The 144,179-nt window shown below is 43.3% G+C and overlaps 2 protein-coding genes across 5 annotated transcripts in view; one reads left to right on the top strand and one right to left on the bottom strand.

Moving 5' to 3' along the window:
* The window catches only part of IL27RA (interleukin 27 receptor subunit alpha), a 48,387-nt gene extending 2,238 nt beyond the window's left edge, over positions 1–46,149 (top strand). The window contains exons 2-16 of one of the 2 annotated variants that reach the window (XM_067463994.1): positions 1,256–1,345; positions 4,597–4,678; positions 14,027–14,159; positions 16,803–16,969; positions 19,668–19,822; positions 20,957–21,110; positions 23,986–24,065; positions 28,451–28,646; positions 31,198–31,395; positions 34,090–34,191; positions 35,435–35,596; positions 37,765–37,893; positions 40,494–40,587; positions 40,730–40,844; positions 45,046–46,149. In XM_067463994.1, coding sequence (XP_067320095.1) covers positions 4,612–4,678; positions 14,027–14,159; positions 16,803–16,969; positions 19,668–19,822; positions 20,957–21,110; positions 23,986–24,065; positions 28,451–28,646; positions 31,198–31,395; positions 34,090–34,191; positions 35,435–35,596; positions 37,765–37,893; positions 40,494–40,587; positions 40,730–40,844; positions 45,046–45,201 — 1,908 coding nt within the window. In that variant the 5' untranslated portion in view covers positions 1,256–1,345; positions 4,597–4,611 and the 3' untranslated portion in view covers positions 45,202–46,149. The remainder of the gene's footprint in view (positions 1–1,255; positions 1,346–4,596; positions 4,679–14,026; positions 14,160–16,802; positions 16,970–19,667; positions 19,823–20,956; positions 21,111–23,985; positions 24,066–28,450; positions 28,647–31,197; positions 31,396–34,089; positions 34,192–35,434; positions 35,597–37,764; positions 37,894–40,493; positions 40,588–40,729; positions 40,845–45,045) is intronic. The other variant, XM_067463995.1, reaches the window with a different exon arrangement.
* A 12,874-nt stretch (positions 46,150–59,023) lies between these two features.
* PALM3 (paralemmin 3) lies at positions 59,024–128,755 on the bottom strand. 3 transcript variants are annotated; one of them, XM_067463992.1, is made up of 8 exons: positions 128,380–128,755; positions 103,000–103,051; positions 85,480–85,560; positions 82,212–82,336; positions 74,398–74,506; positions 66,948–66,978; positions 64,657–64,764; positions 59,024–62,737 (listed from the first exon to the last, which is right to left on the bottom strand). In XM_067463992.1, exons 2-8 carry the CDS (start codon positions 103,042–103,044, stop codon positions 60,333–60,335), a joined length of 2,904 nt encoding a protein of 967 aa, XP_067320093.1. In that variant the 5' UTR covers positions 103,045–103,051; positions 128,380–128,755; the 3' UTR covers positions 59,024–60,332. The 3 variants fall into 3 exon arrangements, with proteins under 3 accessions (XP_067320093.1, XP_060615771.2, XP_067320094.1); XM_060759788.2 differs by having other exon boundaries at positions 128,402–128,755; XM_067463993.1 differs by lacking the exon at positions 128,380–128,755 and adding an exon at positions 103,296–103,486.
* Positions 128,756–144,179: the final 15,424 nt, after the last annotated feature.

Here is a 144,179-nt window from a genome sequence, read left to right as displayed (position 1 = left end):
GCCATGTCACAGTCCCTCAAACGGTTGGGGGGCCGGATTATAATTTGGAAAAAAAATGAACAAATTCCTATGCACACTGCACATATCTTATTTGTAGTGCAAAAACATTTAAAAACAATACAATAATTAAAATAAAGAACAATTTTAACAAATATAATCTTATTAGCATTTCAGTGGGAGGTATGGGCCTGCTTTTAGCTGATGAGATAGGGTTGTTGTTGTTGTTGTTGTTGTGTGATTTCAAGTCATTTCAGACTTAGGTTGACCCCAAGCGAGGGCCGGGTAAATGACCTTGGAGGGCCGTATCCGGCCCCCGTGCCTTAGTTTGAGGACCCCTGATCAAGACACTATGCTCCTATTGATGCAGCCCAAAATCCCATTGGCTTTTTTTGCCACCACATCACATTGTTGGCTCATGTTTAACTTGTTGTCCATGAGGACCCCAAGATCTTTTTCACACATACTGCTCTTGAGCCAGGCATTGTCTAGGGAAGTCATGCTACCTCTCTATTCTGCCTTGGTTAGACCACACCTGGAATATTGTGTCCAATTCTGGGCACCACAATTCAAGAGAGATATTGACACAGCTGGAATGTGTCCAGAGGAGGGTGACTAAAATGATCAAGGGTCTGGAGAACAAGCCCTATGAGGAGCGGCTTAAAGAGCTGGACATGTTTAGCCTGACGAAGAGAAGGCTGAAAGGAGACATGATAGCAAGCTTGTTTTCTGCTTCCCTGGAGACTAGGACACAGAGCAATGGCTTCAAACTACAAGAAAGGAGATTCTATCTGAACATGAGGAAGAACTTCCTGACTGTGAGAGCCGTTCAGCAGTGGAACTCTCTGCCTTGGAGTGTGGTGGAGGCTCCCTCTTTGGAAACTTTTAAACAGAGGCTGGATGGCCATCTGTCAGGGGTGCTTTGAATGCAATTTCCTGCTTCTTGGCAGGGGGTTGGACCGGATGGCCCATGAGGTCTCTTCCAATTCTATGATTCTAGGATTCACGCTCCCACAGGCCCCCTCTACACTGGCCTTATATCTCAGGATCTGATCCCAGATTATCTACATATAGTGTCATAGATTTGAAAGGGACCCTTAAAGAAGGACAATGATATGTTGCATGTTCCAGGGTGGGCAAACCAGACACTCTCCACATCAACACTGACAAAGAAACAGCAAGAAATACTGTTTACCCACAAGCATAAAGAAATTGCATATATTAGAAACCAACACTTTCTCATTACTTTATTTTCCAGATCACCAGACTGGGCCACAGCAACGCGTGGCAGGGGATCGCTAGTTTAAAATGAAATTTTGAGAGTTTTCACCACCAGAACTTTAGTTTTGTAAGTACTTTAGAACCATTGATTGACCAGGCCTAGTAGATTTCCTCTCACTTCCTGTTGTCTCGCCTCTGTTTTTAACTTGGAGTTATTTGTAAGTTGGATGTTTGTAACTTAAGACTGCTTGTATACAGGAATTCGATATAGGTATATCAGAATATACAAACAACAAGCAAACTAAATGTATATTGACAGCATACAGTGTACATAACTAAAACCTAATAACTACAACTACAGACATAACAGACATGTCTTCCCACTTGCAAGATTATGTTTATGTTATTGCTTACTTTTACTTCCTAACTCTTTGACTCTCAACATTATTTTTACTTGTGTATGATTTTAACTATCAATAGTTAAAGATAATTGTGTTTATTTTTCCTGCCTAGGAAGTATATTGTTACAATCAGAGAAGCCCAAAGTGAGATAAATTGGGGAATGCAGGCACAGATAAAACTGCCTGTGTATGTTGCTGAAGACATACATTGTTGGTTGGTGACATAATTGTAGAAAGGTCACAGAAAGTAAAGGAAGTGAGTGGGTGGTCAGGCTAATGTAGAGCAATAGTAGTGAGATCGCTCTGAGACAGTTGCCCTGCCTTTCTTTTCTTTTCTTTTTTTCTTTTTTGTTTTCTTTTGCCCATCTAAAATTGTTTTTGCTGTGTGCCTTCAAGTTATTTCAGACTGATGGCGATTCTTAGCTGATTCTTTCACGAGATTTTCTTGGCATGCTTTATTTGTTGCCTTTTCTTTGAGGCTGAGAGATTGCGACTGCCTAGGGTCACCCAGTGAGTTTTCATGGCAAGCAGGGATTAAAAAACATAGTCCAACGCTCATAAAAAATCAAATATTGTATTTGAAACAATACAAAATTAAATGCAATACAAATGCATCAATCAACATATAGGATAGGAGCCCCCGGTGGCGCAGTGGGTTAAATCCCTGTGCTGGCAGGACTGAAGACCGACAGGTCACAGGTTCGAATCCAGGGAGAGGCGGATGAGCTCCCTCTATCAGCTTCAGCTCTTCATGTGGGGACATGAGAGAAGCCTCCCACAAGGATGATAAAAACATCAATTCAGCCGGGCGTCCCCTAGGCAATGTCATTGCAGACGGCCAATTCTCTCACACCAGAAGTGACTTGCAATTTCTCAAGTCGCTCCTGACACAACAAAAAAAACCCCAAAAACATATAGGGTTGTTGTAGGTTTTTTCGGGCTATATGGCCATGTTCTAGAGCAGGGGTCCTCAAACTAAGGCCCGAGGGCCGAATACGGCCATCCAAGGTCATTTACCCGGCCCTTGCTCAGGGTCAACCTAAGTCTGAAATGACTTGAAAGCACACAACAACAGCAACAACAATCCTATCACATCAGCCAAAAGCAGGCCCACACTTCCCATTGAAATACTAATAAGTTTATATTTCTGAAAATTGTTCTTCTTTTGTTTTAAAGTGTTTTTTGCACTACAAATAAGGTATGTGCAGTGTGTATAGGAATTAATTCATGGTTTTTTCGAGTTATAATCTGGCCCTCCAACAGTTTGAGGGACTGTAGCCTGGCCCTCTCTTTAAAAAATTTGATGACCCCTGTTCTAGAGGCATTCTCTCCTGACGTTTCACCTGCATCTATGGCAAGCATCCTCAGAGGTTGTGAGGTCTCACAACCTCTGAGGATGCTTGCCATAGATGGAGGTGAAACGTCAGGAGAGACTGCCTCTAGAACATGGCCATTGTTGCAACTCAGTGTAGGTTTCACCTTGCTACCAAACACCACCACACCAGAGCTGTAGATTTTGTAGTTTATTGAGAAAAAGCAAAGTCAAAACATAGAGGAAGCAATGCAAAGTTCCAAAGACAAAGGTTAAATGTAAAACAGTTCCCAAGATCCATAGGCAAAAACATGGAGCATAATCCTTTAGGCAATGATCAAACAGGAGTCCATGGTAAAACAGTGAAACACAAGACCCAAAAATCCCAGATTCAGGAAGCCAAAAGCATGCTGCTTATGGCCAAGGTTAATCCACAGAAGCATGCATGGAAAGAGCCACATTGAACTGACAATTTCTGGTGCAAATGACCTGTTCACTTGTTTGTCAGTGTGATAAAAGTTTGGAAAAGATACTTTTTGGATTGCAGCTTCCAAACACACACATAGGAGTCCTCAAACTGTTTAAACCCATGTCCAGTTCACAGTCCCTCAGGCTTTTGGGGTGGTGGACTATAGTTTGAAAAAAAGAACATGAACACATCCCTATGCACGCTGCACATGTCTTATCTGTAGTTCAAAATGTTTAAAATGAGGAACAATTTTCACCAACATGAACTTATCAGTATTTCAGTAGGAAGTGTGGCCCTGCTTTTGGCTGATGAGATAGTCAAGTTCTTTGGAATTGTTGTGTGCCTTCAAGTTGTTTCAGGTTTAGAGTGGCCCTACATCTGAAGGGCGGGGGTAAAGGTAATAGCCTTTGGGGGCTCCATCCAGCCTGCAGGCCTTAGTTTGGGGACCCCTACAGTCTAGTATAAAGGTAAAGGTTTTCCTCTGACATTAAGTCTAGTTGTGTCCGGCTCTGGGGGTTGGTGCTCATCTCCATTTCTAAGCCAAAGAGCCGGTGTTGTCCGTAGACACCTCCAAGGTCATGCGGCTGGCATGATTGCATGGAGCTTGGTTACTGTACAGCATAGCCAGCAGTTTAAAAAACGAAGTTATTTGTCCAAACTCTTGAATGCAACCAGCTAAAAAAAAGGATTCTTTGAATAACCTTGTTAAGGATTAGCTCCTGACCAAAATCTAAACCAATGACAACCTGAAGTACTTTTGCTAACCATGATTTATGTTATAATTATCCTCGACAAATCATAAATAGGGCACTGCAACTCTCCACTAGCCCTTTTCTGTGATGCAAGAAGCAAGTCTTTCCACGGGTTCGGTGATTTGTTTTTTTTTGTGTGTGTGTGTGTGTGTTATTTATATGCCCACCTTTATTCCAAAGTAGGATACATGATGGTCTTCTCTCTCCACTTGATTTATTCTCAAACCACTTGAAGTAGATCAGGCTGAGAGATGACTGGCCCAAGGACAACCTCTGAACACTCAATAGAGTTTCCAACTTGAGTTTCCACATTACATTGACCTCATTGTACCAGGGTCAAATTCAGTGGGGATTGGCAATCTAATAATAAGGAATGTATGGGCATGGAATTCAATGTTATTTGGCTTTATCCACTGTTCTATCCCTCTCTGTCTTTTCATGCAGGACGTTGCAGGTGCCATGGGAAATAAACTGAGTATGGCATGGTTGTTACTTCTCGCATTGAAAGTTTTCGGCTTGAGAGAAGGTAAGGGATCAGCGCTCATCACTTCGCCCAAAAGGACCTCTCTCCCATATTCTATTGCTGAACTTTGGGCTACAGACTGGAAGATTCCCACAGCTTCATGGGAACTGGTTCCATGTACTGCTCTGGTATTTCACACACATCTAGGTCACTGCCTGTATAAACCAAACTACTTCCCTTTTCCTCTCCTGACAAAAGGAGCATGATGACTTGAGAGCACCACTGCAAGCAGTGCCAGCTAGCCTCCAACCATTCAACTAACTGGGTTGTTGTAGGTTTTGTCAGGCTATATGGCCATGTTCTAGAGGCATTCCCTCCTGACGTTTCGCCTGCATCTATGGATGCTTGCCATAGATGCAGGTGAAACGTCAGGAGAGAGAATGCCTCTAGAATATGGCCATATAGCCCGAAAAAACCTACAACAACCCAGTGATTCCGGCCATGAAAGCCTTCGACAATACATTCAATTAACCTTTGCTAACCAGGACCATGCTGTATGGGATACTTGCCACATAAAATACACCTTGCTTCTGAGAGAGCAGCTTCATAATTGGCATTATGTGCATAGTAAGGAATGTTCATTTTCTACTCAGTTGATAATTCCAAGATTGTAGATGTATGCACCCAGTCCCGACATGAATGGGACTGGGTAAAGCATTTCGACTGCTAAATCTGTGTATTGTGGTAGTCAATGAGGGTTTTGTCAATGGCTCTGAGATTAATGCCCTTTTTGGAAAATATCAAAACATGTTGTATATTTCTTTTCAGTTTTTTATTTTCCAGTGCTTCTTCCAAGGAGCACAAGATAATACATATGAATTTATTATTATTTAAAACATTTATATCCCGCCTTTCTTACCTCGGAGGGGACTCAGGGCAGAGCACAGCATATACACGGCAAACATTCAATGCCAGGACACAAATTCTTATATAAACATAAAAAAACATTTATCAAAATATTAAGATACACCATTTAAAACTGTCTTACTCATCCATGTCAAATCCAATTGGCCCTGTCATCTTTCCTATTGCTGCTTTATTGCCCTGTCCCAGAAGCTTGGTCCCACAGCCAAGTTTTTACCATCCTTCTAAAGGACAGGAGGGAGGGGGCCAACCTGATCTCACCAGGAAGGGAGTTCCATAGCCGGGGAGCAATCACCGAGAAGGCCCTGTCTCTCATCCTCGCCAATCGTGCCTGTGACAATGGTGGGATGGAAAATGGGGCCTCCCCAGAGGATCTTAATCTCCGTGATGGTTCATAGGGAGAGATGTGTTCGGACAGGTAAATTGAGCTGGGGCCGTTTAGGGCTTTATAGGCCAAAGCCAGTACTTTGAATTGTGCCCAGTAGCAAACTGGCAGCCAGTGGAGTTGTATGCTCCCTGTATGCCACCCAGTTATTAACCTGGCTGCCTCTCGTTGGACTATTTGAAGGTTCTGAGCAGTCTTCAAAGGCAACCCCATGTAGAATGCGTTGCAGTAGTCTATCCTAGATGTAATGAGAGCGTGAACCATTGTGGCCAAGTCTGATTTCCCAAGGTATGGGTGCAGCTGGTGCACAAGTTTTAATTGTGCGAAAGCTGCCCTGGCCACCGCTGCAACCTGGGATTCCAGGCTCAGTGATGAGTCCAGGAGGACTCCCCAAGCTGTGAACCTGTGCCATCATGTCTTATCTTTGTCTTCATATCAATCCTGTGAAGTAGATTTGTCCGAGGGATTCCAACTGACCAAAGGTCAAGAAGTGAATGTTTTCTATCACAGGTCACTCAGTAAGCTTCATAAACAAATTGAGATTTGAATCTGTGTCTCCTCGAGAACTGTCCAGTACTTTAGCTCTCAGTGGAGTCATGGGCTTGGAGGATCTAGTGGCATATGAAGTTAGGGACTTGGAGGAGATATTTCTAGTATGTAACCTGTACTGTGGCTCCATCCTAAATGTGTTGAGTCTTAAAGTAAAGGTAAAGGTTTCCCCTGACATTAAGTATAGTCGTGTCCAAATCTGGGGTATGGTGCCCATCTCCATTTCTAAGCCGAAGAGCCAGCATTGTTTGTAGACACCTCCAAGGTCATGCGGCCAATATGACTGCATGGAGCACTGTTACCTTCCCGCAGAAGCAGTACCTATTGATCTACTCACACTTGCATATTTTTGAACTGCTAGATTGGCAGAAGCTGGGGCTAACAGCGGGAGCTCACCCCGCTCCCCAGATTCAAATCACCAACCTTTCGGTCAGCACGTTCAGCAGCTCAGTGGTTTAACCCGCTGCACCACTAGTCTTAGAATACAAGAAATAGTGAGAAACCGTTGTCAACAGGGTGAGAGTGTTGCTACCTGATTGTTAGAGCAGAAAAAGAGATGGAATATCCTTTATCTGAAATGCATGGGAAATGTTCTGCATTTTGTATTTTGGAATGCTTGCATACTTGGAGATGGGATATAAGAGTGAATATGAAATGCACTTAAGTTTCATATAAAGTTAATTGTATACCCAACATTTTAAATAGTTTTGTGCATGAAAAAAAGTTTGTGTGCATGAGACCTCTGGTACCACTTAAGCTGGTATAAGAGGCATTGCATAGAATGATTCTAAGATTCTTCTAAGCTTGTTGTGAGAGAAATTAGAATAATTAGGATAGAATGAGATGAGAAGCATGTGGCCCTCAAGATGTCCTTAGATAAACAAAAAATTAGGATATAAATATTATATAGATGTGTGTAACTAATCTCTAAAATAGCCAATTGTTCAAATTAACACTGCAGAGTCCGTTACAAATAACAGTAGGAAAGAAGGTCCATCTATACAAATAAAAAAATAATGTTCATTTGTGGGATTAACATTACTCAAAAACCACTAGACGAATTGCCGCCAAATTTGGCCACAAGACAACTACTAACCCAAGGAGTGACCATCACTAAAAAAACCAATTTTGTCATTTGGGAGTTGTAGTTGCTGGGCTTTATAGTTCACCTACAATCAAAGAGCATTCTAAACTCCAACAACAATGGAATTGAACCAAACGTGGCACACAGGACTCCCATGGTCAACAGAAAACACTAGAAGGGTTTGGTTGGCATTGACCTTGAGTTTAGGAGTTGTAGTTCACCTACATCCAGAGAGCACTGTGAACTCAAACAATGACGGACCAAACTTGGCACAAATACTCAATATGCCCAAATGTGAATACTGGTGGAGTTTGGGGAAAATAGACCTTGACATTTGGGAGTTGTAGTTGCTGGGATTTATAGTTCACCTACAATTAAAGAGCACTTTAAACTTCACCAACGATGGAATTGAACCACACGTGGCACACAGGACTCCCATGACTAACAGAAAACACTAGAAGGGTTTGGTGAGCATTGACCTTGAGCTTGGGAGTTGTCGTTCACCTACATCCAGAGGGCACTGTGGACTCAAAGAATTATGGATCTAGACCAAACTTGGCATGAATATTCCATATGCCCAAATATGAACACAGATGGAGTTCAGAGGAAATAGACCTTGACATTTGGGAGTTGTAGTTACTGGGATTTATAGTTCACCTACAATTAAAGAGCATTCTGAACCCAACCAACAACTTCCCACACAGAACCCCCATGACCAACAGAAAATACTTAAGGCTATCCAGTCCAACTCCTTTCACCAGGGTGAGATAACATAATCAAAGCCCTCCTGACAAAGAGCCATCCAGTCATAGATGTAGATATATATGATTCACACACACACACACAGATATAGTATCATAGATTTGAAAGGGACTCCTACAGAAGGACAATTTGCATGTTGCCTGTTCCAGAATAGGCAAACCAGACAATCTCTACATCAACACTGATAAAGAAACAGCAAGAAATATCGTTTACCCACAACATAAAGAAATTACATATATGAACAACAACAAATATCTATGCAAAGCAATGAGCGTAATGGAGTGGGAAGGCCCAGGGAGCGGGGTTTGAAGGATAGGTATGTCCATGTTCCACTGCGAAGTGTAGCTAAGTTAGCAAATTAGTGTAAAATAAGTATCTGAGGAAAGATTAGGTAATAAGAGCAAACATTTGAAAAGGCTAGTGAGAAAGTTGGGTTGCAGCAAATGGATGGTCTGTAAGTCCTAGGGACAAAAAGTCCTTTTTGGTGTTGAGAGGAAGGAAGTGGAGTAGTTTGAGGCACCTAGTTGGTTGGGGACTGTGGTGAGAAAGATAGCAAGACATTGAGTACAGACTCTGAGACAGTTCTTGAAACTTCTCAGAGCTGTATAAAGAGGAAATGCAAGAAAGTGGTAGCAAGCAGTATGGTTTACCACTTGTTTATTTTAACATTTCTTTCTAGTGAAGAAAGAGGTCCTAGAAACAGTTAATTCTGCTTTAACTGGTGGGAGGGAGATATTTTGAATGAGTTGTGTGTTAGGCCATTCCTGAAGAAGGCTCTTCTGGGTGTCCATCCAGTTACGTCTATCCTGTAGGTCAGAGTTTTCTAAACTGTGTATTGCAACACATTAGTGTGTCGGCATCAGCACATGTCACACTAATGTAACCTCTGAACCTCTGTGAAATAAGCAATACTACTGAAATGTGGAAGTTTTACAATGTTTGATGACCAAACACACATGTCTTTATCATTCCACCAAATATTCAAAAACTGTGCTCATCCCATCAACCTCGTAGGTAAAGGTAAAGTATTCCCCTTGACATTAAGTCTAACCGAGTCTGACTCTTGGGGCTGGTGCTTATCTCTATTCCTAAGCTGAAGAGCTGGCATTGTCTGTAGACGCCTCCAAAGTCATGTGGCCAGCATGACTGCATGGAGCACTGTTACCTTCCCGCAGAAGGATCTACTCACATTTGCATGTTTTCGAACTGCTAGGTTGGCAGAAGCTGGGGCTAACAGTGGGAGCTCACCCTGCTCCCCTGATTCAAACCACCAACCTTTCGGTTGGCAAGTTCAGCAGGTTAGCGATTTAACCCGCTGCGCCACCGGGTACTCCAGGGGTCCCCAAACTAAGGCCCGAGAGCCAGATACGGCCCTCCAAGGTCATTTACCCAGCCCTCGCTCAGGGTCAACCTAAGTCTAAAACTACTTGAAAGCACACGACAACAACAACAACAACAACATTCCTATCTCATCAGCCAAAAGCAGGCTCACACTTACCATTGAAATACTAATAAGTTTAACAGGCGGTGCTTTTATCTAATTTTAGTTTGTTAAGTTATAATTCGTATTTATATGTTGGGTTGTATAAATTTTGTTAGCATGGATGCATTGTTGTTGTATTCAGGCATTGAATGTTTGCTTTTTATGTTTGGAATCCGCCCTGAGTCCGTTGGGGAGATAGAACGGAATAAATAAAGTATTATTATTATTTGTTAAATTTGTTCTTCATTTTAATTATTGTATTGTTTTAAGTGGGTTTTTTTGCACTACAAATAAGATATGTGCGAGGGCCGGCTAAATGATCGTGGAGGGCCGTATCCGGCCCCCGGGCCTTAGTTTGAGGACCCTTGGTGTAGATCATAGAATCACACAGTTGGGAGAGACCTCGTGGGCCATCCAGTCCAACCCCATTCTACCAAGAAGCTGGAAAATTGCATTCAAAGCACCCCCGACAGATGGCCATCCAGCCTCTGTTTAAAAGCTTCCAAAGAAGGAGGCTCCACCACACTCCGGGGCAGAGAGTTCCACTGCTGAACAGCTCTCACGGTCATGAAGTTCTTCCTAATGTTCAGATGGAATCTCCTTTCTTGTAGTTTGAAGCCATTGTTCTGCGTCCTAATATCCAGGGCATCAGAAAACAAGTTCGCTCCCTCCTCCCCAGGCCCGTAGCCAGGATTTCGATTCGGGGGGGGGGGGGGGGGCTGAATTTTTTCAGGGGGGGTTTCGGGGAGGCTGAGTTTCGGGGGGGGGGGGCTGAGTCTGAGTGAAAGAGGGTCTAGCCTAGCAAACCTTTTGTATCATTACCCCAATACCCCCATGCATATGGGATATATTGAGTATGGTGATCAGATCATGATATGAATAAACATAACACTTTAAATAATGCACCAGTAAGGCCTTTTCGCGAACCACCATGAGAATTTCGGGGGGGGGGGGAGGCTGAAGCCCCTCAAGCCCCCCCCCTACATGCCTGCTCCTCCCTGTGACTTCCTCTCACATATTTATACATGGCTATCATGTCTCCTCTCAGCCTTCTCTTCTTCAGGCTAAACATGCCCAGCTCTTTAAGCCGCTCCTCATCAGGCTTGTTCTCCAGACCCTTGATCATTTTAGTCACCTTTCTCTGGACGCATTCCAGCTTGTCAACATCAGGCATGGGCAGACTTCAGCCCTCCAGGTGTTTTGGACTTCATCTCCCACAACTAATGTGATGTACAAACGTCACATGTGTACTGATAATAACAGAACTGGATCTGCCATGAGGTTTTGGATACTGGAGAGCAATAGTGAGGTGTTGGAAGACAAAACCACATAAGCAGTGTGTGTTGCATTTGGCCCTCAGGTAGCTTGCTGCATTCAGGCACAAGGGTGGATTCAACCCTTGCCAGGAATCAATTTCGGCTGTCACTCTGATCAGCATTTGGGATTTAAAATTAAAATGACGTCTTAATTGCAATGAAGTACTTTGAGGCAAATCCTGCTTGCCGTAGTCTACTGCATCAAACAAAGAAATACCATATAGAGGGTGTAACATGAGTTTTAAATGCTTGTAGTCCTACCAGCCCCCGGTGGCGCAGTGGGTTAAAGCACTGAGCTTGTTGATTGAAAGGTCGCAGGTTCGATTCCGGGGAGCGGCGTGAGCTTCCGCTGTCAGCCCTAGCTTCTGCCAACCTAGCAGTTCGAAAACATGCAAATGTGAGTAGATCAATAGGTACTGCTCCGGCAGGAAGGTAATGGCGCTACATGCAGTCATGCCGGCCACATGACCTTGGAGGGGTCTACGGACAACGCTGGCTCTTCGGCTTAGAAATGGAGATGAGCACCACATCCCAGAGTCAGACATGACTGGACTTAATGTCAGGGGACTACCTTTACCTTTTTAGTCCTACCAGGGCAGGGGGATCTGATAGTCATTTCCCCCTCTCTCATAGCACACTCTTTTTTTTAAAAAAGCATTAATGGAAATAACATTTCATTAATGCTTTTAGGACTTGGTTGATCTGCTGATGATACTGGCATCCGGAGTGTGTTCCGGGGGGAGGGCAGTCAATCAGACTAGACACCCTTGCATAACCACAAGACTGAAAGAAGCCCAGTGCAACATCTGTACACAGTTTCTGCTGCATCAGCTCTGTTGTTTTCTCTTTCAAATTGTTTTTTTAAGAGCCACTGTGAACATTTTCTCAAGATCCTACAGCAAGGGTCCCCAAACTAAGGCCCAGGGGCCGGATACGGCCCTCCAAGGTCATTTACCCGGCCCTCACTCAGTGTCAACTGAAGTCTGAAATGACTTGAAAGCACACAACAACATCAGCCAAAAACAGGTCCACACTTCCCATTGAAATACTATTCAGTTGATATTTAAAAATTGTTAAAATTGTTCTTCATTTTATTTATTTATTTATTTATTTATTTACTGCATTTATATTCCGCCCTTCTCACCCCACAGGGGACTCAGGGCAAATTACAATGTACATATACATGGCAAACATTCAATGCCATAGACATACAACATAGATAGACAGACACACAGAGGCTATTTAACATTCCAGCTTCATGAGGGTATTTGGCCACCAGGGGAGCTGTCGTTTTACCATCCATTTGTGACACTGATGGGGTACTTCCTCATTCTTTGCATGCTTGCTGGAGATTTTTAGTTAAGTTAGCTTCCCCGCATAAGCGGTACCTAAATTTCTTACTTGACAGATTCAACTGTCTTTCGGGCTGTAAAGGTCGACAGCAAGCTACACAATGGTTGGAAGCTCACTCCGCCCTGGGCTGGCTTCAAACTCATGACCTTTCAGTCAGTAGTGATCTAATGCAGCTGACTCCCAGCCAGCTGCGCCACAGTCCCGGTGCGTTCTATACTAAACATGCCCAGCTCTTTAAGCTGATCCTCATAGGGCTTGTTCTCCAGACTTCATTATTGTGTTGTTGTTGTTGTTATTATTATTGTATTGAATTATTATATTGTTTTAAAGTGTTTTTTGCACTACAAATAAAATATGTGCAGTGTGTATAGGAATTCATTCATTTTTTTTAAAAAAAATATAATCTGGCCCTCCACCAGTGTAACTTGGCCCTTTGTTTAAAAGGTTTGAGGACCCCTGCTCTAACCACTAGTCCTGCTGTGGGGACCTATGGGGATTGTAGTCCAAAACATCCAGAAGACACTGGGTTACTTACCCAGTATGGAAAATAAGACCATCTAGTTCAGTGGTTCTCAACGTTCCTAATGCCGCGACCCCTTAATACAGTTCCTCATGTTGTGGTGACCCCCAGCCATTAAATTATTTTCATTGCTACTTCATAATTATAATTTTGCAACTGTTATGAATTGTTATGTAAACATCTGATATGCAGGATGTATTCTTATTGGAGTATTATGGGAGGATTGATTTTGTCATTTGGGAGTTGTAGTTGCTGGGATTTATAGTTCACCTACATTCAAAGAGCATTCTGAACTCTACCAACGATGGAATTGAACCAAACTTGGCACACAGTTATCCTATGACCAACGGAAAATACTGGAAGGGTTTGGTGGGCATTGACCTTGAGTCTGGGAGTTGTAGTTTGCCTACACCCAGAGAGCACTGTGGATTCAAACAATGATGGATCTGGATCAAACTTGGCACGAATATTCAATATGCCCAAATGTGAACACTGGTGAAGTTCGAGGAAAATAGACCTTGACATTTGAGAGTTGTAGTTGCTGGGATTTATAGTTCACCTACAAACAAAGAGCATTCAGAAGTCCAGCAACGATAGAATTAGGCCAAACTTCCCACACAGAACTCCCATGACCAACAGAAAATACTGTCTGTGATGGTCTTTGGCGACCCCTCTGACACCCCCTCACGACTCCTCCAGGGGTCCCGACCCCCAGGTTGAGAACCACTGATCTAGTTTAATGTGAGTTACATATCATCCTGGTGGTGTGCTCTTCACTGCAACTGCTCTAAAAACAAATGAGCTTGGGCTACAAGCTTGAATTCTGTTAGTCAAACTTTGGCTCCATCAGGTACTCATTAGGTGACCACTAGCATACAGGATTAAATTTGAGTGGGTTACAAGCTTACATACTTTGCAGTGAAAAAAGCATATGAATGTTGACATTCAGTCAATTCTGATTCTTTCCAATTGATATAGAGAACATAACTTGCTATGGTCTGGGTACTGATTTGGGAATATGTTATCTCTTTCTAGTTGATCAAGATGACTCCATAGTTCTGCAATGCTACCAGTCAGTGCCCAGCTATGATATGAACTGCAGCTGGCTCATTCGGAATGATCCAGATGTTGATGCCACCCACGTCCTCTACTACCAGAACCTAAAACGGTAAGCAAGCCACAAGTATCATTTATTTATTTATTTACAATATTTATAGCCTGCCTTTCTCAACCATACAGCGACTCAAGGCTGGTTACGGATTGGCACGCTTCGATGCCATACATTCATAAAAACAGTTAACATCTATATAAATAAAAATGTAATGTTCGTTTGTGGGATTAACAGAACTCAAAAACCACTGAGGGAATTGACAAAACACCTACTAACCCAAGGAGTGAACATCACTCAAAAAATTGATTTTGTCATTTGGGAGTTGTAGTTGCTGGGATTTATAGTTCACTTACAATCAAAGAGCATTCTGAACTCCACCATCAAAGGAACTGAACCTATCTTGGCACACAGAACTATGACCAACAGAAAACACTAGAAGGGTTTAATAATGTTTAATAATAAATAATAATAAAAACTTTATTTATACCTCACCACCATCTCCTAGAGCAGTGGTTCTCAACCTTCCTAATGCCGTGACCCCTTAATACAGTTCCTCATGTTGTGGTGACCCCCAACCATAACATTGTTTTCGTGACTATAACAGCCATTGTACTACTGTTATAAATCATAATGTAAATATCAGATATGCAAGATGTATTTTCATTCACTGGACCAAACTGGGCACAAATACCCAATGGAACCACATGTAAATGCTAGTGGGGTTGTGGGAGGATTGATTTTGTAATTTGGGAGTTGTAGTTGCTGGGATTTATAAGGTAAAGGTAAAGGTAGTCCCCTGACATTAAGTCCAGTCATGTCTGACTCTGGGGTGTGGTGCTCATCTCCATTTATAAGCCGAAGAGCCAGCGTTGTCCGTAGACACCTCCAAGGTCATGTGGCCAGCATGACTGCATGGAGCGCCGTTACCTTCCCGCCGGAGCAGTACCTATTGATCTACTCACATTTGCATGTTTTGCTGGGATTTATAGTTCACCTATAATCAAAGAGCATTCTGAACTCCACCAGCAATGGGTTTGAACCTAATTTGCCACACAGAACTCCCATGGCCAACGAAAAACACTGGAAAGGTTTGGTGGATATTGACCTTGAGCTTGGGAGTTGTAGTTCACCTATATCCAGAGAGCACTGTGGACTCATGCAATGGTGGATCTGGACCAAACTTGGCACAAATACTCAATATGCGCAAATGTGAACACTGGTGGAGCCTGGGGAAAATAGACCTTGACTTTTGGGCGTTGTAGTTGCTGGGATTTATTGTTCATTACAATCAAATAACATTCTGAACTCCACCAATGATAGAATTGGCTCAAACTTCCCACATGGAATCCCCGTGACCATCAGAAAATGCTGTGTTTTCTGATGGTCTTTGGCGACCCCTCTGACACCCCTTTGCGACCCCCTCAGGGGTCCCGACCCCCAGGTTGAGAAACACTGTCCTAGAGGGATTCCGTGTTGCTTGGAAAGCACTCAAAGATGGAAACCCGCAATATACGGTGTCATTGTTTTACTGTTCTATTGTTTTGCTTGATGTTTTATTATTTGTTTATGAGTTTATTGTGTATTGTATGTTGTTTTTTGTCGGCGGCCTTGGCCTTTGTAAGCCTCATCGAGTCCTTCGGGAGATTTTGCGGGGTATAAATAAAGTTAATAATAATAATAATAATAATAATAATAATAATAATAATAATACAAAAAGTGCAAAGACAACAACACAAAGCAGCAACAACCAACATGAACATTACAAAAAACAAAACAAAACCCTGATTAAGATCAATAGAATGCAACAATAGCTGCAGAATACAAAACAAACTGCAATCAATATCAGTTTCATAAAGTGCATGGTGAAAAATCTCTAGGTCCTCAAATTTCTAGATATGGTCAAAGGCTTGCCTAAAAAGTTATGTCTTCAGTTGTATACGGAGGGCTTGGAGAGTGGGGGCTAGCCTAATCTCCCTTGGGAGGGCATTTCAAAGCTGGGGAGCCACCACCAAGAAGGCCCTCCTCTCTCTCTTGTCCCCACCAACCGCACTTGGGACAGAGAGAGGGTTTCCTTGGTAGATCTTAGTGCCTGCACCAGTTCATAGAAGGAGATGTGGTCTCGAAGCTAAGTTGGACCCAAAGCATATAGGGCAGTGGTTCTTAGCCTGTTGGACTCCAGATGTTTTGGTCTTCAACTCCCAGAAATCCTAACAGCTGGTAAACTGGCTGGGGTTTCTGGGAGTTGTAGGGCAAAACGTCTGAGGACGTACAGGTTGAGAACAACTGGTATAGAGCTTTATAGGCGATAACCTGCACTTTGACTTGGGCCCAGAAACCCAACAGCAGCCAATGAAGCTGCTTTAATAGGGCCATGGTATGCTCCCTATAACCAGCTCCCATTAGTAATCTGGCCGCCGACCTTTGCACTAACTGCAATTTCTGAGCTGTCTTCAAAGGCAGCCTCACATAGATAATAGAATCATACAATCAAAGAGTTGGAAGAGATCTCATGGGCCATCCAGTCCAACCCCCTGCCAAGAAGCAGGAATATTGCATTCAAATCACCCCTGACAGATGGCCATCCAGCCTCTGTTTAAAAGCTTCCAAAGAAGAAGCCTGCATTGCATTCGTCCATTTTTAATGTAACTAAGGCATGGATTGTCATGATCTCTTTGTTTCTGTTTCCCACCCTCTCTGTAGCCACCCTGGACAACCACACCTAGTGAAGTCTCAGAGAAAGCAGAACTGGTTGATCATTGAGCGACGCAATCTGACATGGGGGGAAGACTACAGTGTCTGGATGGAAATTAGCAGTGAAGCTGGGACCATAACCTCCAAGAAACTTAACTTCAGCTTGGATAACATAGGTAGGCCAAAATAAACACACAGTCATTTAGGAAAGGGGCTAGAGCAGTGGATCTCAACCTTCCTAATGACATGACCCCTTAATACAGTTCCTCATGTTGTGGGGACCCCCAAACATAACATTATGTTCGTTGCTACTTCATAACTGTGATTTTGCTACTGTTATAAATTGTAATGTAAATATCTGATATGCAGGATGTATTTTCATTCACTGGAACATTTTTGGCACAAATATCCAATACACCCAAATTTGAATAATAATGGGGTTGGGAGGGCGAGGGGGGATCGATTTTGTCATTTGAGAGTTGTAGTTGCTGGGATTTATAGTTCACCTACAATCAAAGAGCATTCTGAACTTGACCAATGATGGAATTGGACCACACTTGACACACAGAACTCCCATGACCAACAGAAAATACTGGAAGGGTCAAGGGCATTGACCTTGAGTTTGGGAGCTGTAAGTTCACCTAAATCCAGAGGGCACTGTGAACTCAAACAATGATTGATCTGGACCAAACCTGGCATGAATACTCAACGTACCCAAATGTGAACACTGTTGGAGTTTGGGGAAAATAGACCTTGACATTTGGGAGTTGTAGTTGCTGGGATTTATAATTCACCTAGAAAGGTCATTCTGAACCCCACCAATGATAAAATCGGACCAAAATTCCCACACAGGACCCCCATGACTAAAAGAAAATACTGTATTTTCTGATGGTCTTTGGCGACCCCTCTAACACCCCCTTGCAACCAACCCCCAGGTTGAGAAACACTGGGCTAGACATTCCCTTGAACGAACTCTAATATGTTTTGTCATTCAAAAAATACTTGCATACTTCTGCAGATCTAGATTTAGGATGTGATTGTGTTGGGGTCCTTATAGCACTGATACTTGCCCTAGATCCTCTACTAAAAAGAAAGATCTGTGAGCCACAATTTTAATTTTTTCCCCACAGAGCTCTGATTATAATTATGGGAAATAACACTACAGAGGAAATAATTTATGCTGCCACGGTGAGCTCATGATGGGGCAAATTAATCTAGGACATTGGTTCTCAACCTGGGGTCCCCAGATGTTTTTGGCCTACAACTCCCAGAAATCCTAACAGCTGGTAAACTGGCTGAGATTTCTGGGGGGTTGTAGGCCAAAAACATCTGGGGACCCCAGGTTGAGAACCACTGATCTAGGATGAAATTGTCCCCGTATGAAAGCCTTCACTTGGGTGGTGGGCAGTATGTCGTTTGTGGAGGATGTTGGCAGGGCTCTTGTACATGTTTATGCCGCTCTCTATAACCTGCAATGTTATTGGAGGGAGGGCCTTTGGTGTCTCCTTAGCAGTGGGAGCTATAGCTATTTGTGCAAGTGGGAGCTTGTCTTGTGTAAGTGGACACCAGCCACACACATACATGCATATTTTCACTTTTATTGTGTGTATAGATGTTGTTGTTTATTCGTTCAGTCGCTTCTGACTCCTCGTGACCTCAGCCCACGCCAGAGCTCCCTTTCAGCAGTGGCCACCCCCAGCTCCTTCAGAGTCAAGCCAGTCACTTCAAGGATACCATCCATCTATCTTGCCCTTGGTCGGCCCCTCTTCCTTTTTCCTTCCATTTTTCCCAGCATTGTTGTCTTCTCTAAGCTTTCCTGTCTTCTCATGATATGGCCAAAGTAGATAGTTGTAGTTTTACTTAATAAAATGGTAATATAAAAAAATAACTTCCAGAATCCCCTCTATTTGGGCTGTAACTTGAAGACTCCTGGAAAGATTAGGGATTAGTGGCAAAAAAGCCAATGGGATTTTGGCCTGCATCAGTAGGAGCCTAGTGTCTAGATCTAGGGAAGTCATGCTACCCCTCTATTCTGCCTTGGTTAGACCACACCTGGAATATTGCGTTCAATTCTGGGCACCACAATTGAAGGGAGATATTGATAAGCTGGAATGTGTCCAGAGGAGGGCGACTAAAATGATCAAGGGCCTGGAGAGTGGCTTAAGGAGCTGGGCAAGCCCTATGAGGAGTGGCTTAAGGAGCTGGGCATGTTTAGCCTGAAGAAGAGAAGGCTGAGAGGAGACATGATGAGGGCCATGTATAAGTATGTGAGAGGAAGTCAGAGGGAGGAGGGAGTAAGCTTGTTTTCTGCTTCCCTGGAGACTAGGATGCGGAACAATGGCTTCAAACTACAAGAAAGGAGATTCCATCTGAACATGAGGAAGAACTTCCTGACTGTGAGAACCGTTCAGCAGTGGAACTCTCTGCCCCGGAGTATGGTGGAGGCTCCTTCTTTGGAAGCTTTTAAACAGAGGCTGGATGGCCATCTGTCAGGGGTGCTTTGAATGCAATATTCCTGCTTCTTAGCAGGGATTTGGACAGGATGGCCCATGAGGTCTCTTCCAACTCTTTGATTCCATGATTGCAATGAATAAAATAACTTTCCCAGCCTCCCTCATCTCTGATCATTGGCTATATTGGCTGGGATTTATGGGGTTTGCAGTTCAATAGCATCTTGAGAAACCCATATACCATTCGACGTGATAACACAAAACATACACAGGCCCATTTGCAAAGTTTGCTGTGGGTGAGACTGATTCAGAGCTGAGTGTCAAGACACAATAGGCTTGTTCCAAGTCATTTCAGTTGGGGGAAGGAATCAAATGGTGAGAGACACAATTATTGATGGCTAAGTCTTTCTCTCTCTTTTCCCAGTGAAGCCCCCTCCTCCTATTCTGGACCCTGTGGTGCCTGATGCTTCTGGGGCTCACGTGAAATGGAACAACGACGTATGGCATAAGTTTGTTGATCATGCCCCTCTCATTTGTGCTCTGCGATACAAAGCATCCAAAGACCACAACTGGGTCTATGTAAGTTGTAAGAGAATTAGCCTTGCCTGTTTTCCTTTCCCATCAGCTGCTACCTGACTTGCCTATGAGAAGTGCCTGCCTAATATTTATTTATCATTTATTATTTATTTACAGTATTTATATTCCGTCCTTCTCACCCCGCCGGGGACTCAGGGCAAATTACAATGTACACATATGTGGCAAACATTCAATGCCAAAGACACACAACAGATCTAGACAGACAGTCAGAGGCTATTTAACTTTTCTGGCTGCCAGGAGAGCTGTCGCTTTCATCGTCCGTCTGCGACACTGATGAAGTACTTCCGCATTCCCCACATGGTTTTGCTGGAGTCTTTTTTATGGCCTCGTAAATTAGTTAAATTAGCCTCCCCACACATAGGTGGTACCTAATTTCCCTACTTGACAGATGCAACTGTCTTTCAGGTTGCAAAGGACGACAACAAGCTATACAATTGGTCGGAAGCTCGCTCCGACCCAGGCTGGCTTCGAACTCATGACCTTTTGGTCAGAAGTGATCTTAATGCAGCTGAGACACTAGGCACACTGCACATATCTTATTTGTACTGCAAAAAAACCCCACTTAAAAACAATACAAAAATTAAAATGAAGAACAATTTTAACTAATAATAATAATAATAATAATAATAATAATAATAATAATTTATTCCATTCTATCTCCCCAAGGGACTCAGGGCAGATTCCAAACATAAAAGGCAAACATTCAATGCCCGAATACAACAGCAATACATCCATGCTAACAAAATTTATACAACCCAACATATAAATACGAATTATAACTTAGCAAACTAAAATTAGATAAAAAGCACAGCCTGTTAAACTTATTAGTATTTCAATGGGAAGTGTGGGCCTGCTTTTGGCTCATGCGATAGGAATGTTGTTGTTGTGTGCATTCAAGTAGTTTTAGACTTAGGTTGACCCTGAGTGAGGGCCAGGTAAATGACTTTGGAGAGCCGTATCTGGCCCTCGGGCCTTAGTTTGAGGACCCCTGGCCTATGATGATAATGATATTTTGTTTTGTGTGTGACTTGACAGGAGCTAAAGGAGCTAAAAATCCTTACTTAAAGAGTTACATGTAGCAAAAATAATAGTGCTGACTTTTTTTTTGTTTTCCAGCTTCAGATGGAGAGTGTAGGCCAGGAGGACTATGAACTTGAAGATCTGAAACCCTTCACTTTCTATGAGGTGGAGATCCGCTGCACCCCAGAAATGAAAAATGGTTTTTGGAGTGAATGGAGTCCTCCCCAAGTCTTCAGAACCCCTGAGGCTGGTAGGTACTGGCTTGGAGGAAGGAGAAATCCATTCTGATGAGAGTGGGATGCATTAATATCATGGGAGACGCTTAGTTGATTGTACATATTTTAAAAACATTGGTTGGTTGCATTCATGTGTTACATTTTGAGAGGGACAGTTAATGTAAAACTAAAAGAAGTGTGTGTGTGTGGGGGGGGGGGGGGTTGGGGTTGAAACGTACTCCACGTTTGTGGCCCTTCGGTTTAATGGATTTTTAATAATTTTCAAGTTTAAATCATCTTATGATAATGCCACAAACTCCCCAAATGCACAAAAAATGCAGAACCCCCCATCATCTCAATGCCTGACGTTTTCTTCCATTCCCCTTCTAAACTAATGATAGGAAGTAATTCCTAGTAGTGATGTTCGAGGATAAATGAAGGAAAATCAGGTATATTGCCATATTCTCAAGAGGGAGTGTGTCCTATAGAGGAAAACTGGGGAGTAAATTATTATGATTTCTTTGTTGTACTATATGTTAGCATGGACTTTTTACCATTAGTATGCTGTAAACCGCCTCTAGTCCCCCCAGGGATGAGAAAGGTAGTATATAAATACAGTAAATAAACAAATAAATAAATGCTTTCTAGATCCTGTGTAGTTAGCCATCCTTGTTCTAAGTTGAAGCTGGGAAACTTCTTACATCTTTTTGAGAGATGTTCTTGGGATGCAACCCATTGATGAAAGGAAGGCAGAATATAAGCACATTTTAGCTTAAAGCATGTATTATTTATTTATTTACAACCTTTATATGCCGCCCTTCTCACCCCGAAGGGGACTCAGAGCAGCTTACGAGATATATATACATACAATATATTATATTATTAGCAAAGTATCAGTATTAAATATTACTATATTGTTTGTTGTTGTTCATTCGTTCAGTCGTCTCCGACTCTTCGTGACCTCATGGACCAGCCTACGCCAGAGCTCCCTGTCGGCCGTTACCACCCCCAGCTCCCTCAAGGTCAGTCCAGTCACTTCAAGGATGCCATCCATCCATCTTGCCCTTGGTCGGCCCCTCTTCCTTTTGCCTTCCACTTTCCCCAGCATAATTGTCTTCTCTAGGCTTTCCTGTCTCCTCATGATGTGGCCAAAGTACTTCAGCTTTGTCTCTAGTATCTTTCCCTCCAGTGAGCAGTCGGGCTTTATTTCCTGGAGGATGGACTGGTTGGATCTTCTCGCAGTCCAAGGCACTCTCAGAACTTTCCTCCAACACCACAGCTCAAAAGCATCGATCTTCCTTCGCTCAGCCTTCCCTAAGGTCCAGCTCTCACATCCGTAGGTGACTACAGGGAATACCATGGCTTTGACTAGGCGGATCTTTGTTGCCAGTCTGATGTCTCTACTCTTCACTATTTTATCGAGACTGGACATTGCTCTCCTCCCAAGAAGTAAGCGTCTTCTGATTTCCTGGCTACAGTCTGCATCTGCAGTAATCTTTGCACCTAGAAATACAAAGTCTGTCACGGCCTCCACGGTTTCTCCCTCTATTTTCCAGTTGTCAATCATTCTTGTTGCCATAATCTTGGTTTTTTTGACGTTTAGCTGCAACCCGGCTTTTGCGCTTTCTTCTTTCACCTTGATTAGAAGGCTCCTCAGCTCCTCCTCGCTTTCGGCCATCAGAGTGGTGTCATCTGCATATCTGAGGTTGTTCATGTTTCTTCCAGCAATTTTCACCCCAGCTTTGCATTCATCCAGCCCCACACATCGCATGATGTGTTCTGCATACAAGTTGAAAAGGTTGGGTGAGAGTATGCAGCCTTGCCGGACGCCTTTCCCAATCTTGAACCAGTCTGTTGTTCCGTGGTCAGTTCTGACTGTTGCTACTTGGTCCTTGTACAGATTCCTCAGGAGAGAGACAAGGTGGCTTGGGATGCCCATCCCACCAAGAACTTGCCACAATTTATTATGATCCACACAGTCAAAGGCTTTAGAATAGTCAATGAAGCAGAAGTAGATGTTTTTCTGAAACTCCCTGCCTTTTTCCATTATCCAGCGGATATTGGCAATCTGGTCTCTCGTTCCTCTGCCTTTTCTAAACCCAGCTTGAACATCTGGCAACTCTCGCTCCATGTATTGCTGGAGTCTTCCTTGATTGTACTATACCATTATATTGTAATATTATTATTATATTATATTATAATTAGTATATTATATTATTACATGTAATATAAATATATAATTATAATAATATATTATTATTAGTATTATTAGTATTCTATTGCATTACATTATAATATTATATAGTATTCCCATTAAGCGGACCATAGGGGAGTGATTTCCCATTAAGTGGACCATAGGTGAGTGAAATCCCATATGAAAGCCCATAAAACACCCAATAATGGTGTCATAAGGAAGATGGTGTATTCACTTGAGAAATTCAGATAGCTGGAATGGGATCCCTGGTGGGCTGGATATGGCTCCAGAGTCTGAGGTTCCCAGTGCTTGGGCTATGGTATTAGTTTTCACTAAATGATTGAAGTATTTGGAGACACCTTGGGAATGGATCCAGTAGATCAGTCGTTCTCAACCTGGGGTCCCCAGATGTTTTTGCCTTCAACTCCCAGAAATCCTGTCAGCTGGTAAACTGGCTGGGATTTCTGGGAGTTGCAGGCCAAAAACATCTGGGGACCCAAGGTTGAGAACCACTGCAGTAGATCCATTTAGAGTTGCAGTAGGTGGAATCAAACCCTTCTCTTGAGAGTCCACCATTATATTTCTTGTATGATGGCGGAATAAACAGATTGTATCTGAGGCTAATTCGTATTTTTCTTGCATATATATTCTTTGGCGACAGTTCTTGTCATTTCTTAGTTCACACTAATCCTTGAATATTTTTCTGTTACCTTAAGCTCCATTAGGTCAGGTAGATGTCTGGCGGGAAGTTGGCATTTCTAAAAATGGGAAACCAAGTTTTCTTCTACTATGGAAGGTAAGATGGCAGTGGAACAAGTCAATCCAATACCTTTGGGTTTGGCTCAGAACGTGAATGAGAGAATAATCTACAGCAATATTGAAAGGATCATTATCTCTCTCAGAATGGCTTACAAGAAGCATGTTTTTTTTAGGACACAGGCCTTCAAGAACTATAGCTTCAAAAACCAGTGGCCTTGTTGGTTGGGTAATTGTTAGCAGTTGTTCAAGATGTATTGTCGAAGGCTTTCATGGCCGGAATCATGGGGTTGTTGTAGAGTTTTTTGGGTTATATGGCCATGTTCTAGAAGCATTCTCTCCTGACGTTTCGTCTGCATCTATGGCAAGCATCCTCAGAGGTAGTGAGGACTGTTGGAACCAGGCAAAAGGGTTTATATATCTGTGGAATGACCAGGGTGGGACAAAGGACTCTTGTCTGCTGGAGCTAGGTGTGAATGTTTCAACTGACCACCTTGATTAGCATATAATTGCGTGACAGTGCCTGGAGCAAAGTTTTGTTGAGAGTTGATTAGATGTCCTTGTTTATTTCCTCTCTGTTGTTGTGCTGTTGTCATTTTAGAGTTTTTTAATACTGGTAGCCAGATTAGCAATTATATGCTAATCAAAGTGGTCATTTGAAACATTCACACCTAGCTCCAGCAGACAAGAGTCTTTTGTCCCACCTTGGTCATTCCACAGATATATAAACCCCTTTTCCTAGTTCCAACAGACCTCACTATCTCTGAGGATGCTTGCCATAGATGCAGGTGAAACGTCAGGAGAGAATTCCTCTAGACCATGGCCATATAGCCCGAAAAAACCTACAACAACCCAGTTGTTCAAGAGTTTAAAAAGGTTCTTCTTTTGGAGTGCAACTCCCAGAATCCTCTGTCAGCATATTCATTGGCTTCTGGCTGGGGAGGCATCAGAACTCAAATACACACACAACTACATTTCCAAGCTCTCCCTTACTAAATTATCAATGGGAACTTGGTACTGTGCTCCGTGAATACAATTGTGGCTGTTGTGCAAGGAAAAAAAACTATACCCTGGTAATGGAAACCCTCTTGTGTCCCACTTTGGAGTGCATAGCAGTTTGAACCAAGAGGGTTAACATAAAGAGAGAACTGTTAGCAGATATGCCGATCTAGCAACAAAGAGAAGTTGCTGTGCTGGCAGAGAATAGAGACAGCTGGTCACCAGTGTTACTTCTCTTTTGGTTGGCACATTGCTCTTCTTTTATTACACTATATAACATGATTTTTGTTCCCAGGTTATAAATGTCATTTCCTGATTGGTTCTACTATAAAAACAAGGAAGAAGTTTTGTGAAGTGATGTTATGTGCTTTTATGGTTTTGACCTGGATTGTATTGTCGAAGGCTTTCATGGCCGGAATCACTAGGTTCTTGTGGGTTTTTTCGGGCTATAGGGCCATGTTCTAGAGGCATTTCTCCTGACGTTTCGCCTCCATCTATGGCAAGCATCCTCAGAGGTAGTGAGGTCTGTTGGAAATAGGAAAATGGGTTTATATATCTGTGGAATGACTGGGAGTGGGGGGGGGCAAAGAGCTCTTCCCTGCTGGAGCTAGGTGTGAATGTTTCAACTGACCACCTTCATTAGCATTTGAAGGCCTGGCTGAACCTGGGAAAATGTTTTGTTGAGAGGTGTTAAGATGTGCCTGGTTGTTTCCTCTCTGCTGTTTTGCTGTTGTAATTTTAGAGTTTTTTTAATACTGGTAGCCAGATTTTGTTCATTTTCATGGTCTCCTCCTTTCTGTTGAAATTGTCCACATGCTTGTGGATTTCAATGGCTTCTCTGTGTAGTCTAACATAGTGGTTGTTGGAGTGGTCCAGCATTTCTGTGTTCTCAAATAATATGCTGTGTCCAGGCTGGTTCATCAGGTGCTCTGCTATGGCTGATTTCTCTGGTTGAAGTAGTCTGCAGTACCTTTCATGTTCCTTGATTCGTGTTTGGACGCTGCGTTTGGTGGTCCCTATGTAGACTTGTCCACAGCTGCATGGTATACGGTAGACTCCTGCAGAAGTGAGAGGATCCCTCTTGTCCTTTGCTGAATGTAGCATTTGTTGGATTTTCTTGGTGGGTCTGTAGATAGTTTGTATGTTGTGTTTCCTCATCAGCTTCCCTATGCGGTCAGTGGTTCCCTTGATGTATGGCAAGAACACTTTTCCTCTGGGTGGATCTTCGTCTTGACTCTCGTGGCTTGTTCTTGGTCTTGCAGCTCTTCTGATGTCTGAGGTGGAGTATCCATTGGCCTGGAGAGCCCAGTTGAGGTGGTTCAGTTCATCTTGGAGGAGGTGGGGTTCACAGATTCTTGTTGCACGGTCTGCCAAGGCTTTAATGGTGCTTCTTTTTTGACTTGGGTGATGGTTGGAGTTTTAATGTAGATATCTATCTCTGTGTGTGGGTTTTCTGTAGACGATGTGACCCAATTGTTGATCTGGTTTGCGGATGACTAGGACATCGAGAAAGGGCAGTCTTCCTTCATTTTCTTTTTCCATGGTGAACTGGATGTTTGGGTGGATGCTGTTAAGATGGTCCAGGAACCTGTTGAGTTCTTCTTCTCCATGGCTCCAAATGGTGAAGGTGTCATCCACATATCTGAACCATATAGTGGGCTTTTTGGTTGCTGTCTCCAGGGCTTGTTTTTCAAAGTGTTCCATGTAGAAGTTAGCTATGACTGGGAATCCAGTTCACAATGGAAAAAGAAACAATGATGGATCTTGACCAAACTCTACACGAATACTCAATATGCCCAAATGTGAACACTGGTGGAGTATGGGGAAAATATAATCTTGACATTTGGGAGTTGTAGTTGCTGGGATTTATAGTTCACCTATAATCACAGAGCGTTCTGAACCCCAACACCAATAGAAGTGGGCCAAACCTCCCACACAGAACCCCCATGACCACCACAGTGGGCCACAGCAAGGCGTGGCAGGGGACAGCTAGTAAACATAATAAATAAAGAAATAACTGCAAAAACTTTGGTTTTGTGGCACATCCTGCAGCACATTTTGCTATAGTTGTTTGATGAATAGCTCTTAGTGTCTCAACAAATTCAACATAGTTTATCTCAGCCACTGAAACTAAGTTTCTGAAGTATATCAACTACTTTCAAAGTAAGTGGCGCACAATTAAACAGGAAATAACAGTTTCAAACCAGGAACAGTTTTTTTCCCCCCAAATTTTGTTACATAGCGTTATGGTTGTGAGTTGCTGGGTGGGGCCAATATAAGGTCAGTTTATTATACAGTAATTAACATTAGATCAATATTTTAATAGTGTTATGTAAAGATATATAAGGGAGGCATTTTGTTTTCAGTACCAAACAGCACATTCCAGTCCGGATTTTTCTGCAGCGATTATTTATGGCTTCCATGTTAGTGGAGCAGTGAATCTTCTCAGAATTGTCGGTAGCCTAAAAAAGAGTGTTCCAAGGTGTTTAATCTGTTTGGGGCTAGACATCAGCATTTTGGAGAACCCAGTTTCAATGGCCTAGTAGGGATTTAAACCCTGGTCTCCCTAAGTCCTAGTCCAATATTCAAACCACTAAACCAGTGGTTCCAACCTTTGGTCCTCCAGCTGTTTTGGACTTCAACTCCCAGAAATCTCAGCCATCTTACAAGCTGTTAGGATTTGTGGGAGCTGAAGTCCAAAACTCCTGTAGGACCAAAGGTTGGGAACCACTGCACTACACCATACTGGCTCTCTAGATTTTAACTTTACCAAAGATATTTCCATAGTGCAGATGAACTTTGGTAGAAAAGGTTGTTAATGTAGATCAGCACACTTGCCTGCATTTTAGACTGTTGTTGGATATACCTTTCCATAGGAATGGTAACAATGGGCACCTGAGCTTTCACACTGCTGAATTTTACCACTACTCCACTTAAATCCTGTTGAGTTAGGGTCTTTTTCCTTCAGATGTGTGTAGTCAGATTTGGAGCTGAGGGAAGGGACTAATACAGGATGGCAATCATCTCAAATCCTAGCTCGAGCATGTGTCTTGCTGTTGTCAGTGAAAAAGCTTTTTAAAAAGCCCAGTGCCACTGTTTAAGGTGCAGCTGCTTTAATGAAGATTGTGTCATGTTTATCTTTCATTTGCCAGCTTTGTGCCTTTAGTGGCCGCACGACAAGCAGATGCAAATTCTGTTATTGTGGCTTTCCTTGCCAAGAGAAGCCTTGCTCTCTCCCATTTGTTGTCCTGTCTTGCAGCTTGTAAAGGACACAGAACAAATCAATTTAGCCAATTTACAGTGGTTGTCGCAAGTGTGGTCTAGGCTTCCTTAGCAGGGCCAAGAGTGTGTGGTTGTCAGTGGCATCATTTCAGGATTAGTTTTATTTTTGTTCTTACAATTTACTTCTTGACATCTCTTTTTCAGGCACCGGACCATGAAGTAGCCCGGGGAGACATCCTTGACTATGAAGTCACCTACCGGGATGCTAGCAAAAGGGTCTCCAAGATGGTGTGCCATTGCTGCAATGCTACTCTCCCTCCCACAACCGAGTATGCTTGGGTATCAGCACGCAATTCCATTTCGAAGACACTACCAGCCAATCTCAGCTTGGAGCAAACAGGCAAGGGTTGATACTTCAGTGGGAAACAGTTGGCGGTATTTCCTGCTAGAGACTGGGTGCTGTCTTTTTCTCTTAGGGCCCATTTCTTCCCTCCCTTCATTTTCTGATCTGAATCAATGTAAAGGATAAGTGTTGGTGTGCCTGTTTATATTCTTCCCCAGTTCCCGTCTCCTCACAAGTCAGCTTATTTCCTGTTTCCCTTTCTTTCTTTCCCCACCCATCATGCATATAGTCAGAGGCCCTGGTGGCACAATGGGTCAAACCCTTGTGTTGGCAGGACTGCTGACCAAAAGGTTGGCGGTTTGAATCTAGGGAGCAAGGTGATCTCCTGTAAGTCAGCTCCAGCTTCCCATGCGGGGACATGAGAGAAGCCTCCCACAGGATGGTAAAGCATCTGGACATCCCCTGGACAAGTCTCTGACACCAGAAGTGACTTGCAGTTTCTCAAGTCGCTCCTGACACAAAAAAATGCATATAGTTGCATACATGCCGAATGTACAATAGGCACTCAACCATTCAGTTTCATGTTGTTTGAAATAGGATACATACTAGGGGGGATCCCTATGTATACTAATGGATTTTGTAAACATATACGTATATTTAAAATAATCCTGCCTGTTCAAGGTAATTTAAAAGACCGGACCGGGGCTAATGCAGTTTTAGAGGGCCTGAGAAATTAGGTAGAGTCTATGGCTGTACATTTCCAGGGCCTAATAGAAGAAAGTAACCTGGGTAACTGGTAGAAAAAGATATGGCCAATTTCAACAGTATCTGGGGCTAAGCTAGAACAAGTCATTCTCAAAGGTTTGTTTACACCACCAGGTCTTCAGGCTCTTATGAAAGGAGGGGAGGGATGGGGCCTGTCTTATTTCTCTAGGAAGGGCGTTCCAGAGGCAGAGGGCCACCATGCTTGTGATGGTGGCGGGAGCGAAAGGAGGGCCTCCCTGGAAGAGCGTAAAGTCCGCACCGGTTCATAGAGGGGGATGTGATCGTAAAGATAAGCGGGGCCCAAACTGTTTAGGGCTTTATAGGTCATAACCTGCACCATGAATTTGGCTCGGCAAAGGGGCGTTGTAAAAGGGGCTTTATATGCTCCCTATAGTTTGCTCCAGTAAGGAACCTGGCTGCTGCCCATTGTACCAGTTGGATCTTCTGGGCCATCTTCAAGGGCAGCCCCACGTAGAGTGCATTGCAATGGTCCAATCTGGATGTACCCAAGGTGTGGACCACGCTGGCCAAGTCAGACTTCACGAGGTATGGTCGCAGTTAGCACATGAGTGTGTTGTGCAAAGGCCCTCCCAGTCACCGCCGACACCTGAGCGTAAAGTGACAGCGTTGAGTCCAGGAGAACCCCCAAGCTATGGACCTGCGCCCTCGGGGGGAGTGTAACCCAGTCGAGCACAGGTTGCCACCCAATACCATGGTCGGCCCCACCAGGAGGACCTCTGCCTTGTCTGGATTAAGCTTCAACCTGTTAGCCCTCATCCAGTCCATCACAGCTGTCAGACACTGGTTCAGGGTCTGGGAAGCTTCCTTGGAGTTTGGTGGAAATGAGTAGTAGAGTTTTTAAGTCTCTTCTGATGTGTTTTTCAGGGTTTTTATGAGTGATGGTCACTTGTTGGCCTGAGAGATGTCTTGTGTCCATATTTGGTGTCAATTCATTGAGTGGTTTTTGAGTTATGTTAATCCCACAAACGATCATTACATTTTTATTTATATACTAGCTGTACCCGGCACTCTTTGCTGTGGCTAACCTTCCCTTTTTCCCTCATTCCTTCACTCCCTCTTTCCTTCCTTCCTGTCTTTCCTTCTCTTCTTCCTTCTTTCTCTACCTCTTTCCTTCCTTCCCCCTTTTTCTTTCTCTTCTGCTGTCTCTTTTCTTCCTTGTCTTTCCTTCCCTCTCTCTCTCTCTACATCTTCCCCCCTTCCTTCGCTCCCACTTTCCTCCTTCTTTCCCTTTTTTCTTTCCTTCTCTCCTTCTCTCCTTTTCTCCTTCTTTCCTTCTCTCCTTTTTTCCTTCTCTCCTTCTTTCCTTCTCTAACTTTCCTTCCTTTCCCTTTTTCTTTCCCTTCCTCTTTCTCTCCTTTCTTCCTTCTCTACCCCTTTCCTTCCTTCTCTCTCTCTTTGCTTCCATGCTTCCTTCTCCCTTTCCTTCTTTCTTTCCCTCCCTCTTTCTTCCCTTTTTTCTGTATTGTCATTTACCTTTTGGGGGCTTTTTAAGTCCCTTCTGCTGTGTTTTTCAGTGTTTTTATGAGTGAAGAACATACACTGGGTTGTTAAGTGTTTTGTGTCCAAATTTGGTGTCAATTCGTCCAGTGGTTTTTGAGTTATGTTAATCCCACAAACGAACATTATATTTTTATTTATTTAAGATAATTTGTTAATGAGGGATGAGGTCTATAAGACTTTCCGACCCACCAACCAGTGTGACCTCAATGTAGATCAAGGAACATTGATCCTCAAAGGATCCTTGACAGGAATGGATTGCAATCTGCTGTGGATGACAACCTAAACCTCAAAGGCATCTATGTCCATTTTTACCATTTTCTAGAGCGCCCCATTCCTGAGAATGTCCAGGTGGTGGCCGTACTAGGCCTGGGTCTCAAAGTGACGTGGGAGCCCAGCACGAGCCCCCAGTGGGTTCTGCCTGAGGAGTATGTCGTGGAGTGGAGAGAAGAGCTTCTTAGCAAGGACGTCCCAATAAACTGGATCCGCAGGCCTGGCAGAAATAATAGCGCCATGCTGAAAGGTGAGAAGAATTCAGGGGCCAAACTAGATGTGAAGTCAAACATATGAGCAGAGTTAATACAATGATGCACAGTGTTTCTGTAAAGTAAAAATAACCATGCTGAAGCTGCTGTTTCCAGAAAAAGGAAGTTCCCACTGGTATCCATAGAGGTGTTCCTTAAAATGCCAGTGTCGGCAAATTTTGAAGGAGGAAGAGAAAGTATTAGGCTTCCTCTTCTCTTATGGGGATGGAAGTAAGACATGCCAGCCTACCTAAAATAAAACTACAAGTGACATACTTAAAATAGGCAGGTGAGCCTGTGTATTATGTTTTCACCCTCAGTACCTACTCAAGACCTGGGGAAAAAACATCCTGTATTACAGGGACACTTTGGGGCTTCATTTGACTTACATGCTACCCCTCTATTCCGCTTTGGTTAGACCACACCTGGAATATTGTGTCCAATTCTGGGCACCACAATTCAAGAGAGATATTGACAAGCTGGAATGTGCCCAGAGGAGGGCGACTAAAATGATCAAGGGTCTGGAGAACAATCCCTATGAGGAGCAGCTTAAGGAGCTGGGCATGTTTAGCCTGAAGAAGAGAAGGCTGAGAGGAGATATGATAGCCATGTATAAATATATGAGAGAAAGTCATTGGGAGGAGGGAGCAAGCTTGTTTTCTGCTTCCCTGGAGACTAGGACGCGAAACAATGGCTTCAAACTACAAGAAAGGAGATTCTATCTGAGCATGAGGAAGAACTTCCTGACTGCGAGAGCCGTTCAGCAGTGGAACTCTCTGCCTCAGAGTGTTGTGGAGGCTCCTTCTTTGGAAGCTTTTAAACAGAGGCTGGATGGCCATCTGTCAGGGGCGATTTGAATGCAATATTCCTGCTTCTTGGCAGGGGGTTGGACTGGATGGCCCATGAGGTCTCTTCCAACTCTTTGATTCTATGATTTTATTGGCATGAATCATTTTAATGTCATTTTAATAAACACAGCAATATAACATCAGACATTAAAACACAAAGGAATTACACTGGGCGGGGCCAAATTCAAAGATAAAAATTTAAAACACTGGGAGATAGGGCAATGTAAAATTGTCGGGAAGGGGGCTCCGGGGATGGGGAAGGATTTACTTGCACGAACCATAAAATAAAGTGCTTCTGAGGTCATTTTATGCAAAGTTTGGTCAGGGAGTGTCTTACATTCAAGCATTGAAGGCACATTGGAATAACCAGGTTTTCAGGTTCCTCCTGAAGATTGCCAGTGTGGTGGCTTGCCTAATATCTCTGGGGAGTGAATTCCAGAGCCAGGGGGCCACTACAGAGAAGGCCCTCTCTCTCGTACCCACAAGTTGCACTTGCGATGCTGGCGGGAGTGAGAGAAGGTGCGAGGGTAGGTCAAAAAGTATTGCCTCCTGTGCCATAAAAATATTATGAATGAATCTATAACAGCAAACGTTGCTACAGATCATAGCCTGAGCTGTCTTCTACCCAAAACTATCATTCAACATAGTCACCATCAATTTGTAAACATTTGCGCCATCGTTTAACCCAGGCATCAAAACCATTTTGGAAAAAATTGGGGGTTTTCTTAGTGACCCATGATTTTAAAGCTGTTTTAACATAATTCAAGTCATTGAATCTGAAACCACATAGGCCATCTTTCATAGGTCCAAAGAAGTAAAACTCAGGAGAGGCTGAATCATAAACATTCCTCAAGCAATTATGGATTTCCTTAGGTGCACAACCTTCTTTTGCCAGAAATTCAATGACAACTCTTTCTTTTAGCTTCAGATTCATGGTTAGTCAATTTGAAAAAGAAAAGACTATACCAGTAGAGTAAGGTTACCTCTATCATATCATGCATAGATCGTCCAGTTGCTGTGAAAGAAATAAAAACTAGAGTGACGAAGGCATTACTTTTTGACGTACCCTTGTGTTTTAACTATGTTGTACCCTGCCTCAAGCCTTGAGGAGGGGCATGTCAGTGGCATCGGCCGCACAGCAAGGCAGGAAACACTATCGATCACAGCCACTTTAGGCTATAAACTACTTTATTTACAGCTATAAACATCAGAAGCTAATTAGCACTTAGCACATCATAAAACTGCTTCCTCTCCATCCGGTAGCCACATTGCGAACACTCAAACACGCTGTTATCAGTACTAGTCCACACCTCCTACATTCTTGAGTATGACATACCACGCACAATGCTGCGTCCACTACTCCATACACTTTGATTTATGACCTCTCTAGGATTGCCATTCCTACAGTCGACTCTTTCCACACAGGAATACACTTGGCACATAGCATTACATTTTAAACATACATACATACATACTTTGTAATATATATTACACTTTTCAAACAGCTCCAACAGGGCAGATAAATAATAATAATCATATCTATATTATTATTATCAGTATCATCAACAACATCAGCAAAAAAAATTGTGGGGCATATTTTGACCACTCTACGCTCAAGGCACTAAAGCCTCATTTTCTTTTATATCCTTCAAACATAGCATGCAGGATTCTTATCCATTTACATATAACATGTGAAGGAATGTTGGTAGCAAACACCAAATAACATCTGAATTCTGGGGATAACATGGCCCAGATGTTGCCTTGGATTTGCCCATAGTATGCTGTTCATGGGTGGTACATCTTCCAGTTGCTTAACGGTAATATTTTTGTTACTTCCCATCTCAGGTGACTTTAGACCAAAAATACCTTATCTCGTGCGTGTTTATGCTTTGTATACTGAAGGGAGCAGCACCTCGGTTCCTGTCCGAGCATACTTCAAGGAAGAAGGTAAACTCAAGGAGCAGAAGGGAAGCTGGGACTGTCAATGGAATTTTACCATGGTGTCACAGAAATATATGTCTCTGAATGGAGAAATAGCACATATAGCCCTCATGACTAGTAAGGGCGAACAGCAGTATTATTTTCCATCTCTTTGTCTAGTCCCTATAGTTATTTAAACTGAAAGCCATCTCCACATTTTCTGATAATGAAATCTGTAAAGTAACAATGTGCTATATTCTAATTAAAACTCAGGCGAGATAAGAGAGAGACAGATTATTTGCGGAGAAGGACTCATTATAGCGGGGGTTGTGGAATCAGGTTTTCCAACAAAAGCGGGGGGGAGGGGGGAGAGGACATATATTCCAATGACAAAACGTTGAGGCTAAGCAATAGTGTGAGAATGGAAACCTATTCATCAAAAGCGCAGCAGAAGAGCCAGGTTTTAAGGTCCTTTTTAAAGGTTTCTAAGGTAGGGGCTTTCCTAATTTCTCCAGGTAGTGAGTTCCAGAGTCGGGGGGCCACAGAGGAAAAGGTTCTCTCCCTTGTACTTACTAGGCAAGCTTGTGAAATTGGTAGGGGCAAAAGAAGGGCCTCCCCAGAAAAACGGAGGGCTCAAGTTGGCTCATGGAGGGAGATAGGGTCACGAAGGCAGGCGGATCCAAAACCGTTTAGGGCTTTATAGGTGATGACCTGCACCTTGAATTGGGACCGGAAAATAAACGGCAGCCAGTGGAGCTCCTTAAATAGGAGGGTTGACCGCTCCCTGTAAATTGCCCCAGTTATTAATCTGGCTGCTGAACGTTGAACTAGTTGTAGTTTCCGGGCCATCTTCAAGGGTAGTCCCACGTAGAGTGCATTACAGTAGTCCAGTCTAGAGGTAACTAAGACATGGTCCACCATGGTCAAGTCAATACACATTATATACAGTAGGCCTTTGGCCTTAATTGCCATTTTATCCGAAACCAGCTTATTCCCAAATAACTCTTGCAGTATTCAAAAAGTTATTCATAATTCTGATTGTATATCTCACAAAACAGAAGACTGTTTATTTGTACTCAGAGCCTGGGAATTTTAATTTTAATATAACTTTAATATAATTTTAATATAACTCCCAGCATGACTTGACTAATTCCCCAAAAAGGATTTCCCCAAGTTCTATTACATGACCTAGAAATAAAACATACATTCTACTTCCTTTATATCCCAGTCTCTCATTCTTCTTCCTCTTCCTCCTCCTCCTGTTTTCTAGCACCATCAGCTAGTCCTCAGGCACTGCGGGACAGAAGCATTACTTCAACAGCCTCTCACATCTTCTGGGAGGAAATTCCTTTGGAAAGCCGCAATGGAAACATCACCCACTACACACTCTACCTGAAGCATTCCTCTTCTGGCAACGTCATTCGCATGTCCAGTGAGTGGCACCTCCCTCCCCAAGTCCAAATGGCAATTAACTGAAAGATGGGTGAAGGAACGAACTAGGTCCAAGCCCCCTCAAAAGTGGCCTCCATTGATCCCTTTCTTATAGCTGCTTTAATCAGGAGTAGGGAATTGTCCTCCTCTCTGAAGCTAGATAGCTTGCTAGATCACTCACTAGAGCAGGGGTTCTCAACCTGTGGGTCCCCAGATGTTTTGGCTTTCAACTCCCAGAAATCCTAACAGCTGGCAAGCTGGCTGGGATTTCTGGGAGTTGTAGGCCAGAACACCTGAGGACCCACAGGTTGAGAACCGTTGCGCTAGAGGCCAAGTGATGTCAAGGGGTAGCTCTTCTTTCTCAGTTCCCCACCAGTTGACTTCTCCATGCTGAGAGAAAAAGGCAGAGCAACTTCTACATATCTCTCCATGCACAGGGAAGTGGGCATTTCTTCCTAGCAGTGATCAGTCAGAAGTGGAGTTTTTTCCACTTGGAAATTGGGCAGCACTTCACTCATGAAGGCCAAATCAGCCCAAATCTGTGTGAGCTAGGCAGGAAATGTATGTATGTTAGAGGTGGAGTTGATATGATGCAAACCTGATCCCCTTGTGAATTATCATAAGGCAGTGGTGGATAAACTGGGGCCTCTACACTGCCCTATAATCCAAATTATCCACATTATCTGATTTGAAGTAGATTATATGAGTCTACCAATGAAGATCCACATATTTAAAGCAATGATATTCCCTGTAGTAGCCTATGGATGTGAGAGCTGGACCATAGGGAAGGCTGAGCAAAGGAATAGAATCATAGAGTTGGAAGAGACCTCATGGGCCATCCAGTCCAACCCTGTGCCAAGAAGCAGGAATATTGTATTCAAAGCACCCCGCTTTTGAACTGTGGTGTTGGAGGAAAATTCTGAGAGTTTCCTTGGACCACAAGAAGATCCAACCAGTCCATACTCCAGGAAATAAAGCCCAACTACTCACTGGAGGGAAGGATATTAGAGGCAAAGATGAAGTACTTTGGCTACATCATGAGAAGACAGGAAAGCTTAGAGAAGACAATGTTGCTGGGGAAAATGGAAGGAAAAAGGAAGAGGGGCCGACCAAGGGCAAGATGGATGGATGGTATCCTTGAAATGGCTGGCTCAACCTCGAAGGAGCCGGGGGGTGGCAACAGCTGGCTGAGCTGGTCCATGAGGTCACAAAGAGTACGAAGTGAGTGAACGAATAAACAACAAAAACAACATAGGAGTCTACACTGCCATATAATCAAGTTCAAAGTAGATAATCTGGATTTTATCTGACAATGTAGATGGGTTTTCAGATGTTGTTGTTGTTCATTCGTTCAGTCGTTTCCAACTCTTCGTGACTTCATGGACCAGTCCACGCCAGAGCTCACTGTCAGTTGTCATCACCCCCAGCTCTCCTTCAAGATCAATCCAGCCACTTCAAGGATACAATCCATCCACCTTGCCCTTGGTCGGCCCCTCTTCCTTTTTCCTTCAATTTTCCCCAGTATCATTGCCTTCTCTAAGCTTTCTTTTCTTCTCATGATGTGGCCAAAGTACTTCATCTTGGCCTCTACTATCCTTCCCTCCAATGAGCAGTCAGTGCTTTATTTCCTGAAGTGTGGACTGGTTGGATCTTATCGCTGTCCAAGGCAGATGTTATTGGACTATTAGTAACCTCATCCCAAATTCCTCCATTGGGATGTTAGGATTTTCAATCAACATCAACTGGAGGATAACAAACTTCATTCCACAGCACCTCCACCATAAAGATGAAAGGCTCAAATCACAATCTAGGTACCTTATTTGCTGCCATATAATATCCAAAATTATCTGCTTTGAATTGAGTTATATGGCAGTACAGACTCATATAATCCAGTTCAAAGATGAGAATGTGCATTACCTGCTTTGATAATCTGGATTATATGGCAGTGTAGAAGGGGCCCTAGTTTGACATCCATAGCTTGCCATAGATACTGTTTTTACTATATATAAAAGCTACACAAGGGCTGTAGCATTCCACTGCCAGAGTGTGCTACCATGCTAACCCCGTGCCGCTGCCACTCATCCCTCTTGAGAAACTGGAGCTGAGAGTCTTGGACAGTGGGTAGTGAATGCCAGTTGCATAACGTATGCTCTTATCTCCTCACTGCAGTTGGTGCTACTGAGAAGAGTTATAAGCTTTTCAATCTTAAACCTGGAGCATCTTATGAGCTCTGGATGACAGGCTCTACCTCTGCTGGAGAAGGAGTGCCCAGCCCTCAGCATCACTTCAACACTCCAGGTAGGATGGGGTGGTGTGGAGTTTGCATCTTAAATCATGTGAGGCTCAGTTTGGGGCTGTAGACAGGAGATGCCTGAGCAAACACAGAAGTAGCAGGGACCTTGAGAGGTTTAGGAGTGGGATTTCTCACTGTGGAGCAAGACCTGTCCTTGTTGTAGTTGGGGGAGAAGGGCAATGAAAGATGTGGGGTTTATGGTTTGAGTCTTAACTAAAATCATTGGGATCCACTTATATAATAACCCACCATTCGACAATATTTATTTATTTATTTATTTAAAGCATTTATAAAATAATAATAATAATATGTTATTATTATATTATATTATAATAATATAATAATAATAATAATAATATATTAATTTTATATTATAATATAATAATAATATTCATTGGTACCCTGTAGTTGGGACCAAGCTGTAGGATTTAATACCTTGTTCATATAAAGACTTTTGGATGTCTGTTCTGTTTTGCCAAATACAGATTTACACAGCCCTGTCACTAGGGTTGAGGACACCTAATGGCAGGTGTCCTTAGGTGGGTTTTTATCACAGCAAAGATTCTGGTTTTCCAGAAACCCGAAAGACTAAAACAAGAATGAAACCCTTTGTCCCCATCCTCATTGGGGCTTGTAACACATGTAGCCACCACAGAGTCTTTTCTCGTTGAGCTGGCACTCCACCACAGTCTGAAATTTTACGAGGGAAAAGGAAGAGGAAAGAACTCTGGGTTCTGCTGCTGGACTTAGAAAAATCCGCTGTAAAAGCTGACATTCTGGAAATAGGATGCAAGTGCTGTATGGAATGACTGGGCAGCTGGATATTTGCAACATTCAATGAACCTGTAGCAGTCAGATGTATTTGAACGTTTCCCTTCCCTGATGCCTGCTTTCTACGGAGGATTTGTGTAAGTCAAACACAAATCTGGCCTTTAGCACAGCTGGTTAATCACCAGCAGCAATACATTTTCCAGTTCGAAGCCTGGGTCGGGGTGAGCACCCGACCTTCAGCCCAGCTTACTGTCCACCTAAGCAGTTTGAAAATATCAGTGAGCGGTGAGTAGAGAAATTAGGCGTTGCTTAGGCAGAGAGGTATTTTATGGCACCATAAAGGAAATACCAGAAAATGCCTGTGATTAAAGGAAGAGGAAGTCTGTGATCTTTGTCATAGGAGATGGAGTGACAACACCTCCCCTGTGGCTGGAATCGAGCACAACCTCCAGGACACCAAAGTTGGGAAAAATGCCAACATATACTTCTATCTGTTTTCTGTCCTGTCTGTTCAACGGCACTGAATGTTTGCCATGTATGTGTTCTGTGATCTGCCCTGAGTCTCATTTATTTATTTACGACATTTATATGCCTCCCTTCTCACCCCAAAGGGGACTCAGAGCAGCTTACTATATATATATATATATATATATATATATATATATATACACACACACACACATACACATACACACACACACACACATACACACACACACACAATGTATTATATTATTAGCATAGTACATAGCATGGTATATTGCACTATACCATTGTATTGTAATATTAGTAATATTACATCTAATATAAATATATAATTATAATATTATATTATTATTAATAGTATTATATTGTACTACATTATGATATATGTATATACAATCTACATTGGCCTTCCTCTGTCGGTGATCCGGAAGCTCAAGTTGGTACAAAACGCCGCTGCTCGGCTTCTTGTGGGAATTCCGATGAGATGCCACATAACACCAATCTTACTACAGCTGCACTGGTTACCAATTGAGCACCGGATCACTTTCAAAGGCCTTACATGGTCTGGGGCCAATGTACCTGAGGGACTGCCTCACCCCCTACCAACCCCAGAGATCCCTCCGTTCTGAGGACCAAGATCTATTGGAAATTCCCAGTGTCAAGACCTTGTGTCTAACAGCAACCAGATGCAGAGCCTTTACAGCAGTGGCACCATCACTCTGGAATACTCTGCCACCTGAAGTCCGTGCCTTGCGGGACCTATCAGCTTTCCGCAGGGCATGTAAGACATATCTGTTTCGACAGGCCTTTGATCTTTGATATTGCTGTTTTTAAATTGTTTTAAATTGTTTTTAAATTGTGTTAGATTTTAGCCTGTTCTTGTAAGCCATTTGTATAACTGTTCTCTGAGCCCCAGGGGAGTGGCAACATATAAGTTTGAATTATAAATAAATTAAATAAATAAATATAATGTTTGGGTGAGAAGGGTAGAATATAAATGCTATAAATAAAGAAACAAACTCAGAATCCTCCCTCCTTTCTTATCCCACATCAAGTTTCTGACTGTGTTGGAGTGACAGTACAACCTCAACAGGGCTGGGTGTGTAACTACCTCCCTTTTGCCCCATTCCTTATTCACTATATATATGCAAATACAAGTATTCCAAAAACAAATAAGTCAAAATTCTGAAAACCTTTGATCCCAATGTATTTCGGATAAGGTAGACTCAACCTGTACTTTGTCCCAGTGAAGTGAAGGATAACTATGTATTTACAAGGGAGGAAGTAAAACTCTAAAACTGTCAAAGAATGTAAACATTAACCATAGTATTACCCTCCATATTTCCAGCAATTTCCCATTGGCAGACCATTGTTGTCATCACTGTGGTGATAGGAATTTTGTTTTTCGTGGCTGCGGCAGTGGTGTATGCCAAGTACAGATGGTAAGTAAAAAGAAAGAAAAAAGGTGAGAGGATTGAGTTGGAGAGCTCATCCCTAGCAATTCAGGGGTTGCAGGAGGCTCAATTACTCTCCTTTTAGAAAAATCATGTACAGCAACTCCTCTCTGCCATTTCTCCTCTGCAGGGTCCTTAATTTGTGCCATAAGATCTTGCCCCTATGGTGCTGGGAGAGGATTCCAGATCCAGAGCACAGTCTGGTCGTCTCAAAGATGGATGAACAGAATATTACACGGGTCATGGTAAGACGCTACTGATTGAACCTTGCCTGTTTCATCCCTTCCACAGACAAAATAGCCTTACTGGAAAAACCAGTGGCTCCCTGTTTATATTGGAGAAGTGTTCCTTTGATCCCTCGTCATTGATGTTGAAGACTAGAGCTGATGGGAGTATACGGATGGGCCAAAAGGTTCTTCAACTTGGAATGGAACTCTGCCCAGCCAGCAAATAGTACAATATAATAACAATAATAATAATAATAATAATAATAATAATCACATAATCTTATGCTATTGCTCCCTCAACATTCTTGTCCTAGGAGTACATCCCCCCCCCCTCATATGAAGGTCTGATTATTTCTCTGTCTCTCTACGACAGTGTTTCTCAACCTGGGGGTCGGGACCCCTGAGGGGGTCGTGAGGGGGTTTCAGAGGGGTCGCCAAAGACCATAAGAAAACACAGTATTTTCTGATGGTGATGGGGATTCCATGTGGGAAGTTTGAGCCAATTCTATCGTTGATGGCGTTCAGAATGTTCTTTGATTGTAATCTATATATATAAATTTGTTAGGGGCATCCAACGAGGAAACAAAACTCAAAACCCCCCCAACGAAACTTAACCAAAATTCCCATGCCCATAACACAACCCACAAGGTACAAACATATCTACTCAAAATGAAAAACAACACAACAACACACTCACAAAACGGCAAAACAACAAAACTCAAAAATCCCCCAACAAAACTTAACCAAACTTCTCATGCACATAACACAACCCACAAGGTACAAACATATCTACTCAAAATGAAAAACAACACAACAACACACTCACAAAACAGCAAAACAACAAAACTCAAAAATCCCCCAACGAAACTTAACCAAAATTCCCATGCCCATAACACAACCCACAAGGTACAAACATATCTACTCAAAATGAAAAACAACTCACTCCAAGCCCCGTCGCGCCGCTTCCCGCACACACACACCCCCTGCCGCACACACACACACAACCCCACACTCCATCACTCCCCCCGCCGCTGCACGCACGCACGCAACCCCACTCCCCCCGCCGCCGCACACACACACGCAACTCCACGCTCCATCACTCCCCCCGCCGCCGCACACACACACGCAACCCCACGCTCCATCACTCCCCCCGCCGCTGCACACACACACGCAACCCCACGCTCCATCACTCCCCCACCCCAATCTTACCTCCTTTTACTTCACGCCACCTCCAAACCCCACCCCGCCCCTTCCCACCCTGTCAAAATCTAGGAAAGACAGGAAGGAAGGAAAGAAGGAAGAAAGAGAAAGGGAGGTAAAGAAAAAGGGGGAAGGAAGGAAAGTTAGAGAAAGAAGGAAGAAGAAAAGGAAAGAAAAGGAAAGATGGAAGGAAAGAAAAGAGAGACAGCAGAAAAGAAAGAAAAAGGGGGAAGGAAGGAAAGAGATAGAGAAAGAAGAGGAGAAGGAAAGATGGGAGGGAAGGAAGGAAGGAAGGAGGGAAAGAAGGAGAGAAAGAGGGAAGATTGGCCACAGCAACACGTGGCGGGTAAAGGTTGTTATTTCTATTATTATTATTATTATTATTATTATTATTATTATTATTATGCTATTGTTCCTCTGAGACCCTTTTAGGGGGAATGGGAGAGGTGTCAGGTCCCAGAGGCAATGCATTGCATTATTGTTATTGTTATGATGGTGGTAAAATAAAAGGAAATAAAAAGTGAAAGAAGGAAGCAAACAGGGAGGGAAGAAAGGCAAAGGAAGGAAGGGGGAGGGAATGAAGGAAAGAGAGAAGGATGAAACCAAGTAGTGAAAGAAAGAAAGAGGTAGAGAAGGAAGAAAGGAGAGAAAGGGGGAGGAAAAGGGGGAAGGAATAGGTAGGGACCTCTCTTTCATAATAGTCCAGATATCTACCTCAACTTTGATAAGTTTTACTATAGGCCACAGCAACGCGTGGCAGGGCACAGCTAGTGAACTATAAATTCCAGCAACTACTACTCCCAAATGTCAAGATCTATTTTCCCCAGACTCCACCAGTGTTCACATTTGGGCATATTGAGTATTCATGCCAAGTTTGGTCCAGATCCACCATTGCATGAGTCCACAGTGCTCCCTGGATATAGGTGAACGACAACTCCCAAACTCAAGGTCAATGCCCATCAAACCCTTCCAGTGTTTTCCATTAGTCATGGGAGCCAAGTTTGGTTCAAATCAATCGCTGGTAGAGTTCAGAATGCTCTTTGATTATAAGGAAACTATAAATCCCAGCAACTACAACTCTCAAATTACAAAATCAATCTTCCCCCAACCCCACTAGCATTCACATTTGGGAGTATTGGGTATTTGTGCCCAGTTTGGTCCAGTGAATGAAAATGCATCCTGCATATCAGATATTTACATTATGATTTATATCAGTAGTAAAATGACTGTTATGAAGTAGCAACGAAAACAATATTATGGTTGGGGGTCATCACAACATGAGGGACTGTATTAAGGGGTCACGGCATTAGGAAGGTTGAGAACCATTGCTCTACGAGTTCTCCCTTACAAATAATTCTGCTCCTTTATCTCACCCTGAGTTTTTAAATCATTTTATGTACATGCGGCCTGCTCACTGTCATTATGTTTGATTTACAGTTTTTTTTCTTTTCTTCTCTTTATGTTTTGTGTATATTGTTTTTATGCTTATATGTTTTATATTTTAATGCTATGTTTATTTTATTGTAATTTGTATCTTATTTTATTGTATTCTGTTGTTTGAGCTTGGCCTCATGTAAGCCGCCCCGAGTCCCCGTTGGGGGGAGATGGTGGTGAGGTATAAATAAAGATTATTATTATTATTATTATTATTATTATTATTATTATTTAATACCCCGCCACCATCTCCCCAATGGGGACTCGGGGCGGCTTACATGAGGCCAAGCCCAACAGCATATTACAATAAAATAAAACCAAAACACAAGAACAACGCAGTAAAATACATACAACATATAAATACAAAAAACGATAAAACAAAATCAGACGCAATAAAATAACAATGAGCGGGCAATGTCGCTTGTTTTTACATTTCCATTGGTCAAGTCAGGCTTTATTTATTTATCGTGTCATCAGCAACCATACCATTGTATTACAATTCTAACAGAGCAAAACAAACACACAGATTAAAAAGAAAAGAAAAAAACACACAGATTTTGCAAATTTGGTAGTTGGTTAAATGTCCTTTGACCAGTATCTGGCCACTTGGAGTGCCTCTGGTGTTGCCGCAAGAAGGTCCTCCATTGTGCATGTGGCAGGGCTCAGGTTGCATTACAGCAGGTGGTCAGTGGTTTGCTCCTCTCCACACTCGCATGCCAAGAATTCCACCCTGTAGCCCCATTTCTTAAGGTTGGCTCTGCATCTTGTGGTACCAGAGCGCAGTCTGTTCAGCGCCTTCCAAGTCGCCCAGTCTTCTGAGTGCCCAGGGGGGAGTCTCTCATCTGGCATCACCCATGGATTGAGGTGCTGGGTTTGGGCCTGCCACTTTTGGACTCTCACTTGCTGGGGTGTTCCAGAGAGTGTCTCTGTAGATCTAAGAAAACTATGTCTTGATTTAAGTCGTTGACATGCTGGCTGATACCCAAACAGGGGATGAGCTGGAGATGTCTCTGCCTTTGTCCTTTCACTATTGGCTGCTGCTTCCCGGCGGATGTCAGGTGGTGCAATACCGGCTAAGCAGTGTAATTTCTCCAGTGGTGTGGGGCGCAGACACCCTGTGATAATGCGGCATGTCTCATTAAGAGCCACATCTGCTGTTTTAGTGTGGTGAGATGTGTTCCACACTGGGCATGCATACTCAGCAGCAGAGTAGCATAGTGCAAGGGCAGATGTCTTCATTGTGTCTGGTTGTGATCCCCAGGTTGTTCCAGTCAGCTTTCGTATTATGTTGTTTCTAGCGCCCACTTTTTGCTTGATGTTCAGCCAGTGTTTCTTGTAGGTCAGAGCACGGTCCAAAGTGACTCCCAGGTATTTGGGTGTGTTGCAATGCTCCAGTGGGATTCCTTCCCAGGTAATCCTCAGAGCTCGGGATGCTTGTCTGTTCTTAAGGTGAAAGGTCTATGTCTGTGTTTTAGATGGATTAGGGATCAGTTGGTTTTCCCTGTAATAGGCAGTAAGTCAGGCTTTTAAATGCATAGAGACAGGAGCCTAGTTTACTGTTGCTTATGACTTCAATTTCTTGCAGGATACGCTGGACCAGTCTCCTGAGGGTATGGATATTATTAAAATAAAGGAACTAGCCCCTCCACCAGCACCACCTCCATCCCGTGCTCCTGTGGTGAACTCTGGCTACGAGAAACATTTCATGCCGACTGCAGAAGAAATGCAGCAACTGACTTGAGAAGAAAGTCACACTTCAACTTCTTGAGACCAATGGCATCGTATTTCATGTGTACTAAGGTGCTTGTCCTTGCAGATGAGATTGATCTACTGATGAAGGATCATGTCATTGACTTACAAACTTGGGATGGGGAAAAATTCCTCGGAGCCGACATTCTTAACAAAGGTTGTCCTTTCGCACCTCCGGAGATGAGTTAGAAGAAGGACTGTACTATGTCTTGGCAAATCCTACGTTTGCAAAGCTGACAGAGTGTTCTGGAGAAATTAAGTGCACATGAAAGAGTTTTAAAATGTGAACTGGTAAAATGGGTACGTATGCAGAAACACACTGTAATCAACGGAGAAAAGTGTGTACCTTGCATGTGAGGGGGACTGCCATCAAAACAACACATTTAATTGTGGGAAGAACAAAACCAAGTCTCACAATTATGGTATGTGAATGGGAATACATGGAATTGAGATTTGGATAAATAGTGTAATCAAGACGTGAGGCTTCACATACCTGCTCAATGCATCTTCTGTGTCTTTAGGATTTGGGAGGGGATTTTGAATTTGCTGCTTCCAAGGTGGCCTCAAAAGAGCTACAGATGTGGTGAACTTGGCAGATCTCAGGAATATAGCAGTCCTGCCGAGCCTGTAATGGATTCTGTCTTGATCTTGACAGTCTTGGGGCCAGCATTGGTTCTTATTACCTATGGAGTGACTCGGTTCATCTCAAACCCTACTTTGTATTGCGCAGGCTGACAGAACCAGTTTACAGTTGTGGTCCACAGCTTTGAAAGTACCATAGGGGGAACCGAAGGAACTTTGCTTTCTTTGAAGAAGAACTGTTTTAAAAAATATGTACAGTATTCACTTGGGTCTGGTTCATTTGCCCAAGAATTTTGTTACGACTTATGAACAGTTTTGTTAGATTTTTTTTAAAAAAAATAAACATTGTTATTTCTTATATTTTGTGTTATTATTAGCTATTTGCCTGCAACCTTCTTCTTGGAGTGTAGCTTATAAATGTCTTAAATTTTTCCCAGAATCCAATTTTCAATTTGAGAAGGAGTGGATGAACTTAAGGACCACATTTCTGTGTATGAACCTACATGATCTCTTCGATCATCTGGAGAGGCCCTGCTATCACTCCCGCCCCCCTCGCAGGCGCGATTGGTGGGGACGAGGGAGAGGGCCTACTCGGTGGTGGCCCTCCGACTCTGGAACTCACTTTCCAAGGATATCAGGCAAGCCCTCACATTGGCAGTCTTTAGGAGGAGCCTGAAAACGTGGCCATTCCTGAATAAAGGAAACAATCCCCTGCAAAATGTCCTCAGAGGCACTTTAACTATTCATTGGATTGCACTCCCTTCACTTCTTTTAAAACCCTCCTACCAGATATATCCTACCTTTGTTCATGCCCAGTGTTTATTTTTTAATTTTAAACTATTACATTTTGCCCGGCCATAGGTTTGTAAATCTTTCTGTGTTATTGTGTATATGTGACTAATATTAATTGTATTGTTTTTTGTTTATTGTTTTGTTTGTTTATTGATGTGTTGTCGGGCTTGGCCTCATGTAAGCCGCTTCAAGTCCCTTGGGGAGATGGTGGCGGGGTATAAATAAAATTATTATTATTATTATTATTATTATTATTATTATTATTATTATAGTGGGACCAAGTTTTTCCTACCATGGAGCCCAGGAGGTTTCCACTACAGGAGATTCACCCAAAAATCCTTATATTTCACTCGGCATACTCAGCACTTTTAATCTGTACCCATTGGCCCGGCCTTAGTTTTATTGTGTTATGGTGTATTGTTTTTACTGTTTACTTCTATTGCTTTAATATTTTGATTTGCTTTATGGTGTATGTGTATTGTTATACTGTTGTTTTATTGAGGTCTTGGCCTTTGTAAGTCGCATCGAGTCCTTCAGGAGATGTTAGCGGGGTACAAATAAAGTTAATTAATTAATAATAATAATAATAATAATAATAATAATAATTCCTGCCCTCTAAAGCTGAGCTAAGTGTTCACAAGAGGTGGGTTTTAGCCTGCCACTTTTGGACTCTTGCTTGCTGAGATGTTTAACAGCCATAACCATGTATGGAGATATGTTCAGGGGGATAAAAACTGAGAGGCTGTCCTCTCCTGGGCTGAACTGCGCAAACTATCCTTTATTCATGATAGTAAGCTCCCCCCATCCTACAACAGTGAGAGATGTCACCGAGGATATAACCCAGACCTCCTATTTGTGAGTAACAGCATTGTGCAGCATCAATACCAATCACACAGCACCAACCAATAGTATGCCAATTGTTCCCAACTATAAGGCCTCAGGAAGTCCAATTTAAATGAAGATTTAATTTCAGAAAGGCAGATTGGACTAAATTCTCAGACATGTTACAAGGGTTGAATGAAAAGTAATGCTTCCACCTTCGTTACTTGGGTTTGGATGGGAATATTTTAATAAATCAAATGCAGAAATAATCCTTAGAATGTGCTCTTTAACTACCACTATTCACATACATTTCTCCCAACGGTGAACAAGTTTTCTGAAGCCATCACGGAAGAAGTCGACACTCTGTTTCCGCAACCAGTGTCTCACAGTTCTCTCATCCTGGGTACCCATTGTGCTCAGATCTTCCGATAGCTAAGCAAAGCAATAATGTGACCCACATGTTCTTGTGAAATACTGATTATGCTTGAAATTTCTCTCTAAGTGATACGACGATTGTTCTGAATCAATCTGTCAATCTTTTGCTTGTGAAACTCAGTGGTTGCTATCACAGCACGTCCAACTCTTTTTTTTTAAAGCAAGTTAGATGTTCCCACCTCAACATGTTCAAACATACTTGCCCAACGACACACAGTACTCACATCAACACAATCACCACAAAAAGCTTGCATTCTCTGATAAATCTCCTTTGGGGTGACACCTTCTGCTGTCAAGAATTCAATGACTGTACGTTGCTTAAGTCGCATTGACCGACCGTCTGTGCAGGATTCGATACTTCGCAGTTTAACAATGCAACCATTCAATGCTAAGGCTTACCGCCAAAAAGGAACTGTAGAGGAGAGTCTACTGAACAAGCCAGTACCTGCCGCATACCAGTACTGCCATCTGTTGAGGAGTTACTAAGGTGGAGGCATTACTTTTCATTCAACCCTCGGAGATGACAAGATCATATCAGTCGCCCAATCCCTGAGGAATATGACCACTTTGAGGGAAGTGAAAGAAAAAGAGTAGCAACAATCTCAATTTCCCCACTAGAGGGCAGGAGAGTTCTAGATATTTGAGACTTGCAGGGGTCAACACAAGCTTGTTTCTTCTATGTGAAATTTCCACAATTCCCTATTACCTGTTCCATGCCTGCCAGCATTTCAATAAAGAACACCAGAACATGAATCACTAACCAACATCAGAGTGTGGCCAAGATGGCAAATATTAATGCGGAAGAGCACGCAAGCTAAGGAAGGGGGTTGCCTTTGAAAACTGTTCGGAAGCTTCAATTGGTCCAATAGGCAGCAGCCAGATTACTCACCGGAATGGGGTAAAGGGAGCATACAACTCCCCTGTTACGCCAGCATTATTGGTTGCCAGTTTGCTACTGAGAGCAATTTAAGTCCTGGCTTTAGCCTATAAAGCTCTCAGAACGTATCTCCCTCTATGAACCATCACGGAGGTTAAGATCATCTGGGGAGGTCTTGCTCTCAGTCCCACCTCAGTCACAAGTGCAGTCGACAGGGACGAGAGACAGGGCCTTCTCAGTGGTGGCCCCTCGGCTCTGGAACTCCCTCCCTAGCGAGATTAGATCAGTGCCCTCCCTCCTGGCCTTTAGAAAGAGAACAAAGACATGGTTGTGGGGTCTAGCCTTTGTCTAATAAATATTGTAGTATAAAAATAATTAAGGAACATGTGCAATAACAATTTGGAATGGCAATAGTATATGATTTCTGGACCATGGAAGTTTAATGTTTATACTAGGATGATTTTATGCTTGTCATATTGTTATAATTTTATGTATGTCTTATTTTAATGGTTTTGATTATTTTAAGTTCATAGTTATACGTAATTAGTAATTATGATTCCTTTGTGTACTGTATGTTGGCATTGAATTTTTGCCGTTAGTATGTTGTAAACCCCCTTGAATCCCCCCACGGATGAGAAAGGTGATATATAAATACAGTAAATGAATGAATGAATGAATGAATGAATGAATGAATGAATACAGTAAGGTAAAGGTAAAGGTTTCCCCCTGACATGAAGTCCAGTCATGTCCAACTCTGGGGGGTTGGTGCTCCTCTCCATTTCTAAGCCAAAGAGCCGGCATCATCCATAGTCACCTCCAAGGTCATGTGGCCAGCATGGAGTGCTGTTATCTTTCCGCCGGAGCGATACCTATTGAATGTATTGTCGAAGGCTTTCATGGCCGGAATCCATGGGTTGTTGTAGGTTTTTTCCGGGCTGTATGGCCATTTTCTGGAGGCAATTTTTCTCCTGACGTTTCGCCTGCATCTATGGCAAGCATCCTCAGAGGTAATGAGGTCTGTTGGAACAGACCTCATTACCTCTGAGGATGCTTGCCATAGATGCAGGCGAAACGTCAGGAGAAAAATTGCCTCCAGAACATGGCCATACAGCCCGGAAAAACCTACAACAACCCATCGATACCTATTGATCTACTCATATTTGCATGTTTTTGAACTGCTAGGTTGGCAGAAGCTGGGGTTGACAGCGGAATCTCACGTCGCTCCCTGGATTTGAGCCTGTGACCTTTCAGTCAACAAGCTCAACAGCTCAGTGGTTTACCCACTGTGCCACCGAGGGCTCCCGGTAAATACAGGAAATACAGTAAGTAAGTAAGTAAGTAAGTAAATAAATAAGGGAGGATGCAGGAGTTTGCTTTTGCCTGAGCTTCCTGGGAAGGATGAGACTCTGTCCTTTTGTCCCCAACACCTATTGAATGCAATATACTTTTGTACTTTGAACTCTGTTTGCTGCAACTGAAATAAGGTGAGGGGAAAAGGGGGAAAGTGAGAAGAAAAAGAAAACATGGACATTGCACAAGCAGCTAAAAAAAACTGGAACAGTTCCTGCCAAAATGGGATGGTTGAAGAGTATGTTATTCATGTCTTTCCCACAGATTCTTATTTTTTCTCCAGGGTTTTTAACCTGATCAGTTTTCTCCCTAGTTCTAAAATTTCTAATCACCTAAACAAATTCCTTTCTCTCTCTCTCTCTCTCTCTCTCTCACACACACACACACACACACAAATAAAGGATAGATTAAGACATTGTGTAGCAGGACAGAAAGCAATGAGCATACAGTTCCCACTCAAGCTTGGTTTCTTCTACCAGCTCTGGGAATAAAGGCCCGACTGGGAAGATTAATAGGATTATGTTGCTTTTTAGCTAGAGCCATGAAATTTACCCATTGGAACCAGGTGCATTGAGGGCAGGTGGAGATATGCCATGAATTAAGGAGCCCTCGACCTTCTGAGCACATACTTAGCCCAGAAAATGTGTGATCACTATTATCTCCGAAGAAGCAGAAAACAACCCTGCCCCTTCTCAAGGCAACGTCTTTTCAGATATTTAAGCAGGGCTGTCATGTCTCCTCTCAGCCTTCCTTCCTATGTGAGAGGAAGTCATAGGGAGGAGGGAGCGAACATTTTTCCCCCTGCCCTGGAGACTAGGACGTGGAACAATGGCTTCAAACTGCAAGAAAGGAGATTCCATCTGAACATTAGGAAGAACTTCCTGACTGTGAGAGCCATTCAGCAGTGAAACTCTCTGCCCCGGAATGTGGTGGAGGCTCCTTCTTGGGAAGCTTTTAAACAGAGGCTGGATGGCCATCTGTCAGGGGTGATTTGAATGCAATTTTCCTGTTTCTTGGCAGGGGGTTGGACTGGATGGCCCATGAGGTCTCTTCCAACTCTTAGATTCTTGATTCTATGATTCTATGATCTGAACAGGGGCACAGACAGGATAACAAACACCATAGGGGTGTTAACCTTTCCATATATAGAGATAGATATAGATCAGTGTAGATATAGATCAAGCTGGGGGTCAGGACCCCTGAGGGGGTCGTGAGGGGGTGTCAAAGGGGTTGCCAAAGACCATCAGAAAACATAGTATTTTCTGTTGGTCATTGGGATTCTGTGTGAGAAGTTTGACCCAATTCTATTGTTGGTCGAGTTCAGAATGTTCTTTGATTGTAGGTGAACTATAAATCCCAGCAACTACAACTCCCAAATTACAAAATCAATCCTCCCCCCAACCCCACTAGCATTCACATTTGGGCGTATTGGATATTTGTGCTCAATTTAGTCCAGTGAATGAAAATCCATCCTGCATATCGGATATTTACATTACGATTTATAACAGTAGTAAAATGACAGGTATCAAGTAGCAACGAAAACAATATTATGGTTGGGGGTCACCACAACATATGGAACTGCATTAAGGGGTCACGGCATTAGCAAGGTTGAGAACCACTGATATAGATGCATGTGCAGACACACAAATATGAATGAGTTAGATAGCATAGGGAAAAGTTAACAACCCTGTGGTGTTTGTTTTGCTACCTGTGCCCGTTTAGATGATTTCACCTTACTTTCGGTGCCTGTGATAATTGGATTTTGAAAAATCCAATCTCTCTCTCTCTCTCTCTCTCTCTCTCTCTCTCTATATATATATATAGCTGGAGTTACACTTTAAAAGGATACCTGTTCTGATGTAGAAACAAATTCAACTTTACAAACCTACAAAACCTATCTTGTTCGTAACTTAAGGACTGCCTATGTGCGTTTTCCTTTTCTTTTCTCATCTCTTCTTCTGTCTCATGTTTTTTTTTAAATATTATAAATCTCAGGGCAGTCTCTGTCTTTTTTATTGAATTGGGCTAATGTAATATGTAAATAGCCACCCCCCCCTCCCCGGTGGCGCAGTGGGTTAAAGCACTGAGCTGCTGAGCTTGTTGATCGAAAGGTCGCAGTTTCGATTCCGGGGAGCGGCGTGAGCTTCCGCTGTCAGCCCTAGCTTCTGCCAACCTAGCAGTTCGAAAACATGCAAATGTGAGTAGATCAATAGGTACCGCTCCGGCGGGAAGGTAAGGGCGCTCCAAGCAGTCATGCCGGCCACATGACCTTGGAGGTATCTACGGACAACGCTGGCTCTTCGGCTTAGAAATGGAGATGAGCACCACACCCCAGAGTCAGACATGACTGGACTTCATGTCAGGGGACAACCTTTACCTTTAATATGTAAATATTACAGCCATAAATCAGAGAGGAAAACTGTTTTCGTTGGGCTGCACTCATTCCTGGTTTAGCAGGAGCAGTTTGATCCCCTTTCGTCCCACTTTTTCAGCTGATTTTAAAATGTCCCAGTTTCTCTCCACTCCTTCCACTTTCCTGTTTATCCTCAGCTTATTTCAATTGTTGCAAACTGAAGTCAAAGTGCAAAAGTAGTTAGCACTCAATTCAACAAAGGGGAGAGGTCTGGGAAACTCTGTGGGATGTCTGGGATTGCGATTTCCAGCAGGACTAAAGAGAGACAAGTCACACCCTCTCCTTTGTCCATGAGATGAAAGCCTCTGTATCTCAGGAAAAAAGGAAATCAGTTGTTGGCATTGCCCGCTGATCTCTCTGCTTCACTGGGCACTGAACAAAAGCTTGGCCTGATCAGTTTCACATCTCTCTCTTGTCAAATTACCAGACTACTTCTGTCTGTGCCTATGTGAGAATTTGATGCCAAGTCTTCCCCTTCCAAGGAATCTAATTGAACTGACTACCCGATTGAATTGACTACCACTTTCAAAGTACTGGACAGGCATAAATCCTGGTTTAAGTTTCTGCCTCTTTCTGTGCACATGCCCCACTGACAAGGAGGGGAAATAATATCTGTCCTGATGTAATTGGTCTGAATTGTTTTCCCCTTTTTGGCACTGAATGTTTGCCACACATGTTGGAAACTGCCCTGAGTCCCTTTGGGGAGATAGGGTGATCTATAAAGAAATTATTGTTGTTGTATCTTGTTTTGGTACTATTTTTATGGGGTTTTGGGCTGTTCTCTGCTAGCCACATCTTTCTCTCACACTTCTCTTAAAGGTAGGTAAAGGTTGTCCCCTCACATTAAGTCCAGTCATGTCTGACTCTGGGGGTTGGTGCTCATCTCCATTTCTAAGCCGAAGAGCCGGCATTGTACATAGACACCTCCAAGGTCATGTGGCCAGCATGACTGCATGGAGCGCCCTTACCTTCCCGCTGGAGCGGTACCTATTGATCTACTCACATTTGCATGTTTTCGATCTGCTGGGTTGGCAGAAGCTAGGGCTGACAGTGGAAGCTCACGCCGCTCCCCGGAATTGAACCTGCGACCTTTCGGTCAACAAGCTCAGCAGTTCAGTGCTTTAACCCATTGCGCCACCGGGGGCTCTCTTAATGCCACCCAAATACTTCCCAGGGCCCTATATCCCAGAACATCAAGGCAGAAAATCCCACAATATCTGCTTTGAATTTGGTTATCTGAGTCCACACTCAGATAATGTGGGATTTCCTGCTTTGATATTCTGGGATATAGGGCCCTGACTCACAACTCACTTTGGGATCAGCATGAGAGCAATATGGGCTCTGGTGAGAAAGCTAAGGTGCAATGCCTCATGCTACAATAAGAGTATCCACTTTGCATTCTGATCATTGAATGATTCCTTCCTCCTTTGTGGGGTAGCAGAGCCAGTACTTCAAGCATCAAAGCTACAACATGGTTCCGGCCCAGCTTACTTGACCAAACGCATCTCCCCCTACGTACCACCTCAAAGCTTACGATCTTCCGGGGAGGCCCTGCTCTCAATCCCACCTTTATCACAAGTGCTCTTGGCAGGGACGAGAGACAGGGCCTTCTCGGCGGTGGCCCCCCGCCTGTGGAACTTGCTCCCCAGCGAAATTAGGTCAACTGCTTCCCTCTTGTCCTTCAGGAAAAAGCTGAAAACATGGCTATGGGACCAGGCATTTGGATAGGAAGGGCATTCCATAGCTGAGAGGCCACCACCGAGAAGGCCCTGTCTCTCGTTCCCGCCATCATCACAGGTATGGTTGGTGGGAACGAGAGAGGGCCTTCTCGGTGGTGGCCTCTCAGCCTTCCTAGGGAGATTAGATAGGCTTCCTTGCTCCTATCATTCCAGAAGAATCTTAAGACATGGCTATTTGAGCGGGCATTTGAAAATACGGAGTAATCGGATATAATAATGGAATAACTATATGGCGGAACTGGACATTGTTTTAATGATTATCGATTGAAGTATGTTTCATTATAATGTTTGATTTTATTGTTGCTGGTGTTTTTTATATTTTATATTGTATATTGTAATGGTGTCCTTGGTGGCATTGAATTCTTGCCTTGTAAACCGCCTCGAGTAGCCGGAAGGCTGAGAGGGGCGGTATAGAAATGTGCTAACTAACTAACTAACTAACTAACTAAATGATGACAATGCTATGGTAAATGGACTATGGACAGGCTTCGGACCAAGTTTGATTATAGAACTCAGATTTAGATTTGGCCAACTAATTGAATTTGCACTATTTTAAATGGGTTTAATTTATATTAATGTTTTATCTATTTTGTAATTGCTGTTTTATCTGTGTGTGTATGGGAGGCATCAAATTGTTGCCAACCATAAGCCGCCCTGAATCCCCTTCGGGGGTAGATAAGGGTGGGGTACAAATATTTGAAATAAATAATAATAAATAACACATTCTTCATTAGCAGGGGAAAAGTTGCCTAACCCCACCTCAAATGCATCTTGTTCCCCCTGAGCTTAGCTCCAGTTCTTCTGTTAGATTTAATGTGCACATAGGAAGAAAATTGGCTTTGGGTTGTTGTAGGTTTTTGGGGGCTATATGGCCATGTTCTAGAAGCATTCTCTCCTGACGTTTCGCCTGCATCTATGGCAAGCATCTTCAGAGGTAGTGAGGATGCTTGCAATGATGCAGGCGAAACGTCAGGAGAGAATGCCTCTAGAACATGGCCATATAGTCCGAAAAAACCTGCAACAACCCAGTGATTCCGGCCATGAAAACCTTCGACAATAATATTGTCTTTGCTGGGGATAATAGGTCGTTGTGAGCTCAATATGTTTAGAAAAGTATTTTTAGGGTGGCTTCAGTTTTGCAAATACCACCGTTTGCTTCACACAAGACCACCTTTCATTAGAGATAGAAATCCCTTGAACAAGTTTCTCATTCTGGCTCAACATGACTGTTATGCTCCTTGTCTGTATGGCTACCAGGATTGTCCGATGAGTTCATACACTCCAAATGCTACTACCACAGCACCAACCTACCTCCAGTTATTGTATGTGCTCTGGCGGAAATCTCAAGGTGAGTGAGGAGTACTCTCTAAAGCTGGGGTCCCCAAATTAAGGCTTGTTGGGCCAGATGCAGCCCTCTAAGGTTATTTACATCCTAAACTTTAGCCTTAGGGTCACCTTCAGTCTGAAACAACGTGAAGGCACACAACAATCCTAATGTGTCTCTCTCACCAGTCAAAAGCAGGCCCACACTTCTCATTAAATTACTGGTAAGCCGTTCAGCAGTGGAACTCTCTGTCCCGGAGTGTGGTGGAGGCTCTTTCTTTGGAAGCTTTTAAACAGAGGCTGGATGGCCATCTGTCAGGGGTGCTTTGAATGCAATATTCCTGCTTCTTGGCAGGGGGTTGGACTGGATGGCCCATGAGGTCTCTTCCAACTCTAGGATTCTATAAGTGTATGTTGGTTAAAATTATTTTTCATTTTAAATATTGTATTGTTCTTTCATGTTTTTTTAATACTATAAAAAAGATGTGCATTCATGTTTTTTTCCAAACTATAGTCTGGTCCCCAACAGTCTGAAGGACCGTGAAATGGCCCTTGGCTTAAAAAGTCTGAGGATCCCTGATCTGAAGCTATATGTAGACAGTCCATAAATGCAGGAGGCCCAAATGCTTGGCAGTAATGGCATAGTCAGGCCAACTCTTCTGAATACCTCTGTAGTACTCCTGGATCAGGAGAACTTGAGGCAAAATGACACCAATTGGATGAGGGTGGGTTTTTTTCCCAGTGTCAGGAGCGACTCGAGAAACTGCAAGTCGCTTCTGGTGTGAGAGTGTTGACAGTCTGCAAGGATGCTGCCCAGATTATTTGATGTTTTACCATCCTTGTGGGAGGCTTCTGTCATGGGGTGGTGGTTATATGTATTATACAACCTATGTGAGGCATAATGGAAGCTGCAGTCAAACATCTGAAGGGCCATCCATGCTGTAAAGCTTACCAACAATGCTACATGATATATTATAATATAAATATAAACATCCTGAAATGTTATTGATGACAACTACCCCTCTCTGTACTGTAAAAAAAATTGCCTGCAAAGTTGTTCCTTCTTCCAAAGTTTTGAAAACTGACTTTTGGGGGGCATGTACAACTATGTAAAACTTCCAAATTTTCCATGCTGGTCACATCATCACAATAGAGAATGAATTCACTTTAAATTTTTCCTTCTCCAGGGGCAAACCAAGATCTGGCAACTTGGAAGTCCCTGAACAGACTTAGAAGTGGAGTGGCCAGATCAAAAGACAACCTGGAAAAATGGCAACACCTAAAAGAATCCCATACCTTGTGTGAGTGTGGAGCAGAACAGACAACTCCGCATCTGTATGCTTGTCCACTATGCCCTGCCTCGTGTACAGAAGAATTGTTGGAAGCTACAATGCCGTTGCTGTTGCCCGTTTTTGGTCAAAAGATATTTAGCCACCTGTGCTCCTTCCATTTTTATTCGTTTTATACTAATTTATGCAATGCTTTTGATGCGAAATAATAACTTTAAATCCAGGCAACTGCATCTGTATGCTTGTCCACTATGCCCTGCCTACAGATAATGCCGTTGCTGTTGCCCGTTTTTGGTCAAAAGATATTTAGCCACCTGTGCTCCTTCCATTTTTATTCGTTTTATACTAATTTATGCAATGCTTTTGATGCGAAATAATAACTTTAAATCCATGCAACTGCATCTGTATGCTTGTCCACTATGCCCTGCCTACAGATAATGCCGTTGCTGTTGCCCATTTTTGGTCAAAAGATATTTAGCCACCTGCACTCCTTCTATTTCTATTGGTTTTATACTAATTAATGCAATGCTTTTGATACGAAATAATAATAACTTTAAATCCAGACAACTCTGCATCTGTATGCTTGTCCACTATGCCCTGCCTCATGTACAGAGGAAAAATTGTTGGACGCTACAGACAATGCCGTTGCCGTTGCCCGTTTTTGGTCAAAAGATATTTAGCCACCTACACTCCTTCTATTTTTATCGGTTTTATACTAATTTATGCAATGCTTTTGATACGAAATAATAACTTTCAATACAGACAACTCTGCATCTGTATGCTTGTCCACTATGCCCTGCCTCGTGTACAGAGGAAGAATTGTTGGAGGCTACAGACAATGCCATTGCTGTTGCCCGTTTTTGGTCAAAAGATATTTAGCCACCTACACTCCTTCTATTTTTATCGGTTTTATACTAATTTATACAATGCTTTTGATAGAAAATAGTATCTCTAAATCCAGACAACTCTGTATCTGTATGCTTGTCCACTATGCCCTTTGGTCGTATCAGGAGCAACCTGAGAAACTGCAAGTCGCTTCTGGTATGAGAGAATTGGCCGTCTGCAAGGATGTTGCCCAGGGGACCCCCAGATGATTTTTGATGTTTTTATCATCATTGTGGGAGGCTTCTCTCATGTCCTCGCATGAGGAGCTGGAGCTGATAGAGGGAGCTCATCCGCCTCTCCCCAGATTTGAACCTGCGACCTGTCGGTCTTCAGTCCTGCCGGCACAGGGGTTTAACCCACTGCGCCACTATGCCCTGCCTTGTGTACAGAGGAAGAATTGTTGGAGGCTACAGACAATGCCGTTGCTATTGCCCGTTTTTGGTCAAAAGATATTTGGCCACCTGTACTCCTTCTATTTTTATCGGTTTTATACTAATTTATGCAATGCTTTTGATACGAAATAATAACTTTCAATCCAGACAACTCTGCATCTGTATGCTTGTCCACTATGCCCTTTGGTCGTATCAGGAGCAACTTGAGAAACTGCAAGTCGCTTCTGGTATGAGAGAATTGGCGTCTGCAAGGACGTTGCCCAGGGAACACCCAGATGATTTTTGATGTTTTTATCATCATTGTGAGAGGCTTCTCTCATGTCCTCGCATGACGAGCTGGAGCTGATAGAGGGAGCTCATCTGCCTCTCCCCAGATTTGAACCTGCAACCTGTCGGTCTTCAGTCCTGCTGGCACAGGGGTTTAACCCACTGCGCCACTATGCCCTGCCTTGTGTACAGAGGAAGAATTGTTGGAGGCTACAGACAATGCCGTTGCTGTTGCCCGTTTTTGGTCAAAAGATATTTGGCCACCTGTACTCCTTCTATTTTTATCGGTTTTATACTAATTTATGCAATGCTTTTGATACGAAATAATAATAACTTTGAAACCAGTTTCTGCCTCCTGCAGAATTCTGGGGTTTGTAGTTTAGGGGGGAGCCTTTAACAGCCTCACTAAACTGCAAACCCCAGAATTCTGCAGGAGGCAGAAACCGGATTTGAAGTGGATTCATTCCCTAGTGTGATGAAGGGAAGTTGTGATTCAAAAGGAACTTTTCCAAGCTCAGCCTTGTTCCAGGGTAGGGAATACAAAAGCCGACCTTCCACGAGCCTGTTGTGTACACCATGTTGATTCTCCATTTAATGCTGGAGTGCGCAGCTTGCTTCCTGCCCACAAGCACAGTCACAGATTTCACCTTGTCATTGCATCTGACTTTAATTGAGAATCTTTCTGTAACTGCCCAGGAATTGACATGTAAAAGGCTCTTACTGGCTTTGGTGGGGGCCCTAAACAAGGTTAGATACTAATTAGAATTCAAACAAAGTGCATAGAATAAACAGTCATGGGAAAGGGAGGTAAAGGGCTGGGGGTCTTTGTGCCCTGGCAGGCAGAGCATCGGCCCAGTGGTTGTTAGAGAAATGGAAGGATCACAGTCAGGAAAAGATGTCTCCCTCTGGCCTTGTGAGGGAGAGAAGTCTGTCTGCCCCAGAGGAGGCCTTGGCTGAGAGGCTCTATTCAGGAGGAAGGGCTCCAGCAGCGCCCAGTCCAAAGTCTCTTCCAGCGCATCGCCAACCGGCAAGGAGTCCTCTTTTGCCCGCGGTGTCATAGTGCTGATCCAGATCCATCAAGTGCAACTGGACCATCTCAGCAGAGGTGCAGGAATAAGGTGGTGCTCCACATCTGGAACGTGCCTAGACTGCTTTGGGAAGTCATGCCAAGTTGACCAAGGGATTCAAGCACATGTAAAGGGTGGAGATGTCAAGAATGCTGCATGCATGTGTATAGCCTTGATGCCCAGCCCTGTGAAAATTATCTACAAGTTATGTGGGAGCGCGGAATTGACTAATGGCACGTGACAGTAAATATGCTGCTGTGCAAGCCTGTGAGAGCAAACAGAGGACTGTATAGTATCGGTACTGAATGTTCCAACACCTCTGCACAAATGAGTGCGTTCTAAAGGTGCAAATGAGAACCCATGCACGCCAAAGTGGGTGGAAGGCATGCTCTTGAAGGATACAGAAAAGATTTGGGTGCTGAGGTCCCAGGATTTGGTTTGTGGAAGTAAAAATAGGCCCACGATGATAGGGTGTTGTGGCATGTGTGTGAGAATACCCATGTGCAAGTGCGCATGCATGAATATGGACACACCAAAACATGCAGGAACCTCTCTAAAAGTGAGGGCATGGCGTTGCTGTATCTCCCCATCACCACCTCCAGAAAAGCAGGGGTGGATAAGCTGTGTAGTAGGAGGAGGGAGGGGGAGAGACAGATCCACGGAGTTGTTTGGGGGGCAGCTCCAAACTAGCAACTCTGTTGCTCCAAAGAACCAAAGGATGTGGGGTTTGTGTGTTGTGTGTGCTCATGTGTGTGTATGTTCTGCCTACACTAGACTACTGGCAGGGCAAATTACCAGTTCCAGAGCCTGCTGCTGGGACCAAATCAACAACTCCTATTCCTGAGGGAGAGGAATGGAGGGCAACTCCGCTGGGCAAAGGAGCCCGGGGCTTACATGACGGAACAGCACTGGCACGACTTCTGCTTGCGCCTGCTCTGGCCCTGGTCTTCGCCTTCCTCTTGGCGGGACCCAGCGGGCTGGAGCTGGCGGGATGAGGCAGTGTTGGCAGAGGCGGTGGTGTAGGTTGGGGTTTCCTGGCTCGGGGCTGCCTGGGACTTTAGGATCCCTGTCTTGGACAGTTGCGGGTCTCCTAGAGATATTTCTGGAGGGGCTACCGAGGCATTTGTCGAATTCAGCAAGGGCTGCTGCTCAGCATGGAGATCTCCCAGAACTTCTGGTGTCTCTTCTGAGGACAGGGCGGCATCTCCACCTCCTTTCACTTCCTGGTTTGCCATGGGGGCAGTCTTGACCAAAATGGATTGGGCATGCTCTTGGCTGGATGAGAGCAAAACATCAGGGACATTTGATATATCCTGCAGTGTTGCATTTGGGCCTTGCTTGAGGGATGGGGTCTGGTCAGGCAGTGCAGGTATTTTTTCGACATCAGATGGGACCATCTCCTTTTCTGACACGGTCTTTGTTACCTCCCCAAGAGAAGGTTGGTCTTGAGCAGAGGTTGGCATCAGCTCCTCCAACACTATTTGGGCCTCACCTGGAAGTGACTTCTTGGCTTCAGGGAGACTGGGTAAGGTTTGACTGGGCAGGGGCTCCTGAGATTCCTCTGCAGAAGACTCTCCAACCTCTGGCAGAGAAGAAAGGGCCTGTCCTTCCACAAATGGCCATGTCTGGACCTGCAGGACCTGGTCTGGTCCAGAGACTGGAGTCTCCTTGGGAACCAGATGTTCATCACCACCCACAGAGGATGGGGCTTGGCCTTGAAGAATACTGTCAGCCTCTGGCAAAGAAGAAATCTGAGTCTCTGGGGCTGTTGTTGTTTGGTGCTCCAGTTCTATTTGAATGTCTTTCAAAGTCAGCCCTTCAGCATCTTGAAGGGGACTGACCTGATCAGGCAGAGAAGAAAGCGGATTAGGCAGTGAGGAGGTGATATCTGGGAAAGCATCTTTAACCTCCATCACAGACGATTCCTGACTCTCGAGAGTTGATGATATCTGGGAAGATCTCTCTTTTTCATGCAAAGTGGAGGGGATGTCATCTGACAGAGATGCGAACTGGTCTGAAGGAGGTGATAGTATCTGATCTGGCAAAGAAGTACTTTGTAAAGAGGTTGGGATCTGATCCAGACAGGCTCCATTAGTTTCGTGCACAGGGGATGGGATCTGGTCCAACGAGGAGTGTTTAGCTTCCTGCAAAGCAGTGGCCGCACCCTGCGATGAAGGCGCCTTCTGTTCTGAAGAAGAAGGGAAAGAGTCCTGCAGAGATGGTGGGATTGGATCTAAAATGGGTTCCTGCACTGAAGGGGAAATCTGAGCCACAAGAGGTCCCTCAGTTTCTTGCAAAGCAGGAGCACCTTGGCTCAAAAGATCTGATGGACTCTGATTCGGCAGTGACAAAACCACAGGATCCAGGAGGGGACCCTCCATTTCCTGAAGAGATGAAGGGATCTGATCTAGAAGGGATCCCTCTGTGTCTTGCAGAGATGGGATTAGATTCTGAGCACCGAGCGCAATCTGTTCTACAGGAGATGATGACAATTTGTCCTCTTCTGAAGAGGCTTCAGGAACAGGAGAGGTCTGGTCTGGAAACGGTGGCTCTGTGGACAGTCCCTCTCCTTCTTGCCCCAGCACTGGGATCTCTGCTTCATGGGATGCTTGCGGCTCCTTCTTGTTCTCTTGAGTTGACAGTCCTGATGTTATTGAATTTGCTGCCAGAGCATCACTAGCTGCTGGATCTTGGGTAGGCTCCACTTCACTGGCACCCTGCCCTGGCAACTCTGTCTGCCCTGCTCCCATCAGAGCTGTCTCTTTGCCCGGTTCTCCGTCCGCCTGCTGCTTAGAGGAATCAAGGCAGCTGGTCACATCCTGGCCCTGCTTGGAGGAAGTCTGCTGATGTTCATCCTGTGATGTGGGAGACTCTCCCTCTGGGCCTTCACGGCTGCCAAGCTCGCCATCCAGTTGGCTTCCTAAAGCAGTCGGGGACATCTCTTGACCTAAGTCATCGCAAAGGGGAGCCGGCTCATTCCTCTCCTCACAGCCATTCTTCAAAGGAGCAGGCTCTTCATTCTCGTCTTCCTTCACAATTGAGCTCTGTTTCTGCCCAACAGCATCCATGCTGCCCACTTCCTGTCCCAAATGGTCACGGATGACCATTTCCTCCACAGCCAGCTTCCTGTGGTGACTGGGAGCAGCTTCAGTGAGATTCGGACTCTGCAGAGGTGGCTTTGTGGCAGGAGACCCTTCGGAACTGTCCTGATGAGACTGAAGATCCCCACTTTCAACAACCACGGGATTGACTTTGTCATCCACCTGTTCAGGGCTGCATTCACCGCCAAACACATCTTTGTAAAGAAAAAAACAACAGGATGTCAAACACTTTGGTCCTGGAATAACTGAACCTTCTTTAAGCTACTTTAACAAAAAAAAAGCTATTTGATGGCATCTGGTATGAATTCTATACAGTTCTGGCCCAGCTTACTTATCCAAACGGATCTCCCTCTACATCCCGCCTTGCAGTTTAAGACCATCTGGGGAGACCCTGCTCTAGCTCCCGCCAGCGTCACAAATACGTCTGGCGGGGACGAGAGACAGGGCATTCTCGGTTGTGGCCCCCCACCTGTGGAACTCGCTTTCTAATGAGGTAAGATCGGGTTCATCCCTCCTGTCTTTTAGGAAAAAATTGAAGTCGTGGTTCTGGGACCAGGCTTTTGGACAGCAGGCATAAATAGCGCTTTGAATACTGAAATTGTGATACGGCGGTTAATACTGTTTTTATTGTTTTAATTAATGTTCTATTTATTGTTTTAATTGTTGTTATATTGCTTTGTTATATATAATGGCATCAAATTGTGCCAAATGTAAGCCGTCCTGAGTCCCCCTTTGGGGATTGAGAAGGACGGGGTAGAAATGCTGGAAATAAATAAATAAATATCTGTGTCACATCCCCATATTGTCTGCTTCTCAATTTGACTATGTTTCTTAACAACCTGGGGGGGGGGGGGGGTGTTATAGATTTTCTGAAGTTATAGATTTATGTTTGTTGTTGTTTATTTGTTCAGTCGCTTCTGACTCTTCATGACCTCATGGACCACCCCACGCCAGAGCTCCCTGTTGGCTGTCACCCCCCCCCCCCACCAGCTCCTTCAGAGTCAAGCCAGTCACTTCAAGGATGCCCTCCATCCATCTTGCCCTTGGTTGGCCCCTCTTCCTTTTTCCTTCTATTTTCTTCTCTAAGCTTTCCTGTTATAGATTTTCTGAAATGCATAAGGTGGGGCGGGGGCTTATGCTTTTCAGAAAATCTATGACTCTTTCATGAGGGCAGACTAGAATCAGATATAAAACGCATGTAACATAAATAGCTATAGGGAAACAACTACTGTAAATGCTTTTGCTGTTTTTCCTGCAGCAAACCAATTTCCTGTAGTTACCAGTTTGCTCAGAGAGAGAAAGTGCAATGTCCAACAGGAAGTGAAAAACAAAAGAGGTACCAGGAAGAGTGAGATAAATGGGGATATTACACCTGAGAGATGGATATTATAGGAGTTCACCCAGTATAATCTGCAGATACTTACATCTGACCATGACTCATGGTATCAAAGTAAAAAGAAAGATAGCAGGAAGCCAACTTCTTTACCATTCCAATCTACAGAGTTTATATTTGTGGGGAAATGGTCACTGTCCTACTTAGGACTTTTGCCCATTGCCTTCTTATTTCTGCTGAACAGCAGAAGCTTGGCCCCACGGACCTCAGCTAGAACCTCATCTGAGCATCTAACTCAACAGTAGACCTTGTCTCTTACTAGATTGGCGTCCTCCCTCCTTTATTTTAGGAAAAAACTGAAATTGTGGTTTTGGAACCAGGCCTTTGGCTAGCAGGTTTAACGGCACTTTGAACACTGAACTGGACCATATGATTGTTATAATAATGGAAATGGCTATATGATTGTATAATGAATGTTATTGTTTTTAATCTATTATGTATTTATGGTTTTATATTGTTGTTATATTGTGATTTGTGGCATCATATAAACCACCGAATTCCAACAAGGATGAAGAACTACACAGAGAGAACGGAGCTGCTATTTAAATGTCTCTCTCACAACGTTAATGGACTGAACCCCCCTAATAAAAGGAAGTTGTTATAGTGTGATTTGTGGCATCAAATTGCTGCCAGTGTTAGCCACTCAGTGGTTGAGAAGGGCGGGATAGAAATGTTGTTAATAATAATAATAATAATAATAATAATAATAATAATACCCACCATCTCCTGACATGTCTCCATTCTGCAGTTTCTCTTTTGCTGCCTCCTTTTCAGGTCTTTCGGGTGGGACAGGAGCCAATTCAAGTCTGGACTCAGGGCTATTTCTCCCTGTAAAGAATTCATCAAATCAGATTCAGAAAAAGTTGCCAAGCACATTCGGGTTCCTATGCTCAAGGTTTCAATAACCCTTTTGCTGAACTCCCCTCCCCCATTCCATTCCCTAACCTCAACTGTGATGCCCAAAACAAGAGAGTTGAAAAGCAACTTGCAGACCATAGTAAATCTCAAGTGCTCTAGTATCACTAAAATTAAAGGTGGGGATAGTAAGATGGTCCATCTACAATGCCAGATTATTTGCTTTGAACTGGATTATATGGCAGTGTAGACAAAGCCGCTCTGAGTCCCTCTTCAGAGGTCGAGAATAGGATGGGATACAAATATTCTAAATCAGGGGTCCTCAAACTACGGCCCGCGGGCCGCATACGGCCCTCCAAGGTCATTTACCCGGCCCTCACTCAGAGCCAACTTAAGTCTGAAACGACTTGAAAGCACACAACAACAACAACAACAACAACAACAACAACAATCCTATCTCATCAGGCAAAAGCAGGCCCACACTTCCCATTGAAATACTAATAAGTTTATATTTGTTTTAATTATTGTATTGTTTTAAAGGGTTTTTTGCACGACAAATATGTGCAGTGTACATAGGAATTTATTCATTTTCTTTTTCAAATTGTAATCTGGCCTTCCAACAGTTTGAGGGACTGTGACCTGGCCCTCTGTTTAAAAAGTTTGAGGACCCTTGTTCTAAATAAATAAATAATCCAGTTCAAAGCAGATTATGTGGATTATCTGGATTATGTGGCAGTGTAGATCCAGCCTGAAGATAATAAGAAGGAGGTGAACTGCAATTGGTTAAAGGAATAGATGAAGGGCAATCTAATTTGCTTAGTTAAATGGAGGAGGTAAAGAAATTTGGGGAGATCATGTTGAGATGGACTCGGGCCCCTTTTACACTCGCATAAAAAATCCAGATTAACTGCTTTGAACTGGATTATATGGCAGTGTAGACTCATATAATCCAGTTCAAAGCAGATAATGTGGATTATTTGATTTGATAATCTGGATTATATGGCAGTGTAGAAGGGGACTGAATGATGGTCGAAGGTGGGGTAAAGGCCAATACTCAAACACCTTGATTACAGAAGGCAAAGAAGGAACACAACTGGAAGATATTGGGGAAAAAATCTGCCTTTATCTCTATGCCCTTCAAAACTATATCAACGAACGAAGAGGTTCAAAGAACTCCAGCTTTCCTCTCCTGCTGTTCCCAGGATAAACATGAATCAGAGATAATATTCACTGCAAGTAATACCAAACCTCAGAGGTCTTTTGAAGTAAAATATTTTCAGTTACACCAGTGGATCTCAACCTTCCTAATGCCACGACCCCTTAATATGCTTCCTCTTGTTATGGTGACCCCCAACCATAAAATTGGTTTCATTGCTACTTCATAACTGTCATTTTGCTGCTGTTATGAATAGTAATGTAAATATCTGATATGCAGGATGTATTTTCACACACTGGACCAAATTTGGCACAAAGACCCAATACACCCAAATTTAAATACTTGTGGGATTGGGGGAGGGGACTGATTTTGTCCTGTGGGAGTTGTAGTTGCTGGGATTTATAGTTAACCTACAATCAGAGAGCATTCTGAACCCCACCAACGATGAAATTGAATCAAACTTGGCACACAGAACTCTCATGACCAAGAGAAAATACTGGAAGGGTTTGGTGGGCATTGACCTTGAGTTTTGAGAGTTGTAGTTCACCTACATCAAGAGAGCACTCTGGACTCAAACAATGATGGATATGGACCAAACTTGGCATAAATTCTCAATATGCTCAAATGTAAACACTAGTGGGGTTTGGGGAAAATAGACCTTGACATTTGGGAGTTGTAGTTGCTGGGATTTATAGTTCACCCACAATAAAATACCATTCTGAACCCCACTGATAGAATTGGGCCAAACTTCCCACACAGAACCTCCATGACCAACAGAAAATACTGTGTTTTCTTGTGGTCTTTGGTGACCCCTCTGACACCCCCTCGTGACCCCTCCAGGGGTCCCGACCCCCAGGTTGAGAAACATTGAGTTACACATATGTGAATATTTTAAGGCATATTTGAAGTCAATTGCAGAAATCTCTTTGGCAAGCAAGCTTCAGGGCCATTTTTGTACCATCGTGCTTTCCCCAGGCAAATGTGGCAAAGAATGACTTACCTTGAGGAGAAGACGAAGATATCAGAGGAACCTAAGAAAAAAAGAGAAAATTACTCCAACTCAAATTACACTTTATTTATCTCATTTGTACTGTTCAATTCCTCAATGACTTCAGGGTGGCATTCTGTTATTGTTATTCTCACAATCCTGCAGAGTCAATTAGACTCATGGTGAAGACAGAGGTAATGTTTATAGAATAGTGAGACCAGCTTGGAAGAACTACAGAGCACTACGATCAGCACAAAGATGGCTTTTCCTTCCAAAACCAAAGTCTTCAGGTAAGTGAAGGCCCTTCCACACAACCACAGAATCCAGAATATCAAGGCAGACAATCCACAATATCTGCTTTGAACTGGGTTATCTGAGTCCACATTGCCATATAATCCAGTTCAATATGGATTTTATACAGTTATGTGGAAGGGGCAGTTTTTACATCTGTCAAACTGCACCACAGGTCTGGCCAGGACACTTTACCTCTAATTCACAAAAGGTTTTTGAAGAAATATTTCATTTTTACACATAAGATATGCATGAATATGTCACGCATTCTTTCTTAAAACAGTAGTAGGGCTTTTAAAGATGGTGTGATTGATTTTAAAGTGACTTAATATGTTAATACATTTTAATTTTAAAATGTTTAATGGTTTTAATAACATGGTCTGTTTTTAATTGTTATATTTATATGTATTGGCAGTGTTTTAAATAACATTGTTTTATATGTAGTGTTTGCTTCCTTGAGTCCCTATATCGGGAGAAAGGCAGGATAAAGATGAAGTAAATAATAATTGGGTGGTTGTAGGTTTTTCAGGCTATATGGCCATGTTCTAGAAGCATTCTCTCCTGACATTTTACCTGCATCTATGGCAAGCATCCTCAGAGGTTGTGAGGATGCTTGCCATAGATGCAGGCAAAACGTCAGGAGAGAATGCTTCTAGAACATGGCCATATAGCCCGAAAAGCCTACAACAATCCAGTGATTCCAGCCATGAGAGCCTTCAACAATATATTAAATAAATAATTAGTTTAAAAAGCAAAGTGTCCTCCTGAAACATAGATGGAAGGGCACGACTGACACCTGATGATGTCATTTATTTATTTTATATATGTGATGTATGCATCACAGACCAACCCCCTGCCAAGAAGCAGGAAAATTGCCTTCAAAGCACCCCTGACAGATGGCTATCCAGCCTCTGTTTAAAAGCCTCCAAAGAAGGAGCCTCCACCACACTCTAGGACAGAGAGTTCCATTGCTGAACAGCTCTCACAATCAGGAAGTTCTTCCTAAATGTTCAGATGGAATCTCTTTTCCTGTACTTTGAAGCCATTGTTCTGTGTCCTAGTCTCCAGGGCAGAAGAAAACAAATTTGTTTCCTCCTCTCTGTGACTTTCTCTCACATAGTTATACATGGCTATCATGTCTCCTCTCAGCCTTCTCTTCTTCAGGCTAAACATGCCCAGCTCTTTAAGCCGCTGCTCATAGGGCTTGTTCTCCAGACCATTTTAGTCACCCTTCTCTGGACACATTCCAGTTTGTCATTATCTCTCTTCAACTGGTTTTCTGTGGGCAAGCAGATGGCAACTACTGGGTGGCATAAGTTCTGTATCAGAAACTAGAGCTGATGTGGTCTATCCAATGCAATTTTCTGAATCAGCACCCCAAATAACCAAACCAAATCTAAAATTGACCAAAATTGATTTGCAAGCCTTTTGGAGAGTGGTCAAAGTGGTCCCTGGTCAAGTGGTCCTTGGTCAAAATGAGAATTTCCTGTTTAAGTTTTCTTGGCCTGCTTCTGAAATTTGGCAGTGGAGTTAGGCACCAAATCTAATCAGCACAGCTTCTGGAAGGAGGCCAGTCTTTAGAAGGTTTCAGGGAGGAGGAAAGTTGGCTGCTGGATTCACCAGAGCTGCCCACCTCTGATCTAAATAAATTCGGTTTGCATGTATCTTTATGAATGTCTCAGCATGTATTGTTTATATTCATGCCTTCTCCCTGACATGCATTGGTAATTTTAGGGGCATTATTTTATCTTATTAGTGGCCTGAGTTATATTTGGATTAAGCACCATCATTTCAATACACATTTGTCTAAGTTATGCACTTGTTCAATTATTTATATAACCACATGTCGTGTAATGGCATGAGTGTCGGACTACACCTATACAGAACTACAGTTCTAATCCCTATTCGGAAATAAAAATGTATTGGGTGACTTGGGCAAATCTTAGAGACGGATAAAGGCAAACCCTCTCTGAACAAACCTTCTACACTACCAGATTATCAAAGCAGATAATCCACATTATCATCTTTGAACTGGATTATATAGGTCTAATGGTGCTTGGTGGGGATGAGGGACAGGGCCTTCTCAGCGGTGGCTCCCTGCCTGTGGAACTCGCTCCCCAATGAAACCCCTGTAATAGAAATAATCTGGAGACACACAACAATGCAATACTTGTATTGTCGAAGGCTTTCATGGCTGGAATCACTGGGTTGTTGAAGGTGTTTCGGGCTATATGGCCATGTTCTAGAAGCATTCTCTCCTGACATTTTGCCTACATTGTAACCTCGCAACCTCTGAGGATGCCTGCCATGGATGTGGGTGAAAAGTCAGGAGAGACTCTCATTGGACTGAGAGTGAATTTTTCACTTTTGAAACCAAGTTCATACCGCAGCTTGCTGTTGCTTGTTGTTTTTACTATTGTTTGTTGTTTTATCATGTGTCGTTGGGCTTGGCCACATGTAAACTGCTCCGAGTTCCTTGGGGAGATGGTGGCGGGGTATAAAGTTGTATTATTATTATTATTATTATTATTATTATTCTGAACTGCTGTCAAGTTCAATGAGAGATCTCTATGGCTGAATCTACACTGCCCTATATCCCAGATTATCTAGCAGTGTAAACTCATATAATCCAGTTCAAAGCAGATGAAGATCCAGCCTATGTCTTCTATTTAGATATTATTCCTGTCCTTGCTCAGAAAGAGGGTCTAATTTCCTTGTTGCTTACAGACATTATGTCTAACAAGGATCGGAATCCAGGCTTTCCTGCAAGAAGCCACAATCCATTACAGTTGGAGCAACGACCTCTGGACTTTGGCCTAATTTCAAAAGGCTTCTATGAGTCACAGTTCCAAGCCCTTGGCAAGAGCAACCCGCCACTTGCTTACCAGTCTACTGGGTGGGGAAAGCAGGAGAGAGGTGAAGGCAGGATGCTTAGCAGGCAGAAAAGGGGATGGTCTTGCTCACATTTCGGGCTGGCCTGACTTGAAGTGGGTGGCACACCCTCAACCAAAAGAAAAGTCCTCCACCCCTGAATTACACCCTGGACCAGCTCATTTCATGCAAAGACTGACCCATATACCCCATATCCTGAGACAGGCCGACCTTTGTTAACCAGTCTGTTTTATGCTCTTTTAAAAATCTACACTACCAGATTATCAAAGCAGATAATCCACATTATCATCTTTGAACTGAATTATATGGGTCTAATGGTGCTTGGTGGGGATGAGGGACAGGGCCTTCTCGGCGGTGGCTCCCTGCCTGTGAAACTCGCTCCCCAACGAAATTAGGTCAACGGCTTCCTTCCTTTCCTTCAGGAAAAAGTTGAAGACATGGCTATGGGACCAGGAATTCGGATAGCAGGCTAGCAATAAAAATGACGACAGTGCTATGGAAAATGGACTATGGACAGGCTTTGGATTAAGTTGTTGATCGTAGAACTCGGACTTGACATGCCAACTAATTTAATTTGCACTATTTTAAATGGTTTTTCATCTAACTATTTAAAATTGTTTTTCATCTAATTTTTAATGTTTTACTTATTATGTAATTGTTTTATTTGTTGTATATGTGGGCCATCGAATTGTTGCCGGCTGTAAGCCACCCTGAGTCCCCCTTCGGGGGTAGAGAAGGGCGAGGTACAAATATTTGAAATTATATATCTATATCTATATATCTATATATAGATAGATATAGATATATACTGCCATATAATCCAGTTCAAAACAGAACATCTGGATTTTATATGGCAGCGTAAAAAGGGCCCCATATAATCCAGTTCAAAGCAGATAATGTGGATAATCCTGATTTGATACTCTGGGTTATATAGCAGTGTATATCTAGCCTTAGTCCCACTTGTTCTTGATAGGAAGTAGATAATCCACATCATCTGTTTTGAATTGGATTATATGAGTCTACACTGCCATATAATCCTGTTCAAAGCAGATAGTCTGGATTTGATATGGCAGCATAAAAAGGGCCCCATATAATCCAGTTCAAAGCAGATAATGTGGATAATCCTGATTTGATAATCTGGATTATACAGCAGTATATATCCAGCCTTAGTTCAACTTGTTCATGATAGGAAGTAGATAATCCACATCATCTGTTTTAATTATAGAATCGTAGAATCATAGAATCAAAGAGTTGGAAGAGAGGAATATTGCATTCAAATCACCCCTGACAGATGGCCATCCAGCCTCTGTTTAAGAGCTTCCAAAGAAGGAGCCTCCACCAGACTCCAGGGCAGAGAGTTCCACTGCTGAACAGCTCTCACAGTCAGGAAGTTCTTCCCCATGTTCAGATGGGATCTCCTTTCTTGTAGTTTGAAGCCATTGTTTCGCGTCCTAGTTTCCAGGGAAGCAGAAAACAAGCTTGCTCCCTCCTCCCTGTGGCTTCCTTTCACATATTTATACATGGCTATCATATCTCCTCTCAGCCTTCTCTTCTTCAGGCTAAACATGCCCAGCTCCTTAAGCTGCTCCTCATAGGGCTTGTTCTCCAGACCCTTGATCATTTTAGTTGCCCTCCTCTGGACACATTGCAGCTTGTCAATATCTCTCTTGAATTGGATTGAATGAGTCTACACCGCCATATAATCCAGTTCAAAGTAGATAGTCTGGATTTTATATGACAGCATAGAAGGGGCCATAGATGATTCAATTGTTTTTTTATCAGGCCACATCATCCCACCTAATTTTTTAAAGCAGAGGAAACATTTTCTCCCCAGAGCTGAAGAAATTTGCTTCACAGCCAGATTCCTAAGTGCGTCTGCCTAAGGCACACATATATGTGCCCTCGAATCACCTGCCAACTTATGACAACCCATGCATCTCATAGGTATTTCTTAAATAAGGAATACACAGAGATGATTCTGCCCACTCCTGCTGCTAATATATAGTCTACAGCTTCTGGTATCCATTGGTGGTCTACCATCCATGATCAGATGGGATCTAGTGCCTTTAGTGTGCATTATTTAGGCCCTACCTAAGGCTACATAAGACTGTTTAATTCAGGCTGAGAGATTCAGGAAGCCATTGTCTTAAAAAAGTAACTTTTCCCACTTCTGGCTTCCTTGATGCTCGATCACAACAGAATTGATAGAACTAGGGAGGAGAGCTGAGCGAGTAATGACTCATGGACTGGTCAGATTTTTCTGCTGGGAGTGGTAGCTGGCCTGAGATAAAGGAATGGCAGTCTAGTCTACCTAATCTGATTTGGTTTCACAGGGACTGTTTCACAGTAGGACTGTTTTGAAGTTTGGAGCTAGAGATCTTGTCAGCCTGATCTTGAGTAAATTTACTAAAAGTAAGCACACTTTAGTTCAATGAGACTTCCGTTGATCCAGCCTAAAATAATCAGGACCCATTGTGGTGCCGCAATGGGTTAAACCCTTGTGCTGCTGAACTGCTGATCTGAAGGTGGGCAGTTTGAATCCACAGGATGGGGTGAGGTCCAGCTGTTAGCCCTAGCTCCTGCCAACCTAGTAGTTTGAAAACATGCAAAATGTGAGAAGATAAATAGAAATGATAAATGGAGATAAATTGGAAATGGAGATGAGCACCTCCCTCAGAGCTGGAGTTCAGCACTGCCTCCAGAGCCAGAAATGAAAGGAGAAGCCTTTGCCTTTGTCTGGGTTTGTGTATTTCATTATATTTCACTGTAACAAGGCACTGAATGTTTCCGTGTGTCTGTTTATATGCTGTAATCCGCGATGAGTCTCCTTGGGGAGAAGGGCAGAATATAAATAAAGTGTTGTCATCGTTATTATTATTATTATTATTATTATTATTACTACTACTACTACTACTACTACTAGCTGTACCCACCATGCGTTGCTGTGGCCAACCTTCCCTCACTCTTTCTCTCTTTCTTTCTCTCCTTCCTTCCCTCCCTCTTTCCTTCCTTGTCTCTTTTTCTTTCCCTTCTTCTTCCTTCCTTCTCTACCTGTTTCTTTTCTCACTTTCTTTGCTCTTTGGTTTCATCCTTCCTTGTCTCTTTCCTTCCCTCCCTCTTTGTCTCTTTTGTTCCTTCTTTCCTTCCTTCCCTCTTTCACTTTTTATTTCCTTCTCTCCTTCCTTCTCTACCTTTCTTTCTTTACATCTCTCCTTCCCTCCTTCTTTCCCTCTTTCTCTCCTTCCTTCCTTCTCTACCCTTCTTTTTTTCTTCTTTCTTTCCTTCTTTCTCTCCTTCCCTCCTTCTTTCCCTTCTTCGTTCCCCTTTCTCTCCCTCCTTCTCTCCTTCCTTTCCCCTTTCTGTGTATGTGTTTTGTGTGTGTGCATATATGTGTGTATATATGTGTGTTTGTGCACATATATTTGGTTTTGTGCATGTGTTGTAATGTATTTTTGTGGTTTTTGTTTTGCTTTTTAAGTCTCTTCTGCTGTGTTTTTCAGTATTTTGATGAGTGATGGTCACTCGTTGGCCTGATAGGTGTCTTGTGTCCAAATTTGGTGTCAATTAGCCCAGTGGTTTTTGAGTTATGTTAATCCCACAAACAAACATTACATTTTTATTTATATAGATTATTGAAAAAATATTTTACAGAAGAGGCAGCAGAGTGCATCTACACTGTCAAAGAAATGCAATTTGGCACCACTTTAAGTGCCATCACTCAATGCTATGGAATCCTGGGAGTTGTAGTTTGGTGAGGCACCAGCACTCTTTGAGAAGGTGAACACCTTGTAAAACTACACATCCATATAATTGAGCCAGGTCTGGATTAGATGGCTTATAATTCTATAAAGTGCTGTCAGACTGCATTCATTCTACTATGTAAACGTAGATTTTGAAGAATCAATTGTATCTGTCCTCATGAAGGCAGTGACATCACCCACGATCCCGATTTCCAAGTAGTTTCAAATTTATGTCAAACCTTGACAAAATGCAGGGAGGAAAGAATATGTACATTAGGAGGGCCAAGGGAGAACCGTAAGAGCAACAAACAAAGGAATATAAAAGAGATTAGTGGGTGTTGCCACAGCGTCTTTCCACACAGCCCTATTATCCAGATTATCAAAGCAGAAAATCCCACAAGTTCTGCTTTGAACTGGGTGATCTGAGTCCATACTGCCATATATTCCAGTTCAAAGCAGATAATGTGGGATTTTATTATTCAGCTGTTTGGAAGGGGTCTCAGAAAGTGAATTCTACACTTGCTTTAATTGGTTCATACCTCTGCAGTGCCATCCAGTGATGACTGCTTGGTCTCCTTCACTGCTTTTGCAGGCTCCTCTGGTTGCTGGAGCTCTGGGTTGTCCAGCTGCTGCATCTGAGATTGGAGACTTCAGAGAAAGAGACATTCAAAACATTATGTAACAAAATCTGAAATAATTTCTGTTCCTGGTTTGAAAATGTTATTTCCTGTTTAAGTGTGTGCTACATACTTCGAAGGTAGTTGTTACACTCCAGAAAGTTCGTTTCTGTGTCATAAACTATGTTGAATTGGTTGGAAAACTATAGCAAAATGTGCTGCAGGATGCCCCACAAAAACAAAGTTTGTGCCGTTTCGTAAACCTTTTCCATGTTTTTATGACAGAACCAATTAGGAAATTATATTTATAACCCAGGAACAAAAAATCATGTTATTTATTTATTTCGGGTACTTTTACCCCGCCCTTCGCAACCCCCGAGGGGGGACTCAGGGCAGCTTACAAAAAAGGCACAATTCGATGCCTATACAAATTACACATAATGTACACAACCATAGTTAAAACAATTATCACAGTTAAAACAATCAAAACTATCAGTATATAACATATCATATAAAAACTATTCTCATGCTCAGCGTTTTGTCTTTCAGAGTTCCAGAGTTCTATTCCATTAATCGTTTCCTAATCATTGTCAAAGTCCTTTCTTTATCTGCCCGATTGTCTGAATGCCTGGTCCCAAATCCATGTTTTCAGTTTTTTCCTAAAGGAAAGGAGATCTAATTTCCCCGGGGAGTGAATTCCACAGATGGGGGGCCACCACCGAGAAGGCCCTGCTCCTCGTCCCCGCCAATCTCACTTGTGATAGAGGCGGGGTTGAGAGCAGGGCCTCCCCAGAAGATCTTAGACTCCGGAGTGGGACGTAGAGGGAGAACCGTTTGGACAGATACACTGGGCCAGAACCGTATAGGGTTTTGTAGGTCAAAACCAGCACTTTGAATTGTGCTCAGAATTGGATCGGCAGCCAGTGGAGCTGACACAACAGCAGGGTGGTATGCTCCCTGTATGACGCTCCGGTGAGCAGTCTGGCTGCCTCCCGCTGGACTAGTTGGAGTTTCCGAACAGTCTTCAAAGGCAACCCCACGTAGAGTGCGTTGCAGTAATCTAATCGGGATGTAACAAGAGCGTGGACCACCGTGGCCAGATCCGACATTGTTATGAACAATGTTATGAACAATGTCCCAAGTTCCTGCGGCCCATTAAGAAAAGGGAAATAGAAAAAAAATGTCCAGTAAAGTCCAGTCTGTAGGACATTTGGGTGGTGAAGTTATGAGAAGACGGAGAGACTAATTACAATTGATATACAAGAGACTAATTGCCCAGAAATGAAAAGAATTTGGAAGTCAATAAGAAGATTTTTATTTTTATTTATTTTCCCTTTCTTCTCTTTTTTCTTTTTCCTTCTTTATTTTTTTCGCCATTTTAAAGATATATATACCTTTTATATCATTTTCCCCATTTCCCCCCTCTTTTTTATATTTTATATTTATATATTTATTTTATTTTTTTATTTACATTATTTAAATAATAATAATAATAATCTTTATTTATACCCCGCCATCAACTCCCCCAACGAGGACTCGGAGCGGCTTACATGGGGCCAAGCCCGAACAACAAATTACAGTACAAAAATACAAATTGCAGTAAAATAAACAACATAACAATAAAGTATAAAACATCAAAGCATATAAACAATATACACAAAACATAGAAACCAAAACATAATGACATAATGAGACTCCAAGTGCCATCCAGTCCAACCCCTGCCAAAGCTGGAATACATAATCAAAGCACTCCCAACTGATGTCCATGCAGCCTGTCTAAAAAACCAGAGGAGAGTCTACTGCACTCCAAGTCAGCATATTTAACTGGTTAACTTCCATGAATTTCATAATATTTACATAGAAGCATAGAATCAAAGAGTTGGAAGAGACCTCATGGGCCATCCAGTCCAACCTCCTGCCAAGAAGCAGGAATATTACATTCAAAGGTGATCCCAGTGGTGATCGGCACACTGGGTGCAGTGCCTAAAGACCTTGGCCTGCACTTAAAAACAATTGGCGTTGACAAAATAACCATTCATCAGCTGTAAAAGGCCACCCTATGCATTATTCGCCAGGGAAGTGTCCAATGCATGATCAATTACAAAAGCCAGCATAGTGATCTTAGAATCATAGAATCAAAGAGTTGGAACAGACCTCATGGGCCACCCAGTCCAACCCCCTGCCAAGAAGCAGGAATATTGCATTCAAAGCACCCCTGACAGATGGCCATCCAGCCTCTGTTTAAAAGCTTCCAAAGAAGGAGCCTCCACCACACTCCAGGGCAGAGAGTTCCACTGCTGAACAGCTCTCACAGTCAGGAAGTTCTTATGTTCAGATGGAATCTCCTTTCTTGTAGTATGAAGCCATTGCTCCGCATCCTAGTCTCCAGGGAAGCAGAAAACAAGCTTGCTCCCTCCTCCCTGTGGCTTCCTCTCACATATTTATACATGGCTATCATATCCCCTCTCAGCCTTCTCTTCTTCAGGCTAAACATGCCCAGCTCCTTAAGCCGCTCCTCATAAGGTTTGTTCTCCAGACCCTTGATCATTTTAGTTGCCCTCCTCTGGACACATTCCAGCTTGTCAATATCTCTCTTGAATTGTGGTGCCCAGAATTGGACACAATATTCCAGGTGTGGTCTAACCAAAGCAGAATAGAGGGGTAGCATTACTTCCGTGGACCTAGACACTATGCTCCTATTGATGCAGGCCAAAATCCCATTGGCTTTTTTTTGCCAATGGGAAATGCTCAAAGAAATACATAGAAATACTCAAAAGTGTTTGGGGCAGTTCCTTTCTCTGAAATATAGGCAAATGCATCTTGGATTAATTGGGGAGCTTCAATCCAAGTATTAACCAGAGCTGACTCTGTTTAGCTCACAAGATCAGAAAGGATCTAATGTCTTTTGAGGAAATTTCAGATGGGACTCAGAACTCTAGTCTCAATTTAGATGCATTTGTTGGAAAGTTCTGCCCTTCTTTTTAGCTTGGGCGGGCTCCAAACTATAGTTATAAATAGAAAACAGAATAAAAATAGGATGGAAATATAATTAATACAATAAATTAAGCAGTAAATAATTAACCCTTAATTAAAACTAGTCCATTGATGTTTTAAGAGCATGCAAATAGCAATCTAATAAGACTAGTTCTATGGTTGTCGGGAACAACCTAAGTTATTGGTTTTCCTCTTTAAATCATGAAACAGCTCGAGAGATGGACTCATGCACTTAATTCAAAACTGTACCAAATTCATCTGAAGAAATGTGGAAGATATGCATTATTTTGCTATAAAATGCGGTTTTCCAAGCCCAGGACCAAAGTGGTTAGATACATTTTGATAGTTTTGATCTGTGCATAATATTCTAGCCAACAATGTACTGCCATCTATAATTCAAGTTTTCCATTCTTTTGGATTTGGTACATTTTGGAAACAGACTCCACAATTGCTGTTGTTGAAGGTTTTCATGGCTGAAATCACTGGGTTGCTGTAAATTTTCTGGGATGTATGTTTTCAGAAGAATCTATGGCAGGCATCCTCAGAGGTTATGAGGTCTGTTGGAAACTAGGCAAGTAGGGTTTATATATCTGTGGAATGGCTGGAGTGGGAGAAAGAACTCTTGTCTATCGGAGGCAAGTGTGAATGTTGCAATTGGCCACCTTGATTATAGAATCATAGAGTTGGAAGAGACCTGATGGGCCATCCAGTCCAACCCCCTGTCAAGAAGCAGGAATATTGCATTCAAAGCACCCCTGACAGATGGCCATTGGGTTAAACAGTGGCGCAGTGGGTTAAACCCCTGTGCCGGCAGGACTGAAGGCCGACAGGTCGCAGGTTCGAATCCAGGGAGAGGCGGATGAGCTCCTCTATCAGCTCCAGCTCCTCATGCGGGGACATGAGAGAAGCCTCCCACAAGGATGATAAAAACATCAAATCATCCGGGCGTCCCCTGGGCAACGTCCTTGCAGATGGCCAATTCTCTCACACCAGAAGCGACTTGCAGTTTCTCAAGTCGCTCCTGACACGACAAAAAAAAAAGAGATGGCAATTTAGCCTCTGTTTAAAAGCTTCCAAAGAAGGAGCCTCCACCACACTCCGGGGCAGAGAGTTCCACTGCTGAATGGCTCTCACAGTCAGGAAGTTCTTCCTCATGTTCAGATGGAATCTCCTTTCTTGTAGTTCAGTGGTTCTCAATCTGGGGTCCCCAGATGTTTTAGGCCTTCAACTCCCAGAAATCCTAACACCTGGTAAACTGGCTGGGATTTCTGGGAGTTGTAGGCCAAAAACATCTGGGGACCCCTGGTTGAGAACCACTGGTGTAGTTTGAAGCCATTGTTCCGCGTCCTAGTCTACAGGGAAGCTGAAAACAAGCTTGCTCCCTTCTCCCTGTGACTTCCTCTTACATGGCTATCATCTCTCCTCTCACTCAGCCTTTTCTTCTTCAGGCTAAACATGCACAGCTCTTTAAGCTGCTCCTCATAAGGCTTGTTCTCCAGACCCTTGATCATTTTAGTTTCCTCCTCTGGACACGTTCCAACTTGTCAACATCGCCCTTCAATTGTGGTGCCCAGAATTGGACACAATATTCCAGATTGGTAGAATTAGCATTGAATGGGCTACAAAGTTGAAACCACGACATGCAAGTGTGGAGAAGAGCAAACCACTGACCACCTGCTGCAATGCAACCTGAGCCCTGCCACATGTATGATGGAGGACCTTCTTGCGGCAACACCAGAGGCACTCCAAGTGGCCAGATACTGGTCAAAGGACATTTAATTAGCTACCAAGTTTGCAAAATTTGTGGGTTTTTTTTAAATCTGTTTGTTTGTTTTGTTCTGTTAGAAATGTAATACAATGTTCTGGTTGCGGATGACACGATAAATAAATAGATAGCATTGAATGATCTAGCAACAAGCAGGAAGCAGCCAGACTTTGTAGCTACAAGGCCATTTAATGCTAATCAAGGAGACCAATTGCAACATTCACACCTGTTTCAAACAGACAAGAATTCTTTCTCCCACCCTGGACATTTCACAGATATGTAAACCCAACTTGTCTAGTTTCCAATAGACCTCACAACGTCTGAGGATGCCTGCCATAGATGTGGGTGAAACATCAGGAGAGAATGCTTCTGGAACATGGACATACAGCCTGGAAAACTCAGAGCAACCCATCTTCCAACTCTGTTCCTATGATTCTATATTTCGATATATGCATCCAAATTTTCAAGCGACATCAGGAGCCTTCCCTGTCCTCCTTGTACTTCAGTTAGTTTCCCCTTTGGTTCTGCCTGTGGGCTACTGCTAGGAAAGGGCGAATTAATCCTCAGGGCGGCTGCTGACTCATCATTAGTCCGTCTCCCCCAATCCCCATCCTCCGTCACTTCAGCTCCCTCAAGCCAGGCGGTGGTTTCAGGCTTCTCTCTCGTGGCTTTTTCATTTTTAGTCTAAAGCATCTTCTCTTCCGGAAAGGAGAAGTCACAGAGGCGGGAGTGGAAATGCAACGTGCCAGCTAAACAGCCCTTCTCCGTGTCCCCTGAGGACCTCAATGCCATCATCAGTTTCTATCTGTGGCTCCAACCGGAATAGCACATTGTTGTTATTGTTGCCATTGTTATTATTTATTTATATATCCCCATCAGGGTAAGGAGAACAAATCTCGGTCTGGAGGTTCTCACGATCTAAAATTTGGCATGGGAGAGAAAGGAGGAGCTCGAGGCAGGGATAAACATGGAAGGACGTGCTTTACACAGTTAGGTCTATACACACGAAGTTGCATGAAAATGGGGTGAGAAATGACTTTTTTGTGGCCTCTGTTCCCCGACCTTCAGATGCATTCAGTGATACTTCCCATAATGAGTCCCCCAGGGAGATAGGGCAGGTTACAAATAAAGTTGTTGTTGTTGTTGTTGTTGTTGTTATTATTATTATTATTATTATTATTATTTGATACACAACAAAATTAGCACACAGCAAACGAGAGATATTGACAAGCTGGAATGTGTCAGAGGAGGGAGACTAAAATGATCAAGGGTCTGGAGAACAAGCCCTATGAGGAGCGGCTTAAAGAGCTAGGCATGTTTAGCCTGAAGAAGAGAAGGCTGAGAGGAGACATGATAGCCATGTATAAGTATGAGAGAGAAAGTCATAGGGAGGAGGGAGGAAACTTATTTTCTGCTGCCCTGGAGACTAGGACACGGAGCAATGGCTTCAAACTACATGAAAGTAGATTCCACTGAACATTAGAAACAACTTCCTGATTGTGAGAGCCGCTCAGCAGTGGAACTCTCTGCCCCGGAGTGTGGTGGAGGCTCCTTCTTTGGAAGCTTTTAAACAGAGGCTGGGTGGCCATCTGTCAGTGGTGCTTGGAATGCAATATTCCTGCTTCTTGGCAGAGGGTTGGACTGGATGGCCCACGAGGTCTCTTCCAACTCTATGATTTTATTATTCTAAGATCACTATGCTGGCTTTTGTAATTGATCACACATTGGACACTTCCCTGGCGAATAATGCATAGGGTGGCCTTTTACAGCTGATGAATGGTTATTTTGTCAATGCCAATTGTTTTTAAGTGCAGGCCAAGGTCTTTAGGCACTGCACCCAGTGTGCCGATCACCACTGGGACCACCTTTACTGGTTTGCCGATCACCCATGGGACCACTTTTACTGGTTTGTGCTAGAGGATTTGAAGTTCTATATTATTATTATTATTATTATTTTCCCCAATCACCATATGACATTGATATGGGGGAGGTTGTAAGAGAAGGAATTGGATTGGAGAGAGGGGACTCCTTTGAAAAACTTTCAAGATAAAGGTCGGCTTTGTACTTCCAGTCATCTGAAGTAGGGGACCAGTTATTTCCTTTTCACTTTGCCAAGGTCCATAACCATATTTGTTTTCACTGCCTGCCAATGTTTTCTTCTTTCCTAAAAAACTCAATGGACTTGCAGCCAATGGTCTAGAGCAGTGGTCCTCAAACTTTCTAAATAGAGGGCCAGGTCACAGTCCCTCAAACTGTTGGAGGGCTGGATTATAATTTGAAAAAAACATGAATTCCTATGCACATATCTTATTTGTAGTGCAAAAAACCCACTTTAAAACAATACAATAATTGAAATGAAGAACAATTTTAACAAATATAAACATTATGCTTTTGGCTGATGAGATAGGATTGTTGTTGTTGTTTTGTGCTTTCAAGTCATTTCAGACTTAGGTTGACCCCGCAAGGGCCGGGTAAATGACCTTGGAGGGCCGTATCCGGCCCGCAGGCCATAGTTTGAGGATCCCTGGTCTAGAGGCTAGCCAATGGTCTAAGGACAACTTTGAATAGTACTGATGTAAAGGAAGTAAAGGACATGGAAGTATCACAGAGCTATTCTGACAGGCAGTCCTAGTCATACAGAGCTGGAAACAAGGAATGATCTCAGATAGCTGAGGATAGTAGGATTGGGGAAAGTAAGGTAACAACAGGACAATTTTAATGTCAGTTGTATTACAGATATTCATTTAAAGTTACATCCCAGAAGTGGCTATAAATGAAGGTAGATTATCAGCTTTCTTGAAGTATCATCACCTTGCTAGGCAAATGGAAAATGTGAGCTCTTATGCTGCTCTTCAAACAGCCACTCTGCTTCATCTAAGAAGTGACTTTTTCTCTGTGCCAAAATGCCAGAAGTGTAAAACCCTCTGAGCTGTGCTTGCCCGCCGCCAGCCCACCATCACCCCTCTGGCACACCCACCTGGATAGATCGTCTTCTAATTCTTGGATGCGAGTTTGTGCCTCCCAAACCGACGACACGTGATCGCCGTCATCAGTGGGTGCGGACATCCCCTCCATCAGCCACCGATCACGCAAGGATTTCCTCTGCGAGGAGAGACAGAGAATGCCTGGATCAGCTATCCTGGATCAGACAGGCATGCGAGGTGGACACGTGGGCTGTCAGAACGCATCAAGACCAGACGATCGACCTTCAGCCAGACACATACACACACATGCATACAGATCTGCATAGACACGCATGTCAAGCGTTCAGTCCCTAGGCACATTCGGAACAGTTATAACCGCACACTGGCAGACCCATTCCGGATAAAGCTACGTGGCCTGAGAGCAGATGCCGAACACACCCACTAGTGCAAATACTCCACCATCACTCTGGCAGAGTTTCCCTCCCTTCCGTTTCTCCTTCACACACCCACCATCCACAATCAGATTATGAGGAGCACAAGGACATACCCTTGATTATTTGCACCTCTGGGAAATCAGGCCCCTTTGTATAGAATGGGAACGGACACTGCATTGAGCCGTGGTTCCTTAGCATGTGTGGGAGGGGAATACTGGTGTGTGTGAAAATCCATGTGCAGGAGGATCCATGCACAGGTGTGCATGAAGATCCATATATAGATGTGCATGTAGATCCATATACAGATGTGCATGAAGACCCATATGCAGATGTGCATGAAGACCCATATACAGATGGGCATGAAGACCCACATACAGATGTGCACGAAGACCCACATACAGATGTGCATGAAGACCCATATACAGATATGCATGAAGACCCATATACAGATGTGCATGAAAACCCATATGCAGATGTGCATGAAGACCCATATACAGATGTGCATGAAGACCCATATACAGATGTGCATGAAAACCCATATGCAGATGTGCATGAAGACCCACATACAAATGTGCATGAATAGCCATATACAGATGTGCATGGATAGCCATATACAGATGTGCATGAAGACCCATATGCAGATGTGCAAGAAGACCCATATACAGATGTGCGTGAAAACCAAACACCGTCTTTTCCTCGATCTCACTGACTCCTTTCTCACAAATGAGACCCATAAACTGGTCCCTTTCACTGAGCACATCATGTACACACGATGATCCACATACAGATGTGTGTGGAGATGCATGGCCCCTGCCACTCCCCTCTTCCTCAACCCCACTGACTTGGAAATGAGACCCACAAATGGGTCCCTCTCACTGAGCACATGGCATGTGCATGAAAACCCACCCTCCCACCCACTCGTCCTCTCTTCCACAGTCCCACTCATTTCTCATAAATGAGACTCGCAAATTGATCCCTCACCCTAAACGCATTGTGTGTGCATGACGTTCCATTGCTTCTGCCGCTCCTCAATTCCCATATCCCACTAGATACGTACTCCCCCCTTTTTCAGAAACGAACCCGCTGAGCTCATCGTGTATGAATGAAGATCCACTCCCCCTCTTCCCCAATCCCTTTCACTGGATGTGCATCCCCTTTCTCATAAATGAGACCTACAAATCAGACTGATTATCTATGGGAAGGTGAGAATCCCTCATCCCTGCACTCCTCCCCCTCCTTCCTCACTCTGGTTGACTCCCCCTTTCCAGAAAGGAGACCTTGAAACGGGTCCCTCTCACTAAGATGATTGTGTGTGCATGAAGATCCCTGGCCCTTGCCACTCCTCACTTCCACTAGAGCTGTACCTGCTTTCATCAATAAGGAGACCTACCAATTGCTTCTTCTCCCTGAGCTCATCCTGTGTGCAGGAAGATCCACTCTTCCCCAATCCCTTTAACTGGATATGGATCGCCTTTCCCATAAAGGAGACCTAGGGCCCTTCCACACAGCCATGTAACCCAGAATATCAAGGCAGAAAATCCAACCATATCGGCTTTGAAATGGGTGATCTGAGTCCACACTGCTATATATTCCAGATCAAAGCAGATAATGGGGGATTTTATTCAGCTGGGTGGAAGGGGTCTGACAAAATGGGTTATTGGGTGTGCATGAAGATCCACTCCCCCTCTTCCCCTATACCTTTGACTGGATATACATCCCCTTTTCTCATAAAGGAGACCCACAAATTGGTTCTTCTCCCTGAGCTGAGCCTATATGCATAAAGATCCATTCTTCCCCTATCTCTTTGACTGGATATGCACCCCTTTTCTCATAAAAGACACCCTCAAAATACTCCCTTAGCTCAGCCTATATGCACGAAGATCCACACCCCCTCTTCTCCAGTCCCTTTGCCTGGATACACATCCCCTTTCTCATAAAAGAGACTCACAAATCGGTTCTTCTCCCTGAGCTGAGCCTCTATGCACGAAGCTCCACTCTTCCCCTATCCCTTTGACTGGATATACATCCCCTTTTCTCATAAAGGAGACCCACAAATTGGTGACTGGATATGCACCCCTTTTCTCATAAAGAGACCCTCAAAATACTCCCCGAGCTCAGCCTATATGCATGAAGATCCACACCCCCTCTTCCCCAGTCCCTTTGACTGGATGTGCAGCCCATTTCTCATACAAGAGACCCACAAATTGGTTCTTCTCCCTGAGCTGAGCCTATATGCATAAAGTTCCACTCTTCCCCTATCCCTTTGATCGGATATGCACCCCTTTTCTCATAAAGAAGACCCTCAAAATATTCCCTTAGCTCAGCCTATATGCACGAAGATCCACACCCCCTCTTCTCCAGTCCCTTTGCCTGGATACACATCTCCTTTCTCATGAAAAAGACTCCCAAATTGGTTCTTCTCCCTGAGCTGAGCCTGTATGCATAAAGCTCCACTCTTCCCCTATCCCTTTGATCAGATATGCACCCCTTTTCTCATAAAGGGAGACCCTCATAATACTCCCTGTGCTCAGCCTATATGCATGACGATCCACACCCCCTCTTCTCCAGTCCCTTTGCCTGGATACACATCCCCTTTCTCATAAAAGAGACTCACAAATCGGTTCTTCTCCCTGAGCTCTGCCTATATGCATGAAGATCCATTCCCCCTCTTCCCCAGTCCCTTTGACAGGATGGATGCACACCCCCTTTCTCATAAAGGAGACCCACAAACTGATCCCTCTCCCTGAGCTCATCCCTGAGACTCCCTCTTCCTCGATTCCAGTGACTGGCTCTGTCTCCCTTTGGGACCCGGCTTCCCCCCCCCCCCCCCCCCCCCGTTGCCTGGTCCATCCATCCCTGCATCCCTGGGAAGATGCTCCTGGTGTACCTTGAGGCGCTGGGCTCGGAGTCTCTCTTCCTCCAGCTCCCGGCGGGTGGCCAAGATCCGCTCCTGCAGCCGGCGCCGCTCCTGCCGCAAAGCCGAAAGGGACCGGAGGAGAAAGAAAGGTGGAAGGGGAAAGAGAGAGAGAGAGAGAGAGAGAGAGAGAGAGAGGTTGAAAGAGAGAAGGGGTTGGGCGAGGCAGGAGCCGCCCTGCAGAGGGGCGGACAAAGGTTTGCCTGAGCCCCACGTGGGCGACCCAGAGGCGAGTGGGGATTCTCCCTGAGCCAAGAGGAGGAAGAGGAGGAAGAATGAGGAAGCCCAAGGCACCACAGGCTCAAGGAGCCGCCAGGGCTGGCCTTGGAGCTTCCCACTCCCTTTGCTCCAGCTCCACTCCTTTGTGTGCTGGCAAGGCACCCTTCCCTCCCTTCCCTTCTTCCAGATGATGCTTCCTCTTTCCTTCTTTCCTTCCTTCTTCTCCTTCTCTCTCTCTCTGGCACCCTCCCTCCGCCTCCACAGGTTTTTATCAAGGGTCTTCAATACCAGCCCTGTCTTCAGCTCTTTTAGAGGCAACCCAAAGCTTTCAAGAGGGAGGGCAGCTCTGGCTCCAAAGGTTCAGCCCTCTTAACTCTCCAGGCGACAGTTGGGTTGTTGTTGTTTTGCTTGTTTACTGTTTATTTATTTACTCTGCTCTATCTCAACCCTGAAAAGGACTCAGAGCAGCTTCCAGATTGGCTATAATTCAATGCCAAAACAAACATAGACATACGCATATAGTAGGTAAGGTAAAGGTAGTCCCCTGACTCTGTGGTGTGGTGCTCATCTCCATTTCTAAGCCGAAGAGCCAGTGTTGTCCATAGACACCTCCAAGGTCATGTGGCCGGCATGACTGCATGGAGCGCCGTTACCTTCCCGCCGGAGCGGTACCTATTGATCTACTCACATTGGCATGTTTTCGAACTGCTAGGTTGGCAGAAGCTAGGGCTGACAGTGGAAGCTCACGCCGCTCCCCGGAATCGAACCTGCGACCTTTAGATCAACAAGCTCAGCAGCTCAGTGCTTTAACCCACTGCGCCACCGTAAAGACTTTTGGTATATATTTCAGATTTCAATATTAATGTCAAAAATACGTAGTATGATTTTACATAGGATTTGTGCTACATTAGAACAGTCAAGACAAATATCACTTAAGTAAAATAAACATTAAATATTAAATAACCAGAAAAATAAAATAAGGTGTAAACACTAAACTAATCTGGGAATCTGCGCCGGGGGCTCCTACGCATATAGCAGGGGTTCTCAACGTTCCTGATGCCGCGACCCCTTAATACAGTTCCTCATGTTGTGGTGACCCCCAACCATTACATTATTTTCATTGCTACTTCATAATTGTAATTTTGCTACTGTTATGAATCGTTATGTAAATATCTGATATGATATTCTCATTCATTGGACCAAATTTGACACAAATACCCAATATGCCCGAATTTGAATACTGGTGGGGTTGGGATGGGAGGATTGATTTTGTCATTTGGGAGTTGTAGTTGCTGGGATTTATAGTTCACCTACATTCAAAGAGCATTCTGAACTCTACCAACACTAGAATTGGACCAAACATGGCACACAGAACTCCCATGACCAACGGAAAATACTGGAAGGGTTTGGAGGGCATTGACCTTGAGTTTTGGAGTTGTAGTTCGCCTACATCCAGAGAGCAGTGTGGACTCAAACAATGATGGATATGGATCAAACTTGGCACAAATATTCAATATGCCCAAATGTGAACACTGGTGGAGTTTGGGGGAAATAGACTTTGATGTTTGGGAGTTGTAGTTGTTGGGATTTATAGTTCACCTACAACCAAAGAGCATTCTGAAGCCCACCAATGATAGAATTAGGCCAAACTTCCCACACAGAACTCCCATGATCAACAGAAAATACTGTCTGTGATGGTCTTTGGTGACCCCTCTGACACCCTCTCGCGACCCCTCCAGGGGTCCCGACCCCCAGGTTGAGAACCACTGGCATATAGTATACATACATTAAAATCAGGTTTTTTCCCCATAAAACAGTGGTTCTCAACCTTCCTAATGCCGCGACCACTTAGTACAGGTTCTCACCTTGTGGTGACCCCCAACCATAACATTTTCATTGCTACTTCTTTAATTTTGCTACTGTTATGAATCGTAATATAAATTTCTGATATGCAGGATGCATTTTCATTCACTGGACCAAATTTGGCACAAATACCTGATACGCCCAAATTTGAATACTGGTGGGGTTGGAGGGGATTGATTTTGTCATTTGGGAATGTTGGAGTTGCTGGGATTTATAGTTCACCTAAAATCAAAGAGCCTTTTGAACTCCTCCAATGATGGAATTGAATCAAACTTGGCACACAGAATTCCCATGGCCAAGAGAAATACTGGGAGCGTCTGGTGGACACTGAACTTGAGTTTTTGGAGTTGTAGTTCACCTACATCCATAGAACACTGTGGACTCAAACAGTGATGGATCTGGATCAAACTTGGCGCAGATAATCAATATGCCCAAATGTGAACACTGGTAGAGTTTGGAGAAAATAGACCTTGCCATTTGGGAGTTGTAGTTGCTGGGATTCATAGTTCATCCACAATGAAATAGCATTCTCAATCCGAACCAATGATAGAATTGGACCAAACTTCCCACGCAGAACACCCATGACAAAGAGAAAATACTATGTTTTATGATGGTCTTTGGTGACCCCTCTGACACCCCCTCGCGACCCCCACAGGGGTCCTGACCCCCAGGTTGAAAACCACTGTCATAAAAGGAGCGACTTGAGAAACTGCAAGTTGCTTCTGGTGTGAGAGAATGGGCCGTCTGCAAGGACGTTGCCCAGGGAGGCCCTGATGTTTGATGTTTTACCATCCTTGTGGGAGGCTACTCTCATGCCCCTGGATGCGGAGCTGGAGCTGACAGAGGGAGCTCAACCCGCTCTCCCTGGATTCGAACCTCCAACCTGTCAGTCATCAGTCCTGACAGCACAAGATTGGGAACCACTGATCTAAACTGTAGAATTAATGCAGTGCCCTGGCTCAGTGCTAGGGAATCCTGGGATTTGTAGTTTGGTGAGACACAGCACTCTTTAACAGGGAAGGCAGCACACTTGGTAAAATTACAACTCCCAGGATGCCATCACATTGAGCCATTGCAGTTTAAAAGTGGTGTCAGACGGTATTAATTCTTCATCATCGATGCACCCTTACTGTCACCTTTTGTCATGACTGAAACAACACCCAGCGTTGGCACACTACAAATGCTTTAGGCTTTAAGTTGGATATTGTATTGTTTTTAATATTGTCTGCCACTGTCTCTTTCAGGGGGGAAAGGTGGGATATAAAATAATAATAATAATAATAATAATAATAATAATAATAGAAAGGCAGGTTATGTAGTATTTTTAAAATCCCACACACTAGTATTGATGGGAGCTTTGTAAACCAGAATGAAACAAAAAAAATACTTTAAAACAAAATCCTTACAATTCACAAGATGAATATCTATCTATCTATCTATCTATCTATCTATCTATCATCTATCTATCTATCTATCTATCTATCTATCTATACCAGTGGTTCCCAACTTTTTTTTTGACCAGGGACCACTCTGTAACATTAGTACCAAAAGGGTTACGAATCAGTTTTTGGTCAACTTTAGATTTGGCTTGGTTATTTGGGGTGCTGATTCAGAAAATTGCATTGGACAGATCACATCAGCTCTAGTTCTGATACAGAACCTATGCCATTCAGTAGTCACCATCTGCTCAACGACATAAAATCATATTTAATAATCTAGAGCTGATGTGGACGTAGTAATCTTTTGTGGGTAGTTGGCCTCTCCCCTCCTGACATCCCTGTTGCTTCGACACTATAAGGATTTCACGAGACCAGTTGCTCTCGTTGGTTGTGAAGCAATGGTGTAGTAATAGTGAGGCTGTGGACCATATTGTTGTTCTTGCGGACCACTGGTGGTCCACGGACCACAGGTTGGGAACCACTGATCTATACACATAAAAGTGTAAATGTGTGTGTGTATTTATGGTTGAAGTATCCACTTACACAGACAAGCTCCTGCTTCCACAAACAGCTATAGCTCCCACTGCTCAGGAGACACCAATGGCCCTCCCTCCAATGACATTGCAGGTTATAGTGAGCACCATGAACAAGAGCCCTGCTTATGTCCTCCAAAAATACAATACTACCTACCACCCAAGTGAAGGCTTTCATATGGGGACAATTTCATCCTAGATTTTATGTGTTTCCTCCACCACAGACATCTCAGTGTTTCTTACTCTCTCCATTGGTGTGGAATTTGCATGACCCCACCCACTGCCTCTTCCCTTAACCCTTTCCTATTCTTTTCTATGGCACACAGCAAACAAGAGGAATTGATCAGCAACTGAACATACTAGAGAAGTTTGGAGAGCACCCCCACGAGTAACCAAACCTACTAGAGGGTTTTGAGGGGACTGACTCACCATAGTGGGAGTTGTAGTTTATCCTACAGCCAGAGAGCACACTGAACCCCACTGATGATGCATCTATATCAGGGGTCCTCAAACTAAGGTCCGGATACGGCCCTCCAAGGTCATTTACCCAGCCCTCACTCAAGGTCAACCTAAGTTTGAAACTACTTGAAAGCACACAACAACAACAACAACAACAACCCTATCTCACCAGCCAAAAGCAGGTCCACACTTCCCATCGAAATACTAATAAGTTTATATTTGTTAAAAGTGTTCATGTTCATTATTGTATTGTTTTTCAGTGTTTTTTGCACTACAAATAAGATGTGCAGTATGCATAGGAATTCATTCATGGTTTTTTCCCCCAAATTATAATCCGGCTCTCCAATAGTTTGAGGGACTGTAACCTGGCCCTCTGTTTAAAAAGTTCGAGGACCCCTGATCTAGAGTAATGGAGTCTTTCGGGGTTAACCTGGCATGATGTTAGTTGTAGTTTACCCACAACCTTATGCATTTTGTACAATTAAAAAAAAACTTTTTGAAATAACTCAGGCAATGCTGGGTACCCAAGCTAGTTTAAATATAAAAGTTCTATTAGGGAAAGGGGGAACACAAGGCCAGTCAAAATAGCGAACATATTGGAAAAGAGAACAGTGTTTAAAAACTTTTTTAAGAGGAAAGATTCTTTTGGGAATTTCAGCACACTGGAAAGGATCTTTCGTCCCCTAGGTTAATCTGCTATACACAAGAAGAGGAATTAAGTAGCAAAGCTCTTACGGAGAAGGCATTCCTTTGAGTATCTTGACAAGAAAACATTCAGGTTTTTAAGGTTGCCACAATACTTTGCATTGTAGCCAGTGCAATAAATAAGTACATACATTAACTAAAGAATTGGGAAACTAATAGGCCTTTCAGTCTTGCAAAAAGCCCTTTTTGTTGTTACAGTTCTCAGAATGTCCAACTTGCATGGGGATGCTTGGAGCTGTAGTCCAAAAGGAAACACTGCCAAGTTTTGCAGACCCTTTCTGCAGGCTTCTGCCAACAGTGATACTATTGCATTATAAAACCATTATGATTTTATTTTGTTTTTAACTGAATAGTTTTGTAGACCACAGGGTCCACTTACGGGCACTAATGCACGAAATGCACGCCATAATAAACCCGTTGATTTCTTTAAGGTGCCATCTATGGCTAATAATCTTTTGGAATGTAAACACACTGGTGTGCTTTGGTCCATTTTTATTGTGTGGGAGCCTCCTTCGCTGACACAGATCAGTTCCTATGGTGATCTAGTGCTTTCTCTGACTTTCCCCCCTTTCTTTTGGCTTTAGGTGTGAGACTGCAGAAGGAGGTGTGAATCTGCCAGAGGACGCAAAGGCTTGGAAGATGATGGGATTGGGAGTGAAGGCCCACTTGAGGAGAAATAATCCCCTGTCTGCATGCTGATGCAGGGGATTTTGTATCACAGTAAGTTCCTTACGTCCAAAGATACCAGCATCCTAGCTCTCCTAGCTATTTTCCTGATTTATGATTAACTAGCTGTCCCCTGCCACACATTGCTGTGGCCCAGTCTGGTGATTTGGAAAATAAAGTAATGCGAAAGTGTTGGTTTCTAATATATGTTATTTCTTTATGCTTGTGGGTAAACAGTATTTCTTGCTGTTTCTTTGTCAGTGTTGATGTGGAGATTGCCTGGTTTGCCTACTCTGGAACATGCAACATATAATTGTCCTTCTTAAGAGGCCCCTTTGAAATCTATGATACTGCATCTGTTATATCCATATATATGTGTGTCTGTGAATCATATACTGTATATCAATCTATATCTATGGCTGGATGGCTCTTTGTCAGGAGGGCTTTGATTATGTTTTCTTGCCCTGGTGAACGGAGTTGGACTGGGTGGCCTTAAGTATTTTCTGTTGGTCATGGGGTTCTGTGTGGGAAGTTTGCCCAATTCTGTAGTTCGTGGGGTTCAGAATGCTCTTTGATTGTAGGTGAACTATAAATCCCGGTAACTACAACTCCCAAATGTCAAGGTCTATTTTCCCCAAACTCCAACTGTGTTCGTATTTGGGCATATGGAATATTTGTGCCAAGTTTGGTCCAGATCCATCACTGTTTGAGTCCACAGTGCTCTCTGGATGTAGGTGAACCACAACTCCAAAACTCAAGGCCAATGGCACATGGAAGTCCTGTGTGCCAAGTTTGGTTCAATTCCATCATTGGTGGAGTTCAGAATGCTCTTTGATTGTAGGTTAACTATAAATCCCAGCAACTACAACTCCCAAATGTCAAAATCATTTTTTTAGTGATGGTCACTTGTTGGCCTAGTAGGTGTATTGTGTCCAAATTTGGTGTCAATTCGACCTGTGGTTTTTGAGTTATTTTAATCCCACAAACAAACATTACATTTTTATTTATACAGACTAGCTGTCCCCTGCCACGCGTTGCTGTGATCCAGTCTGTGAATATGTGCTTTGTGTATGTATATGTGTGTGTTTATATGTATGTGTGTGTGTGTGTGGTTTTGCACATGCGTTGTAATGGTTTTTTTGTGGTTTTTAAAGTCTCTTCTGCTGTGTTTTTTCAATGTTTTTATGAGTGATGGTCACTCCTTGGCTTGATAGGTGTATTGTGTCCAAATTTGGTGTCAGTTTTCCCAGTGGTTTTTTTAGTTATGTTAATCCCACAAACGAACGTTACATTTTATTTATATAGATTTATGATTTATGCGACCCCTCTATTCTGCATTGGTCAGACCACACTTGGAATATTATGTCCAATTCTGGGCACTGCAGTTGAAGAGAGATATTGACAAGCTGGAATGTGTCCAGAGGAGGGTGACTAAAATGATCAAAGGTCTGGAGAACAAGCCCTATGAGGAGCGGCTTAAGGAGCTGGGCATGTTTAGCCTGCAGAAGAGAAGGCTGAGACGAGACATGATAGCCATGTATAAATATGTGAGAGGAAGTCATAGGGAGGAGGGAGCAAGCTTGGTTTCTGCTGCCCTGGAGACTAGGACGTGGAGCAATGGCTTCAAACTACAAGAGAGGAGATTCCATCTGAACATGAGGAAGAACTTTCTGATGGTGAGAGCTGTTCAGTAGTGGCACTCTCTGCCCCGGAGTGTGGCAGAGGCTCCTTCTTTGGAGGCTTTTAAACAGAGGCTGGATGGCCATCTGTTAGGGTTGCTTTGAATGAGATTTTCCTGCTTCTTGGCAGGGGGTTAGACTGGATGGCCCATGAGGTCTCTTCCAACTCTATGATTCTATTACAATGGGGAGGATGTCATGCACATGCCTACACAGGCTAGGGCAGATGGACATTTCCCTTTTACTCTTCCCTCGTCAGCTATGTATTTGCTCCCTTTGTCAGCACAGCTGGGTAACCTCTGGAATACAAGTCTATGCATCACAATGACCTCCAATTATAGGCTCGAGGCTGATTTAAAATGCTGAGCCACCCTCAGCAATTAGCATTGCTGTAAATAAAATTATGAAATAAAAGTCAGGAGAGGTATACATGGCGGCTGCTTGGAAATCCTAGGTCATTCTCCATCAGTTGCCTCCCTCAGGTGTTTTTTGGGAGGAGAGTGTCTGATGCTCCCTCCGTCTGCCCTTGCTATTCCTTATGCTTTGCATTCCTAGAGCAGTTATGTAACAATGTCTCTCTTCAGGGCTTGCATTACAGTTTCCGAATCTGCTCAGCCTGTGGCTATGCTAGCTGTGGGATGCTGGGAGTTATGGTCCAAAACGTTACTCTTCCTAGATCTGCTTTCTCTATTTATAGAATCATAGAGTTGGAAGAGACCTCATGGGCCATCAAGTCCAACCCCATTCTGCCAAGAAGCAGGAAAATCTCATTCAAAGCACCCCCGACAGATGGCCATCCAGCCTCTGTTTAAAAGCTTCCAAAGAAGGATCCTCCACCATACTCTGGGGCAGAGAGTTCCACTGCTGAACGGCTCTCGTAGTCATTAACTTCCTCCTAATGTTCAGATGGAATCTCCTTTCTTGTAGTTTGAAGCCATTGTTCTGCGTCTAAGTCTCCAGAGCAGCAGAAAACAAGCTTCCTCCTTCCTCCCTGTGACTTCCTCTCACATATTATACATGGCTATCATGTCTCCTCTCAGCCTTCTCTTCTTCAGGCTAAACATGCCCAGCTCTTTAAACCGCTCCTCATAGGGCTTGTTCTCCAGACCTTGATAATTTCAGTCGCCCTCCTCTGGACACATTCCAGTTTGTCCATATCTCTCTTCAACTGTGGTGCCCAGAATTGGACACAATATTCCAGGTGTGGTCTAACCAAAGCCGAATAGAGGGATAGCATTACTTCCCTGGATCTAGACACTATACTCCTGTCCAGGCATGTAGCGGGGGGGGGGGGGGGGGGGGCTCGGGGGGCTTCAGCCCTCCCCCCCGAAATCTTCATGGTGGTTCGCGAAAAGGCCTTACTGGTGCATTATTTAAACTGTTATGTTTATTCCTATTATGATCTGATCACCATGCTCAATATATCCCATATGCATGGGGGTATTGGGGTAATGATGCAAAAGGTTTGCTAGGCTAGACCCTCTTTCACTCAGACTCAGCCCCCCTGAAACTCAGCCCCCCCCCCCCCGAAACTCCCCCGAAAAAAATTTAGCCCCCCCCCCCCCCCGAAACGAAATCCTGGCTACGGGCCTGCTCCTGTCTATACAGACCAAAATCTCATTGGCTTTTTTTGCCGTCACATCACATTGTTGAGAGGGATCTCAATGCCATGACTTAACCCACTTCATTCTCTTACACCAGAAGTGACTTGCAGTTTCTCAAGTCGCTCCTGACACGACAAAAAAAAGGGGGGGGCAGTATAGATCTAGCCTCAGTAAAATGCAAGTTAAAGCAATTGATTTAAATGAAGTCTGCATATGTATGTATGTTGGGAGCAACTGAGGACGAAAGAGTCAGCCACAAGACACAACTCATTAGAAAGTTCCTCCAAGTAATGTTGAGAAAATGCATGCTTAAATGAGAATCTCAGCAGGAGATCTTTCAGGTCTGATGTGATGTTCATGAGGATATACACCTACGGGTTTGTTGGGTTGCCTTAGGTTGGCCTGCTTCCTCGGCACCCATGCCTACAGGCACAAGGAGGTTCCCAACCTGCATTAGTGACTGGGCATATGACAACAAGGAGTGGTGTTTACTTTGTGTTGATGAATGAATTGCTGAGTACGAGGGTGTGATCACCAATGTGGCGCTCAGGCGTGTGCCTCTACAGAGGTGGCACCTTCCGTGCACAAAAGCTCAATTGCTGTTTACGGGGCCCATGCATGCGCTGAGGCGCCCTGCCAAAGACATATGGCAGTGGAAGTGTCTGCTGCAATTCACGTCCTCCAGGCCCTTGTGCATTTTCTACTGCTATTTGCAGCCTCCGTCTCACCCACCCCCTTGCCCCGCTGTTCGCTCTCTTTGTACCCATAAACATCTGCTAAAATATTTCTCACAACAATAAATGTTTACTACGTTCCCTGGCCTGCACAGTTCATGACAGCATCTCCATCTGGATGCGTGCGTGTGACTGTACACACAAGGGCAACCCGGCTGTATTGCAGGCATCATCTCTCAGTCCCCGTCCCCCCCATCCCCTCCCACCCCAAAAGCCTGGGCAGGGCTCCAGGGCTCTCTCCTTCTGTTTGGTTCAGGTTGGAGTGACTGCCTGGTGAATAATTCATTTGTTTCAAGACAGGATGAGCAAAGAAAAGAGAGCTCAGGTTACCTCAGGCTTGTTCAGTGCTTCCCAAGGAATCAGAGGAAGAGCCCGGATTAAGCCCAAACCTGACAATCCATTGAGATTCAAGGATTATGACTAGGTATTTATCTATACTGACCACAAATCTCAATTTTGACCAAAAGTTGGCATTCAATAGGGACATTCAAAGGGGACATTCAATGTCTAAGGACTACTGGTCCACAACACAGGGTAAAACTAGTTTTCCCCTGCATTGTGAGAAGTCGGGAAATGCTTTCAGATGACATCCAGGGACTTCAGATTGATAACACAGGGTTAACCTGGTTTCATTCTGAAGTATTATTTTTGAGATGTTTGTATTTGCCTAGGGCATTGAATGTTTGTCTTTTTTGGTGTGTAAACTGCCCCCAGTGGCACAGTGGGTTAAACCGCTGAGCTGCTGAACTTGCAGACCAAAAGGTCACCAGTTCGAATCCGGGGAGCAGGGTGAGCTTCCGCTGTTAGCCTCAGCTTCTGCCAACCTAGCAGTTCGAAAACATGCAAATGTGAGTAGATAATAATAATAAATAATAAAGCTTTATTTATACCCCGCTACCATCTCCCGAAGGACTCGGTGCGGCTTACATGAGGCCGAGCCCAAGTACATCAGTAAAAACAACAACATTGAATTGTTGCCTGTGTTAGCCGCCCTGAGTCCCCCCTCGGGGGTGAGAAGGGCGGGGTGGAAATGGTCTAAATAAATAAATATGTGCCTTCCAGTCTCGCATTGACTTATGGGACCCCATGAATGTCATAGCTTCGTCTCAGGCAAGGAATATTCACAACTGGGTTTGCCAGTTCCTTCCTCTGAAATAGAGTCTCATTAATGGTCTCCCATCCAGGTACTAACCAGGGCTGACTCTGCTTAGCTTCCAAGATCAGTCAGGATCTTGCACCTTTGAGATATTTAGGGCAGTGATAGCCCTTTAAGTGCCATGGCTACATCCTATAACATCTTGGGGTTTGTAGTTTGTCGTGCATTTGGCCTGCCCACTTTGTTTTATTTTCCATTATGTTATTTTGTACTGTTTATTTTACTTGATTGGGTTATTTATTTTATTGTGATGTTATTTTGTTGTTTATATTTTATGTTGCTGTAATGTATCGCTGGGCTTGGCCTCATGTAAGCCGCTCCGAGTCTCCTTAGGGAGATGGTGGCGGGGTATAAATAAAGATGATGATGATGATAATAATGATGATGATGATTAATTTGGTCAGAGGCACCAGAGGAAGAACTCTCCAGTTGAGAATTCTAAATATGCCTCCAAAAACTGCAAATCCCAGAATCCCATAGGAGATTGCAATAGCAATTATATTACTGGAGAATCATAGTGCTGTAATTGTGTAGTGTGAAAGGATCCCCATTGCCTTCTGTTGCATCTACAGCAATGCCTTTGTTTTTATTCTTGAGGGCTGAGTACGTGCCTGCATCCTCAGCCATTTCTGTCCTAGGCTGGCCGCGAATTAAGCTGCCTATGTAGATGAGGCCATGATCTTTGAACTCTGTACAGTCCTATGTACTTTATACTACTATAGTGGTAAAATAATAACATCCGCTTTTCATTAAAGGTGCAAGGAAGGAGTAACTGCTAAGCGTGCAAACTGAAATAGAAAACTAAAACTGTGAAAAAGTAAGTTCCTTTCTCTCTTGGAATCTATTGCTTTCAGTTCTGGGATCATAGAATCATAAAACCATTGAGTTGAATGAGACCTCATGGGCCCATCCAGTCCAACCCCTGCCAAGAAGCAGGAAAATTGCATTAAAAGCACTCCTGACAGATGGCCATCCTGCCTCTGTTTAAAAGCCTTCAAAGAAGGAGCCCCCACCACACTCCGGGGCAGAGAGTTCCACTGCTAAACAGCTCTCACAGTTAGGAAGTTCTTCCTAATGTTCAGGTGGAATCTCCTTTCCTGTAGTTTGAAGCCATTGTTTTATTGCATCCTAGTCTCCAGGGCAGCAGAAAACAAGCTTGCTCCCTCCTTCCTATGACTTCCCCACACATATTTGTACATGGCCCTCATAATGCCTCCTCTCAACCTTCTCTTCTGAAAGCAAAACATGCCCAGCTCTTTAAGCCGCTCCTCATAGGGCTTGTTCTCCAGACCCTTGATCATTTTAGTCTCCCTCCTCTGGACACATTCCAGCTTGTCAACATCTCCATTCAATTGCGGTGCCTAAAACCGGGCACAGTGTGATTCCAGGTGTGGTCTGACCAAGGCAAAATAGAGAGGTAACATGACTTCCCCAGATCTAGACACTAGGGGGCCCTTCTACACAGCCATATATCCCAGAATATCAAGGCAGAAAATCCCTCAAGATCTATTTTGAACTGGGTTATCTGAGTCCACATGATCATATATCCCAATTCAAAGCAGATAATGTGGGATTTTTTTCCGCTGTCTGGAGGGGGCCTAGACTCCTATTGATGCACGCAGCATTTAAAATTTTTTTTAACCATTATATTTGGCCCTGCCACAGGTTTTTAAATGTGTCATGATATTTTTGTTATCGTTTTGCTTTTCTATGAGTTATTTATTGTTGTATTGTTGTTATTGTGTTTTTTGTCTCTGATGTATTTGGTCTCGGCCTCTTGTAAGCCGCACCGTGTCCTGCGGAAGATGGTAGTGGGGTATAAATAAAGGTTTATTATTATTATTATTATTATTATTATTATTATTATTACTATTAAAATCCCACTGGCTTTTAAAGCTGCCACATGACACTGGCTCATATTTAACTTGTTGTCTGTGAGGATTCAATATTTTTTTCACACGTACCGCTGTTGAGCCAGGCATGCCCCATTCTGTGTCTTTGCATTTCTACCTAAGTGGAGTATCTTGCATTTCACAGAATCATAAGAGTTGGAAGAGACCTCATAGGCCATCCAGTCCAACCCCCCACCAAGAAGCAGGAAAATCACATTCAAAGCACCCCTGACAGATGGCCATCCAGTCTCTGTTTAAAAGCCTCCAAAGAGGGAGCCCCTAAAACAGCAGAGAGTTCCACTGCTGAACAGTTCTCACAGTCAGGAAGTTCTTCCTAATGTTCAGGTGGAATCCCCTTTCCTGTAATTTGAAGTCATTGTTCCATTGTGTCCTAGTCTCCTGTTGAACTTTATTTTGTTAGTTTTGGCCCATTTCTCTACATTCATTCACAATAATACAAAAGTATTGGGTTCTAAGAGCACATGATTATGGTTGGGTTTTTTTGTTTTGTTTTGTTTTTGTCATGTCAGGAGCGACTTGAGAAAATGCAAGTCGCTTCTGGCGTGAGAGAATTGGCCGTCTGCAAGGACATTGCCCAGGGGACGCCCAGGTGATTTGATGTTTTTATCATCCTTGTGGGAGGCTTCTCTCATGTCCCTGCATGAGGAGCTGGAGTTGATAGAGGGAGCTCATCCGCCTCTCCCCGGATTCGAACCGGGGGTTCCGCATGATTATGGTAAGACAATGGGAAAACTTTTGGAGATTACAGTTTTGCACACTTTTGTGTGTATACTCATGTATAAGTCTAGAAATATCATCTAGTGGTTCTCAACCTGGCGTCCCCAGGTGTTTTTGGCCTACAACTCCCAGAAATCCCAGCTAGTTTACAAGCTGTTAGGCTTTCTGGGAGTTGTAGGCCAAAAACATCTGGGGACCCCAGATTGAGAACCACTGAGATCCATATGAAACTAAGGAGGCCAGCTGTAAAAGTGGACAGAAGGGTGTAACACTCGTAAGGCTTGTGTTGCAGAAAGCATTTCACAATTGCAGCTTTTCTGCAGCTATTACAAGCATAAGAACCTTGGTTTCTTTACATCTAACCACTCTGCTTAGAACAGAACCACTGTTTGCCAGCAGACATACTGGTTTGGAAATCAGGGGGGAAAACCTAAGATCCACCTGAAACTAATAAGAGTGATATGAAAAGATCCAGGGACTATTCCTAACTCCAGAACCCATCAAGTAAACAGAAAAAAAGCAACTTCATAAATCTAACTAAACACTACCATAAATCAATTCTAACAAATCAATCATGTAACCCCACTATAAAACTGAGCTGTGACTGGGGGCCCTTCCACACAGCCCTATATCCCAGATATATCCCAGATATCCTATAATAACTGCCTGAGCTCTGCGAGTGCAGCACTTTTCCGAATAAAGCAGAGAGTGTTTGAGGACCGGGACATCCATAGGGATACCAAGGTGCTTGTTTATAAAGCTATTGTCCTCCCAACCCTGCTATATGCCTGCAAGATATGGACAGTCTACAGACGTCACATGCAACTCCTAGAATGTTTCCATCAGCGTTGCCTCTGGAAAATCCTGCAAATCTCTTGGGAAGACAAGCGGACAAATGTCAGCGTGCTGGAAGAAGCAAAGACCATCAGCATTGAAGCGATGGTCCTCCGCCATCAACTCTGCTGGACCAGCTATGTTGTCCAGATGCCCGATCACCATCTCCCAAAGCAGTTGCTCTACTCCAAACTCATAAATGGAAAATAAAATGTTGGTGAACAGGAACAGAGATTTAAAGATGGGTTCAAAGCCAACATTAAAAACTCTGGCATAGACACCGAGAACTGGGAAGCCCTGGCCCTTGAGTGCTCCAGCTGGAGGTCGGCTGTGACCAGCAGTGCTGTAGAATTTGAAGAGGCACGAATGGATGGCAAAAGAGAGAAACGTGCCAAGAGGAAGGCACATCAAGCCAACCCTCACCGGGACCGCCTTCCACCTGGAAACCGATGCCCTCACTGCGGGAGAAGATGCAGATCAAGAATGGGCTCCACAGTCACCTACGGACCCACTGCCAGTACACCGATCTTGGAAGACAATCCTACTCAGACAATGAAGGATTGCCTAAGTAAGTAAGTAAGTAAGTAGTATATCCCAGCATATAAAGGCAGAAAATCCCATATTATCTGGGTGTGTACTCAGATCACCCAGTCCAAAGCAGATATTGTGGGATTATATGCCTTGACATTCTGAGATACAGGCTGTGTGGAAGGGCCCTACTCATTTCAAATCCTGAGACATTTCCTTCCCTTCCCGTTGCTTCTCTGGCCCATCCTACACTGCCATAAAACCCAGATTATCAAAGCAGAAAATACACATTATCTGATTTAAACTTAGGCCCCTTCTATACAGCAAATAATGTGGAATTTATACCGCTGTGTAGAAAGGGCCTCTTTCTCTGGAGACTATAAAGATTCCAAAGGCCATCTTCCTTTCTGAATGTTATATCATTCCCCAAAGAAGTTAAAATATAAACAGCACCCTTCAAGTTATTTCTGACACATGTACTGACCCCATGAGTGTGATGGGTAAGGACTGAGTAATGTCACTGGAAGGCCATTTTTCCAATGCTCAGATATGCTGCTCCTTGCCTCTTTGTAGTAAGTGAGTTATGAGGCAATGATGCACAGAACCTCCACTTACATTGTGACCTCAGTTACAGGACATGGACATTCTCCTTCCGACCAGCAGAACACAATGATGGGATAGCCTGTTATTGTGTTGGGTTGCAGGCATATGATGAATAATATGACTTAGTGGACCTCTCCTCTCAATCCCAACAAAGCCCCATTTACACTGCCATGTAATCCAGTTTCTGAATTTATTTATTTACAGCATTTACATTCCGCCCTTCCCACCCCGATGGGGACTCAGGGCAGATCACACAACACATACACAGCAAACATTCAGTGCCTTTAAAGGGACAGGACAGATAATAGATGTCGGCAACTTTCCTAACTTTGGTGTCCTGAGTGTTGTGCTCAATTCCGGCCACAGGGAGTGCTGTTGCTCCATCCCCTATGACAAGGAGCCCTTGATCGCCTCATTTTCTATATTTCTTTTATGGTACCATAAAATACCCCCCTGCTTAAGCGGTGCCTAATTTCTCTACTCACTGCGTACGGCTGTTTTCAATCTACTTAGGTCAGGGGTCCTCAAACTAGGGCCCGGGGGCCGGATATGGCCCTCCAAGGTCATTTACCTGGCCCTCGCTCAGGGTCAACCTAAGTCTGAAAAAACTTGAAAGCACACCACCACCACCACAACAAAAACAGTCCTATCTCATCATCCAAAAGCAGGCACACACTTCCCATTGAAATACTAATAAGTTTATATTTGTTAACGTTGTTCTTCATTTTAATTATTGTATTGTTTATAAGATATGTGCAATGTGCATAGGAATTCATTCATGTTTTTTTTTTCCAAATTATAATCCAGCCCTCCAGCAGTTTGAGGGACTGTGACCTGGCCCTCTGTTTAAAAAGTTTGTGGACCCCTGGCTTAGGTGGACAGTAAACTGGGCTAAAGGTCAGGCGCTCACCCTGACCCAGGCTTCGAGCTGCCAACCTTTCCATTGGTAAAATGAATTGCTGCTGGTGATTAACCAGCTGTGCTTAAGCCCAACACATTATCTGCTTCAAACTGGATTATATGTCAGTGAAAATTTATACAATCCGGTCTAAAGCAGATAATCTGCATTCAGAAACTGGATTATATGGGCAGTGTAGATGGGGCCCAAGTTTCTGATCAAACATATATTTGGTTTGTTAAAAAAAAATAAACAGCACCCTGTTAAAATATCTATCATAACAAAGGCCCCTTCTACACTGCCATATAAAATCCAGGTTATCTGCTATGAATTGGACTATATGGCAGTGTAGGCTCATATATTCCAGTTCAAAGCAGATAACGGGGAATATCTGATTTTATAATCTGGACTATATGACAGTGTGGAAGGGGCCTAGAGCTTCCTCAGTGAAGAGGGCTCCTATACCTTTAATGTCTAAGCATAGAAGAGGGGGTTTCTGCCAATCTGTTAGGCAACCAGGTAAGAAGTAATACCTGCTGAAATTCCCTCTTCTATACAACCATGAATGGTGCAGGGACCCTTTCCAGTTTGGATGATGGCAACCACCATCACTATGAAGGTGGGGTGGGGAAGAGGTCACATGACTGCAAAATACAGTTCATTTGTTTTGTGTCCCATGTTGGATTTTGGTCCGTTCTGGACGTGCTTATTGTAGCATCGACAGTGTGCTACTCTATCTGAGGATATCCTGTTTTAGAAGTATTGATCTGGCCACTGTGCACTGCCATCCATCCCCCTCTCGTCCTCAACTGCATCCCATATGCAGCCATTCGAAGTGCTGTTGGGTCCCTCCCTGGGGGAACAGAGGTAGGGGTCCCTGGCTGAGATCTTGGGGGCCCATCTGAGTAGAAGTGGGGCAATGGAGAAGAGAGAGATCACTTACCATAATGGCTTGCAGGCGCTGCGCAAACAGGGAGCTCTCTGCCATTTTCCCTCTGAAAGACAAACAGAGCCTCTTGGGATGTGTCCAGAGGACATTGGATGCTAGTTGGATGCCAGCATGCAACTTCTCCCCCCCCCCCCCCCTCTTTCTTTCTTTCTTTCTTTCTTTCTTTCTTTCTTTCTTTCTTTCTTTCTTTCTTTCTCCTTCCTCACCCCCAACATTCGTCTCACATTCTTCCTTGCTCTGATCCCTGCTGCACAAATAGAGCCCCCTCTCCCTCCCTTCCCCCCACACACCTGACATCTGGTCACTGCACATTCATGTCATTCAGCAACAAGCCCAGGCATGGTGGGGGAAGGGGGGGTCGGCAGGCAGGGTCTCCTCCCTGGGCTTCCTCCATCCCTTGGACCCCTCCCCAGGATGCCTCCGTTTGAGTTTATTTGGACCTTTCCACGGCTGGAGGTAGAACCGCACAATTCTGCTCGAACGGCTTAAAATGTGCCGGAGAGGATGGAAGTTTCAAGTTGCTTTAAAAAAAGAACAAGACACTTCCAAAAGGGACTCGGGGCCAAGTCACATGAGCACTTCTGACTCTGCAAATCTGCAGGTACAATAGTCTCCAGCAGCAGAGGAATAGCCAATACATGTGCTCAGAAAGAGAGAGAAAAAACAATTTTGCCTGATGAGCCTTCCACACACTATGGCTAACAGGCCTTTCATGGGTGTTCTTGTTCTGTGCGGAATGACACACACGGGTTTGGTGTAATATAGATTGCTATAATGAACTTCACATAGAGCAGTGTTTCTCAACCTGGGGGTCGGGACCCCATGGGAGTCGCGAGGGGGTGTCAGAGGGGTCGCCAAAGACCATCAGAAAATACAGTATTTTCTGTTGTTCATGGGGGTTCTGTGTGGAAAGTTTGGTCCAATTCTATCAGTGGGGTTCAGAATGGTATTTTATTGTGGGTGAACTATAAATCCCAACAATTACAACTCCCAAATGGCAAGGTCTATTTTCTCCAGACTCCACCAGTGTTCACATTTGTGCATATTGAGTATTTGTGCCAAGTTTGATCCAGATCCATCATTGCTTGAGTCCACAGTGTTTTCTGGATGTAGGTGAACTACAACTCCAAAAAACTCAAGGTCAATGTCCACCAGACCTTCCCAGTATTTTCTCTTGGTCATGGGAATTCTGTGTGCCCAGTATGATTCAATTCCATCATTGGTGGAGTTCAGAAGGCTCTTTGATTTTAGGTGAACTATAAATCCCAACAACTCCAGCATTACCAAATGACCAAATCAATCACCCCCAACCTCACCAGTATTCAAATTTGGGAGTATTGGGTATTTGTGCCAAATTTGGTCCAGTGACTGAAAATACATCCTGCATATCAGATATTTAGATTACCATTCATAACAGTAGCAAAATTACAGTTGTGAAGTAGCAATGAAAATAATAATATGGTTGGGGGTCACCACAACATGAGGACCTGTACTAAGGGGTCGCGGCATTAGGAAGGTTGAGAACCACTGACATAGAGGTTCTCTTGAAGACAAGTTCAGGATAAAGATCATGAGGTCTTTAATCCAGAGAGCGTTCACCTCTGGCCTTTCAAAAAAATATATTGGTTGCCAAATTGTTTCTGGAACAGAATTCAGATACCTTTTGATCTTTAAGCCAAATATTTGGGAACCGCAGTTATGGACTCAAGGTATAATATACAGACTCTCTTCTAGAATTCAGTGGTAAGGACAATGGAAATAAAGAATGGTGAGAGGATGGGAAGAAAGAGAGGAAGGCAGAAGGGAAAGAGGCAAGAAGGCTGAGAGGGGGCATGATTTTGTTGTTGTTGTTTATTCATTCAGTTGCTTCCGATTCTTCGTGACCTCATGGACCAGCGCATGCCAGAGCTCCCTGTCAGCCATCACCACCCCCAGCTCCTTTAGAGTCAAGCCAGTCACTTCCATCCATCTTGCCCTTGGTCGGCCCCTCTTCCTTTTTCCTTCCATTTTCCCCAGCATCATTGTCTTCTCTAAGCTTTCCTGTCTTCTCATGATGTGGCCAAAGTACTTCATCTTTGCCTCGAATATTTTTCCCTCCAGTGAGCAGTCAGGCTTTATTTCCTGAAGTATGGACTGGTTGGATCTTCTTGCGGTCCAATTCACTCTCAGAATTTTTCTCCAACACCACAGTTCGAAAGCAGTTCAAAATCTTCCTTTGCTCAGCCTTCCTTATGGTCCAGCTCTCACATCTATAGGTTACTACGGGGATTGCCATTGCTTTAACTATGTGGATCTTCATTGCTAGTGTGATGTCTCTACTCACACATGAGACATGATAGCCATGTATAAATATGTGAGGGGAAGTCATAGGGAGGAGGGAGCAAGCTTGTTTTCTGCTGCTCTGGAGACTAGGATGTGGAACAATGGCTTCAAAGTAGAGGAAAGGAGATTCCACCTGATAATTATGAAGAACTTCCTGAATGTAAGAGCTGTTCAGCAGTGGAACTCTCTACCCCGCAGTGAGGAGGAGGCTCCTTCTTTGGAGGCTTTTAAACAGAGGCTGGATGACCATCTGTCGGGGGTGCTTTGAATGCAATTTTCCTGCTTCTTGGCAGGGGATTGGACTGGATGGCCCACGAGGTCTCTTCTAACTATGATTCTGTGAAATACAAGATACTCCACTTAGGTTGAAATGCAAAGATACAGAATGGAGCATGGCTGGCTCAACAGTGGTACATATGAAAAAGGTCTTGGAGTCCTCATAGACAACAAGTTAAACATGAGCCAACAATGTCATGCGGCAGCTTAAAAAGCCAATGGGATTTTGGCCTGCATGAATAGGAGTCTTGGAGGGAGACTAAAATGATCAAGGGTCTGGAGAACAAGTCCTATGAGGAGCAGCTTAAATTGCTGGGCATGTTTAGCTTTCAGAAGAGGAGACTGAGAGGAGACATGATGAGGGCCATGTATAAATATGTGAGGGGAAGTCATAGGAAGGAGGGAGCAAGCTTGTTTTCTGCTACCATGGAGATTAGGACACAATGAAACAATGGCTTCAAACTACAAGAAAGGAGATTCTATCAGAACATTAGGAAGAACTTCCTAACTATGATAGCTGTTCAGCGGTGGAACTCTCTGCCCCGGGGTTGGGCTGGATGGTGGCTCGCAAGGTCTCCTCCAGCTCTATTATTCTAAGACAAGACCTTTGAGAAAGCAGGAAGGTAAACAAAGATGCCTTCCACACAGCTCAATAAAATTACACATTATCAGATTTGAAGTGGAATATATGCCAGTGTGGACTCAGATAACCCAGTTCAAATCAGATATTGTGGGCTTTTCTGCCTTGAATTTCTGGGCTATATGGCTGTGTGGAAGGGCCCCTAGAAACACTAAAATAGAAGGGACCTGAAAAGGGTAACCAGTCAAACACAAACACACATGCATGTCAGGCCTGATCAGCTGATAAAAAGTCTGTATACAAAACACTTAAAATTACAACCTAGGGTAACAGACCATAACAAAAAGGTCCTGTTTGGGCAGATCATATCCCTTCATATAAATGTGCTTTCTCCATAATTTCACTCTACAGTATATCTGAGACAGGTGGAATAAGTGATATGGCTTTTACAGAGAAACCTCCCAGATGGTAGAATGGCCTCTCAAGAGAGTTACATCTGCTCACACTTAGGCAAGCCATGAAAACGACAGGCATTTTTAATGTTCTGGCTTTTAGTGTACAGTGATACCTTGACTTAAGAGTATAATTCATTCTCTGACTCCAAATATTCTTATCTCAAAGCGAATTTCCCATTGAAATGCTATTAATCCGTTCTGGACCCCCTTTCCCCCACCTCATTTTTATTGCATGTTTTTAAATAAGAAAATGTACTTTGTAAATAGCAAATAATAGATAAATAAACATGCAATAATAAAAAAAGAACTTCAAAATGGTAGAAGGACAAAGTTGTGGCAAAGAAACACATTTGAGACAACAAAATGTGTGTTGGCTAGTGTAACCACAAGGCAAAACTTCCACATTTACATGGAATAATATAAAAAAGAAAGATCAATTTTAAAACGGTAGAAGCAAAAGTTGTGACACAATAGTAAAAATATAAAGTGAAGAGGCAGAAGCATTTTCTTCATACCTTATCATTCTAACCTCCCTCCCTCTTGGTCTCTCTCCCTCTCTCTCTTCATGAAGCCAAACATACCAGGAAGAAAAATCACACAAAATCAACTAACCGAAAGTTTCTCAACATGGGCAAGAGCAAAGTGGACAGCAACTTCCCAAAGCAGACAAGTGCATAAGCAGAGGCAGCCTAGGTAATTTTCAATGGTAAGCAAACAGTATTTTGGCACACACCCCCCCCCCCCCAAACAAGCACTGATATGTATTCTCTGTTTGTCGTGGGAGTTCTGTGTGCCATATTTGGTTCAATTCCATCATTGGTAGAGTTCAGAATGCTCTTTGATTGTAGGTGAACTATATATCCCAGTAACTACAACTCGCATATGTCAAGGTCTATTTTCCCCCAAGAGCGCCTCTGGGCAAAATAAACTATACTGCAAATGCTTACTTTGCGTAATGGGTTGAGCCACCCCTGTGCATAAGGCACAGAGGCTGCTCCCTTGGAGCCTGAAAGCCCTGTACTCACATGCTAGCTCTTATCTCAAAACCTTGCTTGTACATCAAAGTGAAACCTGGGTCAAGCAATAGCTCTTAACTCAAAATGCTCTTAAGTTGGGATGCTCTTAAGTCAAAGTCCCACTGTATTTTAAACCTAAATTCCGTCTATAAAATCACAATCTTTCTTGTTCATGAATAAGTTCAATATTTTTATAGTCCCCATTCATTTTACGGATGCTTGTAAGGAAAGAAAAGTCCAAACTGCACTGTCCTGTTGTGTATTTGTATAATTTCATCTGATTTGTTTGATGTCCATATTTATTTTGGTTGGGAGGACGATAGGCAATTGGGTTGATCAAGGATATGGTGGCTATGCTCTGCCTTCTGTCCTTTTCCTAGCTCTTTGCCATACAAATGTAAACAATACATTGCAGTAAAGAAGTGGTTCCCAACCTTTGGTCCATGGACCACCAGTGATCTGAAATAACTAAAATATGGTCTGTGGCCTCACCATTATTACACCATTGCAATGAGAGCTTGTGAAACCCTCTTATAGTGCCGAGGCTTATTAAATATGGTTTTCTTTGGGCGAGCAGGTAGCCACTACTGGATGGCATATGTTCTGTATCAGAAACTAAAGGCACAAAAGTTTTGAAAATTTTCAGTAGTGATGAAACTGTGTTATGTTTTTGTATGCCAAGTACACACATAAATCAAATAACAAAGGGAACAATAGACAGCAGCAATCTGATGCTAAGGTCTCTGTCAAGGGCTGACTGTAAACACGCTGGATCTACACTACCCTATATCCCAGGATCTGATTCCAGATGATTATAAAATAAAATAATAAATAAATAAAATAATAATATTATCTTATCCCAGTTTATCTGGCAGTGTAGACTCATATAATCCAGTTCAAAGCTGGATCAGATCCTGGGATATAGGGGAGTGTAGATCCAGCCTAAAGTAGAAGCAACCTTGATCATTGTATTTAAAGAAGAAACTATTCTTTCAACAGAAACATACTCTGAGGCTTTCATATGGCTAAATTAATTCATATTGGCTCTCCACATCACAAGGCAATCAATAAAGTAACACAATTCTGCAAGCTCCAAGAGAAGTGGTCAGACTGAGCAGGCACTGGGCCTATTTCGTCAAGAAAATGCAAAACAAAATAGAGACGAGCACGTTGAAAACGTTCATGTGCATACTCTTTTCTTTCTAAAGTTGATCATGTTGGGTATGTGTGCCAAGTCTGATCCAGATCTATTGTCAGTTAGGTTCACAGTGCTCTTTGACAGTAGGTAAACTACAACTCCCAACCTCATAGGTCAATTCCCGCTAAACCTCAACAGTATTCAAAGTTAATCATGTTGGGTATGTGTGCCAAGTTTGGTCAAAATTGATAATTGATTTGGTGCAGAGTGCTCTCTGGATGTGGGTGAACTATAACTCCCAACATCTAAGAGCAGCTCCCTCCCAACCTTGCCAGTACTTAAAGTTGGTCGTGTTGGATATGTGTGCCAGGTTTGGTCAAGATCCATTGTTGCTGGGAGTGACGGGGCTCTCTGGATGTGGTGAACTATAATCCCCATCATCCAAGGTCAATCCCCTCCAACCCCTCCAGTATTTTCTGTTGGTCATGGTGGGTCTGTGTGCCACGTCTGTGATCCAGGCGCATTGGTACTGACTTTCCAAGAATTGTTAGACTACAAATCTATATCAGCCCTATCCAACAGAACCAATGGTAACAGATTACAACTACAATGTAAGTCTATCAACAGGTGGAGGAATGTGTATTCCTCATCCATGCTGTAACTTAAACATCAGTATTTCACCTGTGTACATTAATTTATATTATTTATTTTTAAGATTTACATCTTTTTTTTGTCTGAGAGGGAAGAGTTAGCCCCATCCTGTGTCTTATCAAGAGCACATAAGCCCCTTCTACACTGCCATATAAAATCCACATTATCTGCTTTGAACTGGATTATATGATAGTGTAGACTAAGATGGGTAAAGGTAAAGGTTTCCCCTTGACATTAAGTCTAGTCATGTCCAACTCTGGGGGGTGGTGCTCATCTCTATTTCTAAGCCGAAGAGCCGACATTGTCCATAGGCACCTCCAAGGTCATGTGTCTGGCATGACTGCATGGAGCACTGTTACCTTCCCACTGGAGCGGTACCTATTGATCTACTCACATTTGCATGTTTTTAAACTTTATTTATTTTGTATCAAAAGCATTGCATAAATTAATATAAAACCCATAACAATAGAAGGAGTGCAGGTGGCTAAATATCTTTTGACCAAAAACGGGCAACAGCAATGACACTGTCTGTAGCCTCCAACAATACTTCCTCTGTACATGAGGCAGGACAAAAAGTTTTTGAGTTGCTAGGTTGTCAGAAGCTGGGGCTAACAGTGGGAACTCACCCTGCTTCCCGGATTCAAACCAACAACCTTTTGGTCATCAAGTTCAGCAGTGCAGTGGTTTAACCCGCTGTGCAACCTGGGGCCCTAAGATAATCCATTTCAAATCAGATAATATGGATTTTCTACTTGATAATCTGGATTATCTGCCAGTGTAGAAGGGGCCATAGTCCCTCCCATCATCTTCCGTCTCTCCAATACCATGCCACCAACAAAATGCACGACATAGCACCATCACACTAGTATTTCATTCTCCAACGCCCTCCTTCCAGAGTTCACAAAAGTTACTTTTTGTATGTAGATACCTGGATGGCCAATAATTCATAAAAATGATCTCACAACCTCTGAGGATGCTTGCCACACTTGCAGGCGAAACGTCAGGAGAGAATGCTTCTAGAACATGGCCACATAGCCCGAAAAACCTACAACAACCCAGTGATTCCAGCCATGAAAGCCTTCGACAATACAAATTCATAAAAAATTAAGCTTTCCAAGTACTGTGATCACCATACATCATTCAGTTAACTGCTGCTTGTTTGTAAATGGAAAAAGAGTTATATTAAGTCACCAGCATTTTTGTGTTGCAATTGAACTTGACACAAGTAAATGTGGGCTGAAAGCATTAGTGTATCTTCCTGAATAATTTTATAGTGTAACACTTAGATTTTGTAGAAAATTGTGTTTTATTACGTGGTGAAAAATACCAAAAAGTCCCAGATGTTGTTCCAGTTCTTTCCAATTTTATTTTGAAGATTAATACGTTATTTTTGGTCAACTCATCGGACAATCAAAGAGCTTTATATATTTGTATTTATATATTGATACATTTCCCAGGCCAATTTAACTCAATATAAAATCAGAACAGGAAGAACAAATCTGGGATTTTTCCATCAGTCTGGACGTACCCAAAACTACTGAACAGCAAATACAAATATATGTTATCGAAGGCTTTCATGGCCAGAATCACTGGGTTGCTTTCTGGACTGTATGGCCATGTTCCAGAAGCATTCTCTCCTGATGTTTCACCCACATCTATAATTTCAGAACCTCTGAGGATGCTGGCCATAGATATGGACAAAACGTCAGGAGAGAATGCTTCTGGAACATGGCCATACAGTCCGGAAAACTCACAGCAACCCAAATACAAATATGCCAGAAAACATTTCTTAAAAATACATTGTAAAACATCCAATAACATCTGCTAAACAAAATGTCATTAGAGAACAGCATTCAGTTTTGTCAAGTTAGGGAGTCCGTTTTACCAACTTGGTGCCACAATGGTCCTCCTCAATATGCTGGCAGGTGGTATCTGCTCGCAGGATAGTATTTCACCTGCTGCTGTTGAAGGGATACAGGGAGTATGTCACTACCAAGTACAAGAGATCCAGACCGTCAAGTTTTTGAGTGTAACCATCAGCTCTTTGAATCATGCCCGGAAGTGAGTGCAATTGATAGAGAATACATTATGCGCTCTCAGCAAAAGGAAGTGGTTATGTACAAGCAGCCACTTTCAGGAGAGTTTTGAAGGGTATATCACACATGGCACATTGAAGACTGACTGACACAGACTCAGGACTGGGTTTTATAATAACGGGGAACCTTTTAAAAAACTAAAATACTCCCCAACATTTCAGATGAAAGCATGTGTCCAAACAACATTAGATCAAGATACCTAACATTATTAATGAAGAAGACTTTACCAGTCTGAAGCATTCGATTTGCCTGAGTTTCCTGACCACTTGCCTCCCTGCCCCTTCTTTCTTTTTCTCCTCCTCCACCAATTACACTATGTAACACAATTTTTGTCTCTGGGTTATAAATATAATTTCCTAAATGGTTCTATCATAAAAACATGGAAACATTGATTAAATTGGGAAAAAAAGGTTTTTGCGGGACAGCCAGCAGCACATTTTGCTATAGTTTTTCAATGAACAGCTCATCGAGTCCCAACCAATTCAACATAGTTTGAGACAGCCACAAAAACAAAGCTTCTTGAGTTTACCTGTCCAAACGCATCTCTCCCTATGAACCATGTAGGCACTTAAGATCAACTGGGGAGGCCCTGCTCTAAGTCCCACCTCCTTCGCAGATGCGATTGGCGGGAATGAGAGTCAGGGCCTTCTCAGCGGTGGCCCCTCAGCTATGGAACGCCCTCCCTAGGGATATCGGATCACCCCCCTCCTTCCTAACATTTTGAAAGAGAGTTAAAGCCTGGCTGTTTGAGTAGGCATTTGCAGACGCAGTGTGACAGGCTAATTGAGATCCATGAAAGGATTGGACAATGCAACGGAAAAATGATTTTAGTGATGAGACGCTGAGGTCTTGCATTTATGGTTTTCATTGTTTTATGAGTGATGGTCACTTCTTGGCCTGATAGTTGTGTTGTGTCCAAATTTGATGTCAATTAGCCCAGTGGTTTTTGAGTTATGTTAATCCCACGAACGAACATTACATTTTTATTTATATAGTCTAGTGGTCCCCTGCCACACGTTGCTGTGGCATCGTCTGGTTATCTGGGAAATAAAGTAATCAGAAAATGTTGGCTTCTAATTTTTGTAATTTCTTTATGCTTGTGGGTAAATTGTATTTCTTGTTGTTTCTTTGTCAGTGTTGATGTGGAGATTGTGTGGTTTGCCTACTCTGGAACATGCAACATATAATTGTCCTTCTTTAGGGGTTCTTTCAAATCTACAATACTATCTGTGTGTGTGTGTATCATAACTCTCTATATCTATGGCTGGATGGCTCTTTGTCAGGAGGGCTTTGATTACATTTTCTTGCCCTGGTGAAGGGAGTTGGACTGGATGGCCTTAAGTATTTTCTGTTGGTCATGGGGGTTCTGTGTGGGAAGTTTGCACCAATTCTGTCGTTCATGGGGTTCAGAGTGCTCTTTAATTGTAGGTGAACTATAAATCCCATTAACTACAACCCCCAAATGTCAAGGTCTATTTCCTCCAAACTCCATCTGTGTTCATATTTGGGCATATGGAATATTCATGCCAAATTTGTTCCAGATCCATCATAGAATCCACAGTGATCTCTGGATGCAGGTGAACTACAACTCTCAAACTCAAGGTCAATGCCCACCAAACCTTTCTAGCGTTTCCTGTTGGTCATGGGAGTCCTGTGTGCCCAGTTTAGTTCAATTCCATCATTGATGGAGTTCAGAATGCTCTTTGATTTGAAGTAAACTATAAATCCCAGCAACTACAACTCCCAAATGACAAAATCAATTTTTTTAGTGATGGCCACTCCTTGGGTTAGTAGGTGTCTTGTGGCCAAATTTGGCGGCAATACGTCCAGTGGTTTTTGAGTTATGTTAATCTAACAAACGATCATTACATTTTTGTTTATATAGATTTAGGTTTCCCTACCAAAGGGACTTCCATGGTTTTATAACATTGTACCACAGCAACTAAAATGATAGCAACTGCATTCATACAACAGTGTAGATGCAAGCAATGTAAATATTGGACCATATAAAAAGAAATAATTTTTTCCTCTGAATGAAAAGAAGTGAGAACACAGTCTATCCTGGGAGAACCTAAAAGAAGAACTGACCCCTCCACTTTCCTTGCTATGGTGCTGCTTCTGACCTTTCTGAATGCCTGGGTAGGGTATTGGTGGTTGCCAGGGGTGGCAAAAGTGGCAGTGGCACCTTCCCCAATTAATTCAGGAGTCAATTAAAAATCCACAATTTTGACCCTATACTTGCCCTTGACATATATATGAAGTCAACTCATACTGAAGAATATACCTTAATTGACTGTTCCCCCCCCCCCCCCAAATCAAGGTAGTTGGAGGGTATGAAGAGATTATTAGTGGGGAACTTTAACTAATGAAAGGTATATAAGTAGTCCTCAAGTTACAAACATCTGACTTATAAACAACTCATAGTTAAGAACAGGGGTTAGACAACAGGAAGTGAGAGAAGTCTATCCCTAGGAAGGGAAATTCACTCCAGGAAGAGTTATCAAGGGGAAAAGGTGTCTTAGCAGAAGCCATATCCCCAATCTTTGTTTCCACAACAAGCAAAATTTCCAATATCCAATTCTCACAAGAACAGAAAGTGAGGTGAAATCTTCTGAACAGGGGCACAGACAGCAAAACAAACACCACAGGGGTGTTAACCCTTCTCTATGCTATCCAAAGCTTATATATCCATATATCTATATCTGCATGTACACTTAAAAAGCACACCTGTTCTGACCTACATACAAATTCAACTTAAGAACAAACCTACAGAACCTATCTTGTACGTAACTTGGTGACTGCCTGTAAATACAAAACACTGCATTTCAGAGACCTTTCCTCAAAATATTCATATGGCTAGTGAGTGTAAAAATAAATTTCCAACTTTCTATAGTAGGAGTTAAGATTACAGTCTAATAACATTTATTAGAATACAATTCATAGAATCCTTCTGTCAAAATAACAATCACTGCCATATAGTCTAAAAAAATGTTGCCAAGGGCATTTTCAGCACCCCATAAGACATATCATCAACTCCTCTTAGGCAATCTTCATACAATCACACCTGCATGTTTGCTGATGTACCTGTCTAGCTAGTATTGTAAACTAAGCACTGGATTAGATAGACCTTGGTCTGATCTAGTAAAAGACGGGCCTTGTTTTCTTAACAATTATGTCTGGCTGAATGTACGGCTGAGTTCTATTTGCAAAGATTTTAGCAAACATGTCACAGTAAATATGGCAGGAATAGGCATCTGGGCATTAGGAGTAAGCATGCCACAGCAGTCACATGTAGCAGCAACTCCTGTATGAGCATACTGGTATTTCAAATGTGTATCTCCGAGGTCCAATGCACACAGGAGCCACATTTTCCAGGGAAGAATGGTCTTCCTCCTTTTGGGGTGCTGGTTTCCACAAAGGCACTGTGCTTCCCATAGGCGTGGAGAATCCCATGAGAAATAGGAAAAGTATAACCTTTTAGATATGGCTTGATAGCAATTCCCATTGGCCCTATCCAGCATTCCAGATCCAAAACACTTCAAAACTCGAAATTATCTACATAGGTGTCTGAGATAGGGATACCTTTCTTTTATGATGGTTCAATGTATAGACATTTTGTTTCATACACAACATAACATCACTTTTAAGTTATATATAAATATGGTGTATTTGGAGCAGAAATATATTTTGTGTTTAGACTTGTCCCATCTCCAATATATCTCATGATGTACATATGATGGTTGAATGAAAAGTAATGCCTCCACCTTCGTAACTCCTCAACAGATGGCAGTACTGATATGCGGCAGGTACTGGCTTGTTCAGTGGACTCTCTTCTACAGTTCCATTTTGGCGGGAAGCCTTAGCATTGAATGGTTGTGTTGTTAAAGTGCAAAGTGAGTGGAAAGTAATGTCTCACCTTCATAACTCCTCAACAGATGGCAGTACTGGTATGCGGCAGGTACTGGCTTGTTCAGTAGACTCTCCTCTACTGTTCCATTTTGGCAGGAAGCTTTAGCATTGAACAGTTGTGTTGTTAAAGTGCGAAGTATGGAACCCTGAACAGACAGTCGGTCAATGTGACTTGCAGTCATTGAATTCTTGACAGCAGAAGGTGTCACCCCAAAGGAGATTCATCAGAGAATGCAAGCTGTTTATGGTGATTGTGTTGGTTTGAGTACTGTGTGTCATTGGGCGAAGAAGTTTAAAGATGGTGAGGTGGTAACATCTGACTTGTGTGACAAACAGAGAGTTGGGCGTCCTGTGACACCAACCACTGAGTTTCACAAGCAAAAGGTTGACAGATTGATTCAAGATAATCGTCGTATCACTCAGAAATTTCAAGCATAATCTGCATTTCACAAGAACGTGTGGGCCACATTATTGCTTTGCTTGGCTATCGGAAGATCCATGCACGATGGGTACACAGCAGAACTTCACAGACTGGATCTCACCACAGTACGACATCCTCCCTGCAGCCCAGATTTAGCACCATCTGACTTTCATCTGTTCCCGATAATGAAAGAAGATCTGCAGGGATATCATTATGCTGATGAAAACATTGAGAGAACTGTGAGACGCTGGTTGTTTCTGCGATTGATTTATTAAAATATTCCCATCCAAACCCAAGTAACGAAGGAGGAGGCATTACTTTTCATTCAACCCTTGTATATGCAAATACAGTTATTCCAAAAATCTGGAGGGAAATCCAAAACATTTCTGGTCTCAAGCATTTGGGATACTCAACCTGTATTTGGACGGTAGTGCAGAATGTGAAGGTGCAGGATGTTTAGGAGGCTTTCTGTATGGTTTGAGGTTTTTTTTAATTTTAGGGGGTAGCTGGGGATTTTGAAGGGCAGATGGGTGCCTTCTGGGATCACAAAAGTGGTGTTCAAGAGCCACATGCCATATTTTGCTCTTGCTTGTAACATTTATACTATCAGACCAGTATCTCAATATCAAAGGCTACTTCCGTCAGGGTAGCAGAGCTTATCAGGAACCCTTTCCAACCCGTGTGACACTGACACTTCCTCTCTTCTTCCTTTCTCATTTTCAGACAGCAACACCTGTAACTTTCAGCAGCCACGCTGGCAGATGAATAGGACAGAAATCCTATCAACTGAGATAAGAACCAATAGTTTGCAAACTTATTCATGAAAAGGGGCAGGCAAATACAAAAAATATATATGGCTCTAGGTGTGAATGGTTTCCAATGTTTCACTCTCTATGATGCTGGAAATGTGAAGACGGAAAGAAAATTCCATTTGGAGTGACAGGATTCTTATTTAGGGGGCAATACCATTACTCTCCCCTTCCATTACACCAAATCTTAGTATCAGCCCTCGTTTTTCCACTCTGACAGCATCAGATCGAGACTCTTGATCACTTTCCTGACTTAAATCACTTTTACTCGTATGTCACAGCTGCCAAGTAGTCTCACTGCTGTGCGAATGGGACCCTCTGCTGCCTCAGCAACCTCAGAAGAACTTAAATCACCATTGTTCCTCGAGGCATATGCCCTGGGGTGGCCCTTCCGTGAGGACATGACACCACACTTTTCTCTTATGAGCAGAGGGAAAGAAACAAAACCACACAGAACTTCTGTGGATTGATGCCGAGTTCATATTCCTGAACACGCAGTATGTAAACTGGTGAAATTAACCCTCTGTAGATCAGGAATTATGCGGACTGATGCAACACAAGAGCTTTGCCGAGGCAAACAGGATAAGCCTTGTGCATCTTCCCAACAAACATACACTTTGTCCATTAAAAAAACCCTCTTAACTGAATATTATTCTAAATATATCCTAAGAAGCAGTTTGCCCTTTTGTATAAGGGTGCTGGGTAAGGTAAACTGTGTCAAGGAAACTTAGCAAGGAGAATAACACCATTCTTCAAGGTTGTTAAAGAAGGCTGTAAGAGTTTACTTATTGTAAAGCTGTAAACTGTCTGGGATTAAAGTAAGCAAAGGCACTGTCACAAAGAGCATTCTTTTGGGGGGAAGCAGTTGGGCTTCTTCCCGACCAATTTTGTCATCCAGTCCCTTTCTCATAATAATAATAATAATAATAATAATAATAATAATAATACTTTATTTATACCCCACCACCATCTCCCCAAGGAACTCAGAGCGGCTTACATGAGGCCAAGCCCAACAACACATCGGTAAAAACAACAAGCAATAAGCAAATACACAATACAATTAATATAACTCACATATAGACAATAAAACACAAAGATTTAAAAACCTATGGCTGGGCCAGATGTAATAGTTAAAATTTTTAAAATAAACACTGGGCATGAACAGAGGTAGGATGTATCTAGTAAGGTAAAGGTAAAGGTAAAGGTAGTCCCCTGACATTAAGTCCAGTCATGTCTGACTCTGGGGTGTGGTGCTCATCTCCATTTCTAAGCCGAAGAGCCAGCGTTGTCCATAGACACCTCCAAGGTCATGTGGCCGGCATGACTGCATGGAGCGCCGTTACCTTCTCGCCAGAGCGGTACCTATTGATCTACTCACATTTGCATGTTTTCGAACTGCTAGGTTGGCAGAAGCTAGGGCTGACAGCGGAAGCTCACGCCACTCCCCGGAATCGAACCTGCGACCTTTCGATCAACAAGCTCAGCAGCTCAGTGCTTTAACCCACTGCGCCACCGGGGGCTCCTGGGATGTATCTAGTAGGAGGGTTTTAAACAAAATGTAGGGAGAGCATCCCCAACGGGTAATTAAAGTGCTTCTCAGGATATTTTGCAGAGGATTGTTTCCTTTATTCAGGGAAGGAAAACTAGAACAGCCACATTTTCAGGCTCCTCCTAAAGACTGCCAATGTGGGGGCTTGTCTGATATCCTTGTGGTGTTCCAGAGTCAGGGGGCCACCATAGAGAAGGCCCTCTCCCTCGTCCCCACCAATCGCGCCTGCGAAGGAGGTGGGAGCGAGAGCAGGGCCTCTCCAGATGATCGAACACAGATGATTTCGTACACAGAAATGCGGTCACGCATTTGGCCCAACACCTTTTGGTGCCTGAAGCAAATGCCAATACAGTAAATAATTTCCCGTTCCAAATACATAGAGTGAATAGAGTGTCAGCTGAAGTCTGGCAATGCAAAAACATCCTCCTCCTTCTGAAGAAAGCAGGTCAGTTTAGAGAAATAACAAAGACTGGGAGGAAACAGACAGAACTGATTGGAGGCACAAGAGGGAGAGCCATTGGAGCTTCTCAGGCATCTGACAACTGTGGCAACCCTCTCTCTCTGCTAATGGTATATCTCGCCCTGTCTTTTTCTGGTTCAGTGGTTCTCAAACTTTGGTCCTCTACTTCTCTTGGACTTCAACATTCAGAAACTCCAACCAGCTGACCAAAATACCGAAGTATGTTGGGGAATCAAAATCCAAAACATTTGGAAGACCAATGTTCAGGAGATATTGCTGGATTTACATCGGTCTCCCTCACGTTGGTTGGTAAGATTGAACAGTCATGCTAAAACCATCTACTAAGGCAAAATAATGTGCCATGAAAGACTATAACTGGGCAGCACAATTCGGTAACCAAAAGTACCCATGAACCTAAGGAGGTGTCCACTGTGTTTCTGCACAACATACTTCTGTGGCCACTGTTGTTGTTGTTGTTGTCATGGGGGTGGAGGTGGTGGCAAGGTTTATTCTGAAAAAGTTTGCAATTTCCTTTTTTTTAGATTGAGAGAGTGTGAGTTGTCTATGATCGCCCACCAGGTTTCCATGGCTGAGCAGAGATTTTATGTTTGTTCTCCTGAAGTACTACTCCAGTCTGTTCACGTGAAGCAAGTGAACATAGCACTGAACAAAACATGCAGAATAATCACAGGATGTCTCAAACCTACACCTGTTGATAGGCTCTACAAGCTAGATGGCATTCCTGATGTGTGACAGAAAGGCAGAGAAAAGGTTGAACACTGAAAACCACCCACTGCATGGCTATCAGCTTTCTCCCAGTAGACTCAAATCAAGGACAAGCTTAATAAGAACCACCACTCCTCTTAATGTTCCTCCAGGAACAGCAAGAGTATCCCTCTGGGCAGCTAAACCAGGAAATCCCAACTGGATGGTCCTCTATGACGGTCTTCCTCCAGGGGCAAACCAAGAATGGGCAACTTGGAAGTCCCTGAACAGACTCAGAAACGTAGTGGGCAGGCAGATCAAAAGACAACATGGCAAAAAGGAACTCCCTAAAAGAATCCTCCACCTTGTGCGACTGTGGAGCAGAACAAACAACACACCTGTATGCTTGCCCGCAATGCCCTACTTCATGCACAGAGGAAGAATTGTTTAAAGCTACAGACAATGCGGTCATTGTTGCCCGGTTTTGGTCAACAATAATTTAGCCGCTTGTGCTCCCTGTATTTTATCAGTTTTATACTTATGTGTGCAATGCTTTTGACATGAAATAAATAAAAACTCTAACACTCAAATCATTACACTACTTGGTCATTTTATTTATAACTTTCTTTGTTATAAATAAAATAAACTTTTTTTGGTACAGAACCCAAGGAAGCTATCCAACTGTCGAGAGTCCCAGAAGAATTATCTGCTTCTTGTAGAGATTCCTATCAAACCCTATTGGAAGCTGATAATTCTGCTGGGTCTTTAGGCAGATGGATTGGCCAATCCCTGTAGAGATACTACAAACTTACTGTATGAATAACTGCCACATGGACCTGCCTAGATCCAATAAGACCACCAATTCAGAACAATAACTCATACTGAGATAGACACTCTGGAGAGTAAATAATTATTTAGCAGTGTCCCCACTTTTAATTCAGCTTTTGGAACTCAAAACCCCTGAAGCATCTTTATTCAGTGAAGATAAATGAATGATTAGTTAGATTATATAAGTGATTTTGAAGGTGGTTGTCTATTAATCCCTATCTATGGAATGCCTCAGATCAGCACATTGCTGACAGCTGTCCAGTTTAAAAAGGAACCAAATGAACCTTGGTGATTTCCCAGTCAATGGGACACGAATGACTAATGATCAGATCATGTTCAGAGCAGGAATCCAAGAGGCACAATGGTTCTCAACCTGTGGGTCCCCAGGTGTTTTGGCCTACAATTCCCAGAAATCCCAGTCAGTTTACCAGCTGTTAGGATTTCTGGGAGTTGAAGGCCAACACATCTGAGGACCCACAGGTTGAGAACCATTGGCCTAGAATCAAAGATCTGAGGCAACTGGAAGAACCATCCATGACCACAGAAGTTAGAGAGCTGGGTGCCTGCAAACAATTGAAGAAGATGAACTAGACTGAAGACTGGGGGCATATGTACCTGAGTGCTATCTTGGACATGTCTGAGAAGTAGCAGCCACTGACAGATTGGGAACAACATGAAACATGATGGATCAAGGCGGCCCATAATAGCCATCTTTCCACTCTGTCACTGGTGCTGGGAACTTGTTTGCTCCCAACTAGCCAAAGATACATCCCAATTCTGGTGGAGAGAAACCGATATGCTGCTACCTTATCACGTGGCTGACCCAGTTCATGTAAGATAGACATTGACATGTTTAATGGGTACAAGTATTCATGTAGGGGTGAGCTTTCACTGTTAGCCCCAGGTTCTGCCAACCTAGCAGTTTGAAATCATGAAAGTGTGAGTAGATCAATAGGTACTGCTTCAGTGGGAAGGTAATGGCACTCCATGCAATCATGCCGGCCACAAAACCTTGGAGGTGTCTACAGACAACGCCAGCTCGTTGGGTCAGAAATGAAGAAACTGTGAACTCTATAGACATGAAAGGTTTCTGACTCATAGTGTCATGCTGGCTGACCTAGAAAATGTCTAGAAAGGATATGTTTTGTTGGATGTGGATAAATAAAACTGCAGATACCAATCTTGTAGATATGGGAGTCATACTGTATTCAGACAACTTATGTCAATGCAACAGCAATAAGACCTAATTGTGCATAAGTCAATCCTTTGTGCTATATATGTAAGAATATGTAACATTCATCATTTTGTCAACAATCAGGGAGGCATAGAGAGGATTCCTGGAAGTTGAGAAATCTGGACTCCCTGCAGCAGAGCCCAGTATAATGATGCTGACATGCTGTGGCAAGGACATTTGCAGGCATTACCTTAATTAGCAGGGGTGGCATTTCTTCAGGGAGCACCTCATTCAAGACATTCTCCCTGTTCAAAGAGTTGAGTGGAGCTCCGTTTTGCTCTATAAATAGTCCTATTTCACTTAATTGGTTAAGACACCAGTGCAGAGCCTGAATTTATTCCAGACAGACACTGATGCACGGACAGTAAGTTGGTGACATGACTGCGCAGACATCTGGAGACATGATCTTTCCTGTTTCATGGGAGGCTTATGAGCAAGCTGTGGCCAGTATGGCAAGAAGCAGACCCTCATCTGTTTGGGGCTGGATGGGGGGATCTGATCAGTGCTGTCCAGGCCTCTGCTAGTTAAGAGGCCTCGAGCATTGCTCACCTTATGGGAACTACATTTTCCACAGTGTGAAGCTGCTCTGATAGACACGGAAGGATCCTTTGCCTTGGAGCAGGCTGCAACTAGAGCAGAAAAGATTAGGCAGCCTTTGCCATTTGCTTGCCTGGTGAAAGCCTGCTGGAGAGCCCTTCTGATGGCATAAATGGAGCATGCATGGCTATAGGACTCAGTCCAAGGACTAGGGGAAAGGTAGCACATATATAAAGACAGATATCAGACAGGCCTCCTGTCCAACACATTTGTGTGAAAACCCACAACAGATGTCCATCCAGCCTCTGTTTAAAAGCCTCCACTTTGAATGACAAGATGGCGTTTTCATGAGAAACTGCATTTGCTTTAGGTTCTTGTGGGGTTTTTTCGGGCTATAGGGCCATGTTCTAGGGGCATTTCTCCTGACATTTCGCCTGCATCTATGGCAAGCATCCTCAGAGGTAGTGAGGTCTGTTGAAATTAGGACAATGGGTTTATATATCTGTGGAATGGCTGGGGTGGGGCATTCCACATATATATCCATTCCACATATATATCCATTCCACAGATATATAAACCCATTGTCCTAATTCCAACAGACCTCACTACCTCTGAGGATGCTTGTCATAGATGCAGGCGAAACGTCAGGAGAAATGCCTCTAGAACATGGCCCTATAGCCCGAAAAAACCCACAAGAACCTAGTGATTCCAGCCGTGAAAGCCTTCGACAATACATTGCATTTGCTTTGTTAGAAGGAGGTGTTAGACTGGACAAGGTTTAAAAACACTGATAAGGCTGGTTACTGCCTGCCAGGTGTTTCAGTTATTGATGTGAAAAAATGTCTGTCTCTCAAGAAAATGAGAGGTCTACTCCTCAGTCACCTACGGATGTGAGAGCTGGACCATAAGGAAGGCTGAGCAAAGGAAGATAGATGCTTTTGAACTGTGGTATTAGAGGAAAGTTCTGAGAGTGCTTTGGACCGCGAGAGGATACAACCAGTCCGTACTTCAGGAAATAAAGCCTGACTGCTCATTGGAGGGAAGAATAGTAGAGGCCAAGATGAAGTACTTTGGCCATGTCATGAGAAGATAGGAAAGCTTAGAGAAGACAATGATGCTGGGGGAAATGGAAGGAAAAAGGAAGAGGGGCCAACCAAGGGCAAGATAGATGGATGGTATCCTTGAAGTGACTGGATTGACCTTGAAGGAGCTGGGGGTGGTGACGGCCGACAGGGAACTCTGGCGTGGGCTGGTCCATGAGGTTACAAAGAGTTGGAAATGACTGAACAAATGAGCAACAACACTCCTCAGTGCACAGCAGAGATAGCTTTGTTTAATCAACTAGTGTTTGATGAACTCAAAGGAATAAGGGGAACGTTATATTCCAAAACAAAGTCCTTGTTAAGGTATTTTATGGAGAAGATTGGAAATCTAAAAGAAAATAGGTGTCGAACAAGTTGAGAAGTATAAAGGTTATGACAAACAAGTTGAGAAGTATAAAGGTCATGAATCAGCAAGGTTTGAAGGCGCTCAAACAGCAAAGTATATTGTCATATACAAGAAGGAAAATGAAGGTTACGTCATGTTTGACTACACAATCTCAACACTGGACAAAAAATTTTAACAAGCAGGTGGAGGGATATTGGGTCAGTAATACGACGGAGATGAAGAGAAATATGAAAACTATATTTGAGAATATTGAAGGTCTGATGAATATTGGCAATTTACTGGGGAGGAGGGAGAGATTAAGAAGAAGACATTTAATGTGTTACCCATCTCTCCTCAAGGCTTGAGGCAGAGTCCAAGATAGTTTTAAAAAGGTAAGACAATTAGAACACATATTAAAAGACACAAGCCTATGATTAAAACACATTAAGTCATGCATGCCAATAAATCATCAATTTAAATTCATAGTTCCAGATTGACTGGGTAAATCTGTCAGAAAAGTTAGGTCTTTAATTCTGTTTTAAATTCTGACAGTTCGTTTAGCTGTCAAATCTCTTCCGGCAGGTCATTCCACATTCCACAGGTTAAGAACTGGAAATTGTGTATTTAAAGCCTATTTACTGTGTTGTTAAACGTGATGCATCTATGTATTGTCGAAGACTTTCATGGCTGGAATCGCTGGGTTGATGTAGATTTTTCGGGCTATATGGCCATGTTCTAGAAGCATTTTCTCCTGACGTTTCACCTGCATCTATGGCAAGCATCCTCACCTCATAACCTCTGAGGATGCTTGGCATAGATGCAGGTGAAATGTCAGGAAAGAATGCTTCTAGAACTTGGCCATATAGCCCGAAAAACCTACAACAACCCAGTGATCCATCTACCTCATTCTGTTCTTTGTCAAATTCTAAGAAAAATAAGGTGAAAATGGACACCTGTGCTCCTTCTTAGAGTTACTTGCACTAGAACTCCAGTATGCTGATGACAACGTCGTCTGTGCTCATTCAGAAGAAGATCTACAAGCCACTCTAAACACCTTCGCAGAAGCATACGAGAAGCTCGGCCTGTCATTGGACATTGAGGAAACCAGTGCTGTTCCAGCAGTACCAGCCAATCCCTTTCCAATGCCAGAGATACAGCTTAATGGTATAACATTTGAAAATGTTGACCATTTCCGCTACCTTGGCAGCCACCTCTCCACCAAAGTCAACATCGACACCGAAATACAACACTGCCGGAGCACTGCAAGTACAGCATTTTTCTGAATGAAGCAGAGAGTGTTTGAGGACCGGGATATCTGTAGGGATACCAAGGTGCAGGGTTCTCCCAACCCTGTTATACTCCTGCGAAACGTGGACTATCTACAGACGTCACATGCAACTCCTGGAACAATTCCATCAGCGTTGCCTCCGGAAAATCCTGCAAATCTTTTGGGAAGACAAGTGGACAAATGTCAGGATGCTGGAAGAAGCAAAGAACACCAGCATTGAAGCGATGGTCCTCTGCTATCAACTCCGCTGGACTGGCCACGTTGTCCGGATGCCCGACCACCGTCTCCCAAAGCAGTTGCTCTACTCCAAACTCAAGAACGGAAAACGGAATGTTGATGGGCAGGAAAAGAGATTCAAAGATGGACTCAATGCCACCTTTAAAACTCTGGCATAGACACTGAGAACTGGGAAGTCCTGACCCTTGAGCGCTCCAGTTGGAGGTCAGCTGTGACCAGCAGTGCTGTAGAAGAGGCACGAATGAGGACGAAAAAGAGAAACGTGCCAAGAGGAAGGTGTGTCAAGCCAACCCCGACCGGGACCGCCTTCCACCTGGAAACCAATGCCCTCACTGCGGGAGAAGATGCAGGTCAAGAATAGGGCTCCACAGTCACCCAAGGACCCACTAGAACACTGATCCTGGAAGACTATCCTACTCGGCCAACGAGGGATCGTCTAAGTAAGTATTTGCACATACAACCAAAGTGCGCTACAGAGTACTTCGATGGGACACGAAAACTATTCTTTCCTGAGTTTTTATTCTTAGTGCAGGACCAGATTTCTCATTTCCTTCAGCCAAGAGGCATGGTTTTTAAGCAGCAGTAATCCCAAGTAGATGCGGTGCGGAAGGGCAGACAAAAAGGAAAAACATGGAATGTCAATCAGCTACAACTTTTCTCCCCCATCTACACACATTTCCCTTTACTGCAGAACTGAAAAAGAAACATACTCCTTGTTAACCTTTGCATCTGGTGCTAGAAAGCACATTTGGTGCCAGCGCACGAAAACAATCTGCTCAATTTTCTAGTTCAGAGCTTTCCAAACTGTGTTGCGACAGGTTAGTGCGTCAGCTGCAGTGTGTAGGTGTGTCACATAAACGTAAGGAGAAACCTCTTGAGTTTATGTGAAATAAGCAAATAATCATATATTTCCAAAAACCGAAATGAAAGGTTTTCATGAGATATGCTATGTCCCCATTCCGTTATGTGTCCGAATATCTTATAAGGGGTCCATTTAACTTCCGGTTTGCTAGTAGAACTGAATTACTGTGTTATGAAATAAAGCAGGTTTTAAAAGCTTGTCATCAACATAAAGAAATTGGTTCTAGTTTCTCAATAGAGATGGATTTGTTCTGGGCCTGCTTTTGATCATGCAGCAAAATACTGGTCTTGAGCTTTAAGGAGCTGTCCCCTGATTTTACACAAGGCTTTCCCCTTGACATTTTAAGGCTGGCTCTACACTGCCCCATATCCCAGAATCTGATCTCAGATTATCTGCTTTGAACTGGATTATATGAGTCTACACTGCCAGATAATCTGGGATAAGAAGATAATCTGGGATTAAATTCTGGGATATAGTGCAGTGTAGATCCAGCCTTAGGGCCCTTCCAGACAGCCCCAATATCCAGGATCTGATTCCAGGTTTTCTACTTTAAACTGGATTATATGAGTCTGCACTGTCAGATAATCCTGTTTAAAATAGAAAACCTGGGATCAGGGACTTGTCTGGAAGGACCCCCAGTTTTCCTCTTTTAATCAATACAAGGCCAGTATCACCGGCCTGATGCCCTACACATATAGGGGACCAGGGCAAGAATGTACCAGATTCAGGATGACCACTTAGAATCATAGAATCATAGAGTTGGAAGAGACGTAATGAGCCATCCAATCCAACCCCCTGCCAAGAAGTAGGAAAATTGCATTCAAAGCACCCCCAACAGATGGCCATCCAGCCTCTGTTTAAAAGCCTCCAAAGAAGGAGCCTTCACCACACTCCGGGGCAGAGAGTTCAACTGCTGAACGGCTCTCACAGTCAGGAAGTTCTTCCTAATGTTCAGATGGAATCTCCTTTCTTGTAGTTTGAAGCCATTTTTCCATGTCCTAGTCTCCAGGGAAACAGAAAACAAGCTTGCCCCCTCCTCCCTGTGACTTCCTCTCACATACTTGTACATGGCTATCATGTCTCCTCTCAGCCTTCTCTTCTTCTGGCTAAACATGCCCAGCTCTTTAAGCCGCTCCTCACAGGGCTTGTTCTCCAAACCCTTGATCATTTTAGTCACCCTCCTCTGGACACATTCCAGCTTGTCAACATCTCCCTTCAATTGTGGTTCCCAGAATTGGACACATTATTCTAAGTGTGGTCTAACCAAGGCAGAATAGAGGGCTGGCATGACTGGATCTGGACACTATGCTCCTATTGATGCAGGCCAAAATCCCATTGGCTTTTTTTGCCGCCACATCACATTGCTGGCTCATGTTTAACTTGCAGTCCACGAGGACTCCAAGATCTTTTTCACACATACTACTCTCGAACCATGCGTCCCCCATTTTGTATTTCTGCATTTTATTTTTCTGCCTAAGTGGAGTATCTTGCATTTGTTGAACTTCATTTTGTTAGTTTTGGCCCATTTCTCTAATCTGTTAAGATCGTTTTGAATTCTTCTCCTGTCTTCTGGAATATTGGCTATCCCTCTCAATTTGGTGTCATCTGCAAACTTGATGATCCTGCCTTCTAGCCCTTCATCTAAGTCATTAATAAAGATGTTGAACAGGACCGGGCCCAGGACGGAACCCTGCTTACGGCACTCCACTCATCACTTCTTTCCAGGATGAAGAGGAATAATAATAATAATAATAATAATAATAATAATAATAATAGCTTTATTTATACCCTGCCACCATCTCCCCAAGAGGACTCGGAGCGGCTTACATAAGGCCATGCCCATCAATACAATATACACAAAATAACAGAAAAACACAACAGAAAATCAAAGGAAACACTGGTGAGCACCCTTTGGGTTCATCCGCTTAACCCAGGGATCCTCAAACTAAGGCCCGGGGGCCGGATATGGCCCTCCAAGGTCATTTACCCAGCCATCGCTCAGGATCAACCTAACTCTGAAACGACTTGAAAGCACACAACAACAATCCTATCTCATCAGCCAAAAGCAGGCCCACACTTCCCATTCAAATACTAATAAGTTTATATTTGTTAAAATTGTTCTTCATTTTAATTATTATTTTGTTTTGAAATGCTTTTTGCACTACAAATAAGACATGTGCAGTGTGCATAGGAATTCATTCATGTCTTTTTTTTCCCAAACTATAATCCAGCCCTCCAACAGTGTGAGGGACTGTGACCTGGCCCTCTGTTTAAAAAGTTTGTGGACCCCTGGCTTAACCAATTACAGAGCCACCTAACTGTGATGTCAAAAGATGTGGAAATGTTATAAGATGACTGATGATGTCATTAAACATTATATCTTAAGCATCAACCCCAGTGGAACAGGATCTGCCATTCAAATAAAAATCATAACAATAATAATGATAATAATAGGTCTGACAAATGAGCAACGTGCACACACACACACACATAAATACGAGCATACTTCAGAGTAGCATTCTTGCCCTCGTTGTTGGAGAAGAGTGGCCAAGCCTTGAAATCTCGGACCCTACCTGCTCTTGATGGCTCTCTTACCTTTGTAGCAGGCAATATTCAGAAAGAGAGCTGTCTGTCTGTTCCAAGCTGGGGGTTATGGGTGTCCCTTTGAGGGGGTCTTCCGTCTTGCTCGGACCCCCAAAGTCTAGAGAGATCCCTCTCCACAGCCCCCAAAGAGCAACGTCAAAGCAGAGGCATCTTTTTGTTTGAATCTTTCCAACTTAGCAGGGCCCGGCTCGGCTCCAACCGCCTTTGTATGTGTCTGTGAGTCAAAAGACAGAAGAGGTGGAAGAAAGACTTGCCGGAGCTGGTCAGGCCGGTTTGAGTTCAGGGAAAGCTGAGCAGCAGCCAGACCTGGTCAAAAGGAGGCAAATTTCACCACCAGTGATTCTGGGTCCTGGTGCCCTTGAAAACCTTTCCCCCTCTTCCTGGGCCACAGACGTTATCAGCTGCCTGGCTGAATTATTTACCAGCATTCCTGGGCTGCCTTGTTTGGTTACCGGCCTGTTTTGTCTCCTTTTCTCTTTATCCCACTCCCTGGAGCGCCACACACATGTACAACACCAGCACCCCATCCTCTAGCCTGGCAAATGGAAAGGACAGATGTCACCCGCTTCACATAGCACAGTTAATTCTACCAATTTCTTGCCAAAATAAGATCTACATATAGCCGTATACGATTATTAACCTGAAGCATTCCTACCTTTTTGGGAAACTCACTGGATTGTACCTGTACACACAGGTTGATCATCCCTTATCCAAGATGCTTAGATACAGAAGCGTTTTCCAGATTTTGGCATACTTATACAGACAGTCCCCAAGTTATGAACAAGATAGGTTCTGAAGGTTTGTTCTTAAGCTGAAAGGTAAGGTAAAGGCAAAGGTTTTCCTCTGACATTAAGTCCATTCGTGTCCAACTCTGGGGGCTGGTGCTCATCTCCATTTCGAAGCCGTTCTATTTCTATAGACATCTCCGGCATGACTGCATGGTGCACCATTACCTTCCCGCTGGAGTAGTACCTATTGATCTACTCACATTTGCATGTTTTCGAACTGCTAGGTCAGGGGTCGTCAAACTAAGGCCCAGGGGCCGGATGCGGCCCTCCAAGGTCATTTACCTGGCCCTCGCTCAGGGTCAACCTAAGTCTGAAACTACTTGAAAGCATACAATAACAACAACAATCCTATCTCATCAGCCATAAGCAAGCCCACACTTTCCATTGAAATTCTAATATGTTTATATTTGTTAAAATTGTTCTTAATTTTAATTATTGTATTGTTTTAAAATGTTTTTTGCACTATGAATAAGATATGTGCAGTGTGCATAGGAATTCATTCATTTAAAAAAAATTATAATCCGGCCCACCAACAGTTTGAGGGATTGTGACCTGGCCCTCTGTTTAAAAAGTTTGTGGACCCCTGTGCTAGGTTGTCAGAAGCTGGAGCTGACAGCGGAAGCTCACACCGCTCCCCGGATTTGAACCTGCGATCTTTTGGTCAACAAGTTTAGCAATTCAGCAGTTTAACCCACTGCACCACCGAGGTCTCCACTTAAGTTGAATTGAGGATGCCTGCCATAGATGCAGGTGTAACGTCAGGAGAGAATGCTTCTAGAACATGGCCATATAGCCCGAAAAACCTACAACAACCCAGTGATTCCGGTCATGGAAGCCTTCGACAATACATTTCATTTCCTTCTCTCCGCTTAACACACACGGCATGTACATGTCAACTTCATTCCTCTGAGGAATGAAGGATGTTTTGCCCACATTTTTCAAAGTCTTTAAGGTACCACAAAACTGTGTGTGTCAACAGGCCGAGATGGCTATTTTTGCTAAAACCGGTTCCACGCATAAATAATTGTAATTCAAACACTTACAACATCCTTGCAAACTTGTGTAACAAATCGTTCATAACATAGATGGACCGGAAAGAAACACAAAGGTGTGTCACTAATGAATGATCGATTTGTTTCAGAGAAAAGGGGGCACTTGATTTTTTCCCCCTTATGACTGGTTTTCCATCTTGGTTCACATAAGCCAGTTGGCATTGTGGTTGGAGGACTGGATTACAAATCTTGAGGACAGGGTTCGAATTCCTTCTCGGACATGAAAACCCACTGGGTGACCCTGGGTAAATCATAAGCTCCCAGAAAACCCTTAGATAACAAAGATAACAAAGGATATCCCTTCCATGGAATTTGGGAGATGAATTTATTGTCCCATGCATGCCTCAAAATCCTTAGGGATACTTAGGGAGTTGGTTTGTTGGGAAAGAAAAAGACACAACTGAACCCATTCCAAATAGTTTCGGATACCGTCTCTTCTCTTTTAATAATTGAATGTTTGGTTCACTCGCAAAGCCAACATTTTGTTCGTCCCTCAGCTACTCAGTCCAGAGTTCAGATGTTGCCCTTTCACAACCTGAAACTCATTCTGAGAAGGAAGCATTTAAGGCTCCAGCAACTCAAGGCCCTTCTACACAGGCCCTAAAACACAGAAAAAACCCAGGATAAAAGGTGTGTGTGTCACTAAATGATGTTTCATGAAAATGTATGTTGATTCAGATTAACAGCTGAAAAACACAGGCTAAAAAGGTGCACTTAAAACCCAATTTCAGCTGAAAAAATGTGCATATTTGCATGACTGTATATTCCTGTAGTCAAGGGAAACATGTGATTTTTGTATACCCTGGTGCGGACTGCTACAGTGCATGTGCACATTTTAAAATCCCGAAACAGCTAATCTGGGCTGTAAATAAATGGAACCATAGACACACAGGTGGCTAAATAGAAGCACAAATGGAAAGCAATTGCAATGAGAACATTCCTTTGTTCTGATCTTTATGACATTGAACAGACCTTTAATTTACAGGAGGGTGAGGAGAAGTAAGAAGAAATCACCTTGTGTAAGCCCCCGGTGGTGCAGTGGGTTAAACCCCTGTGCCGGCAGGACTGAAGACCGACAGGTTGCAGGTTCGAATCCGGGGAGAGGCGGATGAGCTCCCTCTGTCAGCTCCAGCTCCTCATGCGAGGACATGAGATAAGCCTCCCACAAGGATGATAAAACATCAAATCATCCAGGCGTCCCCTGGGCAACGTCCTTGCAGATGGCCAATTCTCTTACACCAGAAGCGACTTGCAGTTTCTCAAGTCACTCCTGACACGACAAAAAAAACAAACCTTGTGTGTACATTTAAATATCCAAATGAGCCGACATGAGATCCAGCACATCTCAGAGGGTCAATTTGTTTTTAAAAAGGAAATTTCCAGCAGATGTTCCGTGTCCATTGTGTAAATTTCTAAAATCCATTACAAATGAAGATGTCAGGACTGTGGGGGACCATTTACTGGGACTGACAAGTCTGTGTTTGGACTTGCTGTCAGGTATCACAATATTTTGTTCCATCTATTTGTTCCACATTTTGACGCTATCTGGAAGCGCCCCCATTCCCTTAGCAATTTTTGATGCTAACTTCATTCTTACTATGTGGGGCAGCCTCCTTGGGGTTCTGCTTAACACATCAGGGAAAGTGTGGCTTTCCAGAGGTTTGGGGGCTGTGGATCCTATCATCCTTCACCATTGGCTGATAGGAGATGCAGACTTACCACTCCTACTACAGGCAAAGGAGTTGTGTTGGATAGCAGGCTGCTCTATTAGTAGTCATGGCTGCCTTTGTTCTTGGCTATTATTATTATAATAATTATAATTATAATTATTATTTCTTACCTGCTTCTACTAGCTTGAGGGAGGTTACAAGTTAAAAACACATAGGATATAGATGGCATTTCCAATTGTGAGGAATTGTGGCAGTCTTTGAAGAGAGGGATACAAATTACTATTCCTGATTTGAGTCAGTTTAAAGTTTAACTACTACACAAATGGACAGAATTGTAGAAGCAAGAGAGTCCATAGAAAGTTGGTGTCTACATTAAAGATCTATCGATAACTGGCCACTTTTAAACTTTTTAAATGAACTAACTATAGGTATCTGAATTCCAAGTATCGTATTATAATTATAATAATAATAATCACCATCATCATCAACAACAACAACAACATCTACATACATAAAAATGTAATGTTCATTTGTGGGATTAACATAACTCAAAAACCACAAGACGAATTGACACCAAATGTGTACACAATACACCTATCAGGCCAAAGAGTGACCATCACTCATCAAAACACTGGAAAATACAGCAGAAGGGACTTAAAAAGGCAAAAAATTAAAAAAATACATTACAACGCATGCATATAACCACATACATACACACACATCACACATAAAAACACTGGAAAACACAGTGGAAGGAACTTTAAAAGCCAAAAAATAAAAAATACATTACAACGCATGTGCAAAATCATATATATACACATATACACAAATATATATACATGCAAACATATATACAAAGACTGGGCCACAGCAATGTGTGGCAGGGCACGGCTAATGATGATGATGATGATGATTTAATTTCTCAGCCACCTCTCCTTGTGGCTCGAGGTGGGTTACAACATAGCTATAAACTACACAATTATCATAAACATTACAAAATATACTGACTAAAACCTATTTCTACACATACATATATTAAAATACACAGAACAAAGATTAAAATACAGTGAACACAAGATGCAAATTTAAAATTCACGATTAAAACCTGATTAAAATTAATGAGACGGAGTGTATGATGGCTAAGATTTTGGATTTTGTTCAGGTCTGTCTGGCCAGTCTGGTCTTAGGGAGAAGGCAGTGAACCCTCTATTGAAGTACATGTTTTAGGTATCAAAGATGCTAGTTTGAATCCCAGTTATACCCAGCAAGGACTGGAAAAGACATCAGGCTGAAACCCTAGAGAATGATTGCCTTTCAGACTGCATGCCTCCAAATTGTTTCTCACTTATGTCAGCCCTTCACAGAAGCTGGATCTACTCCACACTATATCCCAGGATCTGATCCCAGATTATCTGTTTATCCCAGATTATCTGGCAGTGTAGACTCATATAATCCAGTTCAAAGCAGATAACCTGGGATCGAATCCTGGGATATAAGGACAGTGTAGAAGATGTGTTTGTGGGGTTGCCCTTCCTTCCTATGAGGCTGAGAGAGTCTGCCCTGTCTAATGGATTTCCGTGACTGAGTGGAGATTCGGATCACAATCTCCAGACTCTTAGTCCAACGTTCAAACCACTATTCCACACTTATTCTCATAATAATGGTCTGATTGGGCTTAAACTCTTCTATATTCCTAGAAATTTTCTACCCAGCAAGATTTGTAAGAGCAAGACAATATCTGGACATTGTGGAGGAAAGACTAAATACAAAGGCAGCCTCTAAATTGTCATTTATGAGCACCACAGATTATGGCCTTTATAAGGAAGCACAACCCATGTTGTGACCAGTGGTGGCAGGCCAGCCCAGCCTTCACTCTGAAGACTTTTGCTTCCTTAGCTTTTAGATGGCAAAGACATGGAGAGTATATCTGATTAGTCCTAATGCACCGCCTGCTGGCAACCAAATGTAATGCCAAAATTCTTGTATCCAACCTTCCTTCCACATTTCTTTTGCTTTTGTCACATACGGTGGCATCCACTTTGGTTCCAGGACCCCATGAATACCAAAATCCAGGATGCTCACATTCCATTATATATAATCTATATAAATAAAAATGTAATGTTCGTTTGTGCTACCATCAGAACTCAAAAACCACTGGGGGAATTGACACCAAATTTGGACACAAGACACCTAACAACCCAATGTATGTCCTCCACTACAAAAAAATTGATTTTGCCATTTGGGAATTGTTGTTGCTGGGATTTATAGTTTACCTACAATCAAAGAGCATTCCGAACTCCACCAATGATGGAATTGGGCCAAACTTAGCACACAGGGATCCCATGACCAACAGAAAAAACTGGAAAGGTTTGGTGGACATTGACCTTGAGCTTGGGAATTGTAGTTCACCCCATCCAGAGAGCACTGTGGACTCAAACAATGATGGATCTGGAACAAACTTGGCACGAATATTCCATAGGCCCAAATATGAACACAGATGGAGTTTAAGGGAAATATACCTTGACATTTGGGAGTTGTAGTTGCTGGGATTTATAGTTCACCTACAATCAAAGAGCATTCTGAACTCCACCAATGATGGAACTGAACCAAACATGGCATACAGAACTTCCATGACCAACAGAACACACTGGAAGGGTTTGGTGAGCATTGACCTTGAGTTTGGGAGTTGTAGTTCACCTACATCCAGAGAGCACTGTGGACTCAAACAATGATGGATCTGGACCAAACTTGACACAAAAATTCCATATGCCTAAGTATGAACACAGATGGAGTTTGGAGTAAATAGACCTTGACATTTGGGATTTGTAGTTACTGGGATTTATAGTTCACTACAATTAAAGAACATTCTGAAACCCACAAACGACAGAAATGGGGCAAACTTCCCACACAGAACCCCCCATGACCAACAGAAAATACTTAAGGCCATCCAGTCCAACTCTCTTCACCAGGGCAAGAAAATGTAATCAGAGCCCTCCTGACAAAGAGCCATCCAGTCATAAATATAGATAGATATGATTCTCTCTCACACACACAGACATAGTATCATAGATTTGAAAGAGACCCTTAAAGAAGGACTATGATATGTTGCATATTCCAGAGTAGGCAAACCAGACACTCTCCACATCAACACTGGCAAAGAAACAACAAGAAATACTGTTTACTCACAAGCATAAAGGAATTACATAGATTAGAAACCAACACATTCTCATTACTTTATTTTCCAGATCACCAGACTGGGCCACAACAACGCATGGCAGGGACAGCTAGTGACCTAATAAAATTTGTTGTTGTTATTCATTCATTCAGTCGCTTCCGACTCTTTGTGACCTCATGGACCAGCCCACGCCAGAGCTCCCTGTCAGCTGTCACCACCCCCAGCTCCTTCAAGGTCAATCCAGTCACTTCAAGGATGCCATCCATCCATCTTGCCCATGGTCGGCCCCTCTTCCTTTTTCCTTTCATTTTCCCCAGAATAATTGTCTAATAAAATGCTGCCCTCTATATAAAATGAGAAAATCAAACTTTTGGATTAAAAAAAAATACTGTCAAGTCATGGATGGCGTAATCCATGGATACAGACTCCAGAGATATGAAGAGTTCTGTATCTCAGAACTCATGCAGGCTCAAAAGGGAAGATATGACACTTGAAATAAATTGGATTCAAGATGCATAGCACTGTATAGGACTAACCAGAACTTTGCATTGCACTTAGGCCCCTTCTGCACTGCCATATAAAATTCAAATTACCTGGTTTGAACTGGATTATTTGGTAGTGTAAACTCATATATAATCCAATTCAAAGCAGGTAATGTGGATTGTCTGCTTTGATCACCTGGATTATATGGCAGTGTAGAAGGGGCCACTGAAACAGACTACTCGCCAATGGAGCAGTGGTAACCATGGTGTTGTATGTTCCTTGTATATACTTGAGATCAACCGTCTGTCTATTTTGGACAACATAAAGTTTCTCAACACTTTTCTAAGGCAGTCCCATACAAAATACGTTATACAAACAGAAAGTAATCAAGGGGTCCTCCTGTTGTGTCAGCTCCACTGGCTGCCGATCCAATTCCGAGCACAATTCCAAGTGCTGGTCCTGACCTACAAAACCCTATACGGCTCCAGTCCAGCGTACCTGTCTGAACATATCTCCTTCTACATCCCACCTCAGAGCTTAAGATCTTCTGGGGAGGCCCTGCTCTCGGCTCCACCTTTGTCTCAAACACGTTTGGCGGGGACGAGGGTCAGGGCCTTCTCGGTGGTAGCCCCCTGCCTGTGGAATTCGCTTCCCGGGGAAATTAGGTCATCATCATCCCTCTTCACCTTTAGAAAGAAGGTAAAAACGTGGTTGTGGGACCAGGCCTTCGGGCAATTAGGTTAAAGGACAATTGATAATGTTTGGCTATGGCTTCGAAGTGGATTTGGATAAGTTAAGCAGAGTAATCATTAGTATATAGCTAGATAAATAGCCACCAGACTGGCAATAGCTAAATGGATCATAAGTATATTGTTTAATCTTTATTTATTAATGTTCATGCTTTTAATTTTTATATTTGCTATTTTGTATTTTATGATGCGGCATTGAATTATTGCCAATTGGAAGCCGCCCTGAGTCCCCCCAGGGGTTGAGAAGGGCGGGGTAAAAATATTCGAAATAAATAAATAATAAATAAACACACAGCCCTATTATTATTATTACAAAGGCCAAGGCCTCAAACAACAGCAACAGACAATAACAATATAATACAAGCAAATTAAAAACATAAGCAATAACAACAACAAAACATTACACTATTACGCAATAAAACCAGGGCCGGGCCAATGAAGGGTACAGGTTAAAAAAGTGCTGGGTGTAAGAGGTGATTGTTGGGATTCTGGGCAAGTGCAATGTGCAGAGAGTCTTAAGCTCTAATAAAGTGCTTCTGGGACGTAGTGCTGGAGGTTATCCTATTCCGGGAAGGCACATCGGAATAGCCAGGTCTTCAGATTCTTCCTAAAGACTGCTAGTCTAATGTCTTTGGTGCTAGTCTAATGTCTTTGGGGAGAATGTTCCAAAGTCGGGGGGCAACCACAGAGAAGGCCCTGTCCCTCGTCCCGACCAAACGAGCCTGCGACGCAGGTGGAATCGTGAGCTGGGCCTCTCCAGATGAACGGAGGGAGCGCGTGGGTTCGTAGACGGAGATGCGGTCACGCAGGTAGGCTGGTCCCAAACCGTTTAGGGCTTTGTAGGTAAGCACCTGCATCTTGAATTGGGCTCGGTAGGTAAACGGTAGCCAATGGAGCTCCTTAAACAGGAGGGTTGACCTCTCTCTGTAAGGGGCACCAGTTAACATCCTGGCCGCCGCCCGTTGAACCAGCTGGAATTTCTGAGCCGTTTTCAAGGGCAGCCCCACGTAATGCGCATTACAGTAATCCAACCTAGAGGTGACTAAGGCATGGACCACCCCGGCCAAATCAGCCTTCGCGAGGTACGGTCGCAGCTGGCGCACAAGTCTTAGTTGTGCAAAAGCCCTCCCGGACACCGCCGACGCCTGAGCCTCAAGCGTAAGTGATGAATCCAAGAGGACTCCCAAGCTGCGGACCTGTGACTTCAGGGGGAGTGTAACCCTGTCCAGCACAGGTTGCCACCCTATACCCCGATCCGGTTTACGATTGACCAGGAGGACCTCTATATCCCAGAATATCAAGGCAGAATATCCGACAATGTCTGCTTTGAACTGGGTTATCTGAGTCCACACTGCCATATATTCCAGTTCAAAGCAGATAATGTGGGATTTTATTCAGCTGTGTGGAAGGGCCCAAGGTGTGTGTCTCCATGGCTAAATCATGCCTCTCCAGGAATTGGCACAACAGGCACACTAATTTCAACAGTGGAATGATGAAATGTGAACATCTAAGTCAGAGTTGATTCAAACTGCCTGCTACGCTTCATCTACACTAAATAATAATAATAATAATAATAATAATAATAATAATCTTTATTTATACCCCGCCACCATCTCCCCCAATGGGGACTTGGGGCGGCTTACATGAGGCCAAGCCCAAGCAACAAATTACAGCAAAATAAAACCAAAAACACAAGCAACAAACAACAACATAATCTATATAAATAAAAATGTAACGTTCGTTTGTGGGATTAACAGAACTCAAAAACCACTGGATGAATTGACACTAAATTTGAACACAAGACACCTAACAACCCAATGTATGTCCTCCACTAAAAAAATGATTTTGTGATTTGGGAGTTGTCGTTGATGGGATTTATAGTTCACCTGCATCAAAGAGCATTCTGAATCCCACCAATGATGGAATTGAACCAAACTTGGCACACAGAACTCCCATGATCAACAGAAAATACTGGAAGGGTTTGGTGAGCAGTGCCCTTTCATTTTGGAGTTGTAGTTCACCTACATCCAGAGAGCATGTGGACTCAAACAATGATGGATCTGTACCAAACCCTACACAAGCACTCAATAAGCCCAAATGTGAACACTGGTGGAGTTTGGGGAAAATAGAATCTTGACATTTGGGAGTTGTAGTTGCTGGGATTTATAGTTCACCTACAATCACAGATCATTCTGAGCCCCACCCGCGATAGAATTGGGCCAAACCTCCCACACAGAACCCCCATGACCACCAGAGTCAGCCACAGCAACGCGTGCCAGGGGACAGCTAGTAATTACATAAAAACATATGAATACATTATCAATATAAAATTACAATAACACAATCAATGTGACAATGGGCGGGTCACATGTGCAGAATAAAATTGTTAAAAAACTCAGGTGAGATAAAAGGAGGAGCAGGTTATTTGAGAAGGGGAGCTCATAAAAAATGGGGTTGTGGGACCAAGTTTTCCTATGAGTGGCGGGGACATGTACTCCAGTGACAGAAGAATCAATGCTGTTTGGTGCCACTTTAACTGCCATGACTCAATGTTATGGAAAAAGGGAATTGTAGTTTTACAATATCTTTAGACTTTTCTGGCAAGTAGTGCCTGTGCCTCACCAGATTACAGTTCTCTTGATCCAACAATACTGAGCCAGTGTAAAACTGCATTAACTCTGTAGTGAAGATGGCCCCCTAGTGTCTTCGATGGGAATGCAAACTCATCTACCACTTGATTAATAAAGAATGTAATTAATTAATCCTTAAATTGTCTTTCGATTGACTATGAGCCCCTCTAGATCAAACTTCAATTAGTTTGCTATCCTCTAATCCATTATTGATGGCAAACATTGATTCTGCCCTTGAATTTTGACGGAAAGGTGAAATAAAGAGTTTGATACAGCACAAAACCCCAGACAGCCTCTTCTGGCAGTTTTCCCAGGGGCAGAAGTTAGTAGGAAACAATTAATGCCTTTTATTAGTGATTAATAAAAGGCTGCCATTCATTTTCCGGGCCCAATTCAAGGTGCAGGTGCTTACCTACAAAGCCCTAAACGGTTTGGGACACATCTACCTCCGTGACCACATTTCTGTATATGAACCCACACAATCTCTTCGTTCATCTGGAGAGGCCCTGCTCACGATCCCACCTGCTTCACAGGTGCGATTGGTGGGAACGCGGGACAGGACCTTCTCGGTGGTGGCCCCACGACTCTGGAACTCCCTCCCTAAGTATATTAGGCAGGCCCCAACATTGGCAGTCTTCAGAAGAAGCTTGAAAACGTGGATGTTCCAGTGTGCCTTCCCAGAATAAGGAATCCTAAGCAATATGTCCTTAATGCACCTTATGAGAGATTTAGAATTGTCTGCATGTCCACCTACCCCAAAACACTCCTCCTATCTCCCTTTGGACTTCCCAGCTTTTTAATTTTAAATTTTCACATTTGGCCCTGCCTCATGTTTTTAAATGTGTGGTGTTATTATTGTATTGTTTTGCTCTTATGAGTTATTTATTGTTTTGCTGTTGTTGCTTTTATGATGTTGTTGGGCTTAGCCTCTTGTAAGCCGCACCGAGTCCTGCGGAGATGGTAGCGGGGTATGTTGTTCATTCGTTCAGTCGTCTCCGACTCTTCGTGACCTCATGGACCAGCCCACGCCAGAGCTCCCTGTTGGCCATCACCACCCCCAATTCCTTCAAGGTCAGTCCAGTCACTTCAAGGATACCATCCATCCATCTTGCCCTTGGTCGGCCCCTCTTCCTTTTGCCTTCCACTTTCCCCAGCATAACTGTCTTCTCTAGGCTTTGCTGTCTCCTCATGATGTGGCCAAAGTACTTCAACTTTGTCTCTAGTATCCTTCCCTCCAATGAGCAGTCGGGCTTTACTTCTTGGAGGATGGACTGGTTGGATCTTCTCGCAGTCCAAGGCACTCTCAGAACTTTCCTCCAACACCACAGTTCAAAAGCAACTATCTTCCTTCGCTCAGCCTTCCCTAAGGTCCAGCTCTCACATCTGTAGGTTACTACAGGGAATACCATGGCTTTGAGCGGGGTATAATAAGAACAATAAATAAATAATTAATAATAATAATTAATAAAAGCAAAATAATAATAGTTGATTGCATTTACATTAGAAAAGGGAAAATAATATTGTGTTTATGCTAAATATCTGCATCTTGTTGCATTTCCCCAACTCTGTAAAACGGACGAAAAAGTCAGAAGCAGACCACTAAAATTCTGCAAAGTAGTCTTTTTGTAGGGGTTCACCTGGAATTCGTTCAATCTTTAGCATACTCTCTAAGTTTATGAATTAGTTGCTTAGCTAATAACTTAATTCTGCAATGAGGTTAATGCTGAAATCCTAACTTAAGCTGATAAATTTAGTTAAAAACGAATGAACGAGGATTGCTTCTTTTTTTTGCCAGAAAATATCTACATTGATTTCAATAAGTTGGCTCTTATCACTGAGAAGCTTATCACAGGAGGTAGGCAAATCGCAAGAACAACGTCTTATCACATGGCGTCACTCCTTCCCTGTCGCTCTCTTGGTGGGAGACTGTGTGTCTTTCACAAACACAAATAATCCATCAGTGACCTCCTTTCGTGAAAGAAATGCCTTCCAACGGTCTCCCAAGGAGAAAGTGATGGGAAAAGAGCGGCGTCATGTAATAAGTCCAAACCAAAGACTCTGTAATTGCGATTTGCCTGCCTTGTGTGATAAAGTCTTAATTTCATATGTATCTTGGATAGTGTGGGGGACACAAGAGATTCCTGGGGAATTCCAAGGCAAGGAATTGAACATTAAACCTCTCTTTTTGCTTTCCCCTTCATAAAGGAATATATTTAATATAAAAGATTGTTTCCAGGTCTCATATGTATGAGGAAACACGTGGTCAATAGTATCAAAAGCTGATGAAAGGTCCACAGAATCAACAGGTTCTGGACATGTTCCTTCTGCCAAGTTCCCCGTACAGGTCATCTCCCACGGCATCCAAAGCCACCTCCTCCCCAGAACCAGGCCTGAAGCCAGATTGAAATGGATCTAGATAATCCGTCTCATCCAGAAATCCCTGGAGCCGAACGGTTACCACGTGCTCCAGTGCCTTGCGCAGAATGGACTGCTTGTCTGCTGCAGTACGTAAGCCACAAGCAAAGATAAACTGTGTCATCCTAACCTGTTACTTAATTGTTAGCTTCCCTGCTGAGCCCTGGAGAAAGGGTGGAACACGTACGGTGATGCCATCATTGCCATCTCACCGTTGCTTTCATCAGGACTTAAATTAAAGCACAGCTTCCTAGCTCTATGCCTGAGCCTTTGAACTTACGAAGCAAATTGCAGTCGGCCCAGCAGATTTGCAGGGATTTAGGGTGTAGGACCCCTGTGAAAATTGAGAAAACCATATATATCTCTAGCCTCCCTACACTATTGACCATATTTAATACACAAGAAGTACAGAATATATCCACAGGACTGATAGCCACAGGTTCACTTAGGACTTCATCCCACGCAACATTAGTAAAGCATTGAGGATTGTTGATTTTCCCTTAAGCTTTGCAACACCCAGTTTGGAAATTAAACAAATGATTTTCTTACCTCCCCAGTCGTTCAGCTTTCTTTTCAAATTATACATTTGCCTTCCCAACACACGGGAGACATTCTCCCACTACCTCCTCCCCCGTTTTCTTTTACTTGAAGAAATCCTCTGCGTTTGTTCTCGCGAAGGTACTTATTAACGCGAGATCATAAATGGGATTTCTTCTATTCTGTATTATTCTATATTATAATTTATAAGTACAGATACCTCCCAATTCAAAAAATAACTCTATTGAATTTACATTGTTTTTATCTCTCTCTCTCTCTCTCTCTCTTTTTATATATATAAAAGCCATCACTGGATCCCACTGATTTGAACAACTTTCGGCCAGTTTCCAATCTCCCCTTTTTGGGCAAAGTCTTGGAACGTGTGGTTGCCTCGCAGCTCCACGAAACTGGATGAAACTGACTATCTGGATCCGTCGCAGTCGGGTTTCAGACCGCGACATGGAACTGAGACAGCCATGGTCGCCTTAGTGGATGATTTTTGCAGAGAGCTAGACAGCGGGAGTGTGTCCCTGTTGGTTCTCCTGGACCTCTCAGCAGCCTTCGATACGATAGACCACGGTATCCTTCTGGGGCACCTCGTGTGGATGGGTCTTGGAGGTACTGTTCTGCAGTGGCTCCAGTTCTTTCTGGAGGGTCGTACCCAGAAGTTGTTGCTGGGGGACTCCTGCTCGGCCCCACAGCCATTGTCCTGTGGGGCCCTACAGGGCTGATTATTGTCCCCCATGTTGTTTAACATCTACATCAAGCCGCTGGGTGAGATCATCTGGAGTTTTGGAGTTCGATGCCATCGGTACGCAGATGACATCCAATATCACTCATTTCCACCAGATGCTAAGGAGGCTGTCCAAGTCCTGAATTGGTGCCTAGCCACTGTGATGGTCTGGATGAGGGCAAGCAAATTGAAGTTGAATCCAGACAAGACAGAGTTGCAACGCTTCCCCACGTGGGATGGGGAACGTCAGCTGGCAACCGGGGTGTTAAGATTGCCCCGCTGCTGCCCACTGCCACCATGATTCGCCATAGAGGTTGGCGAATCATGGCACTTTTTTTTGTCGTGTCAGGAGCGACTTGAGAAACTGCAAGTTGCTTCTGGTGTGAGAGAATTGGCCGTCTGCAAGGACGTTACCCAGGGGACGCCCGGATGATTTGATGTTTTTATCATCCTTGTGGGAGGCTTCTCTCATGTCCCCGCATGAGGAGCTGGAGCTGATAGAGGGAGCTCATCCGCCTCTCCCCGGATTCGAACCTACAACCTGTTAGTCTTCAGTCCTGCCGGGGGCTCCTATCATGGTGCTGGATCTCATGCATGTGATGAGTTCCTTAGAGTGCATAACAATAATCCAAATAGGATGTAACCAATGTACGTTACCATGGCCAGCTCTAGTATCTCCAGGAATTGACCCAATTGGTGCACTAACTTTAACTGTGTAACTCAGCGTTTCTCAGCGTAGGGGTCGGAACTCCAGGGCGGTTATCAGGGGGGCATCAGAGGGATTGCCACAGACCATTACAAAAAACAGTATTTTCTGTTGATCATGGGGGTTCTATGTGGGAAGCTTGGCCCAATTCTATCATTGGTGGGTTTCAGGATGCTCTTTTATGGTTGTAATTGTTCATTCGTTCAGTCGTTTCTGAGTCTTTGTGACCTCATGGACCAGCCCACGCCAGAGCTCCCTGTCGGCCGTCACCACCCCCAGCTCCTTCAAGGTCAATCCAGTCACTTCAAGGATGCCATCCATCCATCTTGCCCTTGGTTGGCCCCTCTTCCTTTTTCTTTCCATTTTCCCCAGCATAATTGTCTTCTCTAAACTTTCCTTTCTTCTCATGATGTGGCTCTTTTATGGTAGGTGAACTATAAATCCCAGCAATTACAACTCCCAAATGTCAAAGTCTATTTTCCCAAACTCCACCAGTGTTCACATTTGGGCTTATTGAGTATTTGTGGCAAAATTTGGTCCAGATCCATCATTGTTTGAGTCCACTGTACTCTCTGGATATAGGTGAACTACAACTCCAAAACTCAAGGTCAATGCCCACCAAACCCTTCCCGTATTTTCTGTAGGTCATGGGAGTTCTGTGTGCCAAGTTTGGTTCATCATTGGTGGAGTTCAGAATGCTCTTTTATTGTAGGTGAACCATAAATCCCAGCAACTAACAGTTGCAAAGTTACAGTTATGAAGTAGCAATGAAAATCATTTTATAGTTAGAGGTGACCACAACATGAGGAACTGTATTAAGCAGGGGTCCTC

This window comes from Anolis sagrei, chromosome 2 (assembly GCF_037176765.1).
Source record: "Anolis sagrei isolate rAnoSag1 chromosome 2, rAnoSag1.mat, whole genome shotgun sequence".
In the NCBI taxonomy this organism is placed as follows: domain Eukaryota; kingdom Metazoa; phylum Chordata; class Lepidosauria; order Squamata; family Dactyloidae; genus Anolis; species Anolis sagrei.
This window is presented reverse-complemented; position numbering and strand designations above follow the sequence as displayed.

Bases quoted from the DNA above. Each gene is read 5' to 3' on its own strand.
- PALM3 (XM_067463992.1), bottom strand. From the start codon at position 103,044: ATGGCAGAGAGCTCCCTGTTTGCGCAGCGCCTGCAAGCCATTATG. The intron at 85,561-102,999 runs GTAAGTGATCTC...GCTTTGCGGCAG, and splicing joins AGCGCCTGCAAGCCATTATG to GAGCGGCGCCGGCTGCAGGA. The intron at 82,337-85,479 runs GTACACCAGGAG...CTCTCCTCGCAG, and splicing joins TCCGAGCCCAGCGCCTCAAG to AGGAAATCCTTGCGTGATCG.